The sequence below is a fragment of the Capra hircus genome, chromosome 9 (assembly GCF_001704415.2).
Source record: "Capra hircus breed San Clemente chromosome 9, ASM170441v1, whole genome shotgun sequence".
NCBI classification, from domain to species: Eukaryota; Metazoa; Chordata; class Mammalia; order Artiodactyla; family Bovidae; genus Capra; species Capra hircus.
This window is the reverse complement of record NC_030816.1, coordinates 77,175,674-77,319,852: the sequence shown is the minus strand read 5'-3', so window position 1 is coordinate 77,319,852 and position 144,179 is coordinate 77,175,674. Positions and strand designations below refer to the sequence as shown.

General features: G+C 39.7%; 2 protein-coding genes across 8 annotated transcripts in view; both read left to right on the top strand.

The window, feature by feature from the left end:
• Window positions 33,299–134,405, top strand: RGS17 (regulator of G-protein signaling 17). The gene is made up of 5 exons (XM_005684926.2): window positions 33,299–33,440; window positions 100,298–100,441; window positions 119,920–120,009; window positions 122,098–122,332; window positions 133,367–134,405. The coding sequence occupies exons 2-5, from the start codon at window positions 100,323–100,325 to the stop codon at window positions 133,553–133,555; spliced, it is 633 nt and encodes a 210-aa protein (XP_005684983.1). The 5' UTR covers window positions 33,299–33,440; window positions 100,298–100,322; the 3' UTR covers window positions 133,556–134,405.
• MTRF1L (mitochondrial translational release factor 1 like) overlaps window positions 143,095–144,179 on the top strand; it is a 12,702-nt gene continuing 11,617 nt past the window's right edge. For 2 of the 7 annotated variants that reach the window (XM_018053389.1, XM_018053386.1), the window contains exon 1: window positions 143,317–143,425. Coding sequence is in view for 2 of the 7 variants with exons in the window: in XM_018053384.1 (XP_017908873.1) it covers window positions 143,167–143,425 (259 nt within the window). In the remaining 5 variants the exon portion in view is untranslated. Of the gene's footprint in view, window positions 143,426–144,179 lie in introns of all 7 variants that reach the window. The other 5 variants (XM_018053388.1, XM_018053384.1, XM_005684925.3 and 2 more) reach the window with 5 other exon arrangements.

Below are 144,179 nucleotides of genomic sequence, written 5' to 3'. Positions count from 1 at the left end.
TTTCATTGAAATGAAATGGCTCATCATTTCTCAGTTCCTTCTTGAACTTCTAAGGTAAGCAATAATCCAATGTGACTATTCCATGTATTTATTCATGGTTCTTCTATTTTATGTTTTTTATCAGTACCATTTGTGTGATATGATTTCTGTGATTCCTGCTATATAAAGTCATCAAATATCAATGCAAGAAATGCAAGAAAAAATTATAAAAATGGCATGTTTTCCTTCTACAAGTGAAGTCCACAAATCAATTCTAATAATTCAAAGAGGGATGGGATGCAGAGAGTGGGTGAGGGGGGTGTAAAGAAGTAATTGAGACCCCTGCCCTCTGTATGAAAATTTGATGCTCATGACTCATTGTCAGGAAGCCATGCTCTTTAAATTTCAATAATGGTGATGAGTTTGTCCTGAGTCATCCACACTCTTGCCCAGATGTTTCTATGACTCAGCGCTTAATTTCCAACAAGTGCCTTCCAGCAAAACAAACATATAGCACAAGATATTTATATTAATTTATAATGTTGATAAAATCAACAACATCAAATTACTATAATTTCTAAACCATTTCCTATAAATATGTACAGATTTGCTCCACAAAATGACTGTGGCCATCAACATTTTTGAGTACTAGTGATTAAAAACTCTCCCTCTCTGACTTCCAGCAGGGACTTTAAGTCACCAAGATCTTAAAAAGACAGTTTCATAATACCAGTCACTGGGGTCGTTTTTACCATTTTCCCTGATCCATTTAGGACCATGTAGATTTTTTTCCCCTTTCATTTCACAAGACAGGAGACAAAAAGGATTTTTCACCTTGGCTGCATGCTTAGAGAGAGTGTGAATGTACAATAAAGCATTGTTTTCATATTAAGCTGCATGGTTTCCCATAAAAGGCAACTTGTTCAAGGCTTGGGTCGTGCTCATGAGTACTTTTTCATGTGTTCTAACCAATGAAACCAAGAGTTGGTACATTAGTTCGAAAAATAATCCTCAAACTATAATCTATGTCTGTAAAAGTCATAGTGCTATTATAAATACAAATTTTTATAAGTAAAACATTGCTTGAAAACAGACACTAGCCTTATTTCCTTGGGGTGATGTGAAAAGAACTATAAACTTCCTAATAGTAACAGAGTCTTTTGGGGAGGATGGAGGCTTTAGGATAGGAAGCCCAGTCAGTGCTATATAATTATGGAGTCTGAAATATTAGCAAGCATAGGCCACATACTTTTGGAAGGACTATTACAACCAAAAGAGGGCTGCCTCTTTTCTGAAATGTACACTGGGGAAACCCTAGCCCCAGTCTCTCTACAGATTTCACAATTGGTGAAGAAACTGCTGAAACTCTGGAAGGAGAAATAAAAAGCAACAGGCATGGAAAACCAAGTGGGTCATCTCAGAAATCATTATGTTGCAAGAAGGCTGGTGTAAATTTCAGGAAACTTGCTGAAGATTCTTCTCTCAAAGGCACATGGGGATATGCAAATTGACTTATTTTATGAAAATTGAGTCTTTGAAGTCATCACATGAGATCCTTCTAAAATTCCAGAACTTCCTCTTTTTGCCCTGCTCTGTTTACACTGATCATCCAATAAGCAGAGGTGGTGCAAGATAAAAATTAAGATATGTCTACCATAGTTGAGGGAGAAGGCAATGGCAACCCATTCCAGTACTCTTGCCTGGAAAATCCCATGGACGGAGGAGCCTTGCAGTCCATCGGATGGCTAAGAGCCAGACACAACTGAGTGACTTCACTTTCACTTTTCACTTTCATGCATTGGAGAAGGAAATGGCAACCCACTCCAGTGTTCTTGCCTGGAGAATCCCAGGGACAGGGGAGCCTGGTGGGCTGCCGTCTATGGGGTCGCACAGAGTCGGACACGACTGAAGTGACTGAGCGGCAGCAGCAGCAGTATAGTTGATCCTAGTGGTAGGTTCATAGTACCCAGCATGTCTACCTGATTTTTCAATATATCTTGAAATGCATTAAGCTTAAATTTGGAAAGAAAGTGGCTCTGTTTAGAATGGCAGACACATCAGAGATAATTTTTATCCCTCCATTATTTTCCTATTATCTTAAATAGAATGCATAACAATATAGCATTACAGAGATTTACGAAAATAATTTTAAACAAATGGCATTATCACGTCGGTATTTTGAAAAGTCCTTTCATGGGTAAGAGGGATTTGGATGTGGCCTCAAGAGTAAAGAGCACAAAATCATTTAAAAGCTTATTTCAATGAACTCAGGCAAATAGCAGCCTAAGACAAGAGAACCAGCTGTTTCATTGTGTCTAACCCCCCACCACTCCTTACTCTTCCACCACTCTAGACCTTAGTAGTGAGCACTTTTTATCAAGGCCATGAGAATATCCTGACTTCAGCTGTGGAAGACGAAGATCTCAGAAGAGAAGACTTAGGAAGAGAACTTAGAAAGCAACAGTAGAGACAAGCAATTATGTGGGCTGAAAGAATCATTGCAAATCAATGCAAATTTGAATAACTGATGTACTGTTTATCACAGAGCGTGGGATGGGAAAGCTGGGTGCCATACTTTTACTTGGCTCCATTATGTATTTACATTTCCAGACTGCCAGATCCACTCATATTCAAAGGGAAATTCAGAAACACCATAACAAAGATAATCGATTTATGTATTATCATCCATTTAAGATTATCTGTTCTGTTACCTGTTCCAACTATGCAGATAATATGAAATAGACTAAACTTTTTTCTTTCAACTCTTCCCTGTTATTACATTTTGTAAATTTTCAAGGACTCACAAAGTATCAGATGCTTAGGATTTCATGACCACATAAATGTTCTTTACTTTTAAAGTTACTAAAACCAGAGTTTGTTGATGTAAGTTCTCTTTATGAATTCTTCCTTATGCTGTAAGAACAGTTTGGAAGGGATGGGGATCAAGAACACCATAAGCACAGCTTTAGAGATACATACTTTTAGAGGTACATATTTTCATTTCCCATATAGAATATTTTCAGATAGAATCCAGTTAAATGTCTCAAGGAAATTTTCATGATATATGTGAGAATAGCATAGAAAAATACTGTCATATGTAAGGAAGAACAGTATCTTTATAGAAATTAAACCTCACCTGGGGTTAACTCTTATTTTTCATCCTTACATTCTTATACTGTTTCCTTCTTTGAGAATGAACATTTACAAAAACAATATTCTCATTTAAAACTATTTATTTTTAAATACTTTTATTATGGTAAAACATAACACAATATTTGCCATATTAAAATGCATAATTCAGTGGCATTAATTACATTGAGAGTGTTATGCAACCACTACCAATATTTTCAAAACTTTCCCATCACCCCTGTGTGACCCTATGGTCTATAGCCTTCCAGGCTTCTCTGTCCATGGGATTTTCCAGGCAAGAACACTGGAGTGGTTGCCATGCCCTCCTCCAGGGGATCTTCCCAATCCAGGGATCAAACCCACATCTCTTACATCTCCTGCATTGGCAGGCAGGTTCTTTACCACTAGCACCACCTGGGAAGCCCATCACCCCAAATAGTATTCTTTACTTTAAATGATAACTCCCTTCTCCATCCCCTGGTAACCTCAAGTCTGCTTTCTGTCTCTATGAATTTGCCTAAAGATTTTATATGTATGGAATTATACAATATTTTACCATCTTGTGTCTTTGTTTTTCACTTAACATAATATTATTTCCAAGGTTCATCCATGTTGTGGCGTATATCAAGATTTAATTCATTTTTATGGCTAAATAATATTCCTTATATATGTATTTAATGTTTTCTTTATCCATCCATCTGTTGATGAACATTTGGCTTGTTTCCACCTTTAGACTACTTTGAATAATGCTGCAAAGAATATTGCTATTCATGTATCCAAGTCCTTGTCAATTGTTCGAAAGTGGAGTGGAATTTCTGGGTCATTTGATAATTCTATGTTTAACTTTCTGAGGAAATATCAAATTTTTCCACTGTGGCTGCATTATTTTACATTCCTACCAGCAATGAATGAAGGTTCTGATTTCACGGTATTCTCAACAACATGGAGTATTTCAAACAAAACTGACAACGGCAGAGAACATATTCAATGTCCAGATATTTTTTAACTGTTTAATTAAAGGTTCTTATTCATTTGACTTAAATAATATATAAAACTGTTCTAGTTCTGTGAGAGACTTTTTAAAACATTTTGTAAAAAAACTTTTCCTTGAATTATCTGTTTATCAAAGTTTATTGGCCATGTCTGACTCTTTGTGACCCCATGGACTGTAGCCCACCAGGCCCCTCTGTCCATGGAATTATCCAGGCAAAAGTACTAGAGTGGGTATCCATATCCTTCTCCAGGGGATCTTCCCGAGCGGCAGATTTTTTACCATCTGAGCTACCAGGGAAGTCCTATTTATCAAACTATAGGCCATTTATTTTAAAAACATAACTTTGTTTTAAAATAACTTCAGAATGTTACCTGATCTACATGACTTTGTAAGACGTAAAAATATTTGCCTGTCTTCTTACTTAATCCTCTTTTTAATTCATTCCTGTTTTTATATTGTTTTTTTTCCACAGTGTAAAAATTCATTCACCATAAAAGTATATATTAATTTGCTCTTTCCTGTTCTTATTCCCTAACTCACATTACTGTAGAGGAAAAAATGAGTAATGGATCCATGTATGTACTATGACTAAATTATATTCAATAGTCCAATGACTATTAAACATTTCTCATTTCTAAATAGCATTCCATAAAAAGTTCTAAAATAAGGAGTAACGGGAGTTTTTCTATTTTCTGGTTTTTTAATGGAGTCATTTAGGAAAAGGATTGCCAGTTTATCTTTAAGTTTTTCTCTCTTGTCTGTTTCCAACAAGCCATGCTCACCAACAAATCTCTCCCACTCAACAGCGTGGAAATAGACATGCTGAGAATGTGAAAAGGATATATGCCCTGTGATATGAAAACAGGAGTGGGTTGCTTCACTTCCATCTCCTTCTGGAGGATTAAACTGATACTAATCCTGAAAAATACACAGAAAAAAAAATCTCCTCTCTCAAAACATACACTCACACACGAGTCATTTTAGTAAAACAGGGAGGGATTCTTGAACAGCTCTAACTTTGAATAAGGTGAGGGGAAGTTTTAATTAATAGTTTTTAATAAATAGCTAACTGTGCTAGCTGTTAATTAAAATTGGGAGTATTTATTGTCCAGAAAACCCTAATAATGCCTCTTCTTAATAATTTTTTAAATAATAGTGGAAGTAATTAACAGAACATTTACTAAGAGGACAGAAAATAGGTAGAAATAGCTGATCTAAAAAACTGACAAGCACTGTACTCTTCTCTCAGTTAGACTTGCTACCAACGAAGAGATTTATTATTTTCTGAACAGTATATAAACATTTCAGTTCCTTGACAGCATGTGTAGTCCTATTAACAACAACAAAATAAGCAACAAAAATGTAACCTTAGAGTCATATTTGTCTTTGATACTGCAAGAAATGCTTAAGCGATGTCTGAATCTGAAAGATGGACCCCAGAAAATGGAATGACGGAAGGCAAGACTACCCTACAACCTCTCCTTTGGGTTCTTTCAGGATCTAAGTGAGTGATGTACTTAGACTGCCCCTAACCATGCCCACGCCCAAGAAAAATGCAACACCTGATTCACTACCAACACTCAGCAAGGGGTGTTCTTAAAAAGCTCCATCTCAGTTCTTCTCCTGAGCTTGACCACAAGCCCTATGGAACAAAAGCAGGAAACTCCCAAGCCTCTTGGTTGCAAAGAAAACATCTAAGTGATAAGGGGTTCTGCTCTCAGCTAAGTGTGGGAGATATCTGAGAAACTCTGAGGAACATATGCATGCATGAATACACACATACCACACACACACACACACACACACACACACACACACACATATACAGTCTTTCAAAAGCTTATCTGCAAGAAAATGGCTGTGATAAGTCACTAGCTCACTCGTAAATATTCAAGCCATTCTCTAACAAAGAGTGGTGCTCAGGATTTTTTTGGTCAATTGTTGTACATCACTTGGAGTTTCTCATTTACCACAAATAAAGAAAATAAAAATAAAGGTGTTTCTAAGCATCAATCAGTATAAATACTTTAATCTTTGCTTGATAAATGGAAATAGAAAACCTGAAGAGGAGTGTAACTAAATGTATTCTGGATTTTTAAAGACACTATAAGGAGGGATATGTTCATTATTCAGGGAATTCTGCTGGGCCTGCCACTACCCACAATGCACCCACGTGCAGTTGTACAAGAGACAGAAATAATCCAGCACCCTAATAACAGGGGGGATTGTCAAGAGTTCAAATCTCTAAGGGAAAAAACTTAAATCATCTGTCAGCTACAGAAACTTCCCAGTAAAGATAATGGCTAAAAGCAAAGGAAAAAATGGAGTAGTTCGGAAAATAAATGTGTGCTAAGTCGCTTCAGTCACGTCCAACTCTTAACTACCCTATGGACTGCAGCCCGCCAAGCTCCTCTGTCCATGGGATTCTCCAGGCAAGAATACTGGAGTGGGTTGTCATATCCTCCTCCATGGCATCTTCTGGACCCAGGGATCAAACTCAAGTTTCTGATGTCTCCTACAATGGCAGGTGGTTCTTTACCACTAGGGTAACCTGGGAAATAAATATTATGTATCAAATATGACCTTTTGTGCAGCTTTGTAAATGAAGTCCATAGTGATTACCCATATTTTTCCTTTGTTCTGGTATGTTCATATTTGCCTATGATTTTTTTTCTTTTCCACTCTCACTTTTACCTATGATACTATACAGGATGTGTGAGTAATGGTTCCTCAGTGCAGAGATTACAGGATATAAAGATGCTGCTAAGTTATGAACTAAAAGAAGAATGAACATAAAACAGAAATTAATGCAGGAACTGATGAGACTTTGTGCCATCGCTTTCAGGGAAGATTTGTTTTTGTTAGTACAGGAATGAATATATTATGTTAGACAGTAGCACTTAGGAGTTACTGTGAGGCTATTTGCAATTTTAAATATTAGAAGATGGCTAGAAGTTGAATATTGAAAACCAAAGAGGTGTACCATGCAGAAAATGACATTCACTCAACACCCACTACAGTCTCCCTCAAGCTTATCTTCCTGTATTGCAGTGATTGCCAGTGGAATTTGTATATTACCATACCAAAGGAGAAATCATTTCAATAGATGCAAAAATGTCTGCAAAAATCAACTAGTATTCATGATTGTTTCAAAGCTCTTCAGTTCAGTTCAGTCGCTCAGTCGTGTCCGACTCTTTGCGACCCCATGAATCGCAGCACGCCAGGCCTCCCTGTCCATCACCAAATCCCTGAGTTCACTCAGACTCACGTCCATCGAGTTCGTGATGCCATCTAGCCATCTCATCCTCGGTCATCCCCTTCTCCTCCTGCCCCCAACCCCTCCCAGCATCAAAGTCTTTTCCAATGAGCCAACTCTTCACACGATGCGGCCAAAGTACTAGAGCTTCAGCTTTAGCATCATTGCTTCCAAAGAAATCCCAGAGTTGATCTCCTTCAGAATGGACTGGTTGGATCTCCTTGCAGTCCAAGAGACTCTCAAGAGTCTTCTCCAACACCACAGTTCAAAAGCATCAATTCTTCAGTGCTCAGCCTTCTTCACAATCCAACTCTCACATCCATACCTGATCACTGGAAAAACCATAGCCTTGACTAGATGGACCTTAGTCGGCAAAGTAATGTCTCTGCTTTTGAATATGCTGTCTAGGTTGGTCATAACTTTTCTTCCAAGGAGTAAGCGTCTTTTAATTTCATGGCTGCAGTCACCATCAAGCTCTTAGCCAACAAGAAATAGAAGTTGACCTCCTTAACCTGATAAAACAATCTGCCAACCATCACAGCAAAAATCATTTCAGATTGAAATATGGGTGAATTCCTACTATCACTCAAGATACTCCAAACTAACACAATATAACAGGAAAAAGAAACAGGATGTAACTACAAAATGTTACAGAAAAATATGTCATTATTTGCAGGTGAAAAGTTCATGTTCCAAAAAAACAGTAGTAATGAAAACAATTATAATACTATCTAACATTTATTAAGCCCCTTCTGTATCAGGCACTTTTCTAAGCTGTTTATATACAGTATCTTAATAAAAGAGATTACTAACAAACATATCCTTTACCAAAAAATAATTTGGGGGATAAAATATTATAATTTTTAATAGTCCAGGAAACAATAGGATATATGAATAGCATATACAATAAAATAATGGGCCTGCAAATATTGAAATCCAGAAAGAAAATATGGAATTTAAGAGTTGAGCCCCAGGTATAGATGTATAAATAGCTCCCCTGGGAGTGTGTCTGCTAAGTTACTTCAGTCTTCTCTAACTCTGTGACACTATGGACTATAGCCCCCAGGCTCCTCTGTCCATGGGACTCTCCAGGCAAGAATACTGGAGTGGGCTGCCATGCCCTCCTCCAGGGGATCTTCCCCACCCAGGGATCAAACCCACATCTCCTGTATCTCTTGCATTAGCAGGCAGGCTCTCTATCACTAGCATCACCCGGGAAGTCCATGAATAGCCTAGGATGAACCAAACAAATAATAAATAACACCTACATGGAGAAAATTGGTAAATATCATTAAAGACATATGTACATGAGAAAGTAAATGTAGGAAAATAGCCAAGAAGTTTAAAAAATAAACAGCAAAATGAGGAATCAGACTTATTTTGAAACTATGGCAACTAAACATTTTATTCCATAGATACAGACAAATATATCAATGGAAGTAACTTTGAAAACAATAGAAACAAAAACTGAAGCTGCTCATAACATGGAAACTTTACATATGGCAGAAGTGGCATCACAAACTAGGTCACAGGGAAAAATAATATATCATCCCTAATGGATTTAAATAAGCAAGTGCAGAAACAAACTAAATAATTTAGAACTCTTTGAAGAAAATATAGCAGAATATCTTCATGACATCAAGACAGGAAGAAATTTCTTAAGACATAGGAAGCACAAATTACAAAGAAAAATCCAGTACAAAATTAGCATATCCATATGACAAAAGTAACTCTAAACAAGATTAAAAAACAAACAATAGGCTGGGGAATGTTTGAAATATATATAATATGCAATAATGTATTTATCAGAGTATATTGTTGTTCAGTCACTCAGGCGTGTCCGACTCTTTGTGATCCTATGGACTGCAGCCTGCCAGACTTCCCTGTCCTTCACCATCTCCTGGAGTTGCCTCAAACTCATGTCCATTGAGTATATAAAGAAATTCTACACATAAAAATTGAAAAAGTAGTAAGTGTTCAAAGAGAATTTCACTGAAAAAAAAAAAGCTCAAATGAGCAACAAGTGAATTTTTCAGCTTGTGTGCATTTAGATTGGTCCATGGAACACATGGACATGGACAGAGGGATGGATGTCACTTGTGGTTCTGGAAAAGAAAAAAATGAAATGGGGAAGGAGAAGAAAGAAGAAGGGGATGAAAACAAGATTGAAGAAGAAGAGAGAAAAAGGAGAAGCCTAATCTTAGGAGAAAAGCATTTACAGTTTCGCCAGTAAGCATATTAGTCACAGAATCTCCTGTAAAACTGAGGAAGTTCTTTATTTTGTCTTGTTGGCTAAGAGTTTTTAATCATAAACAGGTGTTGCATTTTTTTCAAACACTTTATCTCAATTTATTTAGATGATTGTTCTTCTTTATTCTGTTAGTATGGTAAATGATATAGATTTTTCTAATGTTAACAACTTTACCTTCCTAAAATAAGCTTATGGATTTATGTATCCCTCTGCCTGTTGAGAAACCTGTATGCAGGCCAGGAAGCAACAGTTAGAACTGGACATGGAACAACAGACTGGTTCCAAATAGGAAAAGGAGTACGTCAAGGCTGTATATTGTCACCCTGCTTATTTAACTTATATGCAGAGTACATCATGAGAAACGCTGGACTGGAAGAAACACAAGCTGGAATCAAGATTGCCAGGAGAAATATCAATCACCTCAGATATGCAGATGACACCACCCTTATGGCAGAGAGTGAAGAGGAACTAAAAAGCCTCTTGATGAAAGTGAAAGAGGAGAGTGAAAAAGTTGCCTTAAAGCTCAACATTCAGAAAATGAAGATCGTGGCATCTGGTCCCATCACTTCATGGCAAATAGATGGGGACATGGTGGAATCAGTGTCAGACTTTATTTTTGGGGGCTCCAAAATCACTGCAGATGGTGACTGCAGCCATGAAATTAAAAGATGCTTACTCCTTGGAAGAAAAGTTATGACCAACCTAGATAGCATATTCAAAAGCAGAGACATTACTTTGCCAACTAAGGTCCGTCTAGTCAAGGCTATGGTTTTTCCTGTGGTCATGTATGGATGTGAGAGTTGGACTGTGAAGAAGGCTGAGCGCTGAAGAATTGATGCTTTTGAACTGTGGTGTTGGAGAAGACTCTTGAGAGTCCCTTGGACTGCAAGGAGATCCAACCAGTCCATTCTGAAGGAGATCAGCCCTGGGATTTCTTTGGAAGGAATGATGCTAAAGCTGAAGCTCCAGTACTTTGGCTACCTCATGCGAAGAGTTGACTCATTGGAAAAGACTTTGATGCTGGGAGGGATTGGGGGCAGGAGGAGAAGGGGACAACAGAGGATGAGATGACTGGATGGCATCACTGACTCGATGGACGCGAGTCTGAGTGAACTTGGGGAGTTGGTGATGGACAGGGAGGCCTGGCGTGCTGCGATTCATGGGGTCGCAAAGAGTTGGACACAACTGAGCAACTGAACTGAACTGAACTGACAATATTTTCTTTACATTTAATGAGTGTTATTGGCATGTAACTGTATTTTTTCTTAAATAACATCGTGGTTTTGTATCAAAGTAGGTTTACTTTAGTTGAAAAATCAGTAGGTTTAAATCAGTTTGAAATAGAGGAAAATCTTCCTTTATTTTTTGAAAGCACTGATAAACATTTACAATTGTTTGTTTCTTCAGATTTTGTAAAATTCATTGGTGACGCCATCTGGGCAAAGATTTTTACTGTGGGGAAAAATTCTAATTACATACTAAATTGTTTCATAAATTATAGGAAGGTCCTGATTTTAAATTTCTTCTTATGTATGATTAAATAGTTTGTGTCTTTTAAGGATATTGTCAATTTCATCTGAGCTATCAAATTTATTGGCAAAAAAATCGTGTTATATTCCTTCAATATCCTTTTAATTGCTGTGCATCTGAAAAATTATCTGGGCTTTTCTTTTTAATTTTTTTATTTTAATTTTTATAACTGGATTTTCTCTCATTTTTCATTGCTAAAACATGAAAGAAGACGTTTACCAATATTATTGATGAATTCAAAATTCTTATTCTTGCTTTTGTGGGTCGTCTCTGTTGTTTTCCCTTCTCTAGATTTTCTCTCTAAACTTTATTGTTTCTTTCCTTATAACTTTTGATTTATTTTACTCTTATTTTTCTAGATTTTTAAAGTAGAAGATTATTTCACTGTTTTTATAACTGTTCTTGGGCTGATAATGTTTCCTGGAGAAACTATTAGTTCCCTGGAGAAAAGAGAAGTTAGGACTCAAATGCAGAAAGAACACATGCAACTTGGGGCATTCTCACAATGTCTAAAACCTTAAGTACTGCAAGCAAAAGGTGAAACATGACCAAATGACTGCAAGATCAGGGAGATCAACCACTCAGTGAAAGCCAGAGGTTGGGCTAATAGGAGATAATTCCAATGCTATTAAAATTGGTTACCTGTCTCAACAATAAAGGACAGAAATGGTAAGGACCTAACAGAAGCAAAAGAGATTAAGAAGAGGTGACAAGGATACACAAAAATGGACTTAATGACCCAGAGAGCCAGAATGATGTAGCTGCTCATCTACAGTCAGACATTCTGGAATGTGAAGTCAAGTGGGCCTTGGGAAGCATTACCACTAACAAAGCTAGTGGAGATGATGGAATTCTAGTTGAACTATTTCAAATCCTAAAAAAAAAAAAAAAAAAGATGCTGTTATTATGCTGCACTTGATATGCCAGCAAATCTGGAAAACTCAGCAGTGGCCACAGGACTGGAAAAGGTCAGTTTTCATTCCAATCCCAAAGAAAGGCAATGCCAAAGAATGTTCAAACTACAATACAACTGTGCTCATTTCACATGCTAGCAGGGTAACGCTCAAAATCCTTCAAGCTAGGCTTCAGCAGAACAGGAACTGCGAAATTCCAGATGTACAAGCTGAATTTAGAAAAGGCAGAGGAACCAGAGTTCAAATTGCCAACATCTGTTGGGTCAGAGAAAAAGCAAGAGAATTTCAAACATCAATTTCTGTTTCATTGACTACATGGTAGCCTTTGACTTCATGGATCACAACAAACTGTGGAAAATTTTTAAAGAGATGGGAATACCAAACCACCTCACTTGTTCCCTGAGAAATATGTATGCAGGTCAAAAAGCAACAGTTAGAACCAGACAAGGAACAATGGACTAGTTCAAAACTGGGAAAGGAGTGGATCAAGGCTGTATATTATTCCCTGGCTTATTTAACTTATATACAGAGTACATGATGTGAAATGCCAGGCTGGATGAAGCACAAGCTGGAATCAGGACTGCCAGAAGAAACACTGACAACCTGAGATATGCAGATGATACCATTCTAAAGGCAGAAAGTGAAGAGGAACTAAAGAGCCTCTTGATGAGGGTGAAAGAGGAGAGTGAAAAAGCTAGCTTAAAACTTAGCATTCGAAAAGTTAAGATCATGGCATCCAGTCCCATCATTTCATGGCAAATAGATGGGGGGAATGTGGAAATAGTGACAAATTTTATTTTCTTGTGCTCCAAAATCACTGTGGATCATGACTACATCTATGAAATTAAAAGATACTTGCTGGAAGAAAAGCTATGACCAACCTAGATAGCATGTTACAAAGCAGAGACATCAATTTACCAACAAAGGTCTGTATAGTCAAAGCTATGATTTTTCCAGTAGTCATGTGCAGATGTGAGAGTTGGACCATAAAGAAGGCCGAGTGCTAAAATATTAATGCTTTTGAATTGTGGTGCTGGAGAAGACTCTTGACAGTTCTTTGAACAGCAAGGAGATCCGAACAGTCAATCCAAAAGAAAATCAACCCTGAATATTCATTGGAAGGACTGATGCTGAAGCTGATGCTCCAATATTTGACCACCTGATGTGAAGAGCCAATTCATTCAAAAAGACCCTGATGCTGGGAAAGATTGAAGGCAAAAAAAGAGAAGGGAGTGGCAGAGGATGAGATGCTTAGATAGCATCGCTGACTCAACGGACAAGAGTTTGAACAAACTCCAGGAGACAGTGGAGTACAGTAGAGCCTGGGAAGCTGCAGACCATGGGGTCACAAAGAATCAGACACAGCTTAGCAACTCAACAACAATAACATACTTTAGAAATATTATTGAAATTGATACTAATCTGAACTAGACTGCTGTAAATTAAGATATTAATGGTAATCTGCAGGACAATCACCAATAACTCAAAAATAAATAGTAAAAGGAATTTAAAACAAATGGAAATTTTAATTAGTAAGTATCTATTTAGCACTAAATGAAGACTGTAATGGAGGAAGTAAGGAATGAAAAAGATATAAGACATTCAGAAAAGAAACAGCAAAATGAAAGATGTAAACACTACCATATCTGTAATTACTTTAAATGTAAATGAATTAAACTCTTCAATTAAACAGCAGAGGATGGCAAAATAAATTTTCAAAAATAATCCAACTGTATGCTGTCTATAAGAAACAAACTTCAGATTTATAAACATACATAGTTTGAAAGTAAAAGGATGGAAAAAATACATACCATGCAAAGAACAACCAAAAAAAAAAACACACACACCTGTGTGGCTGTAACATGAAAAAAAATAGACTTGAAAAAACTGTTATGAGAGACAAAGAAAGACATTTTATAATGACATAATCAACATCGTAGCTTGGATAATATAAATCAGACATTATTTTTAAGATCTGAAAAAAATGAAAAATATATTGAAAATTAGGAATAATATAGAACACATTCTTTTATCATAAGGCAGTAAGACACAATTGATAACAGATGTTCAGTTGCTAAGTCACGTCAGACTTTGTGACCCCATGGACTGCAGCACACCAGGCTTCTTTGTCCTTCACTGTCTCCCAGAATTTGCTCACACTCATGTCCATTGAGTCAGTGATGCTATCAATAACAATATTAGTGTACAAAAAGGCTTTTTCGCCTACAAATTCTTTTTTTTCAAAGGGGAAATAGAAATTTAAATTATAATTGCTATAATAGAAAAAATATAATAAAAATTGCTCTAATGTTGGCGACATCACTTCAACAATCCTTAATATAAAATTTATGAGCTCAAATATTTAAAATAAAAATAAATCTTTATTATTGCTTACTTTTTGATTTCTATCTTGATCTAAGTTTAGTTATAATTTACTATTAATGTCTTTTTGAAAATATTTTTCTTGCATTTTCTATAATTTCTGTAGCATTAAAAATAATACTGTGCTATTTGAACTTATTTTGAATTTGTTCTTTAGCTTTATATAGTACCCTTCTTTGTTTCAGTCGGTGCATTTTAGTTTGAATTCTATTTGGTCCAATGCCAAGTTTGAGACAACCCCTTTCATTTTAATAAGTTTACTTTATATATTCCTTATCTTTTTAATATCTCTGTTTTAGTCATGTTGTTAGCACATATCTCAGATTTTGGGTTTACTATGATCTAACCTGAAATCTTTTCTTGTGATAAGAGTGATAATTTTATTTATGTGTATTAATGTGAAAGCCCTTTTGAGTCTCAAATGTGCTATACAATTTTGTTTTTTATTGAGTATATTGATGTGTGTGGACCTTTATATAATTAGAAATAATAAAATTCTCTTCTAGTGTTTCCCTCCTTTCCTTCACCATCTAAATCTACTCATTGTCTTTTTTAGTGCTCAGCACTACGCTTAAATACGGTCAGATCTCTGCTATTTGGTTTGTCATTTTAAATGATGGTCTTTCATTCTCTATTATTATTTAGGAAGAAGCTTGTGTGTTCATTCCTTTTCCAACTTCTCTTCCCATTCAGCCCTACATTTTTTGTCAATTCAGATGTTTTTACACTGTCAAAGCACAGGTATATATGCTATTGTTTCATTTATCACAAATTTTTAAAAATGCTTAAATGCACAGTTTAATAAATTCACTGTGCCTCATCCATAATTTTGCCAAAAACTGTCTAATCATTTTTCAGTTGGCTAGATTTTGAAATTTATTTGCATAAACTTGTACAAAAACATCTTTTGTTATCTATAAAACTTTATTTTGTTTTGATGGTTATTTTCTCCCTGTCATTCCTTATTTTTAGTATTTGCACATTATTTTTATTCATTAATTTTACTTCTGATTTTTTAAATGATTTTTATCAATTTTTTAATTTGCTTTACTTTTTATTTGTTCTGGTTTAATTATTTCTGCTTACTTCTTTAGTAATTTCTTCCTCTGCTTTTCTTCAGATTATGTTGTCCTTTTTCATAACATTTTGAAAGAGAAAATTAATATATTTGTTTTCAGCCTTTCTCAGCTCCAAAAATCTGATGAATTTCAAACATGTAAATTTTAAAAAAAATCACAGCAAGATTGTAGTAAAATTGCAGGAAAATAATGACAAGAGACATTCTTAAAAGAATCCAGAAAAAAGTTGGGTAACATAAAAGAAAAAGGACTAATAGACTGATGACTGACTTCTCAGGAGCAAATATGAAACAGAAATATTTGACATTTCTTCAATTTCACACATAAACAAAACCCTAAAGACCTATGTGTTCACATAAATCGGGATATATGTATAAGAATATTCATATCAGTAATGTATATGATAGCCCAAAACTTAAAAATATGGTTGGCCCTCTGCATCCACAGTTATAGATCCACAGTTGCTTGAATCTGTGGATGCAAAACACATTGATATAAAGGGCCAACCGTTACCCCATTTCACAGGCATATCTCAGAGAGATTGTGTACTGGTTCTAGATTACCATGATAAAGCGAGTACAGAAATAAACCAAGTCACATAAGTATTTTGGCTTCCCAGTACACAAATATCTAAAAATTACTGTACATACTTTAAAAATACTTCACTGCTAAAAAACTTTAACCACCATTTGAGCCTTCAGCAAGTTGCAATCTTGTTTGCTGGTAAAGGGTCTTATCTCATTGTTTATGGCTGCTGACTGATCAAAGTGGTGCTTGTTGAGGGCTGGGGTGGCTGTAACAATTTTTAAAAATAAGGCAACAATAAATCTTGCCACATCAATGGATTCTTTCTATCATGAACAATTTTTCTGTAGCACTCAAAGCTGTCTGATAGCTTTTAATTCTTTCAAAGCTTCTTTCAAAACTGAAGTCAATCTTCTTACCCCTGCCACTATTTTATCAACTAAGTTTTATGTCATCTTCTAAAGTCTTTGTTGCCATTTCAACAGTCTTCATAACACCTTCTCCAGGAGTAGCTTCCATCTCAAGAAACCGCTTTCTTTGCTTATCCATAAGAAGAAACGCCTCATCCATTACAGTTTTATCAAAAAATTGCAGCAATTCAGTCATATCTTCAGGCTCCTTTTTTTTTTTTTTCTTTTCTTTTTTTTTTTAATTTTTATTTTTACTTTATTTTACTTTACAATACTGTATTGGTTTTGTCATACATTGACATGAATCCACCACGGGTGTACATGCGTTCCCAAACATGAAACCCCTCCCAAGTTCTTCGGTTTCCATCACATCCACAGTTATTTCCTGCACCAAAATCTTGAATCCTCCAAAGTCATCCAAGAGAGTTGGACTCATCTTCTTCCAAACCACTGTTAACGTTGGTATTTTGACTTCTTTCTATGAATCAAAAATGTTCTTAATGCATCTAGAAAGGTGAGTTCTTTCCAGAAGTTTTCGATTTACTCTGTCGACATCTATTGGGAAAGATTGAAGGCAGGGGGAGAAGGGGACGACAGAGGATGAAATTATTGGATGGCATCACTGACTCAATGGCACAAGTTTGAGCAAACTCTGGGAGATAGTGAAGGACAGGGAAGCCTGGTACGCTTCAGTCCATGGGGTCACAAAGAGTTGGACATGACTTAACAATTGAACAACAACAAATCTACCAGAGGAACCCTATGGCAGCTGTATCCTTGCAAAATGTGTTTCTTATATAATAAGACTTGAAAGTCAACATTACTCTCTGATCCATGGGCTGCAAAATGGCTGTTGAGTTAACAGGGATAAAAGCAACATTGACCTCACTGTACATCTAAATCAAAACTCTTGGGTGACCCAGGTTCTTTGTCAATGAGCAGTAATATTTTGAATGTGATCTATTTTTCTGAGCAGTAGGTCTCATCAGTGGGCTTAAAATATTCAGTAAGCCATGTTGTAAACAGATTGTTGACATCAGGTTTTGTTGTTCCATTTCTAGAGCACAGGTAGAGCAGATTTGGGTTTCCCATGTAGGAGACACAGGTTCAGTCCCTGCATCAAGAAAATCCCCTGGAGGAGGAAATGGCAACCCACTCCAGTATTCTTGCCTGGATGATTCCATGGACAGAGGAGCCTGGCAGGCTACAGTCCATAGGGTTGCAATGAGTCAGACATGACTCAGCACAGAGCAGATTCAGCATAATTTTTAAGGGCCCTAGGATTTTGGGAATGGTGAATGGGCATTGGCTTCAACTTGATGTCACCAGCTACATTAGCCCGAAAGAAGAGAGTCACCTTGTCCTTTGAAGCTGTGCGTTGACTTCTTGTTTAAGGAAGTCCTAGATGACATCTTCTGACAGAAGGCTATTTTACCCACGTTAAAAAGTCTGTTGTTCAGTACAGACACCTTCATTAATGATCTTAACTAGATCTTCTGTATAACTTTCTGCAGCTTCTACATCAGCACTTGCTGCTTCGCTCTGCACTTTCACATTATGGAGGTGGCATCTTTCCTTAAATCTCAGGAATCACCTCTGGCAGCTTCATACTTTGCTTCACCTCTCTCAGCCTTCAGATAATTGAAGAGAGTTAGGGACTTGCTCTGGAATCGGCTTTGGCTTAAGGGAATGCGGTGGCTGGTTTAATCTTCTATCCACACCACTAAAACCTTCTCCGAATCAGCAATAAGGCTGTTTCACTTTCTTATCACTTGTGTGTTCACTGGAGTAGCACTTTTAATTTCCTCCAAGAACTTTTACTTTGCATTCACAACTCGGCTGTTTGGCTCAAGAGGACTAGCTCTCAGCCTATTTCACCTTTCAAAATGCCTGCCTCTCTAAACGTAATTATTTCTAGCTTTTGATTTAAAGTGAGAGACGTGCAACTTTCACTTAAACACTTAGGGGCCACAGTAGGATTATTAATTGGCCTAATGTTAATACTGATTTGTATTAGGCAACAGGGGGTGCTGCGGAGAAGGAGATGGGAGATGGCTGGTGAATGGGTCAGTCATCACACCCACGAAACTTAAGTTTCCCAGTTTGTATGCACACAGTTCGTAGTGCCCCCAATAATCATGATAGTAATATCAAAAATTACTGATTGCAGATCACCATAACAAGCATAGTAAAAAACAAAAGTGTTTGAAATATTGCAAGAATTACCAAACCAAAGCATGACACAGAGACAGGAAGTAAGCAAATGCTGTTTGGGAAAATGACATCAACAGATCTGGTTAAGGCAGGGTTGCCACAAACCTTCAATTTGTAAACAAAAAAAAAAAATGCAGTATCTGAGAAATGCAATAAAACAAAGCACTACAAAATGAGAAACGAGATATACTTGTACATAAGGAACTTGCACACCTATGGATTATGGCATCTATGGGGATTCTGGAATCAATCCCCCATGGACACTGAGGGACAACTGTCTAAAACATCTATTAGCAGTAGAACTGATACATTAATGGTATATTATGGTCATATCATGGCATAGTATATTCTTACAATAGAATACTACATAGTAACAAAAATAAATGTTCTATATCTCCTGAATCAATGTGGATAACCCCAAAACCTAATATTAAGTGAAAAAGCAAGTCACAAAAGAATGTGCTCTGCTTAGCTGCTCGGTCCTGTCCGACTCTTTTGATTTCATGGACTGAAGCCCACCTGGATCCTCTGTCCAAGGGGATTCTCCAGGCAAAAATACTGGAGTGGGTTGCTATGCCCTCTTCCAGGGGGATCTTCCCAACCCAGGGATCAAACCTAGGTCTCCAGCATTGCAGGCAGATTCCTTACCATTTAAGCCACCAGGGAAGCCCACAAATACTGGAGTGGGTACCCTATCCCTTCTCCAGGGGGACCTTCCCAACCCAGGAATCGAACCAGGGTCTCCAGTATTGCAGGCGGATTCTTTACCAGCTGAGCTACCAGGGAAGCCTCATAAAGAATACCTACTGTTTAATTTTGTTTATATAAACTGTGAAAACAGGTAAAACTATACAAAATGCTTTTCAGCAATATATTTATGTGGTACATAGAATAATGCTCCCTCCAAAGATGTCCACATTGTAATCCTCAAAACCTGGTAATATGTATCTTACTTGGGAAAAGATATTTGAGGATGTGGTTAAGGACCTTGAGATGGGTGGATCATCCAGGTAGATTCAGCTATTGGTTTGACCAGAAAAGTTCATTCGGATTTTCCTACGACATTTTACAGAAAAACCCAAATGAAATTTTTGACCCAGGCAATAATTACATGGATCCTTAAAGACAGAGATTCTCTTCTTGCTGTGGTCAGAAGGAGACAAAGCGACTAAGTCACTTCGGGGGAGACTGAGTGTGACTAAGGAAGAAATTCAGAGAGATGCAACATTATTGACTCTAAAGATGGAGGATGATCATGAGCCAAGGAATGTGAGTGGTCTCTAGAAACTGGGAAAGGCATGAAATGGGTGCTCCCCTTGAGCCTCTGGAAAGAAAAGCAGCCTTATCAACACTTTGATTTTATAGCCAGTGAGACCCATGTCAGACTCCAAACCTACAGATTACATTTTTTAAGCCACGAGTGAGTTTGTGCTAATTTACTATGTCAGCAAAACAAAATGAATACGATATGCCTGTGCTAAGATTTTTTTTTTTAATGTGTAATAATGAATTAACAAAACCCCACAATCAGAGTATATACTCAGGGACAACTGAGGCACTAGGCCTTGTTTTAATTCTCATAATGGTAAATGCAAGGCAGTCATTATTTTTACTATTGTTCACTAAACTGTGCACACAACTTATTATGAATATTTTATATGTAAGAATGCTTTTAAAGGCAAAGCCATAGGCGAGGGGTGATGCTATAGGCAGGGCATCACTTCACACCCTGAGTGGACACCTCAACCCCATGACTAGATGGATGAGAATCTGAGTTATTGCCAGGATACCTTTCTGCATGTTCTGCCCTTGAGGATAACAAGGTCATGGGAATTTCTCACGATCATGTGGACATTGTGAAACTTACCTGTGTTTGAGCCAACTTGCTGGCATCCCAGCTAAGAGGACTGCCCACTCAGTGAGAACATTTCATCCACACGAGCGTGTGCGGAGACCATGAGTGGCAGGATTTGGTGTTAGAGGACTTGGGGAAGTGTTGGAGCCAATGTAAGGGAATTGTATGTGGGTGCCCCTGCATGGACCTCCTAAGAACCTACATGTGTGCTCACAGACAACCAGTGACTAGACACGTGCCATACGAATGAAAATGCCAGCCCATTAGTGTCTGTCTCCAAAGCACATACAGTCAACAAGGAGAGACCAGTAGCCAAGACCAGCAGTCGAGAGATGTGAGCCCTTTTCTCTATTCTTCTCCTCCCTGACTCCCTCCAACGCAGTGAAGTGGGGTCTTAGATAGAGGAAGTGGGGAGACAGTGGCTGAGCAGACCGTGCCCAGTCTTCATTCCAGGTCCTTTATGCCAAGAGCCTGTCCTGAAATGGGAAGAAAAAGATTTTGAAAAAGATAAATGGAAAACTTAAACTGGGCGGAAGTCAGTTTAATAATGGAAAGTGACCAGATAATTATAGAACCTGCCCAAGATATCATCAAGGAATAGGGAAAAGGGATTTGACACAGAAAGTTTTAAGACTGTAACTGAAAAAAAAAAGCTGTGTCAACTGAATATTCCACCAAACTGATATCGCTTTAAAAAAATACATAGGTAGTGAAGTGTCATGTTCAAGTTCAAAGACAGTAGGGAGTATAGCCCTTACATCTAGTGTTGTGACTCAGCCACTCTTGAACCCTAGACAATTTATCTAAGCTTTTTTTTTAAACTCATCTAAAAATGTAGACTAAATCCGTCCAAAAGTATATCAGTTTGCTCAGTTTTCTAACAAAAGGGAATAGCATCTATTTTATAATATTTAGGGTGGGACTAGTAAGGATTAAATCAAATTATAGACACCAAGTAAACACCAGGGTACTTGACATGTAGTGTGTGCTCATTGAAAGTGAACTTTAGTAACTGCCTGAGAGTGATGGAACTCAGAACTTGGCAAGCATTTCTGGAAATGGTGACTTCTGGGATATAGGATGAATAATGGTTAGCCTGCAGAGAGGGTCCCCTGGAAGCCTTGGTGAACAGGAGGAGAGGGAGATTCCAGGCAGTGAGAACAGTATAAGCAAAGAAAGCAGGAAACAGAAGCATTGTGATGTTTCAGGGGTGGGGAAGGGATGGTGTACAAACATTTTCGTGTTTAAGCTGTCAGTCAAAGAGACAAGTCTGGAAAAGACAGATGAGGACTAGATCACAAAAAGCCTCAAGGACCCTTCTTTATATTCTTCCATGCTCTGCATCCCAGTAAAAGGTCCAAACTTTTCAGTTATTATACATACAAGTTTCTTTTAGATTGGGCTTCTGCCCACTTTTCAAAATTCAAAAGCATATGCCATGCACAGACGGATAGATAGATGACTCCAGCATGACCTGAGATTTCCCGAATACATTAGAGGTGCCCTGTCACAGAGCTCTACTCACATTATTCCTAATGCTTGAAACAGTCTTACTCCTCTTTCATGTGATAAATGCCTTCTTTCAAATTTAATGCAATTGGCACCACCACTGGGAAGACTTGGCATCCTTTTGCTCAAGGTCAACAAATATTTACTGGTCCTTCTTCATACATGGCACTGAGCAAGATGCTGAGGAAGCAAAGTCCTTGCCCACAAGAGTGAAAGTCTTTGAGGGAGATGGCCAAATAAATAGGTAATGACTAAACAGTATTAGGACTCAGATCAGTAGTCCTAGGGTGCCCTGAGAGTCCTCGACTTCCAATTTAAACCCGTGGGATCAGAGAATGTTTCCCTCAAGCCAAGGATTCTCTTCCTGGTTCCTGACACTCTCACTTAGATTCCTAGGAGAGGCAAGAGAAGGAAGAGAAAAAAGGGAAGACATGATAAAACTGATTGTGCTTTAGTCTGTGTCAAACGTTACAGTAAAGCACTTTCCAAGAAGGTCTTATATAATCCTCACAACAACCCTGTAAGACATCGAGTTGTTATTCCCATTTCAAAGATGAAAAATTCAAGTAACAGAGGTGAATCCATTGGCCGGTGTCATCCACTAACGATGGGGAGAGCAAAAACCCCAGTCTCCATCATATGAACTTGAATCCCAGGCTGTAAAACACTGCAAGAGGCTCGTGAAAGTGAAAGTGAAAGTCACTTAGTCGTGTCTGACTCTTTGCAACCCCATGGACTATACAGTCCATGGAATTCTCCGGGCCAGAATACTGGAGCCAATCCCTTCTCCAGGGTATCTTCCCAATCCAGGGATCAAAACCAGGTCTCCCGCATTGCAGGCAGATTCTTTACTAACTGAGCCAGGGGAAGCCCCACGACACTCTTGGAAAGCAGCAAAATGATCCCACTTTTAAAAAGGTAATGGTAGATGGAGGGCAATTATCACAATTTTCTATAAATATGGTTCACATGACTCTCTCCCTCTTCAGTCCACATCCTCCTAGACTCTGGGAGATTCTCTATGACATAGGAAATAGAGCTTATGTATTATTCACTTATTACCTACAGTCTCCAACAGATAGAGATGACTCAGAGTTAGCACTGATTAAATATTAATTTGAAAGCCTGAATGCAGATATGAATGAACGAATCCTTATATGAATGAATTCTCTTAAGAACCAGAAAGAAGTAGACACATGGGAAAAGCGGACTTGGGGACAGTGGGGAGCAGGCAAAGGTCCAGGCCAGAATGGCAAGTTGCCGGCGCCAGAGAGGTCCAACAGTAGGCAACAGGCAGATGTCCTGGCAGCTAGGCAGATCTTGGTGTCAAGGATTTGGCAATGGGAAACGGATGGACAAGCAGGCAGGCAGGTGGTTGGCAGCAAGGACTTTGGAAGCAGGTAGCTGGTCGTGCACCAGTAAAGCGGGACCTCACTGCTTTTAAGCACTTGGATAATAGAGTGGCCCTTCATTCCAGACAACCAAAGCAGGCATTCAGAGGCAACAGAAGCAAAACAAAGGAGGTGATCTGAGGCCAGGATCTAAGGTCAGAACTGCACCTTGGGGAGCTCTGATAGGTGCAGAGCCCATGGGCTGTGCCTACAGGTCTCTCTGGAATACCTCTTTCTGGAATCCCTTCTGCTCTTTGGACCAAGAGGCCCTGCATGAACTGTTGGTTAAGCCTGTTTATAGCAATTTATTGGTCTCAGCTGTGGGGATAGGCGGGCTATGGAAGCAGGAAGTCAGGCACATCTTTATTAACGGAAAGTTTCTGTGATCGGGCCAAAACCAGTGGAGTCATCTTTGATTCCTCAAATTCTTTTATACCACACATCCAAGCAGTCAGCAAATCCCATAAGTGCTGCTTTGAAAATGTATCAAGCATCTGACTACTCCTGAAGACTTCCACTGCTACGACTCTGATCCACGTCACCATCATCCCTCACGGAGTTAATTACAATTGTTCCCTAACCCCACTCCTGGCATCTGCTTTTGTCCTTGCTCCCTAGGTCATAGCCAGAGTGGTCCTATTCTCATTTCACCCCATTTTCTATTTGATTGTTGTCTTTTTCTTTTTTCTTTTTTTTTGGTTGTTATCATTTTCTTACTGATAATTAGCAATCCTTTGATGCTGGGAAAGATTAAGGGCAGGAGGAGAAGAGAGAGACAGAGGATGAGATGGTTGGATGACATCACCGACTCAATGGACAGGAGTTTGAGCAAACTCCGGGAGAGAGTGAAGGACAGGGAAGCCTGCTGTGCTGCAGTCCATGGGGTCACAAGGAGTCGGGCATGACTTAGTGACTGAACAACAACAATCTTTCAGGATGTTGTATTATATACACACTGCAAACAATCTTCTCAGAGACTCTGCCTTCTTTCACAGGACTCCACTATTCAAAATCCTCTGATGGCTCTTCAATTCTCCAAAAGTATAATCCAACATCCTGAGCTACAAGGCAGGACACGATTACCTTCTCCTTCTCTCTCTAACCTGATCTCTCACAACCCCCAGCCCACCCTCCCTCGGGTGTTCACTGCTGTTGTGACTGACACACACACTCTCACCTCAGGGCCTCTGCGCTGGTTGATAGCTCTATTGGAATGTTCTTTCTCCAGGGATCCACTAACTCAATTTCTTGTTCCCTTCATGTCTTTACTCAAATATCACTTCCTTGAAGTGAAGTGAAATCGCTCAGTCGTGTCCAGCTCTTTGCAACCCCACGGACTGTAGCCTACCAGGTTCCTCCATCCATGGGATTTTCCAGGCAAGAATACTGGAGTGGGTTGCCTCTTCCTTCTCCAGATCTTCCCGACTCAGGGATTGAACCCAGGTCTCCCACATTGTGGGCTGACGCTTTACTGTCTGAGCCACCCTTTTTGTTACCCTGTGTACAATTTCAGAATCCTTTTCAACTCAGATGTCCTCACACAATCACGGGTCCTCTTAAGCTTTCCCCTTACAGTTGTCTAACTTACCAGACATTTTATTTATTAACCTTGATTTTTGTTTGTCTCCATCATTATGAATATAAGCTAAGCTCCATGTGGTTAGGGATTTCTATTTTTTTTTTCCTTGTTAAGGAACTTTTCAAAGCCCTTAATATGCATTTGCCAAATCCCAGGAAAGAAATTTAGAGATCAATTTCCATTATTCTAGTTTATTTATCAAGTGAATTCATTGTTTCCCAAGTACCAATGTTAAAGGGAAAACAATAGTCTGAGAGTTTCAGGACCTATTGTCCTGAATATAGACAGCTGCCCCTTTTCCAGATTCATTGGACTCCCTGTTGACTAGAACAAGGATTTCAAAGACCAGACAGATATAACATATTAGAAACATACCAGATATTGCTAACAATTACCATCATATTTCTTCCTTAATCTTAGGTGTGACCTCAGAATTCTACTCAACACGACACTGCTGCTGCTGCTGCTAAGTCACTTCAGTCATGTCTGACTCTGTGCGACCCCATAGACGGCAGCCCACCAGGCTCCCCCATCCCTGGGATTCTCCAGGCAAGAACACTGGAGTGGGCTGCCATTTCCTTATCCAATGCATGAAAGTGAAAAGCGAAAGTGAAGTTGCTCAGTTGTGTCCGACTCTTAACGACCCCATGGACTGCAGCCTACCAGGCTCCTCCATCCATGGGATTTTCCAGGCAAGAGTACTGGAGTGGGATGCCACTGCCTTCTCCCCAGCACAATACTGGCAGATGTTAATTAGAGTTGGTGTGGAGATAAAATGAATTTGCCACATCTGAGATTTTAATGCCTCTCTCACCACACTATGATTTCTAACCCAAATACCCTTCTTCACATCTCAGCATATATTACCAATGGTCTCTGATTTTTCCTAGTCATTCAAGGGGCCACAGTCACCCTTGAGCTCCCCAGCATGATCACCACTTCATTTCTTAGGTTCTGATTCATCTATACAAACTTCACAGAGCCTTGCACAAGGCCTTGCGTATTGAAGGCCCTTAATATTTTCCAAGTGGCTGTCAACCAAAAGTATATCAAGTAACTTTCTATTTAAATATATTCTCAAGAATCCTTTGGATTCTTACTGCAAATATGAAAACCATTCAAAATCAGTCCTGGGCAATACAAAGAAAGTTCTTTGGGTGCATTTTAATGGGCTGCTTTGATCCTGTGTCATTTCTATGCTGTGCAGTTGACTGTTCTGATTGCAAAACATACAGTTTCCTTTTTCATCATTCTCTTGTCTCCTTCCTGGAAAAAAGATAAAAACAAATTAAGTGTTTTCATTGATTTCTTCTGGTAACTTCATGGAAGTAAACCCTGTCTCACTTAGATTATAAATTCTCAATGAGCACTACAATATTTTCCACTGTATTTTTGTTCCCCATGATGCCAGTACAGATGCTTTCTAAGAGCATTTTAAGAGAATGGGTGAATGAATGAATGAATGATTAGATGGAAGAAACTTGAATAGGCAATCATTTAGCTTTAGGTAAATGATACTAATATTCAAGTGTGAAGACAGGTGAGACTGTACAGGATTTTCAATACTATATCAACATATCCACACTATAAAACTAGTTCAAAGAAAATTAAGAAATCATGGAGACTTTAAGAAGCTTTTGGCAATGTGAGTATCGATTTTCTGATCTGCAACTTAAGTATATGTCAATATGGGACTCAAAAATTAATCACTTGGACCCTTTTGAATACTAGACACCTTTAGAAAACTAGTCCTCTCCATACACATAAATACAAAGATCTGTGTTGGCTTTCTGCATCTCTGATCTTGCCCTGCCATGAGCCAAACCTAGAAAAGATGATGAGAAATTAAATCACAGCCTCTCTCCCCTCTTCCTTCATTAAGCTCTGGAATTAGGTCTGACAAAGAAGAAGCCTGTTCCTCAATCAGGCAATCATTATCTAGAGACTTTTAAAAATCTCACAATAATACAACATTGACCATTAAGTTCTGGAACTTTTCTCCATCTGCAAAGAATCTAACTGTAATAATTGATGACTATCGTGTGCTCTAAGTGAGATAAACACTTGACTATTTTTCCATGGTGGAGCAGAGGACTGTTGTCCAACATTACATGAGAGATCTGTTGTACCAAACAGAACGTGAGTATGTGGCCTTCATCTACTGAGAACTTCTATAAAGTACTTCAGTCAGTTCAGTTCAGTCACTCAGTCATGTCCAACTCTTTGCGACCCCATGAACTGCACCACGCCAGGCCTCCCTGTCCATCACCAACTCCCGGAGTTCACCCAAACTCATGTCCATCGAGTCGGTGATGCCATCCAGCCATCTCATCCTCGGTCGTCCCCTTCTCCTCCTGCCCACAATCCCTCCCAGCATCAGGGTCTTTTCCAATGAGTCAACTCTTCGCATGAGATGGCCAAAGTATTGGAGGTTCAGCCTCAGCATCAGTCCTCCCAATGAACACCCAGGACTGATCTCCTTTAGGATGGACTACTTGGATCTCCTTGCAGTCCAAGAGACTCACAAGAGTCTTTTCCAACAACACAGTTCAAAAGCATCAATTCTTCGGTGCTCAGCTTTCTTCACAGTCCAACTTTCACATCCATACACGACCACTGGAAAAATCATAGCCTTGACTAGACGGACCTTTGTTGACAAAGTAATGTCTTTGCTTTTAAATATGCTATCTAGGTTGGTCATAACTTTTCTCCCAAGGAGTGAGCGTCTTTTAATTTCATGGCTACAATCACCATCTGCAGTGATTTTGGAGCCCCCCAACAATAAAGTTTGACACTGTTTCCACTGTTTCCCCATCTATTTCCCATGAAGTGATGGGACCGGATGCCATGATCTTCGTTTTCTGAATGTTGAGCTTTAACCCAACTTTTTCACTCTCCTCTTTCACTTTCATCAAGAGGCTTTTTAGTTCCTCTTCACTTTCTGCCATAAGGATTGTGTCATCTGCATATCTGAGGTTATTGATATTATGACTCAAAAAAAACTCTATATTGCCAAGCCATTGCAGGAATGTGTGGTGTGCAGAGTTGGGCATAACTGATAAAAACCACATGAAGGTGTTTATATCTACTTCTGTGGGCTCATTCAATGGCACTGAAATATAAATTCACTCATGCTACTCTGAAAGAATATTATTGAGCTTTCTAAGTTCAATAACGATCAGTTAAACAACTAAAGGGATATTAACAACCAATGATTTATTTAAAAAATAAAATATATATGAAATGTGTAACTCTACATCTCATTTATATATTTGGGAAACAGACTGTCTTCTTTCCTTTTTCTCATCTCCAAATATTAACAAAGAAATACAAGTATTTTTCTGTTTTTTCTGATTCATCCTGCACACTTCTCTTTTTTTAGCTTTATGACTTCCCTTTTTTTCACTGAAGTATAGGAGATTTACAAAGGTGTGTCAGTTTCAGGTGTATAGCACAGTGACTCGGTTTCCATCCTAAATAAGTTCCCTAAGAAGAGCCTGTCTCTGAAGTTTGATCAAAACCAATTGAAGAAACATAATGAGCCCCATTTACTAAAAATAAAGAAAAAAGGTATTTAAACAGTCAAACTATCCTTCCACATTCCACTCTGCAGAATTTTGTCTGGATGAAACAATCCACTCTGGAGAAGTTTGTCTGGATGGAACAATCAGGGTTTCCTAGATTCAAGCAAAACTTCTCCCTCTTCCCTCCATTTTCAAAAGAAAAGCAATCATTAAATAAGCAGGCATGGGAGAAAAGAGAGAATAAAATGTAAAGATGAAGGATACCAAATTAACTGAGATGGATTCCTAATTATGAGTAAATGTACTGTAAATAGTCTGATGCTCTGTACTTTTCCAATTCCTCCTGTCTGCAAATACCTTGTATTCAAATCTCCTGTGTGCCTCCTATACCAAAATCTGCTGCTGTATCCAGATTCAGTGAAAAACACGTGCAGAATGTCATCGAAATATTCATGATCAAATGCTGCTTTTCATATTTACCACACAGCTGTTTAATGATGCTAAGCCAAGGGAGCTCTGAAATTCCACATAAAAAGAAAAGAAGGCATCTCTATGTCCAAAATGAACTGAAATCCATTTCTGAGTCATTTATAATCATTTTACACAACATTTTGTGAAATAAACTTGAAAACATAATTCCAGGCTATCATAGGCCTTAATAAAGTTTATTGAATTGAAATATTGACGTGGCCATCATTTGCTATCACTGGCACTCTGGATGGTTCTTAAGACCCAGAGGCTGCAGTGATGAACATCATTAAGAAGCGGCTGGTTCCACTTATTTCTCTAACACTTAGAATGTGGCAACTCATCCAGTTCCTAGAGTGCTGTCACTGAAGCTTCTGGCTAACATATAAAGGATGACATAACATCCGACAACTAGGAAAGGAAGTCACCAAGCAGTAACATTAGGATTCAGCAAGTAAATGATCAGCAGAAGAGTCAAGTTGTCCTAAGTGCAAGCGACTGCCCAAACAGCCATGATTACAATTTAGGGACGTTCACAGAAGCAAGGATCTCTTTCTTATCAAGTATATTTGCTTTAAAGTTGGTTCTAGGAATGCTACTCTGGCATTGAGTTGAAACGTATGTCATTCCATGGAGCTGTCTTTGATGAGGGGACAGAGGAAACAAAACGGTCTATCTCTGCACTTCTGGGACCCAAGAGATTCTGACCAGCAGCAAGGAGGACCCAAGAGGAAGTGTCAGGAAAAACAGAATATTCTTCCTCAGTGTATTATTTATTCATTCAATCATGCACTCATTCACTAAATACTGAGTATGTAGGATGTGTCGAATCTTGTTAAAACAATGAAAGACTCTCTTCTAAGAGGGGAATGAGGAGATAATACACAAGTAAACAAATACAAGCTGATTCAGAGAGTGAATAATGTGTGGAAGATAATAAAGCAAGGGGATCCAACAGAGAAGAATGCCGGGGTAGATTACACTGGGTAGTTGGTTAGATAAAGCCTATTGGAGTAGGTGATATTTCAGCAGAGACCTGTGGGGTATTTAGGAGCCTACTATGTAAAGGGGTAGCGGGGGTGCAGAGGCATCCAGACAAAAGGAACAGCAAGTAGACTTATTCAGGAAAGTAAAAGTCACAGGGCAATGTGGCTCTAGCACTCAAAGATATGGCCTAGTTGAGCATGGTATAAGAGAACCAGGCTGGGACAAGATTAAATAGAAACCTCTCTGCTGTGGTAAGGATTAGGGTTTGTATTTAAAGTGCAACAAAATCTCACCAGAGAGTTTAAAGAGAAGCATGATGTGACCTGGTTATATTTTTTAAAAATTACCTGGCTACTGTTCGGAGAATGGGTTGACAGAGGCTTAGACTGAGGCTACAGCAATGGGACGGGAGAGAAGTAGATGAATTGGGGACACCTTTTTAGAGATGACAGGACTTGTTAATTAATCGGATCTAGGAGTAAAAAATTAGATGTGAGAGTTGGACCATAAAGAAAGCTGAGCGCTGAACAATCAATGCTTTTGAAGCATTGGAGAAGACTCTTGAGAGTCCCTTGGACTGCAAGGAGATCCAACTAGTCAATCCTAAAGGAACTCAGTCCTGAGTATTCATTGGAAGGACTGATGCTGAAGCTGAAGCTCCAATACTTTGGCCACCTGATGTGAAGTACTGACTCATTTGAAAAGACCCTGATGCTCGGAAAGACTGAAGGCAGGAGGAGAAGGGGACGACCGAGGATGAGATGGCTGGATGGCATCACTGACTCAATGGATGTGAGTCTGAGTGAACTCCGGGAGTTGGTGATGGACAGGGAGGCCTGGCGTGCTGCGATTCCTGGGGTCGCAAAGAGTCGGACACGACTGAGCGACTGAACTGAACTGAACTGAAGTAACTGAACTGAACTGAGGGGTAAAGGGGACAAAACAAAGATGATTTCTAAATTTTTGGCTGGAGTGATTGGGTAGGAACCATAAGAAGAGCAATAGGTTTGGAAGGGGGTGGATATTTGAAGTTCTGCTTCTGAGAGCCTTGTTAAACATAGTAAGAATATCAATCTTTTAGAGAAAATAAGATATGTATCCGCAAAACATTTACTCAGTACCTAGCACATAGTAACTGTTCATTAAAACTATCATAATTATCTTCAAGTAGAGATGTAAAAGGAGGAGGGCATGGCAACCCTCTCCCGGATTCTTGCTCGAAAAAGCCCCATGGACAGAGGAGCCTGGAGGCCTACAATTCATGGGGTTGCAAAAAATTGGACACAACTGAGTGACTAAGCACAAACACAGTGATGTGAAAGCAGTTGAGGATGTAAAAGAGCTCTGTGAGAGGTCAGATGGAGATATAAATCTGCTGCTAAGCTGCTTCAGTTGTGTCCAACTCTGTGCGACCCCATAGACGGCAGCCCACTAGGCTCCCCCGTCCCTGGGATTCCCCAGGCAAGAACACTGGAGTGGGTTGCCATTTCCTTCTCCAATGCATGAAAGTGAAAAGTGAAAGTGAAGTTGCTCAGTAGTGCTGAACTCTTAGGGACCCCATGGACTGCAGCCTAACAGGCTCCTCTGTCCATGGGATTTTCCAGCCAAGAGTACTGGAGTGGGTTGCCAGAATGTAGTGCTACTCAAACCATTTTTTGGACGACTTTTTTATTTTCGATGCACCCTGTGTGGACCAATATTCTAGTAAAATTAAACAAAAACCTTTACGAATAAAACAAAATAAAGTCCAACTAACTAATGTGCTTGGATGCCAAGGCAATACCAAATTGCTATCATTTTCTTCTCAATTTCTTCTCTTTCTTTCAATTTCTATAGGTATTTCTCACCACAGATGAATATGGAACAATCTGCAGACCAGCACAAACCCAGGGAATACCCTGTGAAGAGCACTAGTACTCAAAGTCAGGTTTAGCTAGAGAGGAAGGCCCTGGAGCAAGCAGACACAATTCAGTGGAGAAGGGGGTGGATGCGGGAGTCTAAGTGGGTGTTGGGTAAAGGAGACTGAAAGAATAACAGTGTTTGAATGTATGAACACACAGCAATGGGAAACCATATAGATCTACAGGGTGCAGGGTGCTCAGTCCAGTCTAACTGTACAACCTCATGGACTGTAATCTGCCAGGCTTCTCAATCCATGGAATTTTTAAGCAAGAATACTGGAGTGGGTTGCCATGTCCTACTCCAGGGGATCTTCCCCACCCAGGGATGAACCCGGGTCTCTTGTATCTCCTGCATTAGCAGGTGGATTCTTTACGGGCTGATTTACCTGGGAAGCCCATATTTACAGGCAATCAGTTTTAAATAAGAATGAGGGGGGGTGGGGGAAGCCTAATCATTCCTGCCAGGAACTCACTTCTCTTCCCACAGATGTCACATCTGAAGAGAGAGACACCCGCTTCCCTAATTTACCCTCACAAACACTTCAGTCTAATCATTGGAGATGCAATCTAACGCTCAGGATGCAGTAAGTACCCAAAGCTCCTTCACTATCAAGCTGGGCTCCGCTTGCGAACTGCACAATTATCAGACCTGATCGCTATGGAGCTGACCTGGAAGGCTGCTTCCACCTGAGCATCAACACCTCAGCTAGTAATCCAGGAGTCTTGCCCTGTCATCAGCTTCTCTCACTCAAAACTCTGGCTCCAGGGGTCCTGATGTCCGAGACAAGACATATGCCCAGGCCCGAGAGAGAGCACCTGCGATCATTCTTAGGGAAGAGGGTCAGATTCCGGGCCGAGGACTTCAGTAAAACAAAGAACCCTTGATAAAAGTAGAGTCCCCTGGGAAGCAACACTTGCTTAATTTAACCTCATACTTCTTTGAACCCCCAGGGACGGCTTCCAATGGGACACTCCCCCCCCCCCCCACCTCCCCTTCTTGCACCTGTTTTGTTTCTTAAAAGACAGGCTTCTGCTTTCACATCATCTCCTAAACCTCAAGATGAACGCTGGCTGCAGGGGAACCTGAAGTTGGAAGGCGTCTAGGCGCGAGAGCCTGTCTCATCCAGGGAGGCTCCCAGGTCTCCCAAGGTGCCCGCGAAGCCGCGGACCCCAGGGGCGGCGACCCGGAGCTCCGCACCGAGCCCCCGAGCGCAGCGGGCGCCCAGGCGAGGCGGGCGCGCGGGGGCCGGCGGCCCGGGAGGGGCGGGGCGGTGACTCACGCGGCCGGGGGCCGCGGCGGCACCTCCGGCCGAGCCGGGCGAGGGGCTGCGCCCGCCCGCGGGGCGCATGCGCGCTGCCTAGCGGCGCCCGCTCCCTCCCCGCCCACCTCTCCCCCCTCCCCCTCCCCCCCGCCCCTTCATCCCCGCCTGGCTCCCTCTCTCCTCGCCCGCCGGGTGCTGAAGTTGGGCGGATGGCAGCAAACCGGCTCCGCTAGAGGACTGAGCCGCTCAGCCCCGCGCCCCCGGACCCATCGCTGCGCTGCCCACACCTCCAGGCGACTGGGTAAGATGTTGCCTCCGATCCTGAGCGGTGCTAAGTCAGTGGCATCAAAATGTCTGCTTTGCACCGATGGGTGCATTTTTTTTTTAAAGGTAACAGGGGGTGGGTGCGGAGGGGAAGGAAAGAGGGGGCGGAGAGTGCAACTGTCGGTGCGCCGGCTGGGGAGTCGGGTGGCGCGGGGGGTCTCTGGGCCGCCCCGGGGCTCCGCGGGAGGAAGCGGGGGCCGCGCCGCGGTTTGGGAAGTTGAATCCCGCGTTGCAGCCTCGGCGCGGTGCGCTCGTCGCCCTCCGGCTGCTGCGGACCCGTTGGGCGAGTGTCCTGCCCGCCCCGGGAACCTCCAGTCGGGTTCCCCCAACGGAGAGCCGGCGCCTTGGGGATCCGAGCGAGGGCCGGGGGGCGGCGGCGGCGGCGGCGGCGGCGGGAGACCCCTGCGGGGGCGCAAGGTCCCGCAGATCTGGTCTGCTGCTTGTTAGCAAACCGAATGTGAAATTAACAGTGTCCAATCGAACGAGCACCTCGGGGTGGAATTTTCTTCCTTCTTTACCTTTGGGAAAATGCAGGTGGGGAAGGTGTAAGGGGAGGGGGGTGGAGTCGGTGCAAAAATGCATACCTTGAGCGTCGGTAAAATAGCTGAGGTGTGTGTGTGTGTGTGTGTGCGCGCGCGCGCGCGCGCGTGTGTGTGTGTGTGTGTGTGTGTGTGTAGGGGATGGGGGCCTCTCTTTTGTTCTTTCCCCTCCTTTTGGTCGGAGGAAAGGGAGTTCCAGTGTGCATTGCTTGGAGTAGATTTCACAGCCATCCAGGGGCGAGGAGGTGGAACGCCCACCAAACCCCTAGCCGCTGCCCGGGTGGGTGTATCCGGGACTCTTGCTATAGGTGATGCTGATTCTTTCCATTATCGCTAGAATTCCAGTTTAATAGCGGCGGACTCGCCAGCCTTCCTCCTCCTCTGCCTCTTCTTGTGCTGCGGCAGAGGCTGGGTGCAGACACTCGGCCGTTTCCTCTACTCCCTGCCTCCCTGTCTCTGAAAAATGTCGGAGGACTTGAGGATGGCGGAGAGACAGAGCTGGTCTCGGAAACCACGGATGGGGAGATGCTCCTGACGAGCGGGAGGCTGCTGGCAGGGCTTCCCCGGCAGCCCGCGCCAGCCTCGGGAGTCCCTGGGCTCCTGGGGACAGGGCAGGGGTCGCCTTCGCCAAAAAAGATGCCCACTGTGCGGGGGGACACGCCCTGCGCCCCCCACCTCCGTCCGGAACCCCTGAAGGGACACCCACTCACCTGGGACAATCTCGGTCGCTCTGGCAAGACTGACCCTGGCTCCTGGCATAGTAGCTTTCCTAGCCACTCTGACCTTTTACATAAACGTTTCCTTCTTTAAAAAGAGGCACTCGAAGGTTTGTCTAGAGAACTTTGCAGTCTTCCCACAGTTGTTTCTTTTTCTTTTTAAAAATTGTTATACATCCAGACCCTTTCCATCATGGGATGGTTGTCACAAATAATAATGAGAGCAATCTTGTAGTTTGATTCCCGTTTAAAATAAGCGTTTCTGAGACTGTCGTCTGCATTTCCGGCATTCACATACACTGGTTTTCCGGGTGATGAACCCTCTGAAAATCATTTAATTGGAGAAATGAGAAACAGTTTTCACTCTTGGAATGAGAAATAATCTTTCTGTCTTGGTTTCATAGCTGCTAGACAGTATGTGTATTAAATACTTTTGAAAACTGTGAAACACTTTGGGTAAATTGTATTGTTTCTTGTGACAACAATAGCAGTTATCTGTGAAACATACATTTTGCACTAATACCTAATGAAAAGCTGATTTGTATTCGTTAATTCAAATGAATGAGCCGTTTGACCTCCTCCAACTAAGTTACTATTATTAAGCTGTTTTTTCTGTTAGCATTAACTAAAACAATAATTAGCGCACTCATGGGAGAGTAGACATTCACTCTTTTAATAATCTAAAAAACTGTATTTAAAGAAATCATGGTAGGGTAGTTTATTTAACAGTTTTGGGAGATGAGAAAAGTGTTTATTTACAAAGGATTGGATGGTATCATTTATTAAATGAGATGAATCTCCATGACAATGCCACCTGATCTCAGAGCCATGGGCACTTTATCCTTCTTCCTGAATTTGTAGAATGAAAGATTAAGAGACCCACCTAATTTACAAAACAAGCAAGAGAAGGTGTTTGTTATGCCAAATTCTACCCTCTTGCTCTGGCTCCTCAACTATTCCTTGGTTTTCAGTCCCTACAAAAGAGAATTAACAAAAAGAGTTAATTTGCTATTCCTGTTCATTAATAAGGCATCCAGCTTTTCCTGCTCAAATAGATATCTCTCTGCCTTTAGGGATCTTTCTACAGAGATCTAGGCTTCCTTGTTGGCTCAGATGGTAAAGAATCTGCCTGCAATGTAGGAGACCCAGGTTCAATCCCTGGATTGGGACGATCCCCTGGAGAAGGGAATGGCTACCCACTCCAGTATTCTTGCATGGAGAATTCCAAACAGAGGAGCCTGGTGGGCTACAGTCCGTGGGCTCATGAAGAATTTGGCACGACTGAGCGACTGACAGTTTCACTACAGTGTCCTAAACGTCTTAGGCTTTTTAAAATAATAATAATAGTAATAATTTTTAAAAATTCCTTAACATTTCTTACCACTAGGGTCAGGGCCTTTGAAGAAAAGGAGAAATGTTTATATCCTCACCCATCTGACCTTATTATAACAGCCAAATCCAAAAGTAAATTGATAAAAATTCTGGTTGACTGTAAGAAAATTCTGGTTAAAAGTAAGAAAGCATTTACCTGTTAATTTCCAGTTGTAGAGATAGTGGCCTTCATCTAGAAATCCATTTGCTAAAATACACAGGCTTTTCTGGAAAAGTGAAAGGTGGGCATGGATAAGGAAAGCCAAAAGAGATGGAAACCTATCCAACTGCATTTCTGCTGAGAATTCTTTTTCGGATAGCCCAACTCTGCTTACTTGACAATGACAATATATTGTACCACCCAGAAGGGCAAATACAAGGACCACTGTACACACAGTGGATGCGAATAAAGTTGCTGATGTGCTGTGCTTAGTCGTGTCCAACTCTTTGCAGCCCTTTGGATTGTAGCCCACCAGGCTCCTCTGTCTGTGGGACTTTTCAGGCAAGAATACTGGAGTGGGCTGCCATTTCCTCCTCCAGGGGATCTTCCTGACCCAGGGATCAAAACCACATCTTCTGTGTCTCCTGATTGCAGGTGGATTCTTTACCCACTGAGCCATCAGGTAACAGGATAGTAAAAAGTATTTTATTTCATTTGATTATTACAGGTAGAGTATAAGCGTGAATTCATTATAGAGGTTTAAAATTATATGTTATTTCCAGGGAGTGACCTGAATCCTCAGAAATACTATAAATGTTTACGGAAGGGTTAAAGAAATGAAACAGTCCTTAGATTTAGGTAGCCAGGTCTTTTAATGTTAGATTATATTTACCCTCACCATCTCTTCCCATCTCCACTTTCCCCCAAAAAACTTCCCTAATATCCCCCCCTCCAAATTCCTTTCTCTTGTTATTCCTGCTGCTGTGCCAATACCTAGCATAATATCTGGCAACAGGCAAATATTAAATAAGAGCTTATTCAATGAATGAATTTTGCACAGTTGGCAAAGATCACAAAAGATTTCCTTGATTTTTACATTTGTTTAGAAGAGTGCTCATGTTCATTACCAAATATAGTAGTTTGAAATTCTAAAGATCAGGTTCATAGTCCTGCATCTTTGGAGGAAGCCATTTTTAGAATTGTCACTTTGTGAATATTCATGTTTTTGCCATAATACTGCTATTATTGATCTGTTTCAAACTTTGATTAAAGTTTAAATTACCTGTAGGCAGGCATGGGCATGATGAACACAAGCTTTGGGGCCAGCTGACTTTAGTTTTTGTCCTGGCTCCTCTGTTTAATAGCTTTGTCACCGTGGTCAAGTCACTTACCTGCTTTGAGCCTCAATTTCTTCAGATATAACAGCAGGGATGAACACCCACTTCCTGAGACGTTTGCAAGCGTAAATATAGTACAGTGTATATAAAGTGCTGGGTATGTGCCTAGCATGTCTTCCAAAGCCTAAAAAACTGCTACTGAAATATGGGGCAGTTTACGACCAATTCATTTCCTATGAATCAACAGGCATTTTTTTTTTTTTTTTTAAGAATTAGAATCACATTATAGAGCTTCATACTTGCTTTTACAAACAACAGACATTACTTTGTTGGCATTTTCCAAGAAATTGAAATCAGTATTTTTAATATAGTTTAGTGACTGCAAAATAGTTCACCTTATGCATCTCAGTTTATTAGTTAATCTTTCAATGTTTATGTTATTTCCAGTATTTTCCTGTTTTAAGTGATGTGCATTCTTAGGCATAGGTTTTTATGGCATTTTTTCCCTTTCGGCTTGATACTTAGGATATCTAGATCTCTCCCAAGCAATATCATCTTTTAAGAAATCATTACTAATTTGATGTGTGAAAATGATATTTTCAAACTTTTATTTCTTTGGTTAACTAAGAATGCTTATAATTTTATTCGACGTGGTTACAGCAGCTTTTTTTTTTTGTCTTGAGGATCACTTGTTCAGGTCTCTGCCACCTTGTCCACTGTATTCTGAATGATTTTATTTATTTGAAATGCTAATGTTAATTTTAAGAGACAAGGCACAAGCAAACAAAGAAAGGAAGTGTTTAGTGACAAAGAAGACAAGAGGCAGACTGCTGGGATTATTGTGGCTGAACTGACTCCCTCTCACATGGAGTGAAGTAAACATCACCAAAGGCTGGAGAAGGATCAGCCATGCGATTAGGGCTGCTGTGGTGCCCATAACTCACTGCCACTTGCCACCATGCTTGGTCCTTCCAAAGTACATATTTCCTCTTACTCGCTGAGGTCTATCATTTTTGTGTACTACGCTCGTACACTCACACCTTACTAACAGGAAGGATGTACCTTACAGAAAAACTTGAGCTTTCTGGCCAACCCAACACACAGCATGACAAGTTTTTAGATTTTCATTGACTGTTGCCAGTTGCCAGTGTAAACTTTTGAGATTTCCTGAGATAAGTGAGATTGAAAGGAAATAGGCAAGTCGATAGAGGTCCTTCAGAGCGTTAATTGAAGTTTCTCACCAGAATGAAATCAAGTAAGTTTCATTATAAGGCCATGTTGTATTGGAATCCTAACTTACCTCATTTTTTAACTGGAGGTGAAACTTAAATATTTAAAAGATGAGACTAATCTGGTACCTTAATGAGTTTGTGCTGTAGTGTTTCGTGTGATTGAGTGTTCTGATAAGTTCCTGGTTTTGAATTTTTAAATTCTGCGACTACAGACAGTTGGTTTCAAAAGCTTAAATATTTAGCTTGGAAAATCTGTAAAGCCCCTTAGCTGTTAAACTACCTAGAAAGTGTAAAATTGTTTATAATTATTACTGGGTGCAGTTTATCAAATATTGTAAAGCCTCAGTAATACAGAATGTGTGAACCTGGAATTTATAATGAACAAGAGGCCCCTGTGGGAGGAACAGTGAGGTCTGGTGGAACAGAAAAGCTTCAAAGTTTCAAACAGAACTGGATTCGCATTCTTGCTCTACTGTTTACTAGATATGCAGGCGTTATTGGCTAAACTCTGTAAGTGCTTTATTCTTGAAATTCTAGCATGAGTAATAAACATCTAAAATCTCTCTGAATTCCTTAAACTTTGTGTTTGAGATTAAAAAAAAAAACTCTGTGTCAATAAATATAATTTTATTATAGACGATGAATGTGGTTCACAAAGCAAATATTTACTTCCTTGGATTAGGTCACAGGCTTTTCAAGGAACTTCTGATTGGCTGTTGAAATACAAAGGTTATAATTCAAGAGCCATGGCATTACATTAAACAGACACAACCCAGGGGAAATTATGACATAAATGAATGAGCAGGTAAGTGTTTATTTCATTTCTTTAATTATCTTGGGACTTCCCAGTGGCATCATGAGTTAAATTCAAGGAAAATTCTTTTGTGAAAGTTGACAACAGTCTGTATTTCAATAAATGGTAGGGGCTCAGTTTTTATATTTTTTGGCATATTATGACAGGCTATCTAATCTAGAGATTTTACAAATCCATTTTGGTTCTAGGAAACCTACCTCATATCTCCACCCTATTTCCCTCAACTCTTTTCCTTTTTCAGGCTTCAGTTAATCAAAATCAACAAAGGTTTGAAAGTCTGCTGTAACAAGAGTGGCAACTGTGTGATTTAATTTAAAGGGTGTGAAAAAGCATACGGAAAATTCCCCTTGAAAGAGACTTTAGAAACAGTGAATGCAATTTGGTAGAAAGAGTTCAAACTTTGGATTCAAACAGCCAGAGATTTACCCTTAACATTATTGAGTCTTAGTATCATTATCTGTAAATTAAAGACTGATTGTGTATATCTTAAAAATGTTGAGTGATTAAATGAAATGATGTCCATAATTTGTCATGTATTGACAATCACTATGCAACTGTTATGGGACTTCCCAGGCAGCACTAGTGGTAAAGAACCTTCCTGCCAGTTCAGGAGACTTAAAAGACACGGGTTTGATCCCTTGGTTGAGAAGATCCCTGGAGGAGGGCATGGCAGACCACTCCAGTATTCTTGCCTGAAGAATCCCATGGACAGAGGGGCTTGTTGGGCTGCAGTCCATAAGGTCACAACCATAAGGTCACAAAGAGTACATGACTGAAGTGACTTTGGACACACATGCAACTGTTATATACTGTACTAGAGTTAAAGAATGAAAAATAAACCCAAGAATAATTAAAATAATTAAGATAAACCCAAGAAGCATCCAGTAGATGGTAAGTGCTTTAAGGCATTTTTGTTTCTTGTCAGTATTTGTCTTGACTAATGGGTCCTTAATTAATATGAAAGCTGGGTTATTTTTTCCAGAGCAGCTTGTTTAACCAACCTGTTAAGTGAACATTCATTCATTCATAAACATTCTCAAGCATATATTATGTACCAGCCCCTGCGATATGATTTTGGATACAAAAAAAAAAAAAAAAAAGATTAAACATGGCCTCTTTCTGCAAGTTCACATAGAAGCTTCTTCAACTTAGTATTATTTTGTTTGCATCAGTTGAGCCCTGGTTGTTCTAAGTTTACAAGTCATAACTAGAGATGATGTGGAAGTAATGAGAAAGGATCTCCTGAGGATTTAGGAATTTTAGGCTCATTGACTTCCAGGTGTAGAAATCTCTGCTGCTAAAGAAAGCTCTAAGCAGAGGCTCAGATAAGGGGAAGGGAAAATAGGAAGTGGTTCGCTGGAGCTCTGTGGTTGATTTACCAGCCACCAAGTCCAAACCACAGAAGACCTGAGGCTCAGCCGTCTTTGTGGACCCACCCCAGCTCCCAGATCTCCCTCTTTAAAGTGACCGCATTTGTCTGCATACAGGTGTACTCTGCCTACCCCTCTCCCCCTCACTTAAAGGCTACCCTGAGTGATCATTGGGATATTATTTGGTATGTTGGGGGAGGGGTAAGCAAAGGAAGATAGAGGAAGTGATAACCCTACCCTTCCTCAGGACCCACATTTCCCATACAATAAATATATTGTCATTTTTTCCCCCAATATTATAGCAGTTCTTTCACTGATAAACTTTTTGTAATATAGTAAATTGACCAGAAGGGCGTTCCTGGTGGTTCAGTGATAAAGAATCCGCCTGCCAATGCTGGATACTTGGGTTCAATCCCTGGGATGGGAAGATCCCCTGGAGAAGGGAATGGCAACCCACTCCAGTATTCTCTCCTCGGAAATCCCACGGACAGAGGAGCCTGGTGGGCTGCAGCCCATGGGGATCACAAAAGAGTTGGACATGACTTAGCAACTAAACCAACACGATTGACCAGAAATCCAGAATAGTCTTTTCAGAGATGAAAAAAAAGAAATTTGTTTTTAAAGAAAGCCATCTTTAGCACCTACTTGTTGAAATCACTAATGTGATCTCTGAGTCTAGCAACTAGATTTTTCCTGATCTAGGATGATTTGATATCATTTGTAAAACCAGGGTGAAGGCTTTAAGTCCTTCCTAGCAAAATGCTGTGAATGTATAGTTAATTTAGCTATATATAGTAATGAAAGAATTGGCATTATGAATGAATTAACTTGAAAATAGCTAAACCCTCATTTCAGCCACCAGATTTAACTTGGCTTATCTTCAAAGCTTTAATTGGGCTGTTAATAAGTAACCATTTGTAGTAATTTGGGGTTTGAACCTATTTCTCAATTTATTTCACTCAGAACTACTACACAACATTTTGCTGGTGACCTATGCGTTTTGTGTGGTCAATACTCACTAGATAAAACCAAAGGAAAATGAGTATCTTTTTTGAAAGCACTAAGGGATAGCTATGCTGTATATTTCTGTATAATTTTTTATGCTGAAAAGCAAGTGATAGAGAAATTCTTGTACATTGGACTTGTCACCAAAGTTTAATATTTTAAAAAGATGATTTTTGTGTCTCAGCGTCTGAGTATATGGGTATGGTTTCCCTTTTTGTTTATGAGTTGAGAGCAGGAAGTAACTGACCTGATGCTTGTGTAGTCATAGCCAAATGCTGGGAGGGGAAAATACATGCTTGAAAATCCAAGGGGAGGTACACTGAGGTAAGAATTAAAGTCAAGTGAAAAACAGAAAGACTGGGCTCAGAAAACGAGACTATTAGCTACAAACTTAGTACTTCTTAAGGTATAATGTCATTCAGTACATTATTATGTAACTCCGCGGTATGATGTAACCACCTCCAGTTCTGTAAATTCATGCGGTCTAATCTTAAGAAGGTAATTTTTTTCCCCTTAATTCAGTTTTTTCGTTGACTGAACATCTGAGTAATACAAGTGGTGTTTCATGAGGTAGAATTTCATTAAATAAGTGTTAATTCCAGGATGGAAAAAAATGCAGAGCACTTTTCTTGACTTGACATAGGTTATATTGAATAGTTAAAAATTCTTGTAGGTGATACTCAAGTTCAACTGCATTGATAGAAAATCTGCTCCAAATTTTCTTTTTAAATGTCACTACTCCTAAGTCCATCTTGCATAAAATTAACTTTTTTGTGTGTGTAACAAAGAGATCTTTACATTTTGCTTTAAAATACCAGCAATGAATAAATGCACATTGTTTTATTGAGCAATGGACGGTAGGATGACTTAACGTCCAAACTATTTATTAAGACTTTGAGGGAGTGACAAGTGTGTTTGGAGGAGATTATTTTTAAGGGAATGTGGATTTATGGCTTAGCAGAAACACTGAAAGTAATTACTTAGTGAAGCTGCTGATTACAACCAAAATCTATGTTGCACTGAGTGCTCTGGCCCCTGACCACTAGCCCCAGGAAAGTCCAAGTCTGGTCAAGTCTGGTTAGATTTCATGCAAAAAGAAGGAAGAATTGGAACTGTGCTTGACATTGGACCCCACAATCTAAAAAATTAAATTATGAACAGGCAGAAATGATGGGAAAAGAGCGGTCTTTTGGTGCACCTGTTAATGGCCCACATGGGTCTGGTTTTCCAAGAATTTGCATTCTATTCCCAGCTAACCTTCAGATTCAGCTACTCATCCCTCTCACTCTTTTTGTTTCCTGCCTCTTTATTCACAATTAATGCAACTCACTGGAGCCTTACTCTGCAATTGGAAATATGTGTGCTCAGTTGCTAAGTCATGATCGACTCTTTGTGACCCTGTGGATGGTACTCTCCTGCCAAGTTCCTCTGTTCATGGGACTTTTCGGGCAAGAATACTGGAGTTTGTTGCCTTGTCCTCCTCCAGGGGATCTTCCCAGCCCAGGGATCAAACCTGAGTCCCCTGCGTCTTCTGCATTAGCAGGCAGATTCTTTACCACTGAGACTTGGGAGTAGTATCATTAAATAAGTCACTGCTGAGGCCGAAGGAACCTAAAGACTAGTTGAAGATAGAAAATAGATATGTAAATTGCTATTACTATTGTGTTCTAGGAGAGAAATAAAATGCTGTGAGGAACTTTCGATTCATTTTAGGTGCTCAGACCAGAATCTGGTAAACATTTTTTGGAGGCGGTAACATTTTTTCAAAGTACTGAAAGACGGAAATTTGAGAACGAATGGCCTTCCAGGCTCAGAGACAATGTAAAGAAAGAAAGGCACAGAACTAGGGAAAGTCAAAAAATACTTTGTGGCACAGTTTTCCAGAAATACAAAGTACGGGCAGGAAATCACAGGATAAAGCTGAGGAGGAGACAGATACTGGCAGGTATTAATATCCAAGTGAAAAGCTAGCATCGTCCTTGATAGGGGCAGAGTGCCATGGGTGTCAAATAAATAGGACATCACAATGAAGACTGGACATGTCAGGTCTGGGGAGAGGAGAGGAGAAGGCAGCAGGGACACAATTTCAGCTCTTTGGGTGAGAGAAGATGAGGCCTGAACTGGGAAAATATCCAAAGGCTAACTGAAGGCATTTGGGAAGATGATATCATGAAAACCTGTTCCACTCAGAGCTTTCAAGACTTGGTCACCATTGAGATTTAGAAGATGTGAAAAGACCCTTAAAGCCAACGTAGATTTGAGCCTGTGTACCTAGGTAATGCAGATGCCATTAAGACCTGGAGAAACCAAACTGATGAAGAGGCTGAGTTCAACTTGGGGAAGGTTTTGCCAGATCCATCAGGGTTGTTGATTAAAAGCCCGATTGATTCAGTAGGAAGCAACAAGTCTGCTCTTAGCTATGTCAGTAGAGGCACAGAGCGTCTAGAAGGAAGTTAAGGACACTTCTGTACTGTTCTGCATTTTTCAAACCACAACTGCTGCTGCTGATGCTAAGTCGCTTCAGTCATGTCCGACTCTGTGCGACCCCATAGACGGCAGCCCACCAGGCTCTGCCGTCCCTGGGATTCTCCAGGCAAGAACACTGGAGTGGGTTGCCATTTCCTTCTCCAATGCATGAAAGTGAAAAGTGAAAGTGAAGTTGCTCAGTCGTGTCCGACTTAGCAACCCCATGGACTGCAGCCCACCAGGCTCCTCCATCCATGGGGTTTTCCAGGCAAGAGTACTGGAGTGGGGTGCCATTGCCTTCTCCGAAACCACAACTAGAATGCTGTTTTGAATTTCTTTCCTTCTGGACACCCTCGTTAGAGTTTTGTGATACAAATAGTAAAATGAACAGAAACCAGTCATTCATGGGAGAAGTGATTATTGGAGGCATTTGTATTTTTTTAACCTGGAGTAGAGTGGTTTCCCTAGAGAAATATGTATGTTTCTCCATTTGGAGAAGAGCCATGTGAAATGATTAGACTCATTTTAAATTGCCCCAGTGACATAACAGGAATAACAAAACCACATGGCAGAGTAGTAAGGAGATAATACAGACACTGCCCTGTATCAAATGTAAATTTGGCATTTAATGTAACTTAGCTGTTTGTTATTGTTGTTTAGCTGTTCAGTTGTGTCTGACTGTGCAACCCCATGGACCGTAGCCTGCCAGGCGCCTCTGTCTGTGGGATTCTCCAGGCAAGAACACTGGAGTGGGTTGCCATTTCCTTCTCCAGGGGATCTTCTTGACGCAGGGATCGAACCCACATCTCCTGTACTGCAGGCAGATTCTTTACCACTGAACCACTGTTTTTCAGTTCAGTTCAGTTCAGTTCAGTTCAGTTGCTCAGTCATGTCCAAGCCTTTGCGACCCCATGGACTGCAGCACGCCAGGCTTCCATCACCAACTGTCTTTACCACTGTCTTAAAAATAGCATTAGAACCAGTGGGCACATGTCATTGAGATAGATTTTGCTGTTCTATTGAGAATAACTGTTTAACAGTCAAAGCCAGCTTGGTAGATGCGCTACCTTGAAAAGTGATGAGTTTACTGCCAAATGCTCAGTGGATCAACAGTTGGCAGAGATGTTATGGAGATGAGTTAAGGGTTTGGAGGGGAAAAGAACGGCAAGGTCTCATTCTGACTCCACAGTTCAAATGGCTCCAGAGAATTTGGAATATAGACTCAGAAGAGAGGTTTCAGCTAGAGATAAACCTTGAAAATCTTTTATTACTGGTGGTGGTAGTAAGTGATCACCAGGAAAAAATGTTTAGGGAGCAGCAGCAACCTGGAATAGAATCCTGTAGAGTATCTATGTTGAATGGGCATGTGGGAAAAGAAGGAAACTAAAATACATGCACATATATATCAATACATTCATTCGTAAAATGATCAGAATGGGGAAAAAAAGGTGTTAAAAAGAAAATGATTTTCGTTTTTCTCTTTCTGACTTACTTTACTCTGTATGACAGACTCTGGCTCCATCCATGTCTTTACAAATGACCCAACTTCATTTCTTTTTATGGCTGAATATAAAATAGATAATGAATGAGAAGCTACTGTGTAGCTCAAGGAACCCGGCTCAGGGCTTTGTGGTGACCTAAATGAGAAGGATATCCAAAAAAGAGGGGATATATATATACATATGGCTGATTCACTTTGCTGTACAGTAGAAATTAACATGACATTGTAAAGCAACAATATACTCCAGTAAAAATTAATTTAAAAAAGAGAGTGAAGGCACTGTAGTATACCATGAAATCAAGAAAGTGGAATTACTCTTAGCCAGTTTCATTCATATTTATAGTTCTCTCCCAAAAAAAGATTGGAGAAGAGACAGGGAAGGAAGAGCAGCTGGTTTTGTCATGTGGCAGAGAGGGTAAGATCAGGAAATTCCTTGGGATTGTCTAGAAAGCACTTGTGATTAATGATTTATATACTTTCTGTTTCCAAAAGGTTTGGGGCAACTTAAACAAAAGCACTTTCACAGAGGGCAATGAAAAGTAAACAATATATAGGTAAGAAGCCACAGAGAAAAATAAATGGGGGGCGGGGTGTGCAGTAAGCATGGCCCAGAACATGGATGGGCATGTTGTCATAACAGAAGCACTCAGTTTCAGCTCTCAAGTTCCAACCACCAAAGTAATAGGGTTTAACCAGACAGGTTACCTGGAACCCACTGGTAAACGAAGAAAACAGTCTTTCAGAAGTCTTTTTTTCCCCTGGCATGAATTTCTGTGAATTGTATATCCTATGGATTCTCAGTTAAGGAACGGTAGCATATTACACTACCATGGTGCTGCTGAATCAGATGCTGGCTTGCTTTGAATTAGTTTCTTTTTTAAGCCCTTGAAGGTCAAGTATGTAGTATTAAGATGAAGTCTGTAAAAGCCAGTAAGGCAGTGATAATTTGAGACTTGCCAGGCGTCTGGTTACTCCTGAGTCTGAAAAATCAGCATGTGAGGTAGCATTAAAAGGAAGGGCATTCTCACTAGGAGACTCTAGGGTAATTCCAGGAACACAGGGGAGAGAAGACACTACATGCCCTGAAGCCTCAGGTCCTCTGCACACCCACTCCCTGGACGTAAACAACTCTCCTCTTGATCTTTCTCATCACCCACACTTCAGTTCAAATGTCACCTCTTTAAAGACCTTTTCTGTACTCTCTAATGTTGGCCCATCCTTATTCCTCCTTTGGTCTGTCATTCTTTAATAATAGCCTACTTTATTTAACCCACAGCCTTTACTGTACTGTTGTTTGATTTATCATGTCTTCCTCCTTCTTCCAAGGAGAATGCAAATTAGTACACCGGGAAATGCCAAGAACAGAGCAGGTGCACCGTGTGTGGAAGGAATGAATGATTTGTGGATGGGGAGGAACTCAGCTCAGTATTGATGGGATAAACTAAACGAATGGTGGTTCTGGGAATGAAATAAATTCTCCCTAAAGTGCTAGCTGAGAAGGATGATTATCTTCATGACAGATTTTGTTCTGGGAATTTTAAGAACACTCGGACTTGGAAGAAGAGCACAGATTCTCTGTACACTTGCCTTTCCACTTATAAGAAGCAGGGTTCCTAATATGAATGTTATGTTCATGTATATTAGTTCATTGATCAAGGTTCTAAGGGAGGGCGGAGCATAAGTGGGGAGAGCACAAAGGGCCCTGTGGGGGGGTGGGTTGGGGGGTGCACACACATACTCATTCATGTCTGTTTCTCTGCAACCCCATGGACTGTAGCCTGCCAGGTTCTTCTGTCTATGAAATTTTCCAGGAAAGTATGTTGGAGGAGTGCCATTTCCTGCTCCAGGAGATCTTCCCGACCCAGAGATTGAACCCATGTCTCTTGTGCCTCCTGCATTAGGGGGTGAAACTTTACCACTGCACCACCTGGGAAGCCCACAAAGGGCCCTACTTTGTGGCGAATTCTCTTTTTTCTCCTTTGAGATGAGACTGTTTAACTTTACCCTCTTAACTTTTGAAGACTATCTTTCAAAAATATTGTTTGCTATTTTGGCATAAATAATGTTGCAGGACTCTTTTTTAAAGTACTTCGTTATTAATTGTACCTCCTTTTACGGGTCCCTCCAGACAGCTAACAATAAAACCCCTATTGTGCTGGGGAGTGTCATTGTTGGGGGAGGTGTATGTGGGTGGTCCAAGAAACGCATAATAATTGCCTCAGGTATAAATCAGTTCACTGACATCCAAATAGAAAAGCAAAGGTGCCCTTTGAAAGAAGCAAGCACCTGTGTATTGGAGAAGAAAATGAACCTAACTGATGTTAAGACTGAAGCCAGAATGAAAGGTGAACCGAGGCACAAGGAATGTAGACCAGTTGTTTGAATGAACTATGGAGAGGTGAGGACTAAATAGAGGAGAGGGCATGGCAGCCTGAGGTGGGTAGCAGAACCCAGGAAAAGTGTTTTTCAACATTTATTTTAGGTTTACAGAGGACTAGGTTTGCTGGTTGTGAGAAGCAAAATCATCAACAGAGAAAGTTCCGGGGGAATGCTATGAAATTTCCTGGAGCATCGCTTTTATTCATCCCTGAGAAATGTAAAATGTTTCTATATGGAAACAAAAGCAAATATTGGGAAATAGCATATATTATTCATCATTCATTCATTCAAGGTTAGACCTAATCCTTGAAAGAAACTGTGATTATTTGAGCCCCATTTTGGGCTTGGCTTCCAGACTCTAGGGTACAAGTATAGCATTTTAGAAGTAGTGGAATTTCCCCAAGGTTATAGACAGACAAGGAAGTTTAGAATCATGGAGCATAATAAGCTCAAAAGGTACCTTGAAACTATCTGAGTCCACAAAAATAATTTTTTTTCTACCATCTCAACTCTAATATTTGAGCTCATAGATAGAAGAAAGATGTCCTGGAAAAAATGTTAGAAATTGCTTTTTTTCCTAATGGTTTTACTGGAAACATCCAAAATGACAAAAAGTTTTTTCAGCTTAGAAGACAGAATAAAAATAATAATCTAGTTTTCCTTGCATGCTGAATGAGGAATTTTGATCATAATATTAAGTGTATTATTTAGTCAATTGACCAAATGTTTGGCTGTTAAAAAAGTTCGTAAAAATGTGAACAAAGAATTTTCTACTTATATTTTGTTAACTTGTTCCACAAGGGGCTGTCAATCTAATAAGTGTTGCCTTGTGTAATGAGCAAAAGTAAATTACCATAGTTTCGACCAGCTATGAATACAAATTTCAAAATGAAACTGAGTGCCAAAAGTCACAAATTCACTGGGAAAGCAGTCTTTTGAATGTGATATGAAATAAGGTTAATTTCCGTTTATTTTCATTCTCTTATTTGAAGGCAGAGTAGTGAACTGTCATTCAAAAGTAGAGAGATAAACAGAAAACTAAAGTTCAGATCATAAAAACGAAAGGAAGGAATCAGTGTTTAACTGCAGGTCTTTCAAACCACAAAGCAGAAATCAATTTCACTTTGTGTAATGTCTTGGGGTTGGTTGTTTCTAATGTCCCACTGCATTTGGCTTCTGTAGGAATAATTTGGGGATGGAGAACAAGTGATTTTGGAAAAAAAAAGTTGTGAAGTAGAAGAGAATTGACGCTGAATGAGAAGCAGACGTTTGTGTATGACTCACCCAGGGAAGTTTCTCTTTTAACAAATACTTTGTCGATGTTGTTCAGTCACTCAGTCGTGTCTGACTCTTTGCAACCCCATGAACTGCAGCATGCCAGGCTTCCCTGTCCTTCCCTGCCTCCCAGAGTCTGCTCAAACTCACGTCCGTTGAGTCAGTAATGGCATCCAACCATCTCATTCTCCTCCTGCCCTCAATCTTTCCTAGCATCAGGGTATTTTCCAGTGAACCAGCTCTTTGCATCAGGTGGCCAAACTTATTGAGTATCTATTAAGTGACAGGCTCTGTTCTGGGAGATTCAGATTTATTAAAAAACAAAACAAACAAAAATGCCTGTCTCTAGGAGGCATATATGTTTGATCTTTGATTTTTTTAATTGATTCATAAAGGGAATCCTTTGTAAGGCATTCAGGGTCCTTTGTAAAGCAGGGCTACCAAATAGATATCTGTGTATAATATACATGTTTATGTATATTAATATTTTATTTTACTCCTCCATTAATTGCAAATAAATAAGGCTAAAGATCATGGCATCTGGTCCCATCACTTCATGGCAAATAGATGGAGAAACAGTGGAAACAGTGTCACACTTTATTTTGGGGGGCTCCAAAATCACTGTAGATGGTGATTGCAGCCATGAAATTAAAAGACACTTACTCTTGGAAGGAAAGTTATGACCAACCTAGATAGAATATTGAAAAGCAGAGACATTACTTTGCCAACAAAGGTCCATGCTCCTGCCTTCCCTCATTCAAGGAAATAGAGCTGATAGCATCCCAAGTTCCGGGCACCAGGGGGAGAAGTGAGCTTATTTTTCTTCGGCAAGAAATCGGACTTCCCTCCAGGAATTTCCCAGGAATGAGCCGCCTGTTTTATATTCATCCCTTAGCTCTTTCTCACATTTGCTCTTGCTTCCCTGTGTTCTGAGCTCGGAGGTACATTTCAGAGAATTGAGAGCATGATGAACTGATAGAGAATTTTGAGGAGCATCAGAAAATTTAGATCATATTTAACAGAGGTAGAAAACCAAAAGAAATATGTTCCTGAAATGCGTATTTAGGTAGTAAGATAGGAATGCAGTTTTACTGTGTCTAAGCTCCTGGAAAAATTATATATGGTAACTGTATAGTGTGTGGAGCCAGAATGGAAGTGAAGTGAATAAAAATGAATAAAGCTGTAACAGAGAAGAACCAAAGGCAGCTTAAAATTACAAGGAAGGATATGGCACTCTTTTTTTTTTTTTTTTTTTTTTGACAGATGTTTAGCAGATCTCCCTGTAACTGACATGTATGCAAAGTTTCCAATTATAGGAGAAACAATATTTCCTAAAGTGGAGCAATCTGACCTCCTCTTGTATCTGTGATTTATTTTGGTTCATAATGACATATACAGAATCATGGAATGCCTTTGTTTTCAAGGATAGCATTGAAGCAAGAAATGAAGACTTATCAGGAGCTGTTAGGGATTTGATTGTTACCAAGGGGAAATGAAACAAAGAAATCTGAATGTATTCTAAGAAAATAAGTAACTATAGCTAATGCTTTGGTTGGTTTTATTTGTTTTACAATGATGGACTTTACAAATGTGTGAGTATTCCATTGCCACTTGCAAGATAGTGAAGGACAGAGAAGCCTGGCATGCTGCAGTCCATGGGGTCGCAAGAGTCGGACATGACTGAGTGACTGGACAACAACAGAAGAAGGGATATTTTTACAGCTGAGACTTTAAAATAATAAGTTTTAAAGTTATGTGTTTGGGGAAGGAATTAAAATGTAATTATCATAGTGCCTGATGTGATAAAAAATATGATACATACTTTAAGAAGTTTATTTTTACCAGTAATTGTTTTGTACAATGTGAAAATTGTATTATATAATTTAGTTTAACTTAAAAGAACAATTAAAGACTTCATAGTAAAATGAAATCAATTTAAATAAATTATTACATTTGTGTTAAACTTTTTTTTGACACTTTAAATATAACTGTAATGCTGTTAAGAGGTGTTTGCAAAATACTTGACATGCCAGTGATTATAGTATATAGTGTGTGTGTGTGTGTGTGTGTGTGTATGTTGTTCAGTCACGTCCGACTCTTTGCAACCCCGTGGACTGTACCTCTCCAGGCTCCTCTGTCCATGGGATTCTCCAGGCAAGAGTACTGGAGTGGGTTGCCATTGCCTTCTCCTAGTATATAATACTATACTGCTAAAATGTGTGTTTAATCTTGAGGTGGGATTTTGGAGAACTGAATCCTAGCTATGGCCGTAAAGCTAATTCGTGAACTCCTGAATCCTAGCATGCCTAAGAACTGTAAGATTCAGATGAGATCACTGTCATGCCATCACAATGTTTATGTTGGTTCCCACTAGTCATCTGGGGTTGCTGATCGACCATGGATCTGGATGCTTTACAACGTAGTGAATGCCTCCTCCTAAAGGAGGATTTCAGAGGCAGAGTCTGCACTGTTGGAGGATGAACGTCTTCCTTTTCTTTCTTCCCCTCCCCCTTCTACCTGCAAAGACCGATATATATGCTTACTTCCAGAAAGTGATTTCTGCTCTGCCACGTCTGTGCCTTTGCTCGACATATTTCTGCCTGGATCGCTGTACATATGTCCCTTCACATTCCTAAATCCCGACCATCTTTGAAGGTCTAAGCTCAAGTCCGAAGACCTTCACGAGCCCTCATCTGGCCTCCTCCAAGTGGCCTCTCTTTGGAAACTGCCTGTATCATAACAATGACACATGTTCTTTCTTTTTTTCTCCATAGTTTATTTTTTTTTTCATTTAGACACTTATATTGTCTTCTGCATGAGCAAACCCTTTCCGTTTCCACATTCTTATCCAAGGGTGGCATCTACAGTCACCCACAATGGAATTCCAGCAGTCAACCTTGACTGATCCTCCCCACCACAACCATCACACCCTTGCTCATATCTAACTATCCCCAACCAAGGCTTACTCTGCCTTTTGGGAACTTCTTACCTCTGCCCCATTTCCCCATTTTTGCTCTTCCAGTTCACTGTCCGCATCTTGCCTGAGCTCCTTGGCAGCATTCTCTGTCCACCTGTCCTCCACACCAGTGCCAGGATGAGCAAGCATATTACTCCTGATGCTGCCCTAGAGTTAGGAAGCATGCACTGTCTCCTATCACCTACAGATAAAATTCAAATACTTTGCATGTCTCACTCCCTGATTCCTCCCTGCCTGCCTGTCTGTCCCTGATTGGTTTTTATTCTCAGGCACCTAATACCCAGTCACATTGAATCAATGAGTGAATCTATCTTTAAAAGACAGGCCATGCTATTATAAGTCTCCTGGGTTTTGCTTATAGTATTACCTCTAGATGGAATGTTTTACCTGCCTTTATCTACTTGGAAAATCTCACACATTGCTTTCACTAGAACTGTTTCTAGCTACCCCCAGCATAATTCTGTGCTTACTCCTCCACGAATGAAAATTTGGTAGAGACTTCTATGATCTCACAACCAGGTTATAAGCTTATTGAAAACAGGGATCAATTTTTTAGAGGGGTGCAGAAGCTTTTCTTTAAATGTCCCACACAAATAATAGGTCTCTATATGCAGGTCAAGAAGCAACAGTTAGAACTGGACATGGAATAACAGACTGGTTCCAAATAGGAAAAAGAGTACGTCAAGGCTGTATACTGTCACCTGCTTATTTAACTTATATGCAGAGTACATCATGAGAAACACTGGGCTGGAAGAAGCACAAGCTGGAATCAAGATTGCCGGGAGAAATATCAATAACCTCAGATATGCAGATGACACCACCCTTATGGCAGAAAGTGAGGAGGAACTGAAGAGCCTCTTGATGAAAGTGAAAGAGGAGAGTGAAAAAGTTGCCTTAAAGCTCAACATTCAGAAAACAAAGATCATGGCATCTGGTCCCATCACTTCATGGGAAATAGATGGGGAAACAGTGGAAACACTGTCAGACTTTATTTTGGGGGGCTCCAAAATCACTGCAGATGTTGATTGCAGCCATGAAATTAAAAGACACTTACTCCTTGGAAGGAAAGTTATGACCAACCTAGATAGCCTGTTGAAAAGCAGAGACATTGCTTTGCCAGCAAAGGTCCGTCTAGTCAAGGCTATGGTTTTTCCAGTGGTCATGTATGGATGTGAGAGTTGGACTGTGAAGAAAGCTGAGCGCCAAAGAATTGATGCTTTTGAACTGTGGTGTTGGAAAAGACTCTTGAGAGTCCCTTGGACTGCACGGAGATCCAACCAGTCCATTCTAAAGGAGATCAGCCCTGGGTGTTCTTTGGAAGAAATGATGCTAAAGCTGAAACTCCAATTCTTTGGCTACCTGATGCGAAGAGTTGACTCACTGGAAAAGACTCTGATACTGGGAGGGATTGTGGGCAGGAGGAGAGGGGGACGACAGAGGATGAGATGACTGGATGGCATCACCAACTCAATGGACGTGAGTTTGAGTGAACTGTGAGAGTTGGTGATGGACCGGGAGGCCTGGAGTGCTGCGATTCATGGGGTCGCAAAGAGTCGGACATGACTGAGCAACTGAACTGAACTGAACTGAATAAGTATTTATGTACTGAATAAGTATTTATGTACTCCCTGTCCATCACTGTCTGTGAATCTGGAAGTTTATCTGTCGACCCTTTTTGAAATAAGCCATGCCTTGTAATCCAGTAGCAAGGTAGACACAGAGTAACATCTGTTTGCCAGCTAGCCCAAGATTATATAGCCTGATGAAGTAGACATTCTTGGGATGCCTAGGATCAATCTGTTGACGTTGATCAGATTCCAAACTCCATGATGCTCCTCTGCCTAAGTTTTATTTTCTTGTTCTGAGAAAATCCCCAGATCCTTACATTGGCCCTCAAGGCCCTGTGTGATCTGTCCACATCTCCCGCACCAACCCTTCCCCCGCACCCCATTTCTCAGAATCCGTCATCTTCCGCTCTCCACCCTTGCTGCTTGGCCCAGCCATGTTGTTTTTGCGTCACTAAGTCACATCTGACTTTTGTGCCAGGCTCCTCTGTCCATGGAATTCTCCCGGCAAGAATACTGAAGTGGGTTGCCCTTTCCTTCTCCAGGGGATCTTCTCGATCCAGGGATCAAACCCCAGTCTCTTGCATTGGCAAGCGGATTCTTCACCACTGAGCCATCAGGAAAGCCCTGGCCCAACCACACAGCTTTTTGTCTCTTCATGCGGTAGGCCAGACTGTTCCCAACTCAGACCCTGTGTTTCTCTTACCTGGAATGTTCTTCCCACAGACATCCATGTGGCTTACTCCCTTACCTTCTTTATCTTTCTTTGTTCAAATGTCACTTTTCAGGGACACCTTCTTATGCCACTGTTTAAAATTGCAAGCTCCTCCTCTCTTTCACCTTATTTCTCTAAATAGTACTCAGAAATTCTGTGTGATTTTTATGTCATCGATTCACTACTATATACCAGCTATCAGAGCCAATCTCAAAGTAGCTGTACAATAAATATTCGTTGAATAAACCAATGAAGCCATTTGATACATGCAACAGCTCTTCTTGTATATCCAACAAATATATTTCTCTTTGAATAAACTTTATGTCCATGATCCAATTTCAGGCCTAGTGGTTAGTTAATGTCTGACCTTAGTCAAACATGGTTTGGATTAGGGGGATTTAGCTTGGGTTTCACTCCTGGCTCTGTCACTTTCTAATTATGTGACACTGAACAAGTCATTGCATCTTGCTGGGTCCAGTTTGTCTCATTTTTTAAAAACAGGGCTAATAATACCTAATGAATTACTGGGAATATGACAAACTATAAACTTCTGTAATCATGCTAGTTGGTAACTATTTTTATTTATTATCTGTGTGAAAAGCCAAAGAAGCAGCATGGCATAATGAAGAGTTTGAACATAATTAAACAGATAAGGATTTGAGTTCTGACTCTAGCACTTGTTAGCATATGACTCTTGAGAAAATTTGCCTCCTTTTCCATAAATAAGGAAGATGTTTTATCTCAGAATAGATTGAAATATCAAATGAAGTAGCATAGTGTGTCATGTTTCAACAATAAGATGCAGACTTTTTTACATTTCAACATTTCAGAAATCAGTCGGCACTATATAGTGATGATGTCTTCAGTTCAGCGATGCAAGGTATTTCAAACCTTTCATATGTGAAACAGGATGGTAATTATAGTTCAGAATCTTTCAGATCACTCTGACAATTTTAAGATATTTTCCTCTCTATATGTTTATGTATGACTGAGTTCTTCTCTGTTCACCTGAAACTATCATACCATTGTTAATCTGCAATGGTGGTGGTTTGGTTGCTAAGTCATATCTAACTCTTTGCAACCCCATGGACTGTAGCCTTCTAGACTCCTCTGTCCATGGGATTTCCCAGGGAAGAATACCGGAGTTGGGTTGCCATTTTCTTCTCCAGGAGATCTTCCCGACCCAGGGATTGAACCTGGATCTCCTGCATTGCAGGTGATCTCCTGCACTCAAGGCAGATTCTTTACCAACTGAGCTTACCAGGTAAGCCCTAACTGGCTATTTGTTGTTGTTCAGTCATTCGTGTCTGACTCTTTGCAACCTTAGGACTGCTGCACGCCAGACTTCCCTGTCCTTCACCATCTCCCGGAGTTCACTCAAACTCATGTCCGTTGAGTCGATGATCCCATCCAGCCATCTCGTATTCCGTCACCCCCTTTTCCTCACGCCCTCAATCTTTCCCAGCATCAAGGTCTTTTCCAATGAGTTGGCTCTTTGCATCAGGTGACCAAAGTATTGGAGCTTCAGCTTCAGCGTTAGTCCTTCCAAAGAGGAATGAGGGTTGATTTCCCTTAAGATTGACTGGTTTGATCTCCTTGCTGTCTAAGAGACTCTCAAAAGTCTTCTCCTGCACCATAGTTCAAAACCATCAATTCTTCGATGCTCAGCCTTCCCCAAACAAACATAAAGTTTTTAAAAACAGATACTTTCCTCTCTTCCTCTATTGGGAAAAAAGTGGCCTTCAATAAATAATGTTGAAGTAGTCATATCACCTTAAAATATTTAATAGCCATTATTTTGTAGGTTGTCTTTAAACTTTTTCTGATTTTACCCAAAGAAAAGAAATTATCAATTTACTTAAGGCATTAACTGCAAAGTAATTTGCTCATTTTTCCCTTTTTTTTGAAATAAGAGGAGGGCACTTTGTTTTCCTGAGTCTCTCCTTATATCTTCAACTCTGGCTGGTTTACACTTTCTCTTCCCTTTGGTTTGGTCATGGAGGACAAGAATAGAAGAATATCCTAGCAACCCCGGCAACCACACTTTAACATAATATGGTTGCTAGGAGAAAAGGGTAGTAGCTGCACTTGAAAGGCACACGTGGCGCTGTCATCCCAGAGGAGCCAGTGGGCTGTGGCAGAAACCCACAGATAGAAGCAGCATTCTCCACCACGCCTTCTGTGGAAGGGCATGGAAATAGAACACTGTTATCATAACTGCCCTCCATCAATGGCAGTAATATTTTATACTTTACTTTAAATAAAATATAAACACAAAGGGAATGAAAAAGTTACTGCTAAAGATGTCATCAAAAGATAGGCAACATTTCAGCCCATTATTCCTCATACACTTTTCTTAAGCTGAAAACAAATAATCCAGGTTTTTTGTCTAGCAGTAAGTCATTCCTCAAATATTATATCATCCTATATCTTGGGGCTTGTGTAGTGTCCTTGTTTCCAGTGAACAGAATTGAAAAAGAGGAGTGCTATATGGGTTATTGCAAGAAATTCTGCACACATTAGCCATATTTGCTCACCAAGCCATAAAAATTCTGAGATGGATGTAGTAAATGTCCATAATGACTTTCAATTGAGAAAAACTCATTGCACAATTCATTGTATTCATTCAGCCATTATGGTTGAAATTCTACCAAGTACTAGCCAGTAAGTGTCAGGGCTATGGCTAAAATTAAATATTTTAGAAAACATGAAACAAGACACGTACACAATGAAAACAGAATGCTTAATGTTTGCATTGTACTTTTCCTTTATGTGAGGAGAGCACCAAAATGTTTTGGGTTTAGCCCTTATTAGCATTTGAAAGAAAGTTAATATTCAGAAAGATAAATATTTGGGCATCCATCTACATAAGCCAGCCCTTGGGTGGCAACTGTGATTAGATTCCTCCACAGGCACAGAGTGTCTGGAGGGACCCTAAGGGGCACTGCTGTGTGTGACATTGTGTTATAGCCACAGGAATGAGATGGATTAAAAAAATGTCTCTGAACTATCCCTGAATCATTTCAAGGGGACTCGAATAGTTGCCTATCCTAATGGTTTCACTGTGTGCTTATTAATAGGTTATGGACAAAGTCCAAACTCAAGTGCACATGTATTAGATTCTATATCTACATTTTTAGACTCAGGAACATCTGATTCCATTCATCTAGTTGCAAAGCCTTGATAATTCAGCTACTTTCATTTCTCTTTTCTATGAAGAAGTGATTAACCAGACCAACATGTAGGAAGCCCTTCTAAGTCATGAGCCCATGCCAACTGATTCTTCCATTCTTTTCCCCCTTTGATCTGTATGTTAAAAATGAGAGTATTAGCTTCCATTTGGGTATGCTTCTTCCCTAAATAAAAATGAAAATAGATTACAGAATGATGTGGATGTGACTTCAGTGAGGAAGCTAAAGACATTTTTTTCTTTGACTAGAAAAGTCTAAAGATTTGTACCCAGTAAAAAATTCCAGTGTAGTTCATTATACTACTTCTTCATAGCCCAAATCATATCTCTAGGAGTGTAGCAACTTTAGAACTAGTCTTCCTGTTTGTACATATGTTTGTACACACACATTGTATTTGTAATTCTGCGTAACTTGGGAGATGTCTGAGTTTTGCCAGCTCTGCCCTTCTAGAAGATGACAGAGTGTGTCTCTGGCATTATTATATTTCCTATCCTCCCTACTGGTGTCCCATTGGACATTTCACAGCATCATCTACTGTCCACTGTTAGGACTTACTGGAGGACTTAGGTGATAATTGTTATCACTCCTCTTAATAGAAAACTGCAAAGGAGCAAAATGTCTTCAAGTATAAAGGCAGGTCACTATATTAATGAAAGCCAGACAATGAATTTTGTATTCCACTGGTAGTTACCACTTACAACCATCCAACATAAGTAATCACCAAGGGTGGCATATACTATTAACTGATAAGGTCAATCCTATAGTCTCCATTTTTATTTTATAAAGGGATTCTGCTGTAAATAGAAATAGCATCTGCCATTACTTTTAAAGCAATAGTGTACAATATAGAGTAGAATAAAGCGTGAATTTGAAGCCTACAAGACTATGTTTGAATATTAACTCCAGTACTTAGAATATGGGCAAATTGCTTAGATTTTTTGAAGCTCAAGTTTTCACTTTTAAAGTGGAGAGACTATGTGATAGAATTAAAAGGAATAAATGAGGTCAATTAAAACATCAGGCAATAATGTCCCATATGTATTAGTACTTAAACTATTATTTCTATTTCTTTTTGCTCTCTGAATTCTAACCCCAGTTATAACATTTGATTCTAGAGAAAAGTTGATATGGAGAATTACATCGGAATATAAACAAGACGGCTTCCCTGATAGCTCAGTTCGTGAAGAATTCACCTCCAATTCAGGAGACCCGGGTTCAGTTCCTGGGTCAGGAAGATTTGCTGGAGAAGGGATAGGCTACCCATTCCAGTATTCTTGGGCTTCCCTTGTGGCTCAGCTGGTAAAGAATCTGCCTGCAATGTGGGAGACCTGGGTTCGATCCCTGGGTTGGGAAGATCCCCTGAGAAGGGAAAGGCTACCCACTCCAGTATTCTTGCCTAGAGAATTCCATGGATTGTATAGTCCATGGGGTCACAAAGAGTTGGACACAACTGAGTGACTTTCACTTTCAGAAACAAGACAGAACAGAAAAACTATGACAAATAGGAGCCTATTATTGCCTCTTACAGAAAAAAAAAAAAATACGTACTTTATGGCAGTATATAGTAAAGAATCCGCCTACCAATGCAGGAGACAGGAGATGTGGGTTCGATCCCTGGGTCGGGAAGATCCCCTGGAGTAGGAAATGGCAACCCACTCCATTATTCTTCCTGGAGAATACCACGGAGAGGAGCCTGGGGGCGGGGTGTAACAGTCCAGGGGATCAAAAAGATTTGGACATGACTGTATATGAAACACAAAAGTATTTTGTCTTTAAATAAACAAATTATCTGATACTACTTTTACATAAAAATTTGATTAATCAGAACACTCAAGGGAAAGAAGCCTCTAGGTGAATGATCTGCTAGGTTAATTAAGGCTCAACAAGTTTCCTTTAATTTCTTGGGGAAAAATCCTGTCAAATTGAAAATGTATTCATTCACTTTTCTGCCCTGTCAAGAAGAATGTTCTGAATATGAATGGGGAGTGGTAGCATCTCAAAAATATTATTAAAACTTGTTCTCATTTAAAGGGTTATAGATTTAAACAGAAGAAGCTGAAGGTGGAGTGCTCAGTCATTCAGTCGTGTCTGACTGTTTGTGACCCTATGGACTGTAGCCTGGCAGGCTCCTCTGTCTGTGGGATTTCCCAGGCAAGAATACTGGAGTGGGTTGCCATTTCCTGCTCCATCGGATCTTCCTGATCCAAGACTTGCACCTGCGTCTCCTGCATATCCTGCCTTAGCAGGTGGATTCTTTACCACTGAGCCACCTGGAGCCCAGTAACACTTGAGGAACTGAGTGCGAAGTGCTATGTGGGTCCCTTCATGCATTTTCCCCTTGTGGAGTAATAATTGGACAGATGAGGAAATGAAAGTGTAGACAATTTAGGTAATCTGCTTACAGTTATTGAAGTTATGGTGTAAGTAGAATTTGAATCCAGGACTTCTGGTTCAAAAGCCTAATCTTTTTTTTTTCCCACCCAATCTCATATTTATTTTTCTTTATAAAGAGGCTTATAAAATACAAAGTAACTTAGATTCCAATGAGAGAGAAATTTGATGTGGACAGAATGGCACACTTTCCCCAAGGACAGATACAGCTATTTTAGAAGAGTTTTCTCATAATATGCTTCTCTACTAAGAGGGCAGAAACATAATTCAAATTAAGTCAGATTATACTTATTTTAACTCTATCCCCTGTCAAGAGCTATTTAAAATTTAGTCCAAATCTTCTCCATTCAATGTTAGAAAATAGATTAATTAAAAGTTCTGGAGTATCTAAATGTAAATCAATAAACATTAAATATTAAAAATAAAGACAAAGTCACTTTTCATTCAACTCTGCTAGAAGGAGAGGGAACGTTCCGAAAATCATGGTTTCATTTGAAAAGTGTGCTCAAGGGAGTGAGTGAATTAAATTTTTATTTCAACTAAATGCCACATGGATGTGGGTGGGTTCACCTTCATTCTACAATCTGCTATGTCTAGATCACATCATAAAATTTATCATCCAAGTTAGTTTCATTCTAGAAAGGCTCTCACCTTGAACTAAGATGTGAATATGGTTAGTTCCATGCAAATCAGAATGAATGGGTCCCCTAACACTGACCCTAACAATCTCCCACTCTGGGATTTTTGGCTTTTCTTTCTCTCACTCACTTGATGCACTTCCTTATAATTATTCCTAGGAACATTATACCTGGGCCATCCTTCTTGCTCACCATTTTGCCTTCCAGACCAGTCACTCCCCCTCCTCCCTAAAAATCTACAGGTTTAAACCTCATGTAATTGGATAAGATGGGCTTCCCTTGTGGCTCAGCTGGTAAAGAATTCACCTGCAATGTGGGAGACCTGGGTTCGGTCCCTGGATTGGGAAGATCCTCTGGAGAAGGGAATCAGATAACATAACCCTCTACCACTCAATACTCTCATCCACTTAACTCCTGGATCACTCCCCCTCATTTCTCACCCAGGGTCACTCTTGGTGTACTGTCCCTCTCACAGCCTTACTTCTGTTCTTAATAATTTTAAAGATTCCTCCTTGAGTTCCTTGCCCTCCTTTTTCCCAGTGATCTTGTTTTCCATCCTGTGCTAGATACGCACTTTCATGCCATTCCTCCTTAAACTGACACGTGGCAAGTTTCTGCACCTCCTCCATAATCTCAATATTGGACATCGTCTTCTCTGACCGCATTGCCTGCATCGTGTGCTCATTCTTCTCCCAGATTTCAGCAACCTTTTGACCACATGGGGGCTACAACTTGGTTGATTCACTGTCCTTCGTACCCTTAATGTCCTCTCACTCCTGGCTGCTGAAGCTTTAAAAAAAAATCATCACTGGATTCAGTAAAGTTCAGTTCAGCTGCTCAGTCGTGTCCTACTCTTTGTGACCCCGTGGACTGCAGCACGCCAGGCCTCCCTGACTATCACCAGCTCCGGAGCTTGCTCAAACTCACGTCCATCGAGTCGGTGATGCCATCCAACCACCTCATCCTCGGTCATCCCCTTCTCCTCCCACCTTCACTCTTGCCCAGCATCAGGGTCTTTCCGAATGAGTCAGCTCTTCGCATCAGGTGGCCAAAGGATTGGAGTTTCAGCTTCAACATCAGTCCTTCTGGTGAACACTCAGGACTGATTTCCTTTCGGATGGACTGGTTGGATCTCCTTGCAGTCCAAGGAACTCTTTCAAGAGTCTTCTCCAACACCACAGTTCAAAAGCATCAATTCTTCAGTGCTCAGCTTTCTTTATAGTCGTCCAACGCTCACATCCATACATGACTGCTGGAGAGACCATAGCTTTGACTAGACGGACCTTTGTTGGCAAAGTATTGTCTCTGCTTTTGAATATGCTATCTAGGTTGGTCATAGCTTTTCTTCCAAGGAGCAAGTGTCTTTTAATTTCATGGCTGCAGTCACCATCTGCAGTGATTTTGGAGCCCAAGAAAATAAAATCTGTCACTGCTTCCATGTTTTCCCCTTTATGTACTATGAAGTGATGGGACCCAATGCCATGATCTTAGTTTTTACAATATTGAGTTTCAAGCCAGGTTTTCTCTCTTCTCTTTCACCTTCATCAAGAGGCTCTTTAGTTCCTCTTCACTTTCTACCATTAGAGGGGTATCATCTGCTTGTCTGACATTGTTGCTATTTCTCCCAGCAATCTCGATTCCAGCTTGTGCTTCATCCAGCCCAACATTTTGCGTGATGTACTCTGCATGTAAGTTAAATAAACAGGATAACAACATACAGTCTTACCATAACTTCTTTCCCAGTTTTGAGTCAGTCAGTTGTTCATGTCTGCTGCTAACTGGCGCTTCTTAACTCACACACAGGTTTCCCAGGAGACAGTAAGGTGGTCTGGCGCTCCCACCACTTGAAGAATTTCCCACGGTTTGTTGTGACCCAAATGTTTGCAATTTGACCTCTGGTTCCTCTGCCTTTTCTAAACCCAGCATGGACATCTGGAATTTCTCTGTTCACATACAGCTGAAGCCTAGCTTGAAGGATTTTGAGTATTACCTTGCCAGCATGTGAAATGAGCACAATTGTACAGTAGTTTAAACATTCTTTGGCATTGCCCTTCATTGGGATTGGAATGAAAACTGACCTTTCTCAGTCCTATAGCCACTGCTGAGTTTTCCAAATTTGTGGACATGTTGAGTATAGCACTTTAACAGCATCATCCTTTAGAATTTGAAATAACTCAGCTGAATTCCATCACCTCCGCTAGCTTTGATTTTGTAGTAATGCTTCCTAAGACGCACTTGATTCACACTCCAAGATGTCTGTCTCTAGGTGAGTGACCACACCATTGTGGTTTTCTGGGTAACTAAGACCTTTTTTGTATAGTTCTTCTGTGTATTCATACCACCTCTTCTGCTTTTGCTTTTAAGAAACATTTGTGATTAATTTTGTTATGCAGTAGAAGCTAACAACATTATAAAGAAGCTATACTTCAATAAAAGTTAATTTAAAAATAAATAAATACATAATATAACAGACCAGTAATCCAAAAAATGTCGTTTTAAGAGAGAGAAAACCAAAATTTAGTTTTGCAACAGTATATTATTTGATACTAAAGCTATTTTTGTTCTTAATTTTATAAGCAAACCCATCAGGTATCATCCTGCTTTGACCAAGACTAATAAAAACCATTTTCCGTGAAGGAAAAAGAAACATTTGACCATTCTCTCATGCAGTTACAATGCTGTTTTATCTAAAACCACAAATTACAGTTGACTTGTTCACTGCTTTTTCCATGATTTGTCAAGGAACAAATAAGTCAGAGTGCCCGTTAAGCAGTTACACTTCATTCTTAAGTTAAAATCCGACAAGATACTAAGTTGAAACAGCCACAAAACAAACAAAGTCTAGATTGTTCCCCTATCATCAGTGTTATATATAGAGAAAGAGACTGTGTTATAAAGGGACAGTCTATACCTTTGGCCACATTTTTCAGATGCTTTCTATCATCCTTCTGAAATCCTTCAAGAAAAAGTTAATGGGAAAAGAATTAGAAAAAAATAGGCTCATGTATATATAACTGAATCACTTTGCTGTACACCTGAAATGAACACAAGATTGTTAATCAACTATACTCTAATATAAATTTAAAATTAAATTTATCTGAAATAAACATGAAAATCAGAGGTTTTCAGTTTTAATTAATTCAACCTGAAGACTTGAAAGCCAATTCTGCATCCATTTACTTGTCAAATTTTTATAAAGGAAAATTTTCCTGATAGAAACAGAATTTTAAGTTTTAGATGTTAAGTGGACTATTATTTATGCGGCAGTGGCCATATAACTGTAGTCGTCCGTGACGTGGAAAAAACTAGAGGTCAATGTCTATCATCTAGTTTGATCCTTCTGCTGTTAAAGAAAGGAAGGAGCAACCCAATGAGATTAAATGGCCAGCTTAATGTGATAAGGAAGTAAACCCAGGTTGACACCCAGGATCTCCTGTTTACAGCCACTAATGCTTATTGAGCATGTAAGTGGGGAGCAAACACTTTGCCAAGCATTTTACATGCATCACAAAATCCTCACAACAAGGTGGTGAGGTAAGTCTTATTACCATCAGCCCTATTTGTTTTTCAAATGAGGAAACAGCTCCGAGAGGCTAAATAATGTTTCACTATTACACAGCAAGTGAGGTTCAGCCACACTGACCTCTCGTTCCCCCAGCACCTTATGCCTTTCCCATCCCTGTGCCTTCGTTCATGTTTCTGCTGCCTGGAAGTCCTGTTGGTGCAGGTCTCTTCCCTCCATCCTTAGGTTGAAGCGTGTATATTACCATATGTGAAACAGATTGCCAGTCCAGGTTCGATGCATGAGACAGGGTGTTCAGAGCTGTGCACTGGGATGACCCAGAGGGATGGGATGGGGAGGGAAGAGGGAGGGGGGTTTAGGATGGGGAACACGTGTACACCCATGGCTGATTCATGCCAATGTATGGCAGAAACCACTGCTATATTGTAAAGTAATTAGCCTTCAATTTAAATAAATAAATATTTGTTTTAAAGATTTTTAAAAAAAGACTGAAATGTCAGTACTTTTCACAAGCCATTCCAGCCATCTCTTCTGGATTCCCGTAACACTGTTCACACTTCTATCAAAGCCCTTATTTTGTATCATTATAAATTATCTTTTCATGTGTCTTTCTTCTCACAAGACTATTAGCTTCTTAAAGACTCTGCTTTAATTATATTTCTTGGATTTAACAGTTATCTAAGATGTAGAAGATGTCTAACAGTTGTCAGTTGGATAACTAAATTCAAAGACAAACTATGTGTTTTAAAGACCTGAGCTGATACATGCAGGTTTTCAGGGGCTTGGAACAATTTGGACCTTAAGTATTGTTTGTAATTATTTGCACACCAAGCTACAAGTCTTTCTCATAGACTAAATAATCACGTGCCTTTCCATTCGGAGAGTTAAGCATCTCATTTTATGACTCAGGAAATATGAGTAATATATAATATAATTAGATCATTTTTCATAATCTTCCAATAAAATGGAAGAAATGCCTTTCTGGTAAATAAACACTTTGAGATCCTTTCTCTTAAAATGCTTATTTCAGAGAGTCATTTGGAATAGTTTTAGAATGTTATTTCTATAGAATAGTGTATATAATTTGAAAGCCTGCTGTTCTACAAATTCAGTTGTTAAATATTGAAATAGATTTTTCTATAGTAAATACATCTGGTATTCAGTTTATTATTTATTAAATTGTAACATTTTTCCAGAACACAAAGTAGAAATATTTAAAATTATTAATATAACAATACTATTCCAGAAATGTGAAATATTTATCCTATTTTATTCATGTCTTTTTTGCTATTCTGTTTGGTTGTTGTTGTTTTTTAAATACCTATCACAGAATGGCTAAGATATATCCCCTTAAATTCCTTTTAATAGACTCTCTTTAATATCAAAATATATTTCATTATCAAACATGATAGTTTTCTTTCTCTGCTACTCAGGATCTCTGAATAATTTGCCAGTAATTGAACAAGACTGAATTTCATAAATATTATGTTCCCTCAGAGAACAAGTCAATTAAATCTCTATTTTTCCCAAACTGTTTTCATTGTTTTTCTGAAAAAGTACAATAATTACTAGTAGTCAAGATAATAAAGGCAATAAGTAGAATGGTAGTTGCCAGGGGTTAAGGAGGAGGGGAGAATGGAGAATAATTATTTAAGAGCATGGAGTTGCAGTTTTTCAAGATGAAAGAGTTCTGGAGGAGAACGGCAGGAAGGGTAGCACATTATGAGTGTTATTTAATGCCATTGAACTGATACTGAAAATAGTTAAGGCGGTAAATTTTATGTTTGTATACTTTACCACAATAAAAAAAATTTAGGAAAAAATCAAGTTGTAAGAGTCACCTAAAAGTTTGTTCACCTTGGGGAAAAGTTTAACATGAAATCAGAGTTGCTCAGTATTTCTCCAAAATTTTGTCAGAACTTATTGAAAACAGTTAAAAAATATGGTGCTCTAATTTCAACTCTGTCATTATTAATTCAGTTTATTTATTGATTGCTCACTTTATGTCCAGCTTTCTGCTTAGCTCTTAGATGATAGTTTAATCAAAAAAACATGTTAATTGCATTATTAATTTCACACTCCACAACAGACATGCTACAGAGAACAGAGGAATCCATGTGCTGTGCTGTCCATAATGTCCACCTCTTTGGAACCCCATGGACTGTAGCCTGCCAGGCTTCTCTGTCCATGGGGATTCTCCAGGCAAGAATACTGGAGTGGGTTGCCATGCCCTCCTCATAGGAATCCTTATGCAAAAATAAATAGCATATCCATGATGGACTGATAAAAATGATAGGCATACTTTAAAAAGTAGGATGACTCTTTAATTTCCACAAAAGCATACCAAACAAATATCAAACTATTAAAGGACATATCTTAGATACTATGTTATTATTGCTATTTTTGGAGATACTGTGTTTCTTATTTATAAAGATTATGTTAACCACAAAGTTATATTCATATGTGTATTGAGTGTTTAGTCACTCAGTCGTGTCCAACTCTTTGCAACCCCATAGCCTGCCAGGCTCCTCTGTCCATGGGGATTCTCCAGGCAAGAATACTGGAGTGGGTTGCCATGAAGCCTGAAGGAGGCTTCAGGGGACCTTCCCAACCCAGGAATTGAACCCAGGTCTCCTGCATTGCAGGGAGATTCTTCACCATCTGAGCCACCAGGGAAGTCCAAGAATACTGGAGTGGGAAGCCTATCCCTTCTCCAGGGGAACTTTCCAACCCAGGAATCGAACCAGGGTCTCCTGCATTGCAGTTGGATTCTTTACCAGTTGAGCTACCCATGAAGCTCACTCACGTGTATTGATAAACTAATTTGAGTCAGTTCTAGTGAGGTGGATGAACCTAGAGCTGGTTATACAGAGTGAAGTAAGTCAGAAAGAGAAAAATAAATATACTGTATTAATGCATATATATGATATCTAGAAAAATGGTGCTGATGAATCTATTCATAGGGCAGCAATTCAGATGCAGAGAAAACAGTCTTGTGGACACAGCGGGGCAAAGAGAGAGGGTGGGACAAATACTGGCACTGCTACATTGCCATGTATAAGACAGATAGCCAGTGGGAACTTGCTGTGAAACAGGGAGCTCAACCCAGAGCTCTGTGATAACCTAGAGGGGTGGGATGGGGTGGGAGGTGGGAGGGTGGTTTAAGAAGGAGGGGACATATGCATACCTGTGGCTGATTCACGTTGATGTATGGCAGAAATCAACACAACATTGTAAAGCAGTTGTCCTCAAATTAAAAATAAATTTTAAAAAAAGAAAATATTATATTCATATGTAAATGTGATAATTATTAAAAAGGCTAATTTTTTTAAATTGAGCATCCTAATTCAAAAATTTTAACAGATCTTTAATTGATAACAAAATTATATATTTTATTTGGGAGAGGTATAAAAGCCCTCACTAAAAATATATAGCTGTGAGTAGATAAAGAATGGAAAGGAAGAAAGAAGGCTGGAGAGTTATTTGGAGACATCTTCCCTTCTGCCATTGATTGCTTATATAATCTTCAAGTTACCAATATATTGAAAACATCTCAAAGAGCTAGGAAAAAAAATGTGACAAAGAATTAAAGTAATTTAACTGAAGCTCATCTATATTCTGGTAACAAGGAGTCAGCCTCCTTAATTGTGTTCAGTGCTCTGAATTTTATTTCATTTTCAGAGTAAGTATCATGATGAAAACATAGAAATTAGGTACAGAAACTCAGAGACCTAGGAGTTGTCCTTAGTACAATGAATTTTTTTTTCTCTAATTATCAGTTATAAATGGGTATCACATAGATAGTTCCACGTACCTCCCAATTCATGGGTGTGTATATCATTGTAGACGAGTATATACTATAAAGTCAGGGCTTCCCAGGTGGCACAGTGATAAAGAATCCACCTGCCAATGCAGGAAATGAAAGATGCTGATTCAATCCCTGGGCCGGAAAGATTCCCCTGGAGAAGGAAATGGCAATCCACACTCCAGTATTCTTGCCTTGGAAGTCCCATGGACAGAGGAGCCTGGCGCACTACAGTCCATGGGGGTCACAAAGAGTCAGACACAACTGAGCACACGCATGCACACACACACACACACACACACACACATGCACACACACACACAGGAAATCTCATCCCTTGATGAAACCAGATATAACATAATCATATTTACATAATGCATTTTCATACACACTGTGACATCTGAACCTGAGAACAACCCTGTAGGTACTAGAGGATTTTGTCCTTATTTCACAGATGGAGAAACCAAGGCACGGTAACATTAAGAGACTTGTCAAATGGTACCCAGTTGTTTAGGATGCCAAAGGCTGGAGCTCAAGTCTTCTGGTTCCAAGACCAATGATCTTTTTCTAGATCCCTTTGAGTCCCCTGAAAGCTATAAATGAAAACTTGTTGTATGTTCATCCCCTTACCTTCTAAGTCAAGACTGTAGAGGGTAGGTGTCTTCGGGGTACCTCTCTGCTCTCCCCATCTCTGTAGACTCTGTAAAGTTTACGCACCGTGTACCCTACCCTTAATTACCTTCTCCAGATGTGTCTCAGTGTCCCTTCCACTTGTCCCCTTGTTTACTCCTCATCCTTGGAGAAAGCTGAGGAACGATCTTAATTAGGAGTTGTTAGTTAAGAAGTTTGTGAAAGATAAAGTAAACTTTCTCCTGGTAGAAAAAAGAAAGAAGAACCAAACCAGCACTCGAATCATACATGCTTTATTAACTCAGCAAAGGAATCACCGTACTGGATATCAGTGGACGATCTCCCTGGAGAACAGTAAGTTTCAGAGATACCGAAGGAATCGGGTCAGATTACCCAGATAATCTAAAATGCAGTTCATCTGCCGGTAGACAGTTTGAGCATACCATAAAAATATCCAAGTTGAAGGACACCAACCCCAAATCTGGAATCAAATGAAACACTAGATGTGCAATAGTTTTAAAATTAAAAAATAATGTCTCAAGTACATAGAACCTGGTAAGACTAACTAATTACTGTTGATAATAACTTTTCCTAAGTAACATCCTCATATTTCTTGGTTTCCCCATGTTATTTATTGTCATTGGAAGGGCTCTCTACCCTGATGAAAGGAAAGTGGAAACTTGGTACTCTGAAGCCCTGATAATGTCAAGAGCTGGCCAGTCCGTTTCCCCTAACCTCCTCCCCACTTTTTACTGGTTTTCAAATGAAAGCAAATCATACAGGGGAAATTGAAACCGTAACTGCTTCTGTTACACTCTGTTCCTCAGGGGGTACTTGGACTAAAAGGAATGCATACCAGCAAAACACATTTAAGGTACAAGTTATATGAGTCATCAGATGCTGTTTGTCTAATTCTAAAACACTGAGAAGCTAAATTGTACTGGGATAATTTGTGAGCAATGTTCTGACCTCTAGCATTTCCAAGTCTCACTTGACTTTGTAGCTGAGAGGTATTTTTTTAAGAGGACTGTGTCACTTTAATTTTGTGATATCCCAAACCCATTTTGCTCTAGGCCATGTATAATTGTACATTTTTTATTCAAAAGGCAGAATAAGTAAAGGTAAGGTTGAAGATGAATGAAGACTATGACAAAAATAACCAAACTAATGGGGCATTACTTTAGAATGCTGATACCAAAATTCTGTAGTTTCTTGTAGAAATCTTAATAAAACAGATACTGATAAATGCTTCAGTGTCGAAAAATGGACAGCAAGACCCTTTTGGCCATCCTATAGAAATGTTGCCTAAGTCTTACCTAACTAGTGCCATGAAAATCAGAAAGTTAAAATTACACTTTAATGTTTAGCTGTATCAAAAAGAGAACATTTTCTTCAAGCCAAGAATTATCCAGAATGGATAATCATATACTGTGGGTTAAAAGAAAATAAATTGCGTCTGGACTTTTTAAAATAAAAATATACAAAAAGTAAATCTAGTGATTTGGGGGAAATTTTTTAATGATTGGCTCAAATTAAGATTTTTACATTCGGTAGTAGTGACCATCCATCTTAGGATACTTCCAGTTGAATTGGACATTGTATTTCAACCAGTTTCCCTAAACCACTCTTTTTTTTTTTTTTTTTTTGTCTAAAACTCTCATTAGTTCAGTTCAGTTCAGTCGCTCAGTCGTGTCCAAATCTTTGTGACTCCATGAATTGCAGCATGCCAGGCCTCCCTGTCCATCACCAACTCTTGGAGTTCACTCAGACTCAGGTCCATCGAGTCAGTGATGCCATCCAGCCATCTCATCCTCTGTCATCCCCTTCTCCTCCTGCCCCCAATCCCTCCTAGCATCAAAGTCTTTTCCAGTGAGTCAACTCTTCTCATGAGGTGGCCAAAGTACTGGAGTTTCAGCTTTAGCATCATTCCTTCCAAAGAAATCCCAGGGCTGATCTCCTTCAGAATGGACTGGTTGCATCTCCTTGTAGTCCAAGAGACTCTCAAGAGTCTTTTCCAACACCACAGTTCAAAAGCATCAATTCTTCAGCACTCAGCCTTCTTCACAGTCCAACTCTCACATCCATACATGGCTACTGGAAAAACCATAGCCTTGACTAGACGGACCTTAGTTGGCAAAGTAATGTCTCTGCTTTTGAATATGCTATCTAGGTTGGTCATAACTTTTCTTCCAAGGAGTAAGCATCTTTTAATTTCATGGCTGCAATCACCATCTGTAGTGATAGCTTGATCTAAAAATATATGTCTCGTCAAACACTGATTGAAAATTGATTTTCATTTTTTGGTTCCCCCAAATTGACCAGATTTAATGGAAACAGCATTTTGAAGTCAAATGTTTGCTTTAGAATAATTATACATGAAGTCTGGGTTTTTCCAGAGTTGTGTCTTTGCTTAATATGTAATTATGGGGCTCTGAGAACACCATGACTATTAACGAAGATGTTTCCTCAAAAATATTTATGGATTTGCTCTTTACAAAACAGCCATTTTTTTTTCACGTTCAAGAGTAGAATACAGTGTCTCAATAAGCCAATGGAACACACTTATAATCAGTTGTGCTTTTGGATTGTATTGCTAGGCAGCAACATGAGAATATTGTTTTACAGTGAGATTAATTAGTAGAAATCTATCCCAGATTCATGCTATTTCTAAACCAACTCTTTTCCTAAAGACTTTTTGACCTATAAAATCAGGTAACTTTCTTTTTTATTGTTTTATTACAGTATAGTTGATTTACAGTATCATGTTAATTTCAGGTATTCAGCATAGCAATTCAGTTATATATATATATCTCAGATTCTTTTCCCTTATAGAGTGTTACAAAATATTGAGTAATAATTTGTGCTCTACAGTAAGCCCTTGTTTTTTATCTGTCTCATAAGTGATAGTATGTATATGTTGCACTTCTTTGGTGGTTCAGATGGTAAAGAATCTGCCTGCAATGCAGGAGACTTGGGGGTTTGATCCTTGGGGTCAGGAAGATCACCTGGAGAGGGAATGGCTGCCCACTCCAGTTTTCTTGCCTGAAGAATCCCATGGACACGGGAGCCTGGCGGGCTACAGTCCATGGGTTCTCAAAAGAGTTAGACATGACTGAGTGACTAACCCACACACACACGTATGTGTTAATCCCAACCTCCTAATTTATCTCATGCCATTTGGTAACCATAATTGTGTTTGCTATACCTGTGAGTCTCTTTCTTTTGGGAAATAAGTTCATTTGTATCTCTTTTTTTAGATTCCACATATAAGTTATTTCATATGATATTTGTCTTTCTCTTTCTGGCCTGTTTTATTTGGTATGATAATCTGTTACGTTGCTTCCACGTCTTAGCTGTTGTAAGTAGTGCTGTAATGAATGCTGAAGTACATGTATGCTTTTGAGCTATGTTTTTCTCTAGATACATGACCAGGACTGGGTTTGCTGGATCGTATGGTGGCTCTCTTTTTAGTTTTTTAAGGAACTTCCATACTGCTGTCATAGTGGCTGTATCAGTTTACATTCCAATCAACAGTGTAGGAGGATACCTTTTTTCCATTCCCTTTCCAACATTTATTATTTGTATGCCTTTGATAATGGCCATTTTGACCAGTGTGAGGTGGTACCTCATTGTAGTTTGGCTTTGCATTTTTATGATAATTAGCAATTTCATGTGCTTTCTGGCCACCTGTATGTCTTGACAGAAATGTCTATGTAGACCTTCTGCCCATTTTTTGATTGGGTTGTTTGGTTTTTTTTTTTTTTTTTTTTGAACTATATGAGCTGTTTGAATGTTTTGGAGATTAATCCCTTGTCAGCTGCATCATTTGCCAATGTTTTTTCCCATTCTGTAGGTTGTCCTTATGGTTTCCTTTGAAATGCAAAAGCTTTTAATTTGGTCCCCTTTGTTTATTTTTGTTTTTATTTCCTGTACTGTAAGAGATTCAAAAAGATATTGTTGCAATTTATGTTAAAGAGTGTTCTGCCTATATTTTCAGAAGTTTTATAGTATCTGGTTTTACATTTAGGTCTTTAATCCATTTTGAATTTATTTTTGTATATGGTGTTAGAGAATGTTCTGATTTCATTATTTTACATATAGTTTTCCTAGCAGCACATATTTAAGAGACTGTCTTTTCTCCATTGTGTATTCTTGCCTCTTTTATTGTAGATTAATTCACCATAGGTGCATGGGTTTATTTCTGGGCTTTCTATTCTGTAACATTGATCTATATTTCTGTTGTTGTGCCAGTACCATGTGAATAGATAAAGAAGATCACACACACACACACACACACACACACACACACACACACACACACACACACACACACACACACACACGCGCAGCTTCCCAGGTGGCTCAGTTGTAAAGAATCTGCCTGCCAATGCAGGAGGCGCAGAGCCCATCCCTGGGTCAAAAAGATCTCCTGGAGAAGGAAATGGCAACCGACTCCAGTATTGTTGCCTGGAAAATTCTGTGGACAGAGGAGCCTGGCAGGCTACAGTCCATGGGATTGCAAAGAGTTGGACGAGACTGAGAGACTGAGCATGTATGCACACACACACACAACGTATATGTGTGTGTGTGTGTGTTTGTGTATGTGCATTCCATTATATATATGTATTATAACAGAATGTTACTCAGCCATAAAAAAGAATGATCGATTGACCTAGAGATTATCATACTAAGTAGAATTAGACAATTTTAAATACTAAATTTTTCTTTAAAATATTTAAAATTAGTCTTTATATAAATACTTACATTTTGCTTAAATTACTGCTTCAATTATTTATTATTTTATTAATTATTAAGTGGTCTTATTGTAGGCGTTAAAATCCAGGAGTGAAATGTAACATTTTTCCTCTACCTGTTGTAGAAATAAGCACTCTTGATTATGACAACTGCTTAAAGAAAAGAAAGAAAGTAAAGTCGGTCATGTCTGACTCTTTGCAACTGCACAGACTATAGCCTACCACACTCCTCCATCCATGGGATTTTCCAGGCAAGAGTTCTGGAGTGGGTTGCCATTTCCTTCACCAGGGGATCTTCCCAACGCAGGGATCGAACCTGGGTCTCCCACACTATACAGATGCTTTACAGTCTGAGCCACCAGGGAAGTCCATGATAACTGCTTGGTGAGCACTGAGTTAGAACAAGAGCTAGGATAAGCGGCTCTTGCCCTCATGCTAAGTTGATAAATCTTTCTGCTATGGAAAATTTTATTATTTTGAGTCAGTTTATCAAGCCATACATTTACTTGAACTGGGCTGATTTTGCCTGTCAAATATACTTTTTCTGGGTAAAGAAACCGTCTCCTGATGGTGGTCCAGTGGTTAAGACTCCACACTTCCACTGCAAGGGGCACAGGTTTGATCCCTGATTGGGGAACAAAGACCCCGCAAGCTATGCAGTGCAGCCAAATAAACATTGTTTATAAAAACTGGGGGTTCATCCTTGCAAATAATGAATACTTTTATGTTTATATTTTCACTAATTTTACTCTGAATGTTAAGTTGCTTTATTGTTACCTCCCATGTACCTACTAAAAATATTTTGGTTGCACGTCCTAAATTACTGTTTAAAGATTTTAGTCACTTAGACATTGGTAGACTTTTATTCCTCTATAAGCCTTGCCACTTCTACCTGCCATCTTTATTTGCAGAGGGCATTACAAAAGAAAAAGATCTATAAATGCAAAGTAGGTGGTCCATTGATGAGAATTTTGGTGTTACTATAGACCAGTGCCATCCAGTGAAAGTCTTTGTGATGGAAATGCACTGTCCCAGTAACAACTAACTATGTGACTGGAGAAATCAATTTTTAATAGTATTTTATTTTAATTAACTTAATTTTAAGTAGCCACATGTGGCTTGTAGATACCATTTTGCACAGCTCAGAAGACTATTAAGATCAAAAGAACCATGGAATTTGTTCAGTTGAACTTCCAGGTACTGTCATGAATTAACTCATCCTGAATCACTGAGAAACAATTAGTTAGTAGTTAAGAGCACAGGCTTTCAGGCCAGATAACCTGGGTGCACATCTGACATCTGTATGGCTGGTCTAGAGCAGGTCATGTTACAAACCTCTTATTTAGTTTCCCCCTTTATTGTTGCTGTTCAGTCACTGAGTCGTGTCTGACTCTTTGTGACCCCATGGACTGCAGAACGGTAGGCTTCCCTATTCTTCACTGTCTCCTGGAGTTTGCCCAAACTCATGCCTATTAAGTTGGCGATGCCATCCAACCATCTCATCCTCTGTCATCCCCTTCTTCTCCTGCCCTTAATCTTTCCCAGCATCAGGGTCTTTTCCAATGAGTCTTCTCTTTGCATCAGGTGCCCAAAATATTGGAGCTTCAGCTTCAGCATCAGGCCTTCCAAAGAATATTAAGGGTTGATTTCCTTTAGGATTGGCTGGTTTGATCTCCTTGCAATCCAAGGGACTCTGAAACATCTTTTCCAGCACCACAATTTGAAAGCCTCAATTCTTCAGTGCTCAGCCTTTTTTATGGTCCAGCTCTCACATCAATACATGACTACTGGAGTTCTGATTATATAGACCTTTGTTAGTAAAGTGATGTCTTTGCTTTTTAATATGCTGTCTAGGTTTGTCATAGCTTTTCTTCCAAGGAGCAGGTGTCTTTTAATTTCATGGCTGCAGTCACCTCTGCAGTGATTTTGGAGCCCATTCTCCTTTATATGATAGAGTTAAAGAATAGTGCCTTCCTCTTAGGATGTTTGTGACAATTAAATGATTTAGAATATTCAGTGTGCTGCCTCTAACGGTAGTAATAATGATGCTTAAGCATTCTGAACTGAAAGCAGATAACCTAGTTTGGAAAGAGCTGTAGGAATCAGGGTAGCTGTAAATATGTTATCTACCACAACCAGAGTGGCATCACTTTAGAGATCTTTGGAAAGAAAATTAATAATTTCTTTTCATGTAATTGATGTGCTTACTGAGTTATAAAGTGAGAAGTGAAATCGATGACCGCTGGAGTTCTGTTACCTGGTAATTTGGTAGTAATTATTCTCAGGTTTAGAATTAACTTCCAGATAACCTATAAGTTATAACATTAAAAGCACTGGTTATACCTATAAGGTATAACCTATATGTTACTTTTTAAAGCACTGTATCCAAATTCATCATTAGTTCTGAAAATCAGTCGACATCATGTTTGATGAATCTTGGCATCATGCCATCCTGAGTTTTTTGCTTATTTTGGTTTTTGTTTCTTCATTGTTAGTATTGTCATTTTCTGCTGTTGGGGAGGGGGGAAGGTTACAGTTATCATGAGCATTTGGTGTTTAAATACATAAAACATTTCTTGAAATATTTATTTCTGTAGTGGTCAGGGATGAATGAAGCCTATGAGTTATCAGGAATACACATATTCTTCTCTCAGCCACACAGGAGAAGATGAACCCCAAGAACTCTGCTGAATTACCAAACAAGAAAATGGACCAGATTAAAAAGACAGCCCATCTCCTGTACACTCCTTGTTCATATGTGAATCTCTTCAGCTGAAGTCATGTAAACTGCCCAGTAAACACTCCATGCTCATACTTCCAGACCAAGTATGAATGCTTCATTTTCAAGACATCAGTCTTTGGGCACTTGTTTTGATTTTGTAAGGAAAGATAAAAATTAAATGTGGCTATGAAACTCCAACATAATATTTACTAATGCTAGTGAGAGATGTAGAAAGAACCAGAGATTTTGTGAGTGATTTTTCAGTTAGCACTGTCCTACTCAAAGGCTAATATACAGATTAATGCTGATAGGGAGCTGATGGTAACTGACCAGTGAAAAAACAGAAATCAATGCTTTTCTCTCCATATTCTTTCATAAGCCCTTTATCTCAGGGTGACCAGTAGCGAACATTTTCCAGACTAGAATTTTGAAAAATACTGAGCAAGAATATAGCAGGTCCAATCAGTTCTGCGAGCCTGCCTTCTGTCTGTGTCATGCTTCAGGGGTCTGGTCCTGATTTGGCTGCTCATTTGCTGTGTGATTCTGATGGAATATGTTCAGCTACTTTGTATCTTCGTTTTCTCCTCTATGTGAAGAGGATGTGGCATCTGATAATCCCTGAGCTCCTTCTTAGAGCTATAATTTACATATATGCATTGATTAAGTTTAGATATAGTCATGGCTAGCAATAGAGAAAAGACTACGTAAATTATAGCGATTAAATAGTATAGTATTAGAATAATAACTATAAATACTGCATAAGATGGAAACAAGCAAATGACCAAGTGTAAATTTTTAAAAAACACTATTTTAAAAGCATTGTGAAACTATGAGGCCTGTACATTGACTTTGTTTTCCCTCTGTTACCTAAATTTTTATAAAGTGGTTATATTGTTCACAAATATAAATGGTGAACAGCATGCAAAAGCAGTCAATTAAATGTTATACAGCTACAAAATTTTGAGTTTTTCTCCATATCAGTTCAGTTCAGTTGCTCAGTCGTGTCTGACTTTGCGACCCCATGGACTGCAGCACATCAGGCTTCCCTGTCATTCACCAGCTCCCGGAGCTTGCTCCAACTCATGTCCACCAAGTCAGTGATGCCACCCAACCATCTCATCCTCTGTCAAACCCTTCTCCTCCTGCCCTGATGCCCTCCTCCAGCATCAGGGCCTTTTCCAGTGAGTCAGTTCTTCAAATCCAGTGCCCCAAATATTGGAGTTCCAGCTTCAGCATCAGTTCTTACAATGAGTATTCAGGACTGATGTCTTTTAATGAATGTTCCTACAGCGCTTCTCAGTTCCTTCTTCCTGTACTAGCTGAGGCTCTTCCAGAGCAAATATTTGTATACTTCCAGCCACTCTGGAGTCAAAGAAGCTTTTCCCTGGACAGTACCTATGTTATTGTTCAGTCTCCAAGTCGTGTCCAACTCTTTGCAACCCCATGGACTGCAGCATGCCAGACTTCTCTGACCTAGAGTTTGCTCAAATTCATGTCTGTTGAGTCAGGGATGCCATCCAATCATCTCATCCTCTGTCGTCCCCTTCTCCTACCTTCAATCTTTCCAGCCTTCTATTGTATTAAAGGAGGACCAACTTCTAGCTAAGACTACCTCCAACTGTTCTTTATATTACATTCCAATCTTCTCAGAAGACTTAATCATTTCCATCTTTAAAAATTACAATTCCCTCTCTTGACTCTGTATTCTTTTCCAACTTATTCTCTTCCATTCCTCTCCTCTGCACAACCAAACTTCTAAAATTGTAGTGTAGTTGATTTAGAATTTGCAATTTAGAATTGCAGTTTGATTTAGAACAGAGGCAGACTCACAGACATAGAAGACAAACTTGTTACCAAACGGGAGAGCCAAGGCAGGACAAGTTAGGAATATGGGATTAATGCAGCCAAACTTTTGAAAGAGTTGTTTAAGCTGCCTGACTTCCTTTCCTTACCTCGAGTTTGTACCTCACCCTGGTGGCTCAGGTGGTAAAGAATCCGCCCACAATGCAGGAGACCTGGGTTCAATCCCTCCAGTCAAGAAGATCTCCTGGAGAAGGGAATGGCTGTCCACTCCAGGATTCTTGCCTGGAGAATTCCATGGACACACAGGCCTGGTGGGCTACAGTCCATAGGGTCATAAAAGACTCAGACATGACTGAGCGATTCACACTCCTCCAACCTGATGCGAAGAGCTAACTCATTGGAAAAGACCCTGATGCTGGGAAAGATTGAAGGCAGGAGGAGAAGGGGACGACAGAGGATGAGATGATTGGATGGCATCACCGACTCAGTGGTCGTGGGTTTGGGTGGACTCTGGGAGCTGGTGATGGACAGGGAGGCCTGGCGTGCTGCGGTTCATGGGGTCACAAAGAGTCGGACACGACTGAGCAACTGAACTGAACTGAACTGAATTAATCCAACATCCTAGGACTATATTCAAATGGTCTGTCATCTGATTGTCATTGACCACCACCCCCCCCACCACGTAGCTAAATTCAGTAAGTTTTCTTGGTTTCAGGTATAGGATTCACTCTATAATAAAAGAGAAAGCAAATTTGTTAAGGGAGTTTAAGTAGCACACAGATTTCTAAGAGGGCCAGTGAGACAGACTCTAGCTAAATATCCCGGAGGAAGGCCCAGCTGAGGCAACAAACAGCCCCAGAACTTCCAGCTTATGGTAGAAACTCTGCTCCTCCCATCCAGGAATTGCCAGACCTTCCTACCACCTTCATGCCAGAAGACCAAGTCTTTTCAATGCAGTCTCCTCCCTCTGCTAAATAAATAGACTAGTCATTCATGCATGTTCAATGGTTTATCATTAATTCTCACAACCCAAGATCACACATCATACCTGAATGTTATGCATGAATGCTGTCAACGTTCCTAGTTCATGAAAATAAGGTTTAACATGATATTTTTAATATGTGTGTGTGCACATGTTTAAAAATACAAACCCTTTATCTGGAAATAAATATTACAATTTTTAATATGGTAAAACTGATACTGTCCTCTCAAAATGAACGTGCCATTTTATAGGTTCCAGTATCAACATATTCAAGTGACTTTAGCTTGTGATTCAGATATTTCGTTGTTCAAGAGTGGCACTATGGGTTTAAACTTTATTCATTTTGTAGCAGTTTTTATATGTCAGTTCCAAACTCTAACCATGGAATAATATTTACTGGTTCTGTTTCTTGCTTGTTTCTCTTTTCTCTCATCCTCCATCAAGACTGTCGAAGAATTAATGAATTGTGTGCATCAAATATTAGTACTAATGACCTTATTTCCATAAAAATAGACTCACACTTTGCCAGCTTTTCCTTTTGAAAGCTTGCCTGTAGGATATGATCCATTTGTTTAAAAATTAAAAGAAATTAGAAAACCTTTGCCTCCTATAAAGCTGGCCATGGCATAGACCTTAATCTGTTTTAGCATTTTCCCAAAAGAGGATTTTTTTAAATCCAGCTGTGCTGACAGCTCTAATAACTATTTCTTCATCTTTTTTCCTTAAAAACTAGTGACAAAAGCTAACTTTCTCAGTCTTATAAAATATTCTTTGGAAATGAGACACAGAATGTATATAAACATCTGATTAGAGATACGGTCTTATCTTGGAGGAGACAGAGACTGGAATTTGTGAGTTTCATAGAGGAAGTAACTTTTCAGATGAAGAACTTCAGAAACCTGCAGAGGACTTCTTAGGTCTTTGCTGGGTACTAGGCCATATATGTTTAAGGTGACACTCCACAGTCAAACAAAGGAGGGAAGACTTGTAAACAGTTCCCAGAGCTTACAACTAGGCAGGAAGTCACTCAAGCTTGAACCAGCCAGAATAGATGGATAGCTCACAGTAGTCACGTGGAACATTCAGTGGGGACCCCAGTTGTATCAGGCATTAGTAGCAGCACTAAACTGCCCCTGGAATGATATACCTACACTAGCACAGCTTTAAAAGGGGCCTTGAAAGGATTATGATGATCTGCAAGTAGCTTAATAGCCTGCCAGAACAAAGTCCAGCTCCCATTAAAGAAGGAAAACAAAATGTAGGCATCAAACAGTATAAAATTACCTTGTTCAGTATCCAGCAGAAACTTACTAGATGTACAAAGACACAATGAAACATGACTCATAACCTAGAGAAATATCAGAACTATCAGAATCGGAATTTTAAAAGGGCATAGATGATGGAACTAGTAAAAAATGTTAAGATAGCTATTTTGCTGTATTCAGAGTTAAAGGAAAACATGAACATAATGAGAAGAAGTAGAGATAGAAAAAAATAACCAAATGGAACACACAGATGAAAAATACAGTGCCTTCCATACAGTAAATAAAAAGGAACAGACCTCCATGCCAAGCTATGAAATATATATATATATATATATATATATATATATATATATGTAACTGGAATTCCAGAGTTTGGAAGAGACAGTGCACAAAAGATATTTGAAGAAATAATAACTAAAAGTTGCCAAATTTGATGAATTTGTATAAATTCACAGAAAAAAAATTCGGTGAACCTCAAGCCAAATAAACCACACTAACAGACATAATAATATGAAAGCTAGTAATAAATATATATCCTAACACTAGCTTCCCAGGTAGTGCTAGGGGTAAAGAACCCACTTGCCAATACAGGAGGTGTAAGAGATATGTTTTTGATCCCTAGGTTGGGAAGATACCCTGGAGAAGGACCTGGCAACCCACTCCACTATTCTTGCCTGGAGAAACCCCATGGGCAGAGGAGCCTGTTGGGCTACTGCCCTTAGGGTCCCAAAGAGTTGGACACAACTGAAGTGACTTAGCACACACACACAACAGCAGCCAAGATACACACACATACATGCACACCATATACAGAGAAACAAAGATAAATTTGACTTCAAACTTTTTTCAAACCTTATTCAAGTCAGAAGATAATAGAATGACATTTTAAAATACCGAAAGTCAACCTAGAATTTTTACACTCCCCAACTATCTTCAAAGATTGACATCTAAATTAAAATTCAATCTGATAATCAATAACTAAGAAAATATGTGCCATACAAAACTGTGCTACATGAAGTGTTAAAGACAGTCATTCAGCCAGAATAAAGAAGTGAAGTTGGCCAGACATGGTGAATATGTGTGTAGATATGAAATACTTTTTCTTGTTTTTCACTTCCTTTAAATATTTATTGATTGGTTAAAGCAAAAGGATTAGCAGTGTATTATGGGGTGAAATGAATTGCCAGTCCAGGTTCAGTGCATGATACAGGATGCTCAGGGCTGGTGCACTGGGATGACCCAGAGGGATGGTATGGGGAGGGAGGTGGGAGGGGGGTTCAGGATGGGGAACACATATATACCCGTGGTGGATTCATGTTGATGTATGGCAAAACCAATACAATATTGTAAAGTAATTAGCCTCCAATTTTAATAAATAAATTTATCTGATAAAATATGTAAAAATAAAATGCATAACAATAATAACACAAAGAATGGAGGCATATAAAAGGGATGTATAGTCAAGGGAGAAAAAGGAGAAAGAAGAGATGAGACAGAAAACAGAGAAATATGATAGATTTAAAACTAACCATGTCAATAGTTATTTTAAATATTAATGGTCTAAACATTCCACTTAGAAGATATCCTCAGGTTGCATAAAAAAGCAAGACTCAGCTATATATATGACCGCAAAACTCTCACTTTAAATATAAAGGCACATGTAGATGAAGAGTAAAAGGATAGACAAAGATATACTGTCAAATAAGTAACTATACGAAATCTATGTTACTATCAGAGACCTAGACTTCAGAATAAAGAGTATAATTGGAAATAGAAAGGGACATTTCATCAAGAAGAAATAGCGATGATAAATGTGTATAACCACAATAAGAAAACTTCACAATACCAAATAGAAACTAATAGAACTGATAAGAGAAAGAAAAAATTGGCAATAATAATTGGAGGTTTCATCAGTCTTCTGTAAGTAATTGGTGGAACAAATAGAAAATTGGAAAGGATATAAAAGACTCTGTGGCACTGTCAACCAGCTGAAATTTACAAGCACTGCATTCAAGTGTAGCACAATACATATTCTTTTAAAATACACACGAAATCTTTATGATAGAGCGTTTGCTGAACCATAAGTAGTTATTAAATTTAAAAATTAAAGTGAAATTTTAAAATATACACAAAATGTTCTCAAATTAGAAATTAACAAAAGAGAAATATCTGAAAAATATTCAAATATTTAGTAATCAACATACTTCTAAACAAACTATGGGTCAAAAAAACACAAGAGAAGTAGGAAATGTTTGACGCTAAATGAAAATAAAAGCATAATTTTTATAATGCAACTAAAGCAGTGTATAAGTGAAATTTAACAGCTTTCGTTGCTCCTGTTGAAACATCTCAACTCAAAAATTACAGAAGGCAGGTTTGATCCCTGGGTTGGGAAGATCCCCCAGAGTGGGAAATGGCAACTCACCCCAGTATTCTTGCCTGGTGAATTTCATGGACAGAGGAACCTGGTGGGCTACAGTCCATGAGGTCACGAAAGTCAGACACGACTGAGCAACTAACACTTTCACTATATACACTAATTTCCCTACAAACAAAAAATTTCATTCCAAGAGCATGTTTGTAACTCCCATTTGTTTGTAAGTCCAACAAAATTAGCCAGCTAACACAGTTGGCTATATAATTGTTAGTCACTAAGTCGTGTCCTACTCTTTTGAGACCCCATATGTAAACCTTTTGTCTTTCCCTGGTGGCTCAGATGGTAAAGCTTCTGCCTACAGTGCAGGAGACCCAAGTTCGATCCCTGGATTGGGAAGATCCTCTGGAGAAGGAAATGGAAACCCACTGCAGTACTCTTGCCTGGAAAATCGCATGGACGGAGGAGCGTGGTAGGCTACAGTCCATGGGGCGGCAAAGAGTCGGACACAACTGAGCGACTTCACTTTCACTTCATGTAAACCTCTTAATTAATTTTATCTCTTTCCAAATGGCAATTAATTTCTTCTAATACAATTTAAAAGCATCCTTTTCATTTTTGCTTTATACTAAATTTCTATTTATTTTTTTCTCTGTACATGGGATCAGTGTTGAACTAGGTTTGCCTGTGAATGACAAATAAGAATGGACTTTACAAAATAACAAATCAAATCATTTTCAGCTTAGTTAAAGCTAGGTCATCTAACTTGATCTGTGTAAGTCATTTCAAATACAGCACAGCATGAAATGTATAGATTTGTTTCTTTATGTTGTTATTTATTCATCATTTTGTAAATTCATCTAGTTGAAATAATCAGCCCAGTTTTGTTCTTTATCCTGATCGGCATCCAGGGAGGGCAGCTCGTGGTTTCATGCTGAATTGCACTAACAGGGGAACAGATGATGATCTCTGCTTTGCCAAGCCTTTTTCCCTTAATGTGCCCGTGTGCTAAGTCACTTCAGTCATGTCTGACTCTTGGCAACCCTGTGGACTGTAGCGCACCAGGCTTCTCTGCCCATGGGATTCTGCAGGTAACAATACTGAAATGGATTGCCGTGCCCTCCTCCAGGGGGTCTTCCCAAGCCAGGGATCGAGCCCACGTCTCTTACGTCTCTTGCACTGGCAGGTGGGTTCTTTACCACTAGTGCCACCTGCGAAGCCCTTTCTCTCTTAATCGTATACTTCAAAAGAAAAGTGCAAAGAGTGGATCTGAGTTCCTTTCCCAACCTGAGGGTTCCATATGAAAGGCAATCAATAAAATCTATCTTTGATATAAACCATGGATGACTGTCTGTACAGAAATCCTTTTTAAAATTCTGCCAGTGCAATTAATGAGGAGACCAAAGATTGATCACAACATCCAATTAACTAAGCCGCAGGAGAAGTTTCTAATAAAGTGCATCCTGTTTATAACATCTATATACCTGGCAACCAGGAAGGCAGCCTTTTTCCTCCCAATTACAGAACTAAGGAGACTTTTTTTTTTTTTCATTCTACTCCACAGTCGATTCAACATGGTTACTAGAGAGCTTCAAGTATTTCTGACATCCATTCTGCTTTAACAGGGAGTTTTGTTGTGCAGAAGCTGTTGAAAGTGAATAGTGTTTTTAACACATTTTATGTGACTAGTTGAAAAAAAGGGCACAGAGCCAAACACAATGAAAGGGATGTATTATTAGAAATGCCACTCATGTTGAATTAATTTGGTCTGTGTGTTAAAACTCAGAAATGCTGACTTGCAAGCAGCAGAACTTTGCTGACTTTTGCCTGTACTAGCTGTGTGTCATTGAACAGACAGGAGTAAACTGTTATACAGTACCAATTATACAGAAAACACTGTCAGTTTTGGAAATATGAGAAATTGTGTAAATTTGCCTTATACATAGAGGCAGCTCTTTTCTTGAAAATAGCAGAGTTCATTTCCTCCTCAAAAATGTTCTAAATGCTAAAAAAAATTCCTTCTTTGTAGATCTCAAGAATGACATGAAACACTTATGTTAATAGACTTATCACAAAATACATCTGAATTCTAACACATCTCTTAAGGTATATCCGAGTTTCACTTCCATCTTACCTTGTTCTGTTGTTCATTCGCTAAGTCGTGCCCAACTCTTGGCAATCCCATGGTCTGCAGCAGGCCAGGCTTCCCTGTCTTTCACCATCTCCCAGAGTTTGCTCAAACTCCTGTCCATTGAGTTGGTGATCAGTCCAACCATCTCATCCTCTGTCACCCACTTCTCCTCCTGCTCTCAATCTTTCCCAGCAAGGTCTGGGTATCATCCTTAGCGAAGATGCGTGAACTACTTCAGTACATTTTATCATCAGTCAATCAGTACACAGGACACACATGAGCCAACAGAGCAACCCTCACTGCTCGATAGCCATCATTTGCCCAATATCTTCCCACAACAAAGCTAATTTGACATTTGGTCCAGACAGTAAGTGTTAGAACTTTGCTACCCAGTGTGTGGCCACGTGCAATCCATGTGCTAATTTGCAAAACATTTCTTATTGGTTCCCAACAAAGTAACTAATGGAATGGAAAGGAAGCATTTAGAAATGTTTACAGCAATTTGACAGAGTGAGTTTATATCTGTTAAATACAATAGTAGGGCTTCCTTGGTTGCTCAGATGGTAAAGAATCTGCCTGCAAAGCAGAAAACCCAGGTTCGATCCCTGGGTTGGGAAGATCCCCTGGAGAAGGAAACGGCAACCCACCCCAGTATTCTTGCCTGAAAAATCCCCAGGACAGAGGAGCCTGGTGGGCTACAGTCCGTAGGGGTCACAAAGAGTCAGACACGACTGAAAAACTAACACACACACAAACCTAATAGCACAGACTAATTGGGGCTTGTACATTTTTTTTAATGTTATTATTTATTTTTTATTATATTTGACCAAAATATTGCTATAAGACTGATTTGAAAATTTAAAAACAGAGTAACAAAACAACAACAACAAAAAACATCCTGGTTCTTTACCTTCAATAATGTAAGAGTCACTCTTTTTCTTTTTTTAATATGTTTTTCTTTGATTACGTCACGTCTTAGTTGTGGCATGCAGGCTTAGTTGCTCAACCGCATGTGGGATCACAGTTCCCCAACCAGGATGGAACCCATGTCGCCTGCGTTGCAAGGCAGATTCTTGCAATGGACCACCAGGGAAGTCCCAAGAGTCCCTCTTCTAAACCAGAGGATTAGCAAGCTGGGAAAGTGTCACCGATAAAGTGGTAATTATGATGACAGTGTAACTAGCTAATGAGAATTGACTGCTTACTACTGTATCTATATTTCTGCTTAGACTCTCTCTCTGTATACATATGTGTGTGTGTGTGTGTGTGTGAGTGTATGTGAAGAAAAGCTATGACAAACCTAGACAGCATATTAAAAAGCAGAGATATCACTTTGCCGACAAAGATCCATATAGTAAAAGCTGTGGTTTTTCCAGTAGTCATGTACAGATATGAGAGTTGGACCATAAAGAAGACTGAGTGCCTAAGAACTGAGGCTTTCAAATTGTGGTGCTGAAGAAGACTCTTGAGAGTCCCTAGGACTGCATGGAGATCCAACCAGTCAATCCTACAGGAAATCAACCCTGAATATTCATTGGAAGGACTGATGCTGAAGCTGAAGCTCCAATCCTTTGGCCACCTGATGCGAAGAGCCGACTCATTGGAAAAGACCCTGATGCTGGCAAAGATTGAAGGCAAGAGGAGAAGTGGGCAGCAGAGGATGAGATGATTGGATGGTATCACTGCCTCAATGGACATGAGTTTGAACACACTTGGGGAGATAGTGAAGGACAAGGAAACATGGCATGCTGTAGTCCATGGGTGTTACAAAGAGTCAGACACAACTTAGTGAGTGAACAACCAATGTCATATACTTATATGCATATATATCTTGATGTACATATCAAAATACATATTATATACATATGTGTATATATGCTATCTATGTATATATACCATCTATGTGTATATTTGTGTATAGAGAGTATTAAATATCTTTATAATAACCCTAGAACTTTGAAGTCAATATCGTTTATTAAATATCTTTATCATTTATCAATATCATCTATCATTTATCATTAGTCAGTATCCATTTAGACCTGACTCTTATTTGTTCTGGATATTACTGCCAATGTTCACTCTTCACCCCAGATTTATTTTTATTTTTTTTTCACCCCAGATTTAGTCTTTGTTAAAAATTAAATTAACAGTTTCTCTCATTACCAGTGCTCTTGCATGGATATATGAGGGTGAAAAATAATTGTGGTTCCTCACCTCCCCACCCCCTGCCAAAATAAAACCTGTTATTTCTTGTCTCTTTTCTGTATCTCGGAGGGTCCTTGGTGGGCAACTGGGAGCAGCCAGGTCAGGGGCTCCTGAGTAGAGCCTCATCCTTGTACTCAGCCTTTCTAATAGCAGCTGCCCACTCTTCCTGCAATGAGTAAAAATGTTTTGCTGTGTAACTGAAGAGAGCTGACTGAATTGATTCCATCACTTGTGTACTTCCTGGAGGTCAGCATTCTTATTAAAAAAAAAAAAAAAGACTGAACTGAAATGAACTTTATAATAGGCATCCGTTTGCTGAAATTACTTATATTAAAGACAGTAAAGGGAAGTCATTATTTTGATTAAATAGATGCAATGTGCTGAGAGTCCCTTGGACAGCAAGGAGATCAAACCAGTCAATCCTAAAGGAAATCAACTCTGAATATTCATTGAAAGGATTGATACTGAAGCTCCATTCCTTTGGCCACCTGATGCAAAGGGCTGACTCATTGGAAGATTCCCCGATGCTTGGAAAGATTGAGAGGGCAGGAGGAGAAGGGAGTGACAGAGGATGAGATGGTTGGATGGCATCATCAACTCAATGGACATGGGTTTGAACAAACTCTGGGAGATAGTGAAGGACAGGAAAGCCTGGCATGCTGTAGCCCGTGAGATCACAAAGAGTCAGACACGATTTAGCGACTGAGCAAATGTACCGAAGGGAATGATGACCACGAATCATTCTCTCTGACAGATTTTCGCCTTGAGTAGAACACTGACTTTTGAGCAAGTTTACTGGTTACCTGATTATATATTTTTAAAGTTCTTTTTTAGGTGTTTATGAGTATAAGGCAAAATATATAGAATGTAGCTTCCAGAAAAACAGATAGTATACTACCTCATATGGTGAGTATGTCTGAGTTGACGATTGTTCCATATGGGTGTGTTACGAAATGCAAGAGAGAATCAGAGGGAACCCATGTCGGCTTAGTTGTGGAAAATTGCTTGAATAGCACGCAGAGATATAACATGAAACACAAACATAAATGAGATATATTTTGTATGTTTTAGGTCCTTTTGAGAATGCTTCCACATGGTATTAATGTCTGTTCTTGTTTAACGTGTTTAGATGAACAGTGCCCTATGTTGAATTTCCATAGTAATTATCCCTGCTTGTATAAGCATCTTAAATAATTATATGAATAATTTCTACTCAGAGACGCTGTCTCTGGCACACCCTTTTCCCAAATGTTGTAATTTTGTTTTCTCTACTGCGTTCTTTTTCCTTTTCACATTTTCCGTCTTTTTTCCCTTTCCTCATGTTAACTTGCTTATCTTCTTTATGTGGATTGAAATAATGAGCATGTCTGCTCTTTGAAAAGCAGTTTGATGAATCTCAAAATGAATATGTCACAAAGATGAAAGTGCTATCAGTGCTTTCCTAAGTAAACACATTATGACTCCATATTAATCACTGGTATTTTCTCGAATGGCGCAATGACAGTAATAGGCCATGTTAAGGAGTCTCATTGTCACCAGGCAGTGTTTATGACAGAATTGCTCTTACTGTAATGTATTTTTGGTCCCATTTCAAAAACATTCACCCTAAGCTAATGCTGCTGTTTTAAACTAAAGCAGAGCTTGAATGAGTCAGGTAAAAATTGGGCCTTTAAAAGTGCTGCTGTGTCTGTACTGGTCCTCTAGACTTTCTGAAATTACCCAGTAATTGAATAACCTTTCCATTCATTTTAAGTCTGCAACTCTGGCCTCTGTTAGAGCATCTGCCTACTCACTTGCACTAGAAGAGCCTTTTCTTTCTCTGTTTCACTCATTTAACAAACACTGACAGCCTCACTAGTTCTCAAGCTTTTGTGTGTGGTGAAATTCCTGGAAAACATGGTGCTTTTACCACATATCATTTTGATGATATTAGCATCCAAATAACTAAATTTCGCATGGGCTTACCTGGTGGCTCAGACAGTAAAGAACCTACTTGCAATGCAGGAGACCAGGGTTCGATCCCTGGGTCGAGGAGGATCCCCTGGAGAAGGAAATGGCAACCCATTCCAGTATTCTTCCCTGGAGAATCCCATGGACAGAGGAGCCTGGTGGGCTACAGTCCATGGGGGTCACAAAGAGTCAGACACAACTGAGTGACTTTCACTTATATTAGATTCCAGAACACACAAACATGAGCAGGTGTCAACATGTGAAGAAGGAGAAAAAAGGGATAAACTTTATGAGAAAAAATTTTCCCCATGAAGATAACTCTTGTGCTGAGAGTAAAATAGAGGGTTGGTTCTATGACCTCCATCAGCTCGCAAAATACCCGTCCTTAGTGGAAGCTTAATCAAGACACATGAGTATTATTTCATGTGTATCAAAAGTACCAAGGTGAATGGTCTAGACTGTGCCCTAAAAGAACTCACAGTCTTGTAAGAAAAGCTCTCAAATGGCAAAGCTCTAAAACAATATGGAATTACAGGTCAGAGAAGTGTAAGCAGTGCCCAACACCTTCCCACAGGCTGGAAAGTTCTGCAAAGGTTCCTGGAGGAAATACCTCCACCAGGTGCTGGAGATACCAAAAAAAGTGAGACTCTTTAGGGTGTCAGAGTCCAGTTCTCATATAAACAGGCTTGTAGACAAGTCATAGCTCAAAGAGGAAGGCACACAGTTCTTTGTGACACTGAGTAGAAAGCACCTGTTGTTGTTCAGTTGCTCAGTCATGTCTGACTCTCTGTGACCCCATGGACTGCAGCACACCAGGCTTCTCTGTCCTTCACTATCTCCCAGAGCTTGCTCAAACTCACGTCTGTTGAGTCGGTGATTCTGTCCAGCCATCTCATCCTCTGGCGTCACCTTCTCCTCCTGCTTTCAGCCTTTGCCAACTTCAGGGTCTTTTGGGAAGAAAGCCCTAGAGAGAGGAAAACAAGTGAATGAGCCTGACAGGGAGCAGTTGAACAAGCCTTTGGTGATCTTTCCTTCCAGCTGGTGCTTCACTTGAACACACGATGTCTTTCTGACTCTTGTGAATATACTTCCTCTACACGACAACCACGATGCTTCAAGTTCACAGCTTAGTGTGGCCTGAACCAGCGCTTCCCAGGCTCTAAGTACACCCATCATTTGTATCTCCATATTGTTTTGTATTGTTAAAATGCAAAATCAGATCCAGCTCATCTGATGTGGGACTTGAAATCCTCTTTCCTAAAAACCTCCCAAGGGGTGTGATGCTTCTGGTCCATAGACTACACTTTGAATGGCAAGCACCCACGTTTTAACTCTTTGTATGAAAACCTTGGCAACTGCTAAGTAAATCTCTCATCCCTGCAGTTATAGTTTAAAAACCCATCATACAATTTCGAAGGAAATCATCAGGAGTATGTTTGTAAATAAATATGAAGACAGTAATTTGTCTAAAGGTAATAAAAGTAGGAGCAATTATTACTGTTGTAATTACAGATACGTGTGTGTGTCTCTGTACGTGCTGTCATGTCTGACTCTTGGCGACGCCATAGACTGTAGCCCACTAGGCTCCTCTGTCCATGGAATTTTCCAGGCAAGAACACTAGAGTGAGTTCTCATTTCCTCCTCCAGGGGATCTTCGCCACCTAGGGACTGAATCTGTGTCTGCTGTGCTGCAGGCAGATTTTTTTGCCGCTGCAGCACCTGTGAAGCAGGTATGCTCCATTTTACAAACAGAGGCAGAGATTAAGTACCTTAATGCCACGTAGCCAGTACAGGCAGCTCTTTGTGATTCCAGTCCAGAGCTCTTTTACTCCAAAGACACTATACTCCAAAAATCATAGTCAAAAGAAGAAAATAGAAAGTTGATAGAAGTGCAGAATCACAAGAGTGGAAATTGTGATGCTGTGTCAGATGGAAATGATTGAATCTTCGGGGGGACAAAAATTAGCAGCTGAGCTGTACAAGGTGCTGTTTTAGATAGCTCCATGAACTAATGCTTTTCAATGTGTCTGAAAAATGCTCATGAGCCGAAAGAGGAAGAGGACTAACAAGGTTCTGGGTCTCTACTTTAACGGTAGAGGAAAGCACAGGAGGAAAAATTTCTAGTCTTTTTATAGATTTATATGTTATGATACATATTTATGTACTTATAAATATGTATGAAAATATGAACATGAGAGAATTGCTGACTCAACATAATGTGGCATTTTAGCAAGCTTCATATATCACTAAGGAAAAGGAATCGAATGGATGGATTCACTGATGGAACCAGATTCTAACTGCCAAGAGTGGACCAAATCCTGTTCTTAGTGATTATTCGCTCTGAATGCACAGTTTACTTCTTGAATGTTTCATAGTTTAATGTAATCATAAAATGGTGATTTTTCCAAATGGTGAGTTTTGAAAAAAGCATACCAAAAACTCTCCCCCCCACCTCAAAAAAGGGGGAAAAGCTGTTTTGAATACCACCCTTTTTAGAAGAATAAGTCCTGAAACAGGAGGTGGCACGGAAAGCTTGCTCCATTACATAGATATATGCAGCTTAGCTGAAGCAGGGTAGTTATCAGAAGTTTTAAATTGAGGAGTGGGTTGTTTTCTTCACAGGGGAAATATATCACCACTAGGAATAAATATGATGAATTGCTTCCTTGTCCACCCTCATGCTAAAAAGGGCCTCACAAATTTGGCTTATTTAGCAAATACCTTTTTGGGGCTCAACACTGAATCAACAACTATATGACCAAACTGAATGCTTTCACTAAACATGACAAGATGGCTTCAATTATAATGAAGTGTGATTGTGGGGTAGGGAGTGGATTGTGGATACTATGAGTCACTTCAGACTCAGTTCATTTACATGTGATAAAAATTACAGTGTTCGTGGCAAAGTGAAAATTCAAACCATTAGTTTTCTTTCTTCACTGAGTAAGCCTTTGTGTAGATCTCTGATCTAGGAAGAGTCTAACCAATGGACACAAGAGCAGTACAATCCGCCCTGTATAAAGTGGAGTGATCTCTCAGGAGGAAGGAAGTGATGGAAATCTTCAGCAGCTGTAGCCTGAAAATATTTACCACACCAGCTTGTTGGTGACCTTATGTACAATGCTCTCAAGCATTGTGCTTGAGTACAACGTACTTAAGTAAGTACTTAAGTACTTACTGTATATATGATGATTTTTTTCCAAGTATTTTAAATTTTTAATCCACTTAACCCTTATAGTAGTAATGATATACTGATATGTTCTGTAATTATCAATAATTACCTTCAGATACGGACGTTGGACACAAAGAGATTAAATAACTATCCAAAGGGCATACAGTTGATGACAAGAGGGAAGATCGGGACACAGCCCAACTCCAAAGATGGTTTAACCACCATATTGTACTGCAGCTTAGCAGGAGGGATGGAGGATATTGTCATTTGTTTATTTCTAAGTTTGGGTGGACTCCGGGAGTTGGTGATGGACAGGGAGGCCTGGCGTGCTGCGGTTCATGGGGCCGCAAAGAGTTGGACACGACTGAGCGACTGAACTGAACTGAACTGAAGTTTTATACGGGCTTCCCTGGTGGGTCACACAGTAAAGAACCCACTTGCAAGGCAGGAGACCCAGCTTCAGTCCCTGAGTTGTGTTCCTAAGATAAGATATGAATGTTTCTAAGAGGATAAAATACACATTTTTATTTTATTTTACTTTATTGTGTTGTATTTGTATTGTAAAAAATCCACTGTTTTTTATTGAGGTATAGCTGATAGAGTATCATGAGCATCTGCTGTTGACAGAAAACACTGCTAAATTCCGGGAAAACCAATATGTATTAAATATATTTTTCTCTCCTTCCCCATAAGAGTTTTATAATTCAATTGGGAAACAACATATAAGCAAAAATGATAAAGAATAATATCAGGACATACTCAAGATTTGACAGTGCTATCCACAAGAGAACAAATTTAAAAGAAAAACAGTTTTTCATCTCCCTCCCAACTGTATTTTTAAAGACAGTTCTCAGCTTGGGCAGCCCATTTTAAGAATAACAACTTTAGAACTAAGAACATTTTTCTCAGTCTAACCTAACCATCCATGTAAACTTAAGGCCCCTGTACATCAGCCTCTTTCAGAATGTCCAGCCTTAGCTTGAATAAGTTCAAGAAAGCTTGACTTGATACTAACCTCACAGGTAAATTAAGGTCTTACCTGAATATCAGACAGACTTTCTATTTATGAGAGCAAGTCTCTTTCGGTTGCTTCTATTTATCAATCCATCTTCTAACATTAGGAATCTTACAAGCAGATGGACATTTTCTTCTACTGAATGTTACTTCAAATACTAGGTAATTTTGATTCTGATTTATCTGAATCTTCTTTAAACACTTGTGTTCTAAGTGTAATATTCTCATGAGATTTTTTTTAATTTTTTTTTTTTTAACTTTCCTGATTTTCTGAGCAAATTCCACTTTCCTTCTTATGCTGTGGGGGCCAAAATTGAACGTAATCATTTAACCAGCCCAGGGAAGACCTATCACCAGTTTGTATTACAAACCATATTCTTATTAATGCATTCTAAATGATTTTGTTTATATCATACTGTTGATTAATAATGAATTTATTGTCCAATAAATTACCTTGTTATGATCCTATTAAGCCATGTTTCTCCCATCCTTGTCATATGCAGTTTTTTAGATGCTGTATGTATCCTTTTAAATTTTATATTGTTTTATTTGACTCATTATTCAAACTGTAAAGATGTTCTTTAAACTGAGATATAATTGACATATAACAGTGTTAATTTAAGGTGTAAAATGTGTTGATCAGATGCATTTATATATTGCAGTATGACTACCTGAGTAGTACTAGCTGACACCTTCATCCCATCACATAATTATCATTTTTTTTTTATGGTGAGAGTATTTAAGATCAAGTCTCTTTGTCATCGTCGGTCGCTCAGTCATGTCTGACTCTTTGTGACCCCATGGACTGCAGCACACCAGGTTTCCTGTCCTTCACCATCTCCTGGAGTTTGCTCAAACCTCATGTCCAGGGAGTCGGTGATGCCATCCAACCATCTCATCCTCAGGTCTCTTAACAGCTTCAAAATAGGCAATATAGTAGTGTTAACCATAATCACAGTGCCATGTATTTGCTGTTCATCTTCTATGAATAAGAAGAACTGATTCATCTTCTAACTTCAAGTTTGTACCCTTTGATCAACATCTTCCCATTTCCCCCACACCTTAGTTTCTGGTACCTCTGATTTTATTCTCTGTTTTTATGAATTCAACTTTTTAAATTCTACATATAAGCAATGCATGCCTGCTCAGTTGCTCAATCCTGTCCAACTCTTTGTGACCCCATGTGACCCCACTGTACCCCACTAGGCTCCTCCATCCATAAAAGTTTCCAACAAGAATACTGGAGTGGGTTGCTGTTTCCTCCTCCAGGGTATCTTCCCGACTCAGGGATCGAACCTGTGTCTCCTGCCTCTCCTGCACTGGCAGACAGATTCTGTTACCACGGAACCAGCTGGGAAGCCTACATATAAGTGATGCCATGCCATATTTGTTCTCTGTCTGCTTTATCACCTTTAACATAATGCCCTTAAGAACTATCCATGAATAATATTCCATTGTTTGTATACGTATATCACATCTTTATTCATTCATCCATCGATGGACACTTAGGTCGTCTCCATATCCTGGCCTTTGTGAATAATGCTGCAGTAAACATGGGAATGCAAACATTTTTTTGATATCCAGTTTTCATTTCCTTTGGACATATATTCAGAAGTGGGATTGCTGTATCATATTGTTATCTTTTAATTTTTTTAGGAACCTCCATACTGTTTTCCTTAGTGGCTGAACCAATTTACATTCCCACCAATATCGCACAAGGGTTCCCTTTCCTCTACATTTTGGACAATACTTGTTATCTCTCGTCTTTTTGATGATAACCCTTCTAGCAAGTGTTTGGTGCTAATCTCATTATGGTTTAGATTTGCACTTCCCTGATGATTAGTGATGCTGAGCATCTTGCCATCTGTTTGGCCATTTGTATGTCTCCTTTGGAAAAATGCCTGTTCAATTCCTCTGCCCATTTTCAAATCAGATTTTTTTGTCTTTTTGTTATTGAATAGTAGGAATTCTTTGTATATTTTGGAAATTAACCTTTTATCAGACATATGTTCTCAGTCGCTCAGTCATGTCTGACTCTTTGCCACCCTATGGACTAGCCCACCAGGCTCCTCTGTCCATGGGATTTTCCTGGCAAGAATACTGCGAGTGGGTTGCCATTTCCTCCTCCAGGGATCTTCTTGACCCAGGGATCGAACCCACAACTATGACTCCTGCCTTGCTTGTGGGGTCTTTATCACTGAGTCAGTCTACAGGATGGGGGAAATATTTGGGGACCATATCAGACCTGTTGTCGCCCAATACTTCCCTCATTCTGTAGATTGACTTTTCATTTTGATGTGCAGAAGCTTTTTGGTTTGCTGTAGTTCTGCGTGTTGATTTTTGCTATTTTTTTGCATAAAGATGGTTTTGATCATTACATCTCATCCAGAAAAAATGAAAGGAGCAACATGGGATAAAATTGTATACAACTGGAAGTGAGAGCAGAATTTTCTCTTCATTTCTTGGAAGATAACAATAATTCACAACAGAAGGAAAGCCCTCTCTGATCACTATCTAGATTTATGGGTTTTCCTTGTTAATAAATTTGCCTAAGCCATGGAGGGGGAAATGAAGATGCTGGAGCCATTAATCTTATTCCATAGCAGCATTCCGAGAACCTCAGTGAGAACTAAATGAAGTACTTCTGTTTTTTAATTTATTTTGGCCGTGCTTGGTCTTGGTTGCTGCATGGGCTTTCTCTTATTGCGGAGAGCAGGGGCTTCTCTGTAGTTGTACGCGGGCTTCTCATTGCAGTGGCTTCTCTTGTTGCTGAGCTTAAGGGCCCGAGGGCTTGAATATTTGTGGCTCCTGGGCTCTCAGGCACAAGCTCAATAGTTGTGGCACGTGGGCTCGGTTCCTCTGCATGTATTATCTTCCCAGACCAGGGATGAAACCCATGTCTCCTGCGTTGTCAGGCAGACTGTTTACCACTGAGCCACCAGGAAAGCCCTAAATGAAGTGTTTTCAAGTCGGCCAGGGTGAGGGGAGCAATGAGAGGCCACCACACCTGCTCCCAGCCCTGCTCTGCCCCTGGATCCTGCGTCCTCCTGGGGCTGCACACTTCACAAAGCCTGAAGTCCCAATTTTGTGCACAGGTGCGTTCTTGTTGGTAAAGGAGAATTTTTCCTACTTCATTCTCCTCTATCTTTGAAAGTAAGTGATCTCTTGACAGTTTTTCTTCCTATGGAGTCGAAGAGAAGGAAGAAGGATTGACCTCCACATATTCAAAAGTATTTGACAGTTTCAGTCCATAGATATGATCATTTTGCAAAACTTTTTTTTTTCCTTTTTTCACTTGTATAACATTAAGAAGACTTGTTTTGCTTAAACCTTGATTGATGAACTCAGAGAAAACTGTAACAGACATACAAATTTTTCTTTCTGTATTTATAGGTAAACCACATGAATTACCTTCAGCATCACTGTTTATCATGGCACACAGGAAGCAAATGCAACTAAGCATTTTTTTCCTGATATTTTATTGTTAGCGTAAAGAAGTGCAATAGATTTCTGCACGTTAATCTTGTATCCTGCTGTGTGCTGTGTTGTGCTTAGTTGCACAATCATGTCCGACTCTTTGCAACACTGTGGACTGTAGTCTGCCAGGCTCCTCTGTCCATTGGGTATTCTCCATGCAAGAATACTGGAGTGGGTTGCCATGCCCTCCAGGGGATCTTCCCATCCCAGGAATCGAACCCAGGTCTCCCGCACTCCAGGCGGATTCTTACCTTGCTGAATTTGTTCATTAGTTCTGGTAGTTTTCCTGTGTAGTCAATTTTACCTCTTCCCTTCCCATTTGGATTTCACTTTTTGGTTGCCCTGGGTCTTCCTTGCTGCCCAGGCTGTCTCACCAGTTGCGGTGAGTGAGGGCTACTCTTTGTTGCAATGCACGGGCTCTAGACACACTTCAGTAATTGCAGCACACGGGCTCAATAGTTGTGGCTCACAGACTTTAGAGCACAGGCTCAATAATTGTGGAGCACAGACTCAGTAGTTGAGGCACATGGGCTTAGTTGCTCCATATCATGTGGAATCTTCCCAGACCAGGGATCGAATCCATGTTCCTTGCATTGGCAGGCAAATTCTTAACCCCTGGACCACGAGGTCAGTCCCCAATTTTGATCTTTTATTTTTCTTGTCTGATTGCTGTGGCTATTCTTCTGTCAGACCTTGTTACTCTTCTGTGGGTAATTCAGCTTATATCTTTATCTTAGATTTTTGTGATTATATTTTAATGCATATATGTGTGGATTTTATTAATTCTGCTAAAGCATGTGGTATGCTCTTTCATTGTAAGTCTTTTTGGTTTTGTTTTTTGTTTTTTCTTCCAATAAAACTTCCTTGAAAATACTTCCCTGACAGTCTGTTAATTCTTTATTTATGATAAAAATCTTGTTGGACATATACTGGAATCTTTCAGTGTTACTGCTATGCTTGTCTCAATTCCCTTTTATATGTTTGAACTTTTCTCTTTTTGTTGAATTCTGAGTACAGTCCTTGATACTTATTCTTCTGGGGGTTGCTATGGGAAGAGATTGTTTCATTTGAATCTTTTTAATGGCTATGTTGCTTGTTTCTACATTTTCTATCTTGTCTATTCTTGTTTCATTTTTGCCTATATTTGTTTTTATAATTTCTTGTTCTCTTATATGAATAGTTTTTTCCTTTGTCATATTGTTTATGTTAAATATATGCTCATTAAACTAATTTTAGATGATTCTATTATTTGCATTTGATCAGGAGTATAGTCATCTCATGATTGTTGAGTGACTTTCTGGTTTTAGTGTTAATTGGATTTTTTGCTTTCAGGCAACACACTAACAGGTGTATTCCTCACTCTCACTCTTTATAATGCTTCTCAGTTATCTCCTGTAGTCCCTCAAGACCTTCAGTTCCAAAGGAGCTCTTTCATTGGCATCTCAGGATTTTCTCTCATCCAGGAATGGTTTTGGAGATATCCTTAACCCAATCACAGAACCTGTGGGTTGCTTGGCCTAGGTCAGGTCAGGTGGGCTCTCTGTGCATCCTTTCACTCCTGCAACTAGGTACCCTTGATAGTACAGATCGCTTTTTTGGCATCTTTTTATGAGTGACAGAACCACCACCCCTGAGTTTATTCAGGTGACCTGAAGTCTGGTCTTCCACTACTCACAGTGGAGCGTTTTTTACCCCAGTAGAACATGGAACCTTTGCTGCTTTCTGTTCCCTTAGTTGAATTACAGAATTACTGTGACTTTACCCCTGTTTATCTACCACTGTGGTTTTCTTGTTTGTTTCTGGTCTAAGCAGAGGGTTGCTCTTGAGAAAGTAGCACTGGCATATATACACTATCATGTTTAAAATATATAACTAGCAGGAAGCTACTGTAACACAGGGAACCCAGCCTGGTGCTCTGAGATAACCTAGAGGGGGTGGGATGGGGAGGGGGAGACTCCAGAGGGAAGGGATATCTGTATCTATATATCTATATAGATATAGATATAACTTATTCATATCGATGTATGACAGAGACTGTCAGAACATTGTAAAACAATTATCCTCCAGTAAAACATAATAAAATTTAAAAAAAGAATATGGTATTTTTTTAAGTATCTATCATTGTATTCAGAACTGAAAGTGGGTTTTTTTTTTAGTTAATTTTTTTAAATTTTTATTTTTACTTTATTTTACTTTACAATACTGTATTGGTTTTGCCATACATTGGCATGAATCCACCATGGGTGTACATACGATCCCAAACATGAACCCCCCTCCCACCTCCCTCCCCACAACATCCCTCTGGGTCATCCCCGTGCACCAGCCCCAAGCATGCTGTATCCTGCATCGGATATAGACTGGCAATTCGATTCTTACATGATAGTATACATGTTTCAAAGCCATTCTCCCAAATCAAAAAATATGGAACGCTTCACGAATCTGCGTGTCATCCTTGCGCAGGGGCCATGCTAATCTTTTCTGTATCGTTCCAATTTTAGTATATATGCTGCCGAAGCGAGCACTGAAAATGTTTTTTAAAGGACGAGATCACAATGCTAAAAAAGTCCAAAGTACTTTATGTTATTAACAAATACTGCTCACAGTCATACATATGATAATATATATGTGCGGTTTACATACATTACATATTTGTGAAAATATTATCCAGTAGAATCATTCCCTTTTCTAGAAGTTTATGTTATCTTTTATTTTAGCCTAATAAAAGAAAACTTTATTTTTTATCATAAATAACTTTTGGATTAGAGTTGGTCTTATAAATATGTGGCAACTCACTTGGCTTATAAATATGTGGCCACTCACCCTACCAGTAAGGTCACTGGTAGGACGGTCTGTACCCCAGCATTTTTCTTATCTGCCATGATGTATAAATTCCACTAAAATGATTCTTGTGGGTTTGATAACTTTTTATTTTTCCACAAGTATCTACTAAATGAAAATAAATTTTAAGTGCTGGAGCAAAGGGAGCTGATGCATTTGCAACAGGGACAGCTACCAGAATAAGGAATTTTGACAATGTTATCAAGTCCCTGGACGGTGAGCCAGAAGTGCCACAAAGGAGTTTGTATGTTTTAAAAAGAGATGAGAAAAAAAATGAAAGGTAAGAGAGGGCCAAAATCAAACTGTACTTCTTCACTATGTTATAGAGTTAGAAACCTTGTAGCAATGATTCGTAAACTTATATAACCTTACTATAAACGTCAGTGGAAAAAAGAGTTACACCCACTATAACCATGTAAAGGTGTCCATAAAGGAAAGCAGGTGTAGTCATCCTTGAGTAAAGAAGGAAGTGAAAAATACATTTTCAAACCTTATCATATTTACCTTCCCAACTGATTCTGATTACGTGGCAACACTTACTGTGATTGTATGCAGCCGATAATGGTAGTAGTCTGTCCCCAAAGTTTTTAGAATTTCGCCTAAAATAACTTCTGGAGAATTGGCAACTTGACTGCTAAAGCTTATTCGTGTTTACCTTTTCTCAAATTGTCTTCTGCCCAACCCCTTAACTAAAGTATGCTTCCTTCAGCAGAGGCAATTTACCCTTGTAATTTTTTCCAATCTCATGTTTTCTCTCTTCTTTCAGCCAGCTGGGCACTGCAGTAGCTGAAATGCGCAAAAGGCAGCAGTCACAGAATGAAGAAACACCTGCTGTGTCTCAGGCACCTGGAAACCAGAGGCCCAACAACACGTGTTGCTTTTGTTGGTGCTGTTGCTGCAGCTGCTCCTGGTACGTCCTCTTATCTGTGTGATACCACGCCTGAGCTGCGTCATAACTGGCGTGAACATGCGTGTCAGCCCTTGCAACCATAGAAACTTCTCGATCTGTCTTTTTATTCCCTTTACAAGCAGTAGTTATTGGAGATGATTGTTGGTTTAATGCACACCTTTCCCTAAGCAGAATATAATGCTTCCTCCGAATCTACACTGAAATTGGTAGTAAAGAATGAAAAATTGTTTTGTATCATGACTTTTTCCACCCGTGCTTCTTAAAGGTCTGGGTAAAAATAAGATTTGTGGCTATGTATTTGTTGAACAGTAAACAGCATTCTCCCATATTATAGAAGGTACAAGAACACTAAGGTAATCTCTAGCAGTATTGAATTCCGTGTGGTGGTTTAGTTCTATGTGCTTTCATGAGAGATTGACTGTTCTGTCGCAGATTAGAGTGGCAACCTCAGCCACAGACTCCTAAAAAGGATAAAGAAGTGCCACAGACTCACGCCCACAAATCTAAAAGGCCAGGGGCTATGCTGGGTATGAAGGTCAAGCCAGTTTGTTAAAGACTCTGAACTTAGAGCCAGAGAACCTGCCACCAATGCAGTGTTGTCTGACAGCTTCTTCGACATTAAAGTTGTAATCTCTGGTTTGTGGTTTCCTCACTAGGAAAGTGATGAAGAGTTAAAGTTGATTTTCAAGGTACAGTCTAGTGCTAAATGTCCATGACTGGGGCACTTCAGAAACCCTGTTTCCATTCCAAACCCACAAAGTGTCTTCAAATAAGAAAATCAGTGGGACCCAGAATTCCGAGATTTACAAAGATGAGATCCCTTGGGAGGTTGGAGGGGCCAAACTAGACTTAATGAAATTTCCGTAGAACCACACGTTTCAGGGTCCTGTAAGATCCAGTTCATAGATGGATCTTCTGGGTTAGCAGTGGTCTGTTGGATCTCCCCGACCTGTTTCAAAACCATAAAGCACCATGTGCCCACATGTACACCCATGGCTGATTCATGTCAATGTATGGCAAAACCCACTACAATATTATAAATTAATTAGCCTCCAATTAAAATAAATAAATGTTTAAAAAAAAAACCAACATAAGGCAATGCCCAGCTGCTGGAGTCATCTTCCTGTGCATGATCGCTACAGTTTCCCAACATCCTTGGAGGTTGGTCCTGTAATCTAGTGGCATTATCACAGTGGCCCAAACAGAAGATGAAACATGTGATGCTCCAGTAGCAGCTTTGGTGTTGAACACACTCTCAACTCTCTAGGAGACTTCATTTCCAGAAAACTATCCAATACTGCAGCAATCTAGAAGGTTTAAAATAGATTTTGTAAATATCAAAATTGCTTCCCAGATGATGGTTCCTTGTTGGGAAAAGTCATGCTACGATTCCTTTTTCTTTCAACCTTCAGCTGTAAATTAAGTATTTCAGATGGAAGAAGAGAGTTCTAGAAGAGGGAAGTATTTCAGTGCAGTTGTGTGAATTTTTTTTCTGTCTCGTTCTTCAGGAGATCATCTAGCTCTGGCCTTAATCCGAGAATTATGGGGGAACAACTTAATATGGTGGTTCTGAAGTCAGACTTGTTGTTGTTTAGTCGCTCAGTCATGTTCAACTCTTTGAGACCCCATGAACTGCAGCACACCAGACTTCCCTGTCTTTCACTATCTCCTAGAGTTTGCTCAAACTAATGTCCATTGAGTCGGAGGTGCCATCCAGCCATCTCATTCCCTGTCGTCCCCTTCTCCTCCTTCCCTCAATCTTCCCCATCATCAGGGTCTTTTCCAATGAGTCGGCTCATTGTATCAGGTGACCAAAGTATTAGAGCTTCAGTTTCAGCATCAGTCCTTCCAATGAATATTCAAGATTGATTTCCTTTAGGATTGACTAGTTTGATCTTTTTGCTGTCCAAGGGACTCTCAAGAGTCTTCTTCAGCACCACAGTTCAAAAGCATCCAGTCAGACTGCCTAGGTTCAAACTCTTCATCTGTCACTGTCTGTTTGACCTTCAACAAGTTGCTTAGTGTCTTCAGATTTCTCATCTATCAGATGACAGTGATAAGAATCCCTACGTAATAACGTCATTTTAAACATTCAATGAGATAAAACACGTACTAGCTGAGAACAGCGCCTGATCCATAGTGTACATTAAATAAGAGTTGGTCACTGGGCTATGGAACATTTCATATTGGAAAAATAAAAACTCTTTACAGAAGACCTAGCTTCAAATAATGCATATTTTTTTAAAAACTGTCAGCTTGTGGATATAATAAAAAATTATTTTGGAAAGGAAAACTGTTTTACTTTAAAGTCTGTATAAAACGTTGCAAATATTTTGTTACATCCTGTTGACAATTAGACTTCTATTTCTCACTTGCTCTATGCCATGTTCCAATAATTAGGATATGAGTGTATTTGCCTGCAGGAACTCATTTCTGAATTGCTTCAGGATTAAAATACCAAACACTGAAGTTTTGTTGTGTAATCTTTGTTGCCAAACAGGTGTTTTGTGCAGTTTGTTTTTATCTGTCCTTCAGATATTTAGCAAGACTTGCTTTTATTAATTCTTCAGGTGGAGATTAAGCAAAATAGTCCATGAGAGCTCGTGAGCATCAGATTGTCTCAGAACACAGACTGTGGATGGAGAACAAATTAGCTTTTGGAAGCTGCAATAACTCTCCACACCTCTAGGGTGACAAGTATTGGGTTGGCCAAAAAATTCTTTTGGGTTTTTACAGAAAACCCGAGTGATCTTTTGGCCAACCTGCTATTTGGACCCTAAACATATGGTGCCTTGGATGAGCGTTGTATTAGTTTTAGACAAGAGAGCATTGTTGTCAAGAGCTGTATTTGCTATCAGTGAGTCATGGATACCCGAGTCTAGGTCATAAAATGCACAGTCCACAAGCATCCAAGTCTTTTTTTGATAAATAGTATGTAATCGCTTCTCAGCCTTTTGGCTAAGATCAAGGTAGTGTGGAGGCTTCCCAGGTGACACAGTGGTAAAGAATTCACCTGCCAGTGCAAGAGACGCAGGTTAATTCCCTATGTCAGGAAGATCCCCTGGAGTAGGAAATGGCAACCCACTCCAACAGCAAATGCCAACCCACTCCAGGACTCTTGCCTAAAATATTCCACAGACAGAAGAGCCTGGTGGGCTGCAGTCCGTGGAGTCTCAAAGAGTCGGACACAACTGAGCGACTGAGCTCACACAGGTAGTTTCTAATATAAGCAACTACTTAAAAAAAAAGATAGTTAAGTTGGATGCTAATCGGAACTGTTATCTCTTCATAAATGGAGATGTCCTTTACCCATCCATTCTTTAAATATCATAACTTTTATACTTTGAGTTTAGGGCAAGAAATTGTCAAAGCTTATTAAGAGGGAAAATAAAAAGAAAGAAGTGTTCTTCAAAATTTCCAGGCTAGGTCAAAGGAGTAGAACAAGAAGAAACACCAAAAAATGTAATTTAGGTACAAAAAAGTTAGCAATCAAAGTCTGACGTAACCATCATTCTTAAGTAGGAACAGTTGTCATGTAGCTGATTTTACCTCCTTTTAAGGAAATAGAGTGCCAAGAAAATAAATTTCTCTGTCTAGTAATAAATATAAATATCTCACTGGGGCCTCCCATGTTGTAGCTTTTTGAAACAACTTAGTATTTCCTCAGATTTGCATTTCTCTTTTGCATTTCATCATCAGCTCCTCTCTCATGTTTAAATTTATTTCTGTCCTTATAAATTACCACTATGTTTTGTTTGGGGCAGTAATAAAGAGAATAAATACGTAAATACTGAATATTCCCATATTTTCCTTCAAAAATCTCAACAGTTAGGACTTTTTCACGATGGTCCTCTGTCCTTGTCAAAGAACCACTTCAGTTCCTTTCCCAAATCCACCTATCTCCCTCTTCTCCCCGGTGCCCCCCATTTCAAGAAAAGAAAGCAAAGGAATCGGGTTTAGCCTCTTTAACCTGTGTTACACAAGTAAGTCACGGATGTCCGAGTCTTGGCCATTGAGCAGACAGCCGATAAACTTGGAGGCCCTTCTGCACAGGGGACCAAGCTGTTCCCAACCAGGACAGTGTTGTCAAGACCACACGACTAGAGCTTCAGGTTTGTCAAAATAGTGTTTCCCCTTATATCAGGACTCAAAAAGAGCGACCAGCCTCTTCAGGTAGTTAACCCCCTTCCCTTTCCTTTATGAGAAAGGATGCTTTTAAAGATTGGACTCATTACGAAACCACTCACAGTGTGAATCCATGAGATCATTCAGACACCTGTGAAAGTGTGTTGCCTTGTGCTAATAACAAAACAAGGTGCCTCAAAAAGGAGGCAGAAAGAGTGAGCTTTCAGAATGCACTGCGAGCTTAAACCTAATTTCCAAATTGTTCCATGAACTCTCCCTTAACTTCAGAGGCTACACTAAAATAACCCAGACTGTGTTTTTTTCAAGGAAGTCTCTAAGTGCTAATCCACTTCTGTTTTAATTCTCCATTACTCCTGGGGGTGTCCTAGCAAGCAACACTGATTTCTGTGTTTACTCATAAAAGATGAGAACTCCACAGATTTCAGATACCATGTGTCCAGAATGTTCCATTGACTCCTGCTGCTGTGTGATGGTGAGACGATGATTCTGGGGGGTTTGGGTGGGGAGTGTCACTGACTTCAGTCCCAAGCTCCCCATTGACAGTATCCAAGGGAATGGTTCTCTATTCAGCTTTTTCATTCATCAGATTAAGATACAGGATTTTGTTTGAAAGACAACTGTTTTTTCTAAAAACTAGTATTTGGAAAATTCCATGTCTGATTTGACAGATAAGGCAACTGAAGACTTGCCTGCTATTAAGCTCCTTGATGACAGTTCAGTTGAGTTCAGTTCAGTCGCTCAGTTGTGTCCGACTCTTTGCGACCCCATGAATCACAGCGCACCAGGCCTCCCTGTCCATCACCAACTCCCGGAGTTCACTCAGACTCACATCCATTGAGTCAGTGATGCCATCCAGCCATCTCATCCTCTGTCGTCCCCTTCTCCTCCTGCCCCCAATCCCTCCCAGCATCAAAGTCTTTCCCAGTGAGTCAACTCTTCGCATGAGGTGGCCAAAGTACTGGAGTTTCAGCTTTAGCATCATTCCTTCCAAAGAAATCCCAGGGCTGATCTCCTTCAGAATGGACTGGTTGGATCTCCTTGCAGTTCAAGGGACTCTCAAGGGTCTTCTCCAACACCACAGTTCAAAAGCATCAGTTCTTCTGTGCTCAGCTTTCTTCACAGTCCAACTCTCACATCCATACATGACCACTGGAAAAACCATTGCCTTGACTAGACAGACCTTTGTTGGCAAAGTAATGTCTCTGCTTTTCAACATGCTATCTAGGTTGGTCATAACTTTTCTTCCAAGGAGTAAGCAATAAGGCCCCCTTTTAATTTCATGGCTACAGTCACCATCTGCAGTGATTTTGGAGCCCCCAAAAATAAAGTCTGACACTGTTTCCACTGTTTCCCCATCTATTTCCCATGAAGTGATGGGACCAGATGCCACGATCTTCGTTTTCTGAATGTTGAGCTTTAGGCCAACTTTTTCACTCTCACTTTCATCAAGAGGCTTTTGAGTTCCTCTTCACTTTCTGCCATAAGGGTGGTGTCATCTGCATATCTGAGATTATTGATATTCTCCTGGCAATCTTGATTCCAGCTTGAGCTTCTTCCACCCCAGTGTTTCTCATGATGTACTCTGCATGGAATTTAAATAAGCAGGGTGACAATGTACAGCCTTGACATACTCCTTTTCCTATTTGGAACCAGTCTGTTGTTCCATGTCCAGTTCTAACTGTTGCTTCCTGACCTGCATATAGTTTTCTCAAGAGGCAAGTCAGGTGGTCTGGTATTCCCATCTCTTTCAGAATTTTCCAGTTTATTGTGATCCACATAGTCAAAGGCTTTGGCATAGTCAATAAAGCAGACATAGATGTTTTTCTGGAACTCTCTTGCTTTTTCCATGATCCAATGGATGTTGGCAATTTGATCTCTGGTTCCTCTACCTTTTCTAAAACCAGCTTGAACATCTGGAAGTTCACAGTTCACATATTGCTGAAGCCTGGCTTGGAGAATTTTGAGCATTACTTTACTAGCATGTGAGATGAGTGCAATTGTACAGTAGTTTGAGCATTCTTTGGCATTGCCTTTCTTTGGGATTGAAATGAAAACTGACCTTTTTCAGTCCTGTGGCCACTGCTGAGTTTTCCAAATTTGCTGGCATATTGAGTGCAGCACTTTCACAGCATCGTCTTTTAGAATTTGAAATAGCTCAACTGGAATTCCATCACCTCCACTAGCTTTGTTCATAGTGATGCTTTCTAAGGCCCACTTGAAAAAAAAAAAAAAAAGGCCTACTTGACTTCATATTTCAGGATGTCTGGCTCTAGGTGAGTGATCACACCATCGTGATTATCTTGGTATGAAGATCTTTTTTGTACAGTTCTTCTGTGTATTCTTGCCACCTCTTCTTAATATCTTCTGCTTCTGTTAGGTCCATACCATTTCTGTGCTTTATCGAGCCCATCTTTGCATGAAATATTCCCTTGGTATCTCTAATTTTCTTGAAGAGATCTCTAGTCTTTCCCATTCTGTTGTTTTCCTCTATTTCTTTGCATTGATCACTGAGGAAGGCTTTCTTAACTCTTCTTGCTATTCTTTGAAATTCTGCATTCAGATGCTTATATCTTCCCTTTTATCCTTTGCCTTTCACTTCTCTTCTTTTCACAGCTCTTTGTAAGGCCTCCTCAGAGAGCCATTTGGATGACAGTAGGGGACTAAAATGCCAGTCTCTTAGTATCCCAATCCATTGTTTTGTCCACTTTAAGATGACACTTCCATACTTTCCATTTACAGGCCGGATATGAACCATTTCCAAAGCTTTTTACTTTGTAAACTCTTCAGGAATTATATTAACTAAAACTTTTCAGATGGCGCGCACAGTCCCACTCACTACTGTGTGCTGCCTACAGTATTCGGTCCACTGCAATGGATAGTCTCCATCCTTCTCAGGAGCAACTGGTCAAAATATGAATGTGTTAAATAGCCTTGTGAAAGTTAAAATTATATCCCATTTCACACACTGGTTTCCAGACCATGGAACAGATCTGACTAAGTGAACCATAAACACTTCATCAACATACTTTTGGTCACCCCTCCCTCCATTTTTAACAAGTACCACAGCCTGTATAATTCAAAACAGTGCAAAAATAATGTCCTATTTTATCCTCTGACGCTGTCACACGTTAGCTCTTTGCCAGTGGAAATACTAAAAGGCATGCTTTAAAAGCCAAAGGATATTTTTTGAAAGGAAAACAAAATCTATGTCTGCTCCATGGTAAAGAAACCATCCCCCTGGAAATAAATCCACTCACACATGCCAGTTGAGTCATTTCATCTGAGGCCCCAGTGAAAAAGCAGTCTTTTCTCTGCCCATCACCCTCAGAGACCTGATTTATCTCACATGGGAGCACAGGTTTGCTACATAGGACTTCCAAAGGACTTGTAACCAGACGATCAAAAACATCACTTGCAAAGAATTCTAGTTTTAAAATTCTGTCTCACCATGTCATGGGTAAATTTTATCAGTAAGTTTCTATAACTTATTATGATCTTTGAACACACACAGTCAAAAGACTTGTACCAAAATGAACCCAGGTTTCCCAGGCCGTATACACAAAACCAACAAGTGGCCACTGGGGTTATGGACCTTCTCTAAGTCATGCCCTTGTTCATTCACTCATTTAAAGTTGAAGGCTGATTATTGCCTGGTACTGTTGACGTCATTAGCTTTCACAGGATTTTCCCTGCTTCAATGTGACAGGGAACAGACTCTCAATAAGCAGTTGAATCTAGACATGAATATTTGGTTTTATTCCCCAGGTCACCCTCCAGAAAAATTTAGTATTGAGGCTGCCTCTGCCGAGTCTGTGTTACCTCTGAGTGCTATCTATTGGAAAACTGCCAGAATCAGGCTTCCTTGACCCTTTGCCACTGAAGGCATTCCATTCTTTTTCTTTTTTTTGTACTGGAGCATAGTTAATTTACAACCTTGTGTTAGTTTCAGGTGTACAGCCTAGTGATTCATTTATACATATGCATTTGTTCATTCTTTTTCAGATTCTTTTCCCATATAGGTTATTAGGGAATATTGAATAGAGTTCCCTGTGCTATATGATAGATCCTGGTTGATTATCTGTTATATATATATTAATAGTAGTTGTGTGTATGTTAATCCTAAACTTCTAATTTTTCCCTCCCCCAACATTCATTCCCCCTTTGGTAAGTTTGTTTTCAAAATCTGTGAGTTTGTTTCTCTTTTATAAATAAATTCATTTATATCATTTTTAAAAATTAATTTCTACACATGAGTGGTATCATACAATATTTGTCTTCCTCTGTCTGACTTTACTTAGCATGGCAATCTCTAGGTTTATCCATGTTGCCACAAATGGCATTCTTTTGTTCTTTTCTGTGGCCGAGTAATATTCCACTGTATATATGAACTACATCTTCTTTATCCATTCCTTTTCAACTCTTTGTTCACTGTAAATATATATATATTTTTTCTGAGTCACATTTGCAGCACTTAGACCATCAGTGGAAAGATGGGTATGGAGAAAATAAAATACTCAGTGAAAACATTATAGCCAATCTTAGCCAATCTTGTTGAAAAGAGTAGAAAGAATGAACCAAAAAAGAATGGAGAAAGATTATGTTAAGTCCAGCTAGAAGAAAGCAAGAGCCAGCCAGGAATGTCAGGCGCTCACAGCCTGAGCTCAGGGAGGAACCAGGGACACACGCATCCTGCTGGGTGTCTTGGGGATGCCTGCGGGGCCACCTGGGTCATGGTTCCCATGACGTGGAAGGGAAGATGGAGAGGGGAGAGTCCAAGTGTGAAGAGCCTGGGAGGGGAGCGAGGATGAAGTGGAGTGGTGGGGAGGGAAAGGTCAGAGGGGGTAGAAGCCTCAGAGCTTGTGGTGGGGGCTGCCAACCCTGACCTGGCCCCGTGGTGGCGGTATAGAGGAGCTGCCTTCGCTGGTGTAGAGAGACGGAGCCTTCAGAGAGCGGGAGCGTGTTGGCAGAGGATGTGGTTAGGCCCGGCTGGACTCGCCCCATTGGTGGTATCCAAGGATTAGTTGTGGAAATGATGCTGAAGCTTGCAGGCAGGTCTTGATTAGATAGAACAAGCAGGGAGTCATCAGCACACAGTAGATAGGAGATAAAGATGACCTAGCATGTAGAGCAGTGAACTACAGGCTGAAACCTCGGGAAATACCAGCCAGCCTTTCAGGGAAGAGTGGTGCAGCTCTGCAAACACAGAAGACAGAATAGATGGTCTGGGAGGTAACATACAACACACAGCACGGGGCCGGCACAGCGGCCCGGAGAATGGAGAGTTTCACACAGAGGGGAATGATGGGTGTTGCAAACACACCAGGGAGGTCCAAAGGGATAAGGATCGTAAAACATCTTGTGGTCTGGTCCACCGGGAGGTGGTCAGTGAACTCTGGGAGTCAAACTTCTCCTTAAGGTGCACGAGGAGGAAAAACTTGGAGAGAAACGTTGCCGAGTATACCCCTTTCCAAAGGCTCTGAGACACCCTGATCTTTTGGAGTGAAGACTCATGGTGAGGGAAGCCGGGGTTCCCTTTCTGGTTTAATCAAATTATTCAATTTCTAAAACAAGATGAAATCCAGCCCTTGTAAATCCTAGCCAAATATGTTAGCTACCTGGACAATATTTAAGAATTGTCTTCTTCACTCCACCCCAGCCTCTTCAAATCAATACTAATATGAAAACTAAAGCTACCCGTTGCTTATCTGGAAAATGTCATAATTTTCCTACATCTAATTGAAATTAACAGAGTCTGACAGGACTGAGCGACTAACACTTTAACTTTCATGCCTGGGAGCATGTGCTCCTCAGCAGAAAGTATATTTCATTGCTACTTTTTTGTATTAAAAAAAAAAGCACAGAAACTTTTAATTGACTAATATCATAAGTAATAGTCAAATAATAAGTCCATGTGTTTCATTCTAAATAGATGTGGTGTGGCCATATTTAAAGATGACACACAAATTCTAATAACATGCTTTCCTCACATAAAGCCGACTTTCGAGAAGCAGCATGGGAGAGGGAAGAAAACCACACTGGAATTAGACCTGGATGAATCCTGGTTTTATAACATATGACTATGAAATATTTGGCAAGTTTCTCAGCTTCTCTGGGGCTTCCCTTGTGGCTCAGCTGGTAAAGAATCCACCTGCAATGCAAGAGACCTGGATTCGATCCCTAGGTTAGGAAGATCCCCTGGAGAAGGGAAAGGCTACCCACTCCAGTATTCTGGCCTGGAGAATTCCATGGATTGTATAGTCCATAACATCGCAAAGAGTCGGACATGACTGAGCGACTTTCACTTCAGTCTCTCTGAGCTTCAGTTTCTTCATCTGTTAAGACGGGATTCACAACATACCTATACCTGTTACTTTAGGGTTCAGTACTCTCTAGGGAATCCCTAAATAATCGTTTATTGATAGATATTAGTTGCAAGTCTCAGGCTGACAGGAAATTTTCAAATTTCGTAGAATTTGGCCACTGTGTGCTTAGCATGTTCTATTTGTATCTCAGTTAATGCAACAGAACCTATTTTCTACATTGGGTACCCCTCGTCCTTTCTCTCCAACTCTCGTATAAAGGAGTACAGATAGAACTCAGTATTCCCTGAGTTCTATGGAGCAGGGCCCACACACTCATTGATACCCAGAGTGTTCTAAGTTCATCATATCCTGAGATTAAGTAAGTCTCCCCAAAGATCAGGATTATCACCTTCAATCGTAGTTGTTAATCCCACACATAGTCACACGCACAGTAACTGGAAAATCCCTGGGAAGGAATGGATGCCATGGATGGGTAAGTGACAGCTAGCAGATGTTTTTCTGAGTATCAACTGCTGGTGTTTTAACCTTTAACTGCTGGTGTTTTAACCTTTTCATTCTGCTTTTTATAATAGACACACGTTAACTAAAACGAGAAGCCTGACTCCAACTTAACTGAAGCATTTAAGGACATGGGTGATCACATGCCATTTTAATAACAGTGTCTACTAACTCAATAAAAGTCCAGTTGGTCTTTTCACATCCTAGATACTTGCTTTCCCACAGAAGCATCAACTAACTTAATTATGACTTATAGCGAAAATTACAGTAGGCTGAAGGAAGAGCTTAAAATAGGGTTTCAATCAACCTGAGAACTGAAGTCGAGGATTCTGATGATTGGCATATATTATTTAAAATACATCTAAATATTCAGTTCTGTAATTCTTTTAATTTCAAGGGGGAAAAAAGAAACTATATATATGCCAAATGGGAGGCTTCAGTTATTTAACTAAACATAAGCTAACATAGTAGATTCAGATTTTAACCAGGTAATAACTTGTTAAATGCAGTTGGCATCCTAAACCAATTGAATGTCCATAACCCTAAAATACATGGAAATAAAAATAAAAATGTAATACCAATAGAAATAAAGTAAAATAAAAATTTAATACTAATAGAAATAAATATTTAATACCGATAGAAACAAAAATTTAATACCAATAGAAAAAGAGAGTTTTGAAAAAAAAAAAAAAGAGTTTTGGAAACCTATCTTTTCAAACAGAAGCAGGTGTAGAAAGAAATTGGTAACAAAGAGACCAAGTGTGAGAAGAGGAAGTGATTTTGTCTTTACCTCGCAGCAAAAGAAGTAACTAACATACAGCCCAAACTGGCATTGAAATCCTTTGGGATCCACTTTCACAATGGCTCTTTGCACACATTTTAAGGAAAAAAAATATTTCCTGCCTGTTGGTAGTTTAAAATCTTTTCTAATTAATTTATTCTAAGAATGTATCTTCAGGTCATATTACCCCAGCAAGAGACATACTAAGAGTTCAAACAGCTTATCATTGGGAAGAATACCTACAATGTTAATAGGATTATGCCTGACCCTTTTTTAGGACTAAAATACTCCTAAGTTAAAGTGGCTTAGAGTGGGAAGTATCCAGAACACTTCCTAAGTAGCAAAAAGGAAAGTGAAGTCGCTCAGTCATGTCCGTCTCTTTACGACCCCATGGACTAGCCTATCAGGCTCCTCCATCCATGGGATTTTCCTGGCAAGAGTGCTGGAGTGGATTGCCATTTCCTTCTCCAGGGGATCTTCCCGACCCAGGAATGGAATCCGGGTCTCCCGCCTTGCAGGCGGGACGCTTTACCGTCTGAGTACACACCCCAAAGGCACCCCACTCCAGTACTCTTGCCTGGAAAATCCCATGGACAGAGGAGCCTGGTAGGCTGCAATCCATGCGGTCGCAGAGAGTCGGACACGACTGAGCGACTTCACTTTCACTTTTCACTTTTCACTTTTCACTTTCATGTATTGGAGAAGGAAATGGCAACCCACTCCAGCGTTCTTGCCTGGAGAATCCCAGGGACGGCGGAGCATGCTGGACTGCCTTCTATGGGGTCACAGAGTCGGACACGACTGAAGCGACTTAGCCCAAAATTAAATTGATCGCTTTTGAGTTTATTTCACTCACAGACAATTTGACTCTTTTCAAAGTCCTTAGAAAGATGTAATTATATAAACCCCATATATATATGAGGATAGTTTTTTTTTCCAAATAAGGATAAACTCAGAAACTTTTTCATTTTTTTTCTTTAGTCTGTTGATGAAAACATTGTTTATAAAGGCAACACTGCCCTCTAGCGGACAGAGTGTTAGTAGCAGATTATTTTACTTTTGACAGGTTTTAACTCAATGAAATAAAAGCTTAAGCCAGATGAAACATTTATTTTATAATATTTGATACCTCATTATGAAAAATAGGAGGAGTAATTCTAGGGGCAATTTTTTGGGGAACAAGTCTTGTATAACCTTTCCAGACACATTTCTAACCGCTATTCCCATCCTCACCACACCCCATTCAAAACCAAGTCGTTTCACCTGAGTATAGAAAGGAAGATGAGGTTCACGTCATAGGTTTGATTATAACTGGATTTGTATTTGTCCGAAATGATTATGCCCCTTCGGCTCCCATTTTTCTTCCTTTGTATAGTGTTTCCTAAGCAATGCATCGGTGCTTCTCCCCTTTCCCAATCCGCTTCTCCCCAAAGTTGTCTTTGCTGGTGGAAGCAAAGCCTCCCGGGGAGGCTCCTTGCAGTAGCGACCCCTGTTCTGTAGTCACGAGTGGCGTCACCCCTTCTTTCCCTTGTCAGGCTTTGTCAGAGCTTCTAGAACAGCTCCTTTCTCCCTGGCAGTCTCAAGTCCCAGGGAGCTGAGAAGTTGTTCCTTGCCAATATCTATTGCATATTCAGTCCTCCTGGCAATACCTCCTAGAGACTGAGAGCTGTGATGAGAGGATTTGCAATAAGAGGTTTTACCCTTTCCAGACATTGAAGAGCAACCCATTTTGTAAATACCTGAAAAGGTAAAATACCACGATTCATTCCTCTGTATCAAGAAAAGAAACTGCACAGCAAAAATGAGTGTGAAACCAGGCGGAAGGCAGGAGTTCCAGCGCTAGGGTTGATATGTTTTAGTTGTGGGTAGTCAGTAAGTCAACCTCAGCGAGTACTTCCTCTTGACTCATGGGAATGATTAATTAAAAAAAAAAAAACAAAAAACAACCCTGCTTACTTTCCAGGACTGTTGTGAAGAAGAAATGGGTTGTATAATGACAGCAAGGTGTAAGGGTTTATTCTCTGAAGTTGAAAGGGAAAACTTGGGTAAACTTGTCATTTAAATATGCAGTCATTTAAATTGTCATTAAGTATGCAGTCAGTTTGGCTTTCCATTGATGGACAGGGAATCCTGGCATGCTGCAATCCATGGGGACGCAAAGAGTCAGATGCAATTGAGCGACTGAACTGAACTGAACTGAATTAAGCATGTGTAATAATTTGTCTTTTTGCTACGTGTTTAGTCTTTGTTCCCATTGTGAGTAGGGAAAGTAAAGCTTGGAAAACCAAGATCGTCTTAAAGGAAATCTATCTGAGATTTGGATTCCAGCTCACTGTTTTCTTGGCTCATCACCTAATCACGCCTCACTGCCTGTTCTGATTTATCGCTCCCATCTTGAAACATCTGATCTGTCCACTATGTTGATGTCATGCCTTTTCACAACTCTACACAACTCTTCCCCCTCTGCTTAGAATTCCCTTTGCCTCGGTCTCCATCTGGCAAACACATCTAACTCAGCTGTCAGTACAGTGTTCTATGATGCCTATTTACCTGTCGGAACGCCTCAGTTTCAGAGCCTCTGTCCATCTTGACTTTCCAACTCAGACACTCTTGCATAAATCAAGTGTCTCATACACATTTGTAAATTGTCTTTGACTCCTAAGTAAAGCTGTAGTATTGATTTACCATAATGTTTTGACTGTGAAAAATAAAACATTGAAAGAATAACTTACCAATTCTTTTCCAGAACCTGGAGGAACTTGATTCCATTTTGCACTAGGAAATTTGAGGTAGAACTGTTACATATAAAGGAAAAGCTGATGGTAAAATGTGAGAATATCAAAATAATGAGTTCCTTTTACCAATGACTGATTCTTTCTTGAGCCTTGATGTCATACTGTATTAAGTTAACACATCTAATAAATTCCTCAGTTGATGGTTTGTGTAAAGACATATGTGGTTTTGTCCTCAGCCTTTATCTCAGAGTTAACAGGGCTACTATAAAGTTTTCATCTTGTTTACAACCATTTCAAGGATTTTCCCTAAGAACCAGTTGTTTTTCTTTAAAAAGTAGACCTTCTTCCAAAATAGGTCCCATTCATAGCCATGATGAAGAACCAGTGGGTAAACTGAATCAAGAGTAGTATGTAATATTTTCTCCACCCCGCTATCCAAACTCGTCAGTAAACAAACACGAAACCCGCCCACACATAAAAAGGACAGACTTATTTCCTTATTTTCTAAAATATACCAAATGTATTTCTCTTCCTAAAGTCACTATTTGAAGAAATCTCCAACGGGATTTTGTATGCTTATTTTAATATTCTTAGCATAGACTATTGGCATTTTCTCCCATAAAATATTTAAGCTTTGATCAAGACTCCCACAGTGAGCATTGTTTATGCATTCTGTTCTCTTTAATAGCTTTAGTTGTTTAAAAAGTGGAAATGTTAGTTTAAAATGTTATGGACAGTGTAAAAGTGAAAAATAATATGTCTCCATGTGACCCCTCATGACTGTTTTTTTCCCCCTTTTAGAGCTTTTTTAAGCACATATTATACATATATGTTGATTCACAGCAAATATATCCTGTATTTTATTACCTTAAAAAAAACCATCATCAGCCATGCTAAAAAAAAAAGAAAAAAAAAAAACTGACTGTATTACTTAGAGCAAGACCGAGTGAAATTTGGGACAGACATGTCTAAGACATAGATAGAAAATAGTCTAATATCAAGTCTTCTACCATTGTCTCCATTTCTCTTCATCTTTTAAAATGACATCATCGGTAGTTCTTGATAATTGAAACTTTGAAACCAATTTTTAGAGAATGGTCCTAAAGGGGAGTTGATTAAAAAAGACACATTGATTGCTTAAAGTCAATTTCTCTCTGCAGGACTATGTTGTGTCCAATACCAGATCAAGAAATGGAGCAAGGGGCTTCCCTGGTGGTCCAGGGTTAGAAATATGCCTTGCAATGCAGAGGACACAGGTTTGATCCCTGGTCGAGGAACTAGGATCCCATGTGTCAGGGATCTAAATCCAAGTGCCGCAACAAAAGATCCCACTTGCTGCAAAGGCCCGACACAGCCAAAACTAAAATAAAAATGAAAAAAAGAAATGGAGCAAACGGTGAACAGTTAGGCACTTACTGAATGAATGTCTGTTATAAGTAGTTTTAGTACAAATATGTGTCCATATTTTGCCATCTGTAGAAATGAAAGATACACACACAACCCAATATTTCATAATGATCACTTTAGTATGCTGGCATTTGGGATGTTTGTAAATATCACAGAAACAGATACAGGAGCCAGAATTCATGTTCAGAAACTTGTGAATCATGTGTGTGGAGTCCAGACTTGTTGCTCTACAGCGAAGACACAATGGAAAACACTTTTTTTTTTTTTTCCACAAATGTGGAAATTAAGGATATCTGCATTGGTGTAGCACACTCCATAGGACACAGTATGGAAATGTAACCAAAATAAATTCTTAAGGGGTTTATTATTTAATCAGCAAAGCAATCTCATGTCCTAATATTTTTATAGTCCCCCACTGTGTGTGCACACATACATAAGAGCTCAGTGAAGCTCGGCAGAATGAGTACTAATTTTCTATTTAAATGTGATCTTTCTATTTAGAATTTACCTCCTAAATTGCAGGCTTCCCTTGTGGCTCAGCTGGTAAAGAAACCGCCTGCAATGGCGGGAGACCTGGGTTCGATCCCTGGGTTGAGAAGATCCCCTGGAGAAGGGAAAGGCTACCCACTCCTGTATTCCAGTCTGGAGAATTCCATGAACTGTATAGTGCATGGGATGGCAGAGTCGGACACAACTAAGCAACTTTCACTTTCACCCTAAACTGCATATTTTATACATTTCCCGTCATTAGCTTCTTCCAGGAAATTTCACGTAATATTATCAGTGGTGTATTCCTACCTCCCCACCCACTTTCCCATCATTACTGGAAATATGTCAAATTCCAGAGAGGCAGTCTTCCTCAAAGACACTTGGAGGAGTTAATGATGCTCTCCTCCAACACATTCCTGAGCTGCAGCCAGTTCACAAAGCCCACAGGCAGCCCCCCAACCCACTGGGGGGCTCTCTGAATCCCACCTCACCACTTCCTCAGGCTCCCCTACATTGAAGGCTGAGAGCAGTCAGGAATTAATTGCTGCCTCTCTGCAGGGCATGCCTCAGTTTTCTGGATGTTTGAGTGACAGTTGGCTAGAATTCCCCGGGCCACACCACCTTTGTGAGAGGTTTTCTACACCAATAAAATCTGCCACTTTCCCTAGAAGTTGATAGAAAAGAACTGAATTTATTTCATTATGACTGTTTTCACTGAGGTGTCCTTTTTCTGACTGAAGCATTCTTTCCAATTCCTATAGGTTTCTCTTTTCTCCAGATCGTCCACTTTTTTTTTTTTTTTTGAGGATTACATTTTTTAATCGTATTTGATCCACAATGTTGTGCTGATTTCTGCTGTACAGCAAAGTGATTTATACACACACACACACACACACACACACACACACACACACACACACACACACAGATGCAGGAGACATAGATTCAATCCCTAGGTCAGGAAGATCCCCTGGAGAAGGAAATGGCAACCCACTCCAGTATTCTTGCCTGGAGAATTCCACCAACAGAGGAGCCTGGCAGGCTACAGTCCGTGAGGTCGCAAAGAGCTGGACACGACTGAGCGGCCGGTCATGCACGTAAACCCGTGAATATGCATTCTTTTTAGTATTCTTTTCCATTACCGTTTATCTCCAGGTATTGAAAGTTCTCTCTGACTGAATTTTCCATCTAGTCTCACTTTCATTTGTAGATTGACTCCTTTGCCTTCAAATCTTTGCTACATTCTCCCACCCTCACCCTGGCACCTGAGAATGAATTAATGAGATATTGTCTCAGTTTCCTTCCCCAGATGTTCCAGATTAACAACAGCTAATTACTGGAAGCCTTCATGCACTCAGCTACCACCGTATTTAGTGGCACTTTTCTACATACACATAATCAGTCTATTGCCGTAGTGTCTATCAGAGAGCATGGTTCATAATAACAGACACGGGCACTCAATAAGTTACAGGGTTGTTCAGGAGAATTGAGTTCAAATTCCAATCATACTGCATATTTAGTGCCTGCCTTTGGGCCAACTGGACTTCACTGGTGGCTAAGAGCTTACCTGCAATGCAGGAGACCCAGGTTCGTTCCCTGAGTCAGGAAGATCCTCTAGAGAAGGGAATGGCAACCCACTCCAGTATTCTCGCCTGGAGAATTCCATGGACAGAGGAGCCTGGCGGGCTACAGTCCATGGGGTCACAAAGAGTCGGAGACAATGGAGTGACTAACAGACAGCCCTGTGCCTCTCGTTGCTCATCTATAAAATGGGGATAGTAAAATTAAAGGTAAAACGACAGTGGCTGGCACATAATAGGCACTAGAAAATAATGGTTTCTATTTCCCCTTGTTGAATAAATAATGACTGAACGACTGAACGAGATTTCGTCCCAACTTCCTTTGCTCTCTGATAGGCTCTTGTGAAGCTTCTTGGCTTCTAGACAGAGGGGATCAACTGGCTGATTCAATAGCTTGACTTTTCCAAGGCCACTGAGTTATTCTGTCCACCCTGCTTCTTCCTGTTTGCCCATAACCTCCCCATCACATTGTCTACACCTAGAACCACGAAGCTGCTTGGCTGGTTTCCCTGAATCAGAGAATTCTTATTCTTGTTCTGGGTTACTAAAGCCCCTGGGATTATCCTAGTTCCTATCAGTTCAGTTCAGTCCCTCAGTTAACTGTTTGGATCACAACAAACTCTGGAAAATTCTTAAAGAGATGGGGATACCTGACCTGCCTCCTGAGAAACCTGTATGCGGGTCAATATGCAACAGTTAGGACGAGACATGGAAAAACGGACAGGTTCCAAATTGGGAAAGGAGTACGTCAAGGCTGTATATTGTCACCCTGCTTATTTAACTTATGTGCAGAGTACATCATGCAAAATGCCAGGCTGGATGAAGCACAAGCTGGAATCAAGATTGCTGGGAGAAATATTAATAACCTAGTTCCTATAATTCTATAGAATTCCCAAATTTATGTCCCAGAGACGCAGAAAGGCCTCCCACCCAATGCTCTCCTATTCAGACCCTCAGAGTGACTGGCTTTCCCTCTAGGATTATTGTTAGGTTTGCTTGAAGCAATAAAAGGGCAAAGAAAATGTCAAATACAAATGCTGTCGCTCAGACTTGAGTGGGTGGAGGAATGAAGGGAAGAGTCACAGAAAGCCTGGTCTGCAGAGCTGTCAAGGGGGGAGAATCAGCTGAAATCAAATTAAGAACAGAACTAACCACAAATCAAAATAGCGTTGCTCCAAAGAGTAACATAATGACATATATCGAATTTTGAGGCATCTAATCACATAGGGTGTCGCAAGGATTTTAAGTAATTCAAATTTTGCGAGGATGAAGTCAGAAGGTGTAACAGCACCCATTCTTGAGATTATGGCTTGCTTTATTAAATGATAATGCTCTTTCCCTTCGTTGACGTGGGCTTGCCTGTCATTTAAAAATGGTGCTGCTCCTTTTGCACTCTGAATACGCTCACATAGTTGACAATAAAATTCTTCCATGAAGTGTTGTCCTAGAACTTTTTCTTTTCTTTTCTTTAAATAATTGGTTTTCCCTTGACAAAATAAAGTGTTATACTACATTACAGCCTCACTGTTAGGAATGAAGAAAGAGGGGAAAATGCAGGAAGACCCACGCATACCACAAAGATGGAGAGTATCCAGGTCCTAGAGGAATGGTGAGTGATTTGTGCGGTAATTGTGTCTTGAGTGTCTGTGCTGTTTACCTCTTTCCAGGGCTTAAACATCGTCTCTTGCTTCCTGGTCCTTCTCAAAACGGTTTTAGGAAATGCATGCCCGCTCCGTCTGGCAGATCTTATTTTGTGATTGCAACTCCTTTTTATCACTCTTTCTGTTAGCTCCGTTCAACTATTGGCTAAAACATTGCTTGAGTTTATCCTTATCTTTCCAAAAATAATGATTGCTACATGAATTAACCATGCCCCCCCCCAAAATTGCCTTAATTCTTTAGTTCTGTTTTCTAAGAATTTTTTAAGTCATTCTCTTTATAGGTGTAGAGTCTAAAACAAAAATGATATATGAAATTACCTAAGTCAGAAAAGGCACCTAGCTGGTCCTTGGTCCCAGCTGTTCCATTGGAACAGACTCTAACCAAGTATTTTCTCCAAAATGAGAAGTCGAAACACAGCATTTACAGAACAGAATTGAAGCACAAGCAGATTGTTTGTATAATGACAGGTGCTTTCTTTTTCTGCTGCTCAGGAGAAGGTTTTAATATTGAGGCTTCATAGTGATTTTTCTGTCTTTTAAATTTTTTAAAACAAATGAGAAAGTTCAGACATCCTGGAATAATAATAAATCAACTTAAAATATTTGGTCCAAAAGGTAAGGAAAAAATAAATATGACTACTTTTCTAACCAAATGTATTTTAGGTTGGAAAATTATTAAATATACCAAGGCATAGGAAAGCAAAATCGGGATCAATTAGCCATAAAATTATCTTTGCTTCTCTCCTTTACTTCTTTGATGTATAGGAAAAGGAGGTTTTGCAGGGAAATAGTTGCTAAAAAACTTGAGTACAGATATCTAAAAAGTCCCCGATGTCATTGTAAATGGTCTATGCTTTTTAATTGTCATTGCTGTTATTCAGTCACTCAGTCATGTGTGACTCTTTGCAGACCCCATGGGCTGCAGCATGCCAGGCCTCCCTGTCCATCACCATCTTTTGGAGTTTGCTCAAACTCATGTCCATTGAGTTGGTAATGCCATCCAACCATCTCATCCTCTGCCATCCCCTTCTTCTCCTGCCTTCAATCTTTCCCAGCATCAGGGTCTTTTCCAATGAGTCAGCTCTTCACATGAGGTGGCCAAAGTATTGGAGCTTCAGCTTCAGCATCAGTCCTTCCAATGAATATTCAGGATTGATTTCCTTTAGCATTGGCTGGTTTGATCTCCTTGTTGTCCAAGGGACTGTCAAGAGTCTTCTCCAACACCACGGTTCAAAAGCTGTGGTAACTCCATTCAGTGGTAACAATTCACTCATAATATTTACCAGAATAATTCTTAAAGTTTAGGTAAATATGTAAAGGGCACACGATGTGTTCTTATTTTTGATTCAGTGAAAAGTGAAAATACAGTGACCAGAGATGAGAAACTATATCTTATGGCTTGGAAACTAAGATCTACATCAGATGCAACCAAAAAAGTTCAGTTTGCCTTTCAAAATAATGTAATAGATTTGCAGTAGATTGTTACAGTTCAAAAATGTCCCAGCTTCATTAGGAATCTTTGATGACCATTCTAAAGGAAATCAGGAGCTGAAGCTCCAATACTTGGGCCACCTGAGGGGAAGAACTGACTCATTAGAAAAGACCCTGATGCTGGAAAGGATTGAAGGCAGGAGGAGATGGGGACGGCAGAGGACGAGATGGTTGGATGGCATCACCGACTCGATGGACATGAGTTTGAGCAAGCTCCGGGAGTTGGTGATAGTCAGGGAATCTTGGCGAGCTTCAGGCCATGGGGTCGCAAAGTCGGACACGACTGAGCGACTGAACTGAACTGATGTTGACCATGTGCACAGTGTGTGTCGATCTTTGCTGTTTGAATGCTTGGCTCCCAAACACAGAGCTTATACCTACAATAATTTTTGTCAAGACCCAGAAATAGCTAGCCCAGTCCTGGCAGATGTTTGTCAGGTCCGGCTAGACTGAGTCTATATGACCACTAGATGGCAGCATTTCTATCTACTTCTCATTCCTGCACCAAAGTTGCTTTTGATAATGGCCCCCTTCTGTCTCTGCAGCCAAAACCCCACTTCAGATGAAGTCTTGTCCTGGTCTCAAAATTTTGACAAGATGATGAAGGCCCCAGCAGGAAGAAACCTCTTCAGGGAGTTCCTGCGAACAGAATACAGTGAGGAGAACCTACTTTTCTGGCTTGCCTGTGAAGACTTAAAGAAAGAGCAGAACAAAAAAGTAATTGAAGAAAAGGCCAGGATGATATATGACGATTACATTTCTATACTCTCACCAAAAGAGGTAAAAATCTGTAAAGGATTGATGTGGGCTACTTAAGACCAAGGATGAACCTAAAAGGACCTCTGTCTGAATTGAGTAATGCATTGGGTGTGGAGAGGCTAGAAGATTTATCTGGGTAGATAATCTAGATTCCATTCTAAGAATCTACCTGAGCAAGTGTTTCAAGGTTAGGTTTTCCCACTGTGCTTTGATCGTTAATCTCTGGCTGACTCCTGTGATAGTGACTTGCTTTTCAGAACTAACCTTGGGAAGCCTGGTAAATACAATTGGCCAAGAGTTCAACTAAAATGGAAAAGAAGAACTTACATTGGGGCAATGTTTCTCAAAGTGTGATCCTCAGATCACCTGTCTGAGAATCTCCTAGAGCATTTGTTTGAAAAGCAAGTTCTCGAGGCCGAGTCAGAACTTCTGAACCTGAATTTTGGAAAATAGGGCCCAGAAATCTGTGCCTTTAATTAATTTCCCACATACCTACTGTTTGAAAACCTCTGGTCTGGGGAGGGGTGGGAATGTTGATGCTTCAAAATAGCATGTTGATGTTAATGCTTATATTAGAATTTTTATAGAACTGAAAAATGACCATTTGTGACCCACTGGGCTTCCCTGGTGGCTCACCAGTAAAGAATCCTCCTGCAATTCAGGAGGCATAGGAGACGCAGGGTTGGTCCCTGGGTCAAGAAGATCCCCTAGAGGAGGAAATGGCAACCCACTCCAGTATTCTTGCCTGGGAAATCCCATGGGCAGAGGAGCCTGGCGGGCTACAGTCCATGGGGTTGAAAAGAGTCAGACACGACCGAGTGACTGAGCCTGCATCCATCACCCCGCTACTCTTCTTGGGGGAGAGATGTGTAATGGTCATCATTTCACTTGTTCTAGCTTTCCTGTTACTGGTAAGTGCGAGCTGTTCTTCCCATCGCTAGAATGTTCCTAATAAATAGGGAACATTTCAAACAACCAGTTTAATACCTTTCCATTAACTTTTTAAAAATCAATTTGCTCCTGAGAAAGGGTCCAGCTCCCAGAGTTACAAGCACTTGGAGGGGGAGCGGCTCATAGTTGCCCAGCCTCTGAAGTGCTGAGTAAATGAGTTCCACCAGGGCTTTTAAGAATGCGAATTTAGAGTTTCCTGGAATGCCTTCTCTTCTGCATGTCACCCTCTTCTTGTCTTTTCTGTCTCTCTTAATCTCTTAATCTTAATCCACTGTGATTTCACCCATCCATGTAAATGTTCTGACCTGGTACTTTCTGCTCCCAGACTCAATCCTTCACTCCCCTCTCCTGCACACAGACATTTATTATGTTCCCTGGAAACAGGCCGTGTGCATCGACCTGCTACCACACTTGATGTGCCCCAACCTGTCTTACACTCCTTACCTTGAAATCTGTAAGATGAGTTGTGTCTGCTCTGGGCTTGCCTCATAGCTCAGTTGGTAAAGAATCTGCCTGCAATGCAAGAGACCCTGGTTCAGTCCCTGGGTTGGGAAGATCCCCTGGAGAAAGGAAAGGCTACCCACTCCAGTATTCTGGCCTGGAGAATTCCATGGACTGTATAGTCCATGGGGTCACAAAGAGTCGGACACGACCGTGTGACTTTCACTTTCACTGTGTCTATTGACTGTATTTGGAATGTTATATAAGCCATTTCACTTCCCATCAAGTATTCCTAAGTAATTTTTTTTAATGTATCAGCCATTCTATAAGTGCCGTTGGTATTCCAGAGTTACCCCAGTAGTATTGTCCCTGCAAAATGAGAAACCTTGGATTGGATACACAAAAGATTGTCTTACTTTTTTATTTCCTGCATTAAGGTAAAAAAAGGTAGTCATAGAAACCAGGTGGGGATCATTTTTTTCTATAGCCTCCATACATGTATTACTGATGCCACTTTGTATTTCTAACACCATTAAAATTCTGCATCCTAAAAATACATTCTCCAGGTTTCTGGTCTCTTTAGAACCTCAGCATCTCATCAGTTCTACTTGAATTTTACTAGTGTATTAATCTCAACTTCAGAGATCCCTGACTATATAGTAGTAAGAACACTAAATTAACACTCAGATGGATAGGATTCTAGTCCTGACTCAGCTCCAACTTAATTGTGTGGCCTGGGATAAATTAATTCACTTTTATCTGGGCCTCTGTATTCAGCTGATTTGTTTACAAAACTGAAAGTATAAAGGGGCACAGAGGATAGTGAACCAAATCCAAAATGACAGCTGTTAAGGCCCTTGTGTCCCAGCAAATGACATGGTCAGTTACTCATCATCTTGGGCATCCCTGGTGGCTCAGGTGGTAATGAATCTGCCGGCAATCCAGGAGACTCAGGTTCGATCTCTGGGTCAGGAAGATCCCCTGGAGATGGAAATGGCAGCCCACTCCAGTATTCTTGCCTGGGAAATCCCCTGGACAGAGGAGCCTGGTGGACTACAGTCCATGGGGTCACAAAGAGTTGGACACGACTGTGAGACTAATGCATACACACCATGATCCTCCCTTTTGCACCCAGATTCAACCTTAGAATCTCTCTTAACATGGTCTACACAGCAGCCACTGCAAACTAAATGGAGTCGGGAATCTATTTCCTACTTTGGAGCTAGATAATTAGGCTCTACCTCTGAAACTCTAAAACGGTTTCTACTTAGAATATTTTTTAAAGAATGTGAACATTTGAATCATTTGTAAAATGGTAGTAACTAAATAGCTGCAAGTTGTCAGGACTTTATTCTTAACCAGAACCTCAGTTTTCTTCACCAGACTTTCATTTTACCATAATTTGATTGGGTCATCGTGTTCTCCTTTGTCAAATGTAGAAAACTGTTAGCTGCTCAGTCATATCCAACTCTTTGCAACCCCATAGACAGTAACCTGCCAGACTTTTCTGTTGATGGAATTTTTCAGGCAGGATTATTGGAGTGGGTTACCATCTCCTTCTCCAGAGGATCTTCTCACCCCAGGGATAGAACCTGGGTCTCCTGCATTGCCGACATTTCTTTACCAACTGAGCCATCAGTTCAGTTCAGTCGCTCAGTCGTGTCTGACTCTTTGCAACCCCATGGACTGCAGCACGCCAGGCCTCCCTGTCCATCACCAACTCCTGGAGTTTAACCAAACTCATCTCCATTGAGTTGGTGATGCCATCCAAACATCTCATCCTCTGTCGTCCCCTTCTCCTCCCGCCTTCAATCTTTCCCAGCATCCTGGTCTTTTCCAATAAGTCAGTTCTTTGCATCAGGTGGCCAAAGTATTGGTTTCAGCTTCAACACCAGTCCTTCCAATGAACACTCAGGACTGACCTCCTTTAGGATGAACTGGTTGGATCTCCTTGCAGTCCAAGGGACTCTCAAGAGTCTTCAGGAAAGCTTATTAAATGTAGAGGAGGTCCCCATTCTTAAAATGTTATCAACATAGCATATTTCCTTCATGAAGCCAGTGTGCTGAAAATTACATTTCGTTGTTTTAAGATTATGTTATATGCATTTTTGACAACTTAAACATTATCTTATAAGATAGATGTTGACAATCGGGACTCACTATATCTCTCATTTTTGGTTTAGCATCCATTTCAAGAGGGGAAATGACCACATTTTAAATTTTAAAAAATCTAAAAACAAAAAATGTCATTTCTTTCAAAAGTAAGTTTTCTTTTTATGTGAGGTCCTCAAAGGTAGCTCAAATGGAAGTCATAGAGAGGGATTTAAGATGAACAGTAGCCTTGCTATGCATTGCAGTTGCCAGTGACAGCTTAAGTACTAAAAAGATAAGCTCAGCAAAATAACTTAACAGTCTGATTAAAAGTCGTAACCAGCTTAAGCAACATTGAGCTATTGAACAAAGAGATAATTGTAAATCCTGCAACAACTGTAAGACTTATAAGAATTACAGAAAACTATGTGTGTTCGGGGGAGAAAGCAATGGCACCCCGCTCCAGTACTCTTGCCTGGAAAACGCCATGGACAGAGGAGCCTGGTGGGCTGCAGTCCATGGGGTCCCAAAGAGTCGAGCACGACTGAGCGACTTCCCTTTCCCTCTTCACTTTCATGCATTGGAGAAGGAAATGGCAACCCACTCCAGTGTTCTTGCCTGGAGAACCCCAGGGACGGGGGAGCCTGGTGGGCTGCCGTCTATGGGGTCGCACAGAATCGGCCCCTTAACCTCATGACCTTTGCCACGGGCGGGACTCCTCATGCTGGCTCCCGGCAGGCCACGAATGAAGCGTCTTAGCAGCAGCAGCAGCATGTGTGTTTGGATACCTGGTGATGGTGTTGTCCTTAACCATGGCTGCAATCTAGGCCTGCCACTCAACCATCCAACACTAAGCAACTCACTTCAGTGTTCTGAGGCCTCAGCTTCCTCATTTTATAGAATAATGGCCTGGGAAAAGCTCTGCTGCTGCTGCTGCTGCTGCTAAGTCACTTCAGTCGTGTCCGACTCTGTGCGACCCCACAGACGAGGGCCCATTGTCCCTGGGATTCTCCAGGCAAGAACACTGGAGTGGGTTGCCATTTCCTTCTCCAATGCATGAAAGTGAAAAGTGAAATTGAAGTCACTCAGTCGTGCCCAACTCTTAGCGACCCCGTGGATTGCAGCCCACCAGGCTCCTCTGTCCATGGGATTTTCCAGGCAGGAGTACTGGAGTGGGGTGCCATTACCTTCTCCGGGGAAAAGCTCTAAAACCCACTAAATCTATGACTTTCAGGTTCTGCTGAATGACAGTTTTTATAGTAGTAGTTACTGTTTTCTTCTCATTTCACCCAAAACTCCTTCTAGTCATAGTTGCTATCTAGGAGGAGAAAGCAAAAAGCCTATTTAAAAACCAGAATTATCTAAAAATATTGTATATGTGATAGACATGTGGTCCCATGTGTGCACACAGACAGATGCCTCTTCATGCAAAATTATGTGAATTTAACAGTTTTGATGATTTAAATCAGTTTTTCCTAACAGGACTCATTTGATTGTATCTTTCTAGTTTTCTTTGTGCGTACATATTATCATTCAAAAATGTGCATTGAGTACTTCCTGTGAGCCAGGTACTGGCCTAGATGTTAGGGGTATGATGGTGAACCTTAAGGAGCTTTCATCTTAGGAAGACAGACAAATCATGTCAAAGACAAGTAATTAAAAATCGTGATAAACATTATGATGGCGTGGAAGTCAAAGTGATGTCATTAGAATAAAGTTAGTCCAGTAAGGTCACTCTGAGAAGGGAAAATTCAAGCTGATACGAAATCTACACGCATTGGGTCTGACCAAAAGGTGTTGTTATACACATGATCAATGAGTAGTAGTAGTACTATTATTACCTTCAGTTCAGTTCAGTTCACTTCAGTCGCTCAGTCGTGTCCGACTCTTTGCGACCCCATGAATCGCAGCACGCCAGGCCTCCCTGTCCATCACCAAATCCCGCAGTTCACTCAAACTCACATCCATCGAGTTGGTGGTGCCATCCAGCCATCTCATCCTCTGTCATCCCCTTCTCCTCCTGCCCCCAATCCCTCCCAGCATCAGAGTCTTTTCCAATGAATCAACTCTTCGCATGAGGTGGCCAAAGTACTGGAGTTTCAGCTTTAGCATCATTCCTTCCAAAGAAATCCCAGGGCTGATCTCCTTCAGAATGGACTGGTTGCATCTGCATGCAGTCCAAGGGACTCTCAAGAGTCTTCTCCAACACCACAGTTCAAACGCATCAATTCTTCAGCACTCAGCTTTCTTCACAGTCCAACTCTTGGATCCATACATGACCAGTGGAAAAACCATAGCCTTGACTAGACGGACCTTTGTTGGCAAAGTAATGTCTCTACTTTTGAATATGCTATCTAGCTTGGTCATAACTTTTCTTCCAAGGAGTAAGCGTCTTTTAATATCATGGCTGCAGTCACCATCTGCAGTGATTTTGGAGCCAAAAATAAAGTCTGACACTGTTTCTACTGTTTCCCCATTTATTTCCCATGAAGTGATGAAACCAGATGCCAAGATCTTTGTTTTCTGAATGTTGAGTTATAAGTCAACTTTTTCACTCTCCTCTTTCACTTTCATCAAGAGGCTTTTTAGTTCCTCTTCACTTTCTGCCATAAGGGTGGTGTCGTCAGCATATCTGAGGTTATTAATATTTCTCCTGGCAATCTTGATTCCAGCTTGTGCTTCTTCCAGCCCAGAGTTTCTCATGATGTACTCTGCATAGAAGTTAAATAAGCAGGGTGACAATATACAGCCTTGACGTACTCCTTTTCCTATTTGGAACCAGTCTGTTGTTCCATGTCCAGTTCTAACTGTTGCTTCCTGACCTGCATACAGGTTTCTCAAGAGGCAGGTCAGGTGGTCTGGTATTCCCATCTCTTTCAGAATTTTCCACAGTTTATTGTGATCCACACAGTCAAAGGCTTTGGCATAGTTTACATTGGGCTTAAAGTTTGTTGTTGATAAAGTGCTCTATGGATACTATTACAATATAAATCACAATAATCCTGTAGCCTCTAGGACAGATGGCACCATTTTATAGCAAAACCAACTGATACTCGGAAGAAGTAAAGCAAGGACAGTAGAATTATATCTGGTAGAGAGAGAATACAAGCCCAAGATCTTCTGTTTCCAAGTGCAGCTCTTCCAACTACAATATTCTTGTTAGTTATTCCATTGTCTAGTATTCTATTCATGACACAACTCTGGACTTCTATGAACCCAAACTTACAATTTGAGACACAGTGAGAGCTAGCAACCTTCATCACATGTCTGAACTGTCCCTCAGAAGCAAGATAAACTTTCCCACCATTTATATGCCACCGGGAGTATGGTTACTCCACTTTATTGTACCAACGATCTTTGCTTCAAATAATGCATTCCAACGATCAGTCTTATTTGTAATGTATAATTATTTTCCATAGAAATAACCGACACAAAGTCATATGGCTAAAAATGCGTGTGGTAAAAAGTGTATTAAAACAGATAGGAGAATCAGATAGCCTTCAAATATACAAAATTTTACATGAGAAAACCAAAGTTAGTTAAAATTATAAAGAACATCTCCAGTAGCAGAAACAATAGTTGGTAAAAATTTAACATGAACTTACAAAGGAAAAAAATATTAATCAGTATTTTACTTAGAAAAAAAAATAGTAAATAAAGCGGCTTCAGTAAAACTAAAAATAAAATGAAAGAATATGGGAAAATTAAATCATGGTATATAAAAAAAAATGTTCAAAGAATTAACTTAGGAGGGTCTTTATGAGGATAAAAGACTTTCAGTGGTAATTCATCATTTTCAGTATAATTCCACCAAAACATTGTCCAAAGAATCAAAATTTTCATTGCATCTCTATGGCCAGAAGGGGAGGTCAGGCTCAAAACTTGGTGTGCTGTCTTTTGGCCATATCCACCTACTTCACGTGAATTAGCTCCATGCATAGTATATAATTCAGTTTGACCCAGGTTTACCCCAGTCACACAAACAAGATTTCTGTTTTCATTCTCCCCATTTTACCCCTCACTCTTGTTGAACCTTTAGCGTTCATTTCATTTTCCTGCCAGCTAGTTTGTGGAGTTGCTGCTCCTGCTGCTGCTGCTGCTGAGTCGCTTCAGTCGTGTCCGACTCTGTGCGACCCCATAGACGGCAGCTCACCAGGCTCCCCCGTCCCTGGGATTCTCCAGGCAAGAACACTGGAGTGGGTTGCCATTTCCTTCTCCAATGCATGAAAGTGAAAAGTGAAAGAGAAGTCACTCAGTCGTGCCCGACTCTTAGCGACCCCATGGACTGCAGCCCACCAGGCTCCTGCGTCCATGGGATTTTCCAGGCAAGAGTACTGGAGTGGGGTGCCATCGCCTTCTCCTTGTCGAGTTGCTGGTGGATATTTTTATGTCTGTGAGCCCCGTGCTTTTCTTCCTCCCTGTCTCCTCCCTGGGGCATGGGCAGTCCCGCGTTCATTAGTTTCACTCGCCACCTCTCGACACTCCCAGCTTCTCCAGGACTGCCAAGACTGCTGGTCAGGGCTGCCAAATCTGTCAGGGCTGTCTTGTGCCCAGCCCCACAGAAGTTGGTTGCCTTTTAACTCTATTACTGCAACGCTGCTTTGCTCCCTTTCCCGGTGGCTCAGTGGTAAAGAATCTGTCTGCAATTCAGGAGATGCAGGAAACACGGGTTTGATCCCTGAGGTGAGGTGAAGTCGCTCAGTCGTGTCCGACTCTTTGCGACCCCATGGACTGTAGTACAAGGCTCCTCTGTCCATGGAATTTTCCAGGCAAGAGTACTGGAGTGGGTTGCCATTTCCTTCTCCAGGGGGTCTTCCTGAGCCAGGGATCGAACCCCGGTCGCCTGCATTGCAGGCAGACACTTTACCGTCTGAGCCACCCTGACTCGGGAAGATTCCGTGGAGCAGGAAATGGCAACCCACTCCAGTATTCTTGCCTGAAAAATCCTACAGTCCAAAGGGTCGCACAGTGTGGGGTTCGACTGCGCACACATGGTTCCTTCACCCCCTAAACGGGAGTCTGGGAAGACTAAGAAAAGAATTTGCATTACCTGAGAATAGCTGTTGTCTTAGTGCTACTCAGCATTTTTTTCCAAGTCTGTACAGGAAGTTCCCTGGTGCCTTAGGCACTGGATCCCAGATGAGATGGCACTACTCAGGGGTGAATCCTAGGGGGCCTAGGCTCAGGCCCATGCTGGGATCCTCCCGCACTACTTTGTATTATAGATATTCTACACTCGAAGCACAAAGATGCCACAAGGTGAAACTATAGATTGTCATACTCATGAGGTTTATCCTTGTTATTTGACCTCTCTACATGTCTTTTGACTGACAGACAACCTTTTCAAACAAACCACCAGATATTAAGGTAAATATTTTATTTTTTAAATGGAAATAGCAAATGTGTTTTTGTTACAGGTTACTAAATGTTGAATGGTACTACTTTCTCTATGATATTTCACTACTGTTTTTAGTTTGAAAATAAAATTTAAATTATACAATGAAGACTCAACACATTTAATAATTCAAATTATTTTGCTTTCTGTCTTAAGATAATGAGTATCATTCCAGCAACGGATAAACTGTTATCAGTTTATCATATGTTAAATATATATGTTAGGGAACATATGTGTTAAATAGCATATATTCAGTATGCTATTATTTATGAAATAAAGACCTCTTTATCTCTTTATCACTAATCTAGTGTTCCTTTCTCCAATGAAACAAAAAGTACACGTTTGAAAGTAAAAGTACCATCTGCAAAAAATAGTAGAATATGTTTGTTAAGATTCACTTTATCATAATACCACATTTCAGAACAAGACCTATCAGTTTAAACTTCAATGTCAACATTTTCCTGTTGAGCGAGAGACACAAATATTTTTTAATAAGAAGTTTAGCGAAAAATTGTGTACTTTTTAACTTTATTCTTGATGATGACCCTTGTGACAATAACACAGAATAAAACTTGACCCATTTCCAGAACATTTTTCTTTCTTTAGAATCTAGAGAGACTAACACATAGTTCGGCCAAGAAACGTTTACTTTTGTCTTTGTATAACTTAGTCTAGCAAAACCACAGAAATTTAGTCTGGATCACCACTTCCTGATATGTCTTCCCCTGCTAGCTGTCATCCTGGGGTGTTTCTATGAACTCAGCTCCACATGGGCTATAAAGTTTAGGAATCTGGAAACACCAGAGAGCATATGAGTGCTTCTCTCACTGGGACTGTCTCAGATCCCAGGCTTATACAAAGAATCGGTGGAAAATGAAGCCAGAACCAAAAAGGCTTTTGCAAGATGCTTGTGACAAAACCTTAGCTATAAATATGAAGGGTTTGTATAGAAGTACATCATGAAACGGGTAACTGTGGATCACCATGCCTTAGTCTTTGTTCAACAGTGAGAACGTCAGACACCAATCAGACTCAGAGGTGTTTTGCCTCTTGGAGGGCTTTTCCCTTTCGTTTCAGGAAAGAGCTTAGTTCTGTTCCGCATAGCATGCCTTTATTGCTATTTAATCCTCCCCATTCCTCTTCCAACTTACCCTACCAGTTCCAACACGATTAGCATTCAGGGAGAAATAACAAAAACAAAAAACGGAATCACTTGCAGAATTTAATTTCTTAAAATTTCTTTACACTTTTCAGGTAACACTGTATGGCTACTTTAATGAGTGCTCTGAGTTCCTACTGACATTTCTCCTTTCAAAGACTGCCTTTCAAAAAATTGTTCTTCTAATATTTAGTACAGAGTCATTTGGACGTATTCCTAGGGAAGGACTGTAGCGTGTTCTATGTGAACAGGTCTATAGTTGTAAGGCCTGAAGAGTATGTGCTCTGGTTCTGCTTGCTCAGCCCTTCCATGTTCCTGGTGTCCTCCTGATGTGGCTTGTTGGGACGTGAAACTGTCAGGTATCAGTATGTAATTTACATGTTGTTTTGACAGAGAACTACTCTCTGCTAGATTTTTATCTTGTTCAATGAAGAGAGTCAGCCCAGCATAATAGGAGGAGGTAACTTTGTATTCTGGTTAGGGGCTTCCCAGGTGGCTCAGACCATAAAGAATCTGCCCGCAGTTCAGGAAACCCAGGAGAAGAAGGTCAGGAAGGTCTCCTGGAGAAGGGAATGGCAACCCACTCCAGTATTCTTGTCTGGAGAATTCTGTGGACAGAGGAGCCTGGTGGACTACAGTCCATGGGGTCACCAAGAGTTGGACACAACCAAGCGACTAACACACACACACACACGCAACTTTGTATTCTAGCTAGGGGACTCTCTAGCACTGCAACAATGAGAGAAATTGTCAAAAACTCCTGAATGAATGCATAGAAGAGGTACATCCAAGAAAGCCAAGATATCTGAACTCAAATTTTGGTTTAAAAGTTGGTTTTTGTTTAATTCAGTTTTTGAAGGAAAAAAGTATGCAGGGTTATGAAAGCTTTGAAAACATAACCTCATGATTTTTAGATTTACTCTTTAAGGTTTCTCTGAAATGTCATGAGTATATAGTTACTTGATTGAGATCTTTTGAAAAAATATTATTTAATGTATCTGCTCTTATTTCTTTTTAGGTCAGTCTCGATTCTCGAGTTAGAGAGGTGATCAATAGAAATCTGTTGGATCCTAATCCTCACATGTATGAAGATGCCCAACTGCAGATATATACCTTAATGCACAGAGATTCTTTCCCCAGGTTTTTGAACTCTCAAATTTATAAGTCATTTGTTGAAAGTACTGCCAGCTCTACTTCTGAATCTTAATTTTTATTAAAGAAAATCATTTTGGAGGGCTGCGATGAGAAATAAAAGTAGTTACGTAACACCTGAAACTGAGTTCCTGGAGAACTACGGTTTAGCATTCCTCAGGCTACTGTGAAAATACAACCATATGGTCTTTGTCTCCATTTTTATCAAGGTTTATCCGTGGTTACTTTGGAGAAAATACCACATAAAACAATGAATTGCCAAATTAAGTTTATTTTGTTGAACACGCATTCATTCTACTTGCAAGCAAACTGTATTTGTAGTCCTATGAACAGTCTCCTAGTGTACCAGAGACTGCATGTGCCAAGTAAACCTGCTTCATTTGCCATATAGTTGTCGCAACACTTAAATCCAAATGGCATAACTTATATCTGTATTTAAGGACTTTTGTGCAATATGGTCTTATAGAAATAATTGCCCAAAAGTTGGCTGTGGTTTGCATTTTTAAATATAATCAAAGACAGAAAAAGCCAATTTTAAAATTGTAACTCTGATAGTCAACATGCTATATGCTGTGTTCAGTACACTAATTTTGAAGCCAATATTTCTGTACATGAAAAAAGAGCTATTTATCTCTGTTCGTTGGAAGATCCTCATGGGGAATTCCTCTGGTTGTTCACTGCCAAAACTGTGGCATTTTCAATACAGAAGAGTTTGCTATGTAAAAAATAATATATACATATATATATGAGGAAAAAAGAAAAAAGCACAAAACAATTTGAAGATATTCTATCTCAGTGACAAATCAGAGTGATATTGTTTTTAGTTGTAATACAAGAAAATGAATCTATGTATATATCAGATGTCCAATACTGTAATTAATTTATTAAAGACTGGCTCTCCAGTTCTAAAATGGTTGCATAAGTATGTACTTTAGCAAGAAAAAAAAAAGCTTGATAACTTAGTTTTGGAATATAAAGAAAAGATTTAATAAAGGAATGCCTATATGTAGCATCTTAAAACTTTGGATGAATAGCATCTGGACTGTGGCATATTTTCGTTGAAAGTGAAATCCAGTAAAAGCTAAGGTTTTTAATGAAGAAAAGTTTTATAGGGGTTCTTTAGAAGATAATTCTCTACTTCAGACCTTAACTGTTTTCATGTAGTATCTTAAAAATAACTTATTTAAAATATGTTAAAACCAAACTATTAATTCTCATCCCTAATTGAAAGGCAGAACAGTGCTCAAACGTTTTCGCTGCCATATTATTTTTGTATAAGTACCACTAAATCTTTTAAGACAAAAAATACTTGCCTGACCTTGGCATGTACTTTTGACATTCAAGGAAACAGTATCCTATCCTGCACACACAAACAACAGTGTCATATTTATATCAAAGTGTTACATTTGAATATTAATATCCCCTGGAGGCTATTTTTTTAATCTTAAACTTAATAAGTATAATATTGAGTAACCTAAAATGAAAGTTTTAAAAATATTTATATCCATTAAGAATACTGGCCTTATATTAAGGATGATATTAAAAGTATAAGTTTCCTTTGTCATTTTTTAACTACCTCTCATTTTTTTAATTTATTAAACTTTTTTTTTAAGAAAAACAAGTTTGGGGTTTTCTTTTTAAAATTTACTTTACTTGAAAGGTTGGCATCGTAATTTTCTTTTTCCATAAAGGTAAACATTTCAAGAATTTTTTTATGTGAATTTGGTTTTCTAATTTGTATAGCATTCAGGAGATATGATTAAAAGGGCTATAATCTATTCCCTATGCAAATATTTTAACTGTTGCAGTGTTTGACAAAATGGGATTTAAAAAAACACGTTTGCAGAGTAGAAAACAAAGCATCCTGTTTACACTGGCGTTGCTGACTATCCTACCATATTCAGCACTTTTAAATACATTCTTTATGAAAATGTAGTTAAAATATAAGATAGAAAATATTTATAATAAACATTTCTTTTAACAAATGCCTGTTTTTGTCTGAAAGTGTTAGTGTTAAGACATGCTTTATCCATGTCAATTAAATATTTACTGTTTGAATAATAGTTTTCAGTAACATAGTGGGAAAAGAGAGCTACGAAGATGTTTACAAAAAGTCATATTTTTTTCCTAACGAGTGAAGAAAAACCTAAAAGAATCATCACTTCTATCGTGAAGTTTATTGTTCCTAAATTATTTAATTTTTTTCTTGATTAGAGTTGAGTTTGTTATGCTACAATGATGTATACACATATATGTTGTAATATCATATTTGTTCCTGTGTTTGAGGCACAATGTATGGTATACATGACTAGAAAACATGTAATATACTAAGATACACTGCATGAATCAAATTTTTTAAGTGTAGACTTTATATTCTTGTTGTTACTATATATGATGGTGACCTGCTAGTCATAAGTTATCTTTATAAGATACTTTGGACTATTAGATGAATTGTCTGTTTGACAATACTTTTAATATTTTACCAAATGTAAAAGATAGGGCCCTTATAAAGAGTCCTAATCTCTAACCCGGGGCATTTGTAGAATACAGATTTTGAAGCTAATATACCCTTTTGAAACCTGATTAGAAATGTGTTGAGAATGAGTTTAGGGTAGATTTACACTTCAAATATTGATAACCACACTATGTGAGGACTTCTGTGCTAAATTCCTATTTTCAGGGGGGAGGGGAAAGCATCTCTTTTAATTTCAAAATGTTTTAAGTGTATCTAACAGTATGTCTATGTATCTGCAACTCTACCAATTTTTAAAGTATGGTGTAATTCTTTCTGTTTTAATTACAGAGCTATAATAAACAAACAAACAAAAATAGCCCTCAACTGGTGTCTATGCTACCATTCTAAGAGCACAATATTTGTTTTGGTAGAGTTTGATCTTTTCTAGAGAGTAAGTTCCTCCCTGAGGAAAAATTAGCACTTTAGAAGGTACACTTTATGTTTTACATTACCAAGATATCTTTGTATACTGTTAGAATCTGCTAATGTACACAGAAAGAGGTTAATGCTCTTTAAATAATGCCTAAGTTCAGATGTGTCTATAATGGAAAGAAAAGTAGAGGATATAGGTCATATATAAATATACATCTATATTTATATAAATCGGAGAGATTTGTTCAGAGATGCATTTTGAACTTGGATCACATTAAAAATGAATGGATGATGCTTCTTTACTTTGAATAATTGTTACTACGTTACCCAAAGGTAATACAGATATCCCAACAGTGTTATAGGGCAGCTCTAAGCGCAGTAGATGCACTGGCAAAAGAACAATAGCAAAACACAATTTTGATGTCAACACTATGAAGTGCAAAAGTTAAAGCCGTAATGTGGTCACTTTTTTTAATCTTAAAATATGTACATAAGATGACCAGTTGATATTTGGTCATGGTGCATGGGGTGTTTATTAGTATCCTTTCATGCTGCCTAGGTTGTTAGTGTGGAATGAAATGTGTATCATGTATTTACCTGAGAGTTCAGTTTTGCAAAAGGACTATAGAAATAGGTAAATAGTATTTATTTATTAGGGGCAAAAATACACTTTCACCCCATTAAGCTGATTTAAAATAATACCTGATTCTTATTTTTGAATGTATCCTTTTTTTCTATATACTTTTAACTTATATTGAAAAAATATGTCATATTGAAGTTGTAACAAACTACATTTACAAAATGGCAATATACCTGATGCTTTGAGGAAGAAGTAAACAAGGAAGAAATTTAAAATACAGTCAGAAAATAGAAAATAAGCCACCTAAAAAGCCTATGGATAGAGCCCTATCAAACACAAGCTTTGAAAACTTTGCATTAGATGACAAATTATTTTGAAAAGTGAGAAAGATATCCCTAGAATTGTTTTTTTACCTGTATTTATACTGACAGTTTATGACCTTAGTTTTCAAAGTATAACTTGCAAACACTTTGTATGCCCTTTTCAGTTTTTTTTTTTTTAAATCTCTGACCCCTATAAAATGTTTGTTCTTCTGAGAAAACAATCCGTAAAAAGTTTAGTTATTCCTTACTTGCTACAACTGCAAATATTTACCAGTGAAACTGATATCAAAAAATTGTTTCAGATCTTCCTTGCAGCACTCTTGGTAGTATCCTTGTAACACACAACAGTCCACAGAGGAATATATTTTCTTTCCAAATACCAGGCTTTGATTATAAATTTGACTTCAAGTTATACTTCTATCTCATGTGACTTTGGGCAAATCATTTATCCTCTCTGAACCTGTTTTTTTCTCTTCAAATGAAGAATATAACAATTTACAGGATTGCCATGAGAATGAATTAAACATGGAAAGAGTGAACTGTTACGTATTATTAGTTTATCAAAGTTCTCTAGCTCAGTAATTCCCGTTTCAAGAATGTATGCATTAAGTGCCTTCAATGCACTTGCCCAGATTTTTTTGAAACTGTACTTTAAAAATCTGATTGAATTATTCATTCAAAAAATACAAAAAAGCTCATTTTAAGACAGAAGAATATATGAATATGTTATTGCTTTGTTCAATAATGTGATTCAAAATCACTGTTCTCAGTTCACCAACATCACACTCAATCTACAAACAAGAAATGTTTCTTTCAATGACACACACACAGATATATTTAGATGTATGTATGCAGATGTGTGTGTGCGTACAATATTGTAAGTTTAAATCAAAGTTTAAGAGAAATCATTTGAAAATTTAAATTCCACAGGAAATAATCATTCCCAAGCATAGGAAGAATTTTTCAGTTAATTTGCCAAGTAAATATGTAGGAGTTAGAGCTAAAACCCAAGTTAAAAAAGACAGCCAGTAGAAAACATTGACACTGCCATGGAATAGAAAGCATGCTTTTTACTATTAAGGTAGTATGATTTTTAAAATAAGTTTATCATGAAAGTAAGAGAATAAAAGGTAGTTGTGTGTTCATAAAAATTTTTATTAAACTTTTTATTTTAGAATAGTTTTAGATTTACAGAAAAATTGAAAAGATAGTACAGATAGGATCCATACATGTCACGCCCATGAAACATTTGTTACAATAAATGAACCAATACATGCATGTTCAGTCGCAAAGTCCCGTCCAACTCTTTGCAACCCCAAAGACTGCAGCCCACCGCTCCTCTGTCCATGGGATTTTTTTCAGGCAAGACTATTGGAGTAGGTTGCCGTTTCCTTCTCCAGTGAACCAATATCAATGCATTATTAAGTCCAGACTTTATTCAGATTCCTTTGTTGTTGTTCAGTTGCCCAGCCATGTCCGACTCTTTGAGACACCATGGACTGCAGCATGCCAGGCTTCCCTGTCCTTCTTTGCTTTTCATAATTTTTTTTTTTTCTCCTGTTCCAGGATTCTGTTCAAGATACGGTATTATATTTAGTCATCATGTTACCTTCTTAGCTATGATATTTTCTCAAACTTCTCTAGTTTTTGATAACCTTGGCAGTACTGGGGAGTTACAGGCCTAGTGTTTTGTAAGATGTCCCTCAACTAGAATTTTTCTGATCATTTTCCCAGATTAGACAGGTGTTATCAGATTTTGGAGGAAAGACCACAGAAGTGCCATTCATATCCACCATATCCATCATATCCACCATATCAAAGATACATACCATCATCAACATGACTTATTGTTGATGTTGAACTTCATCGTCTGACTGAGGTAGTGTCTGTTAGATTTTCCCACTGTAAAGTGATACATTTTTTAAGAGGGTATTTTGGAGGTAAATTTACTGGACATTTACACTGAGATAATACTCCGAGCAGATTCCTCTGCACTGCTATTAGTTTCCACTAAATGACTGCTAACAAACACTATGAAGAAAATATAATGAACTGGAAATTGATATAGGAAAGTAAAACTCCAAAATAGTGTTAAGTTGAATATTCACTTAATGGGGGTGAAAGTGAATTTCTTCTCTTGAATTACGTGTATAATTACCTTAATCCTCTACGTCTCTTGGGTAGTGAAGATTTTAGTCTTGCTGTCTTAAAAGGTAATCTCAATTGATGGTCATTTTGGTGAGTACTTTTCTATATTGCCTTTCACTGAACAATGAACACCGAATACTGGAATAATGTAAAAGACTTGATTTTTTCTGTCTTGCTTTAACCTATTTGTCATAAATACAATGTTTCTTGTATATGATTTTAAGATGTTTGCTAAATATTAAAAATAATTTCAATGTGTTCAATTCTTGTAAAATTTATCATATTGAACATGTGTAAATTTTTGCTACTATGTTCATTGTACTTAATAATCTATATCCATATTTTGGAGTTGATCAATATTTATTAATGGACCATAAAGAAGTTTTGAATGCATGAATAACTTGAGATATCATGCTTGGTTATTTTGAAATGCCAAAATAACTGTAGGTACTTATAAATTGAATAGATAATCCAGATTATTTTTCCTTTAAGTTGTTTTGGGTTTTTATTCCTCCTTCCTTGAATCTATTTTATTATTTTTACCTATGTACAAGAAGACTTCCTGAAAATGCTAGAATTTTCAACATATAATAGAAGTTGAGCATGACAATAATGTAAGAAAATTCAGAAATCTCAAACAGTATATATCTTTGACTTTTCAAAGTAAATCAAACTAAAGCTGTTTTCATTTGACTACACTGTGGACACCCATGGACATTACTGTAAAACACATGTATTACACACTGACTTTTTAAAACTTTTGAATTAATAAAGAATTCACCCATGTATCCTTAGACAAGTCACTGTTTCCTCATTGGTGTCACATTACAGGAGTAAAGGTACACTTATTTATATTATTTAAATGGCTTACACAATTGAGGGAAAATAATTCTGGTTGGATTCTTTACATTATTTTACAAGGTTATTGCTTATTACATTTTTGCACCTTTTATAAGTAATGAAGTATGTCCATGAAATGACTTGTTTTGAAAATTCAGCTGAGAGATTGGAGTCAAGTAGCTCCCCCCAGTTCTTTGCTTAACAAAATATTCAAAGTTGAGTTTCAGTTCAGTTCAGTTGCTCAGTCGTGTCCGACTCCTTGAGACCCCATGAATCGCAGCACGCCAGGCCTCCCTGTCCATCACCAACTCCCGGAGTTCACTCAGACTCACATCCATCGAGTCTGTGATGCCATCCAGCCATCTCATCCTCGGTTGTCCCCTTCTCCTCCTGCCCCCAATCCCTCCCAGCATCAGAGTTTTTTTCCAATGAGTCAACTCTTCTCATGAGGTGGCCAAAGTACTGGAGTTTCAGCTTTAGCATCATTCCTTCCAAAGAAATCCCAGGGCTGATCTCCTTCAGAATGGACTGGTTGGATCTCCATGCAGTCCAAGGGACTCTCAAGAGTCTTCTCCAACACCACAGTTCAAAAGCATCAATTCTTTGGCACTCAGCCTTCTTCACAGTCCAACTCTCACATCCATACATGACCACAGGAAAAACCATAGCCTTGACTAGAAGGACCTTAGTCGGCAAAGTAATGTCTCTGCTTTTGAATATGCTATCTAGGTTGGTCATAACTTTTCTTCCAAGGAGTAAGCATCTTTTAATTTCATGGCTGCAGTCACCATCTGCAGTGATTCTGGAGCCCCAAAAAATAAAGTCTGACACTGTTTCCACTGTTTCCCCATCTATTTCCCATGAAGTGATGGGACCGGATGCCATTATCTTCGTTTTCTGAATGTTGAGCTTTAGGCCAACTTTTTCGCTCTCCTCTTTCACTTTCATCAAGAGGCTTTTTAGCTCCTCTTCACTTTCTGCCATAAGGGTGGTGTCATCTGCATATCTGAGGTTATTGATATCTCTCCCGGCAATCTTGATTCCAGCTTGTGTTTCTTCCAGTCCAGCGTTTTTCATGATGTACTCTGCATATAAGTTAAATAAGCAGGGTGACAATATACAGCCTTGACGTACTCCTTTTTTGAGAAATACTTGTTCCTAAAAGAGATGTAGATAACCTCATCAGTCCTGTTCTATACTCGGATTAGAATTTTTTTAAGATTCTATTTCAATCACTATTTTAACGCAAGACAATTTTGGAAAAGTAGTGTGGCTTTAATTCACATACAAAATGAAAGAAGATTTGAGTTAATGGAAGCTTCTAAGTAGCCAAACATATTTTTGTTTTATATTGTTCGGAGAGTGATCTCATTCTTCTACTTCACTTTGCATTTGTATGTAGAGTACAGAAATGAATATAGCAGAGGCAATGCAAGCACATTTTATAAGAGTTTTATATTTAACAATTTTGACTAGATGACTTAAGGATGACTGAACCTTGCAGAGGACTCCTGTATTTTTATTTTTAAAAAATAAATAAATGAGAAAATTTTTCAATGTATCAGGTCTCTGTACTGTAAGTAAGCCCTGCTCAAACCAGTTAGGTGGTAAGTGTTCCCCGATTGAGAGTTCAGCTGTAGCAACCCCAGGCCTCTCTGGGTTGTATTACACTCTCCTACTTCGAGAAGGCAATGGCACCCCACTCCGGTACTCTTGCCTGGAAAATCCCATGGACGGAGGAGCCTGGTAGGCTGCAGTCCATGGGGTCGCCAAGAGTCGGACTGGACTGAGCGACTTCACTTTCACTTTTCACTTTCATGCATTGAAGAAGGAAATGGCAGCCCACTCCAGTGTTCTTGCCTGGAGAATCCCAGGGACGGGGGAGCCTGGTGGGCTGCCGTCTATGGGGTCGCAGAGAGTCGGATACGACTTAAGTGACTTAGCACTATACATTCTTCTGGAGAAGGCAATGGCAGGTCTATGAAGAGGTCTTAAAAAATTCCAAAGCATTACACTAATAAACTTCAGTATTCTGGGCACTAATCCACCATGTCAAATTGGCGGGCGGGGCCCCGGGAGACGGGGTTCTCAAGGCTTTGCTTGGCAGTGGTTAGCAGCAACAGGAAACGAATGGCTCAACGTCTTTAGAAAGTAGCCGATTAACAAGGGATAAGTGAGACTAGGCAGGAGACTCGGTGTGGAAGCAAGTGGCTTAAAGGCTATGTAAATTAAGTGGCAGATAAAGGGCAGGAAAGTAGATTTTGCTAAATCACTCGGTAACTGGTCTTCGAGTCCACTTGTCACGTCCCCATTAATAGGAGCCTTAACCACCGTCGAAAGGAGAAACAGGAGCACGAGAAATGGAAGAGGAGTAAACACACATAGACACACTGATGGCCATTCTACAACTCGCCCTTGGAGACGACAGTCCAAGCTGACATCTGTGTGTGATCTCAGCTCCTGTAGCTGACACTGGACGGCCCTCCATCGCGGTACTTGAAAGCTTCACTGAGTACCTGAGAAGCAATCTTGACGTCAGAAAGCGTAATAACAATCTATGCCTTTCCCCTTCCGGCCCAATACTCCGCCCAGGCACGTTCCAGGAGGCGTTGACCTACTCTTTAAACGAGGTGCCCGAGGTCTCTCAGACCCGCCCCTATCACTTTTGGCTCTGCTAACTCAACTTCCGGCCTCCGCGAATAATACGGCGTTTAATAATGATGAACGGAAGTTCCCAACCAGGCTTCCTGGAGGCCCCTTTAAACCGGCGCTTGAGCTGGGCGGAGTTCGGATAGGTCTCGCCCCTGTGTCCGAGCCGCGCGGTATCGCGAGATTTGCTCTGTCCGGAACTTCCGGGTCTTGTCTGCCATGGTGGACTGGCTGTAGTTATGCGCCCCAGGTTAGTTTGGAATGTTTTTCGGGGCTTTTGGGCCTGCCGGCATGTTGTCCCGGCCCGCCGACACCTAAGCTGCAGTAACCTGCCCCTGGAGGAGCTGTTCGCCCGCGGCGGACCTCTGCGGACCTTCCTCGAGCGCCAGGTAGGCTCTGAAGCCCAGTTACAGGTCAGGCGGCCTGAGCTGGTGGCGGTGGCCAAACTTCTGAGCGACAAGGAGCAGGAGCTGCAGGAGACCCAGCACCTGCTGCATGGTAAGGGCCTGGCTTAGGGCAGCGGGATTCAGAGCCGAGTCTTGACTCTTCATTTGCCCTTTGCACCAAGCCGCCGCTCACGTCTCCACATACTCTGATTTTGAAGTTTTTACTCAGTTGCAGCTCTTTATGGTTTACACCAGAGGTCAAGACATCGTTATGTTAGTTCTGGTCCCATCCTCTCCTTGTGCTCTCCTAACAGTGCAGTACGCCCTTTTACAAAACTTAAGTTGACTTTAATTGGTTGCGTATTTAATGGCAGGAGATGAGCTCACCGAAGACAAGGCCCTATTCCTGTTAAGGAGTCGAGAGCAGTGTTTCTCAGTGTGGTAGAGCGGCCACCCGCAAAAGTGACAGAAGAAATGCGTGCTAAGTAAACCCAAACTGGAACTGTGAGACTTGGAAACATGCGGTGGTTTTAACAAGCTTGCCAAGTGATTCATGCCCATTCGAATCTGGATTGGGCCCAAGTTACTTAATTTGCACAAATTCCTGGGGATGCCTAGTGGCTGGCCTGTGGCCCACAGAGGAAAGGTTCTAGAGAGTGTCACAGTCTACTGAAGCAAGAAACTTAATTCTGATACAGCCGATAAGTGAGAACATAGATCAGTAAAGACCTGGGAGAGCAAGGAGAACTTGGAAGGAGAAAGGCTTGTACAGGGATAAAGGCCCAACCTTAGATGATATAATAATAGTTTAACTTTTATCAATCCTTTGCCTATTCTAGGCTTTGCTTTTCTTTATCTATTAACTC

Bases quoted from the DNA above. Each gene is read 5' to 3' on its own strand.
- RGS17 (XM_005684926.2), top strand. From the start codon at position 100,323: ATGCGCAAAAGGCAGCAGTCACAGAATGAAGAAACACCTGCTGTGTCT. The intron at 100,442-119,919 runs GTACGTCCTCTT...ACTACATTACAG, and splicing joins TGTTGCTGCAGCTGCTCCTG to CCTCACTGTTAGGAATGAAG. The intron at 122,333-133,366 runs GTAAAAATCTGT...ATTTCTTTTTAG, and splicing joins CTATACTCTCACCAAAAGAG to GTCAGTCTCGATTCTCGAGT.